Genomic DNA, 123922 nt, shown 5'->3' with positions numbered 1-123922 from the left:
CTCCGGGTGAATCAAAGCCAAGCTGCGTTTGAACTAGAAAGTCACGAGCCTGAATTGGAGCCCTGTGACTGGGGTGTATAAAAGAGGGCAAAATGCTGACTGAAAGTACTGTAGGGAAAATCCCGCACACACTCTCGCCTCCAACTAACTCCCTGGCCATCCTACGCATACACAAGAGCCACGCTGAAGTAGGGAGTTAACTGCAGGAGCAGAGTTGAAGCAGGTAGCAAAAGCCACCGAGAACAGGCCCCCTCCACGCACAGTTTGGAGAAAACCCAAGTAATTCCACCTTAAGTTTGTCCCAGTCTCGAGCACGATGTGAGCTGGGATCATGTGTTACAGAAAGGCTTTAGGCGCCTGAGTTATTGGGCAGTTGTTCCCCTGTTCGCTGCCACGTGTGAGGCGTTGAGCAAATTCTGTTTGTTCGGTTGGGGTTTTGTATTTGTTTTCCATTCAGCTCTGTGAAATCCCTGGAGACTTCTCTCCTCCTTTCAGTGCCGCAGCACTTCTGGAGAAAGAGCTGCTGGCAAGGGGAGTTGTGGTGCTGGGGCCATGCAGTGCCATAGTGTTGGCCCCTTTGACTCCCTTTCTGAAACACACATATCTTATGAGCTGCTTTTCTGGCATGAAGCCTCCTCCTCTGACCCTTTCCTTCAGACAGGGCAATACCTTTCTAACAATACGTGGAGACCGCGCTATTTGTTTTCCTTGAGTGCTTTGCACTGGCAGCCTAGTTGGTTTAACAACAAACCCTTTGGTCTTGTCCCTGACGTAAAGCACTCCTGGTCCTAAGCCCTTGTGAAATCAGTAAAGTGTTTATTCTCAGACTACAACGCTGAGACGCCCAGCTGCCCTCCATTTTTCCTAGGGATTAAAGCCAAGAGTAGGGAGGCAGAAGAAAGAACATCTTCCCTTTTGCAGCCTCCAGTGGGAAGAAGTGGGAGAAAATTCCCCAGTGGGCCTCCTTCCCTTTCAGAGGGTTTGTAAAAGGAAACAGGCTGCAAAGCAAGGCCATGCTGCCCAGCCCCACCCCAGCAAGGGTGACCGCAGACCTTCTGCACGACAGGAGGGAGAGGACACCTTGCACTGCCCACAGAGAAGGGCCTCGGCCCTGACACACTCTGCTTCCTGGGATGGGAGTTCTGTGCCCAAGGAAAAACATAAAGCTCGCGGCAGGCAGGCAGAAGATTAGGGTGTGCTTCAAAGGTCTGGGGTGGGGGGAAGGGGAGAGATGCTGCCCTATGCCAGCTGTTCTTGCACCCCACGACCAGCAGGTGATGTTCTGAGAAGAAACCCTGGGCAGAAGACAGAATGAGCCCAAGAAGAGACCAAGTTAGCTTTATCTGGATTGTAGTAAGGGATTGCAACATGTACAGGCCCTGAGAGAGAGTTGTTGGGGTACATGAAGCTTTTGTGTTCCCATTTCCAGGAGTTACTGCTCTCTCGCATGTTTTGGGGAAGAGTTCTGCGCCCACCAGGCAGCTCTGGCAGAAGCAGGGAGAGAAGAGTCATCTCCTGCTCATCCAGAGGGTGATGCCCAGGGGAATTTTCCCCTGTGGGGAAAATTAAGGTTGCCCTCCCAGCACCAGGCTTGCTTGAGGGCTTGGGGCGCTGCCCAACACCAGGTCCCCAGCCCAAACTCTTAATTCATCACCTGATTTGCACAGGATGAAGCCAGACAACTGGCCAGTCCGATTTTCTTGTAAGTCCCTAGAAATGTCCCAGATTTGCTTTAGAAAAAAGTAAATACCAAAAGGATGTAGCATGCTGATTTTTACTCTTTTTAATCTTCTGCAAGAGGAAATACACCCTAGCCTGCGGCAAGTCATATACCTGGCTAATCAGTCCTGTCATTAGAAATGGCTTACCCCTGTTTTTGAAAGGTCTAAGAACACACCTCTGCTGCTAGTTTACTCAAGGATTATGGTATATTCTCCATCCTGCGTGACAGGGGGTGCAGAGGCCAGCACCGCTGGCTCTTCAGTATGTGTGCCTGGTTTGTCTTGCACCGAACACCCACGCACTGGCAGTTGTCGATGCTACATATCCTTAGTTATTCATTGCTGTAGCTGAGAAAGAGGCCCCACTTCTTGCTGAAAGAGTGAACACTAGCTTTCTCCTCCTTTGGAGATGTCACCTGGCCCCAGTTCCAGCACAGCAGTAACATACGTGTGCCTCCCTGAGGCAGCACCAGTGCTTCAACCATTGCACCAGTGGGAACACACCACTGAATCGCTTAGGCTGGCCAGGGAGGGAGAAAAACTGCTCCAACTCACTCTCACAGATGCGAGGGATATACTAGTAAAATAATGACAAGAAAAACTCCTCACCCTTTTCCAGTGAGAGCTAAATTTTACAGTTCGCTTTAAGTGAGGGTGGTTTTTTGCACTTTCTTTAGGGAAGATTTGTTCTTGTGGCTTTAAGTTCATTCTCAGTTCATCAAGCAGACTGCACCTTTCTCTTGCAACTATCTTCAGGGAGTGTTTGTGTCAGTACTGTCTGGATAGGATCCTGGTCTCACCAATAGCCCCTGGCTACTCTTGCAACCTAAATATTACGGTGCATAATAGATATACACATTATAGATATAGATATATATACACACACACAAGGCTGTTTTCTACATCTTCAAATATCTGGGGACTTTCTTAAGCAATCCTCTGCTACTACTGTCGAAGTGTCTGATTCTTCCTGTTTCTCCATAGCATGTTAGTTGGTCTCCTCTGAGAAGTTTCCACCTTTTTTGCTTGAGTAGTCATAACCCTGTGAAGAGTTCTGTTGCACATAATTTCTCTGGACCCTTCTGCATCAAAGGTCGCTTGCATGGCTGGCTAAAACAATGCTCTCGCCACCATGGCATCTTCCAGCCCTACGCTATCCATGGGGGAAACTTCAGGGTTGGTCTGGAGACCACAGGGGAATAGAGCTGGTCTCCCAAGAAAAATCCTTAGCCTGCTCCTGAAAGACAAAGGATGACTCTGGAGCCACAGTCCAATTTGGCAGGAGGTTGAAAGGCCCTCCCAAAGCCTGCAGGCACTGGGCCTCCCAAAGCACTGCTTCAGAGGGAAGTGCGTGCCAGGAAGAAGCGCTGAAGGTCCAGTCCACCCTGGATGCCAGCTGAGGTTGCATGGCCACATGTCACTACAGCGTTTTCATCCCAGAGGGTTTCCTGATTTCAGATTTCCCTACATTACAAGGGAAGCACCTCTATTCCAGCTTCATTATAAATTAAGTTAATTATAAAGAACTTCTTGCACTATCTGAAAGTGATGAAAGGAGTTCGCTGATCCCATCAGTGGGATTTGAAGTATGTCTCATCATTTTACTTCCCTCATTAACACTGACCCAAGCTGACAATCCCCGTGTTTCTCTCATCTCTCAGTGGATTAGATTTAACTAGAGCAAATAGTTAACTACCCAGGAGAACTAGGCCTTTGCTACTTTGGACTCATTTCACTTCAGCACCTCCCCCCATACCTTTCAAGTTTGCAGGTGGCAAACACCTCTCCTCAGAGTTTATTGCCTCATCTCAAAGGAGCTGTTTGCATTTGTTCCCCATTGGGGGTCCCCGCTACTCTAAACTTATGAGTCTGGGTATATCTTTTCCTCCTCTTTGCAGCTCACCAGGCAGCAGGAAAATAAATCTCTCCTCCAAAGTCATCATGCTTGCAAGAAAGCAGTAAAAAGCAGCGTGCTGCCCGACTGCTGTACACTGTCAGGCTGCACTTCTACCTGTCAGGCCACCCCTTTTCCCATTTCTTACCCTGCTAGAGTGCAAGACCCATGTCACCTGGGACAGAATTGCCCTTGGTATTGCTCTTGTTCCACTGTGACACCATGCCCCAACAGCAAGATCTTGTCCTGGAGCTGGAGGCTGTAGCTGCTACTGCAGTATGAATTCATGGCAGAGACCACAGGTTACTGACCCTTCAAGTGCATGTTTTCTAGAGGTCTGTCAACTCTGGCAGTTTTAAGCATTTATTTTTCTTAACAACATTGTTGTTTACTTTACATCTATGACCACATTGCCAACTTCTGCAACAGGAGACAGACCCTGAAACACTTTTCACTGGGGTATCACAGTAGGATAGCAGCACTTCCCAAGCCTTATATATTCCTGTGGTCTAGCTCCGGACAAGCTGGCTTTGATTTATAACTCGTGATCAGCTGCAAGGCAACCTGGAGGGCTGGGGGAAGATGGCAAGCTATGCCATTCCCTATCCTTAACCAGCTGAATAAAATCTGTACAGGCCTTCAAGTTGTTTACATGGTGTGCAAGAGGTGAGGAAAGCTAGAAGGGAGTGCATCTGCGATGTTGTCCCCAAGGTACTCAGGCACTAGAGCCAGTTAGCTGGGTCTGGACCCAATGTGAGTAGAGCAAGAGGAGAAAGACTGCAAGTAACATAGCCTGTTCTAGTTAAAAATAAAAGGAGGGGTGTCTATGGAGAAGGATCATCACTGGAGCGTGCCTTCTAGGTAGCTTTCGTCTTGAACAATGGTGATTGCACACAGGCCGAGGGTCTAGCCTTTGTTTCATTTCCTATTCACACATCAGCTTTCATCACTTGGTGCCATCCATAAAGTTAAAGCTCCTGGGTTTTGCCGAGAAACCTGGGATGCAATTCTGAAATATTTGCCCCATTGCAGGCCAAAGGACCGGATCTGTGTTGTCGCAGTAGAAACATCAGAAAGCATTACCTCTTCCATTACTGTCTGACACAGGAGTGGCTTCAGCAGGGCTGGAAGGCAGAAGCAGCACTGCACTGCTCAGGTTGAAATGCCTTACTTATTCCTGCTAAAGTCCGGAGAAGGGAATGCAGGAGTTGGAGGTCCCTGGAGCAGATCTTGCACCTTCCAAGGCATCTGCAAAGGCAAAAGCCATCTTTGGAAGGAGTGCATTCCCCAAACTGCTTCCCTGGTACATGGTCATCTGCAGCAGAGGCCAGCATCACTTACCTGCTCTGCAACAGCAAGATGTGCTGTGCTCAGCGCTGAAGAGCTGCCTGCTCTGCCAGCATGGCTAACCGCAGGCCCATTCATGGTACAGTGACACTGCCAGGACTGCACATCCTCAAGTTGTCACGAGAGCTGCAGGGAAACTTGGGCAAGCATAACCTGGATTGCTGATAAGAACAGCAGTAATGTCACCCTTTCCACCTTCTCCATATATCACATGCAGAGGGCACTGGCTATGGGTTCCCCACCGCCAGCAGCTGACAAATAATATCTGTTGGTCCTTTTATATTTTCTCATGACTTTAAGGCGTGGTTTTCCTTACGTCACTCTAATTATGCAAAACCTGCAATGCAGAGGCCTCCCTTGCACTGAAGGAGTGTAGTTTCTTGTTTTGGAGCTTTGCTCGAATCAGTGGGGGAAAATACCTCACAATAACTTGGAATAGGGTGGGACCAAGCCTTCTGCAGCAGCCCAGTGTCCACAAAAGCATTCCAGCAACCTTAAGCTGGACTGATTTAGAAGAGCTCTTTTCTAGCTTGACATCTAGCACATACAACATGCCAAGATGGTTTAGAAACTCAAGCCATCTGGAGTTCTTTCCCACAAAAACATGTGGGTGCCAGAATTTGTCTCCTTTGAGCCACCCACAGTGAGAAGGGATTGTATTAAGGCTGGCTCAAGTTTCTCAAATTCAATTTTAGGCAAAAGAAAATTGTCAATAAGTATTTGGAAAATGCCTTGGAAAGAACAAGCTAATTAAAAATGTAACAACAGACTTTGAAGAAGCATTAACACTGTCCATTCTGAGCCCCAAGATACTGAAGCGTCTTCAAAACATTGTCCCACAAACAGGGTTCATTTACCCTGTGTGCAAGACAATAACACACAAAGTTGAGGTATTTTTTAATTAATTTCATTGATGCACATGAATGGGTGCCTGCCCCAAGACAGCACACTTTTCTCTCAAAAATTCTCACATTTATAAAATTAACTAATACATATTCACTGTTATTTTCCTTAATGATTTGTTCTTTCTTCTTCACCCCTCATGTAAATTAGTACACAGACTCTGTCATCTTCCTTCCTTGTCTTCATTTGAGTAGGTGGTATCATTTGAGAAGGTGGTCACAGTCTCCCCCGTAGGAATTACCTTTTGCCTACTTCTTCCCCAGTCTTGGCAGTTCCAAGCGGTTCCTCAAGGTTTATTGACCAGCCCACAATTCATTACCTTTTCTGACATAAATATAAAGCCCCATTGTCTAATAGTTCATTCCTAAACCCTAAATCATGTCTAGTTAATATTTAAAATAGGGAAACAATAACTGATGGGGGCTGTACACAGGACTTTAGCAGCTCCCTGGTTATTTCAATCATATTAATTGAAAACATATTAATTGGTAACAAAAATGATGCTGCTTTGGGTGAAGTTCCTTCCCCTTCCTGCCACCTTCACCCTTGGTGTTTTATCAGTCAGACTTAGGGTTTACCTGAAATGTTCCTGGGTCATGAGGGCTCCCTTGCTTCAGAAACAAGCTCTGATCTTCTCTGGCTGTTGAAGTGCAATAAACAAAGATACATGCAGGTTTAAGACTAGCATTACTGGATCCCTTTAATACAGCTGTAAATCAGTATCAAATGCAGCTAGATTATTTGATTGTCTCCCATTATTGATGACAGGCCATTTCTCAGATGGCTGGAAGGTGACATCTCAGCTGATAGCTAAAGAAGAACGAACCAGTTAGAAATATGCACATACACACACACTGAGAAATACGAGTGGCAGTTCAATAAGTTCTGCTTGGAACCAAAAGCATCATTACCGAGCACTGTGGGCAGATCAGAAACCCTGCTCCTAAATCCCCTGAAGGCTGCGGTGCTCTCCCTTGCAGCTTTTGGGTGGGTCCATAAATAGATTCTGGCCACAGCATGATGAAATGAGGCAGTGGTGGGGAGCCCTGGGCACTGCTGAATGCAAGGAAAAAGGAGGGCAGACAGGATTTCTCACACTGACAAGAAGCAGGAAATTGGGAGATAATGACTCATGCCAAAGGCCTCAGCCATGACTCATGACATGGGTGGCAGCACGCCCTCAAGTCCCATGGGAGAGTACAAACACAACTGGCTGCCTTAATGCAGCCGCCACCACATTAGTCAGCAAAAGGTGGCAGACTCCACTGGGGCATACTCTAAGGCACTGCAGCGAGGTGTGCCCAACACCGGAGAGGAAACAGCCAGCTGTGATGGAGCTTGGCTGCACGTAAGCCCACAGCACCTTTGGAAATCTCAGCCCAAGGACAGACAAGCAGTACACCTGCCACAGTCTGCAAGATATCAAAATCCAAGGGAAGCATCGCTGTGTCTGCCCTCCCCTTTGACCACAGGCAGGAAGAATCGGACTTTCCAAATGCTACATCTGTATGCATGGACATACAGATCCATGACTGACTGCTGCTCATCTCCAGCACGGATCAACACCAGCTAAAAATCCACCCAACATTAAATCAATAGGCAAGCACTATGAGGAACAGTAACCTTGGGCTTGTTGTGAGGCAACAATGAGAAACCAAGGAAAGGGGAGAGCTACAAGATGTTTGCTAAAATATCAGTATTTATAAAGCTAAGAGACAAAAAAAAATCCAAATCAGATGCAAATAACTCATGAACTGAAAGATCTGCATTTCCCTTGAGCATGCCATTCAGCAGATGACTAAACCAGTTCTATTGTTTATGCAAAGAAAAGCGTGCAACTTCCTTTGACTATGCCCATCTGTGCATCTCAATCTGGAGGCAAGACTGCCAGGCTTACTGACCTCCTGTAGATGGTACTTATTAAAGCCACTTCCCTGGAAGCTGCCCTGCCTTGGCACAAGCATTTCATTGGGGGTCCCCCCCAGAACACTTAAGCCACATCTAGTCAGTGAGATGTACAACTTTGTACAGTGCCATGCTGTGGTTCATCTTTTGCTGGAAACAGATGTGTTTGGACATATATATATACTATGTGCTACGAAACAGCATTGCTCATCCCCCCTCTCTAGAAAAGAGGCTTTATATATAGGGATTTCTGATGGTTTTTGTCAGCGGCTTGTTCTTGCTGCAAACTAGTGTCTCCTACTGCTGTGGTACATTCCTTGCCTTTGCCTCTGGACTGTAGTGACTAGGACTGAGATGGGGAGAAGAAATACAGTAAAAGGCTCAGGTCTTATAAACCTCCAGCAAAAAATATATCCTAAAACAAGATTCAGGCTTTACCTTCTTTGTCACTGTTGTTATGACTCACAAACAGAGCTGGAAACTCAGCTGATGAAATATTTTAATACAAGAAGCTATCTAGGAAGGAAAAGAACAAGTTTATTTCCTAACACAGTCGGACTGTTTTATGCATGTTTTCTTATATAAGAAAAGTTAATCCCCTTCCAGTGTTTGCATAGATTTGCATTTTACACTCTTCAGTAATATTCAGCACATACCTAGCAAAGGTCTTCCTGCCTTTGGGGTGACTTGATGCTGCTTGGCACAAGTGCAGGCACTGGGTAAGGGACACAGCCTCACTCAAACACAGGGTGTAGTGCCATTTTAGGGGTCAAGTCAGGGTCACAGCACAGGGTCCCACCTTGGCTGGCCGTCCTGTGTACATGGATGCATGTGTGGGCTGAACCAGAGGCACCAGCATAGCCAGGCAGGGATACGAAGCAATCCACCATGACAGGCAGGCTTTCCCTTGGGTAAAGTCGCAGGGAGACTGAAGCTGCAAGAAAAGAAACTGGTGGTGGTACAGGGGAGGGACTGTTGCTGCCCCCAAGCTCTGCGTAGCCTCTACCAAAGCCCTGCAGGCTGCAAGTGAGCAGCTAGGTTTGCTTTTCCCTTGGGCTTCTGCTCTGGAGCCCCACCAACTTCCCCAGCCACTAGCAGGCTTGCAAACCACCTGGCTTTGAGGACAAACCCTGCCCTCATCCTTATCAGCTCCCCATTGTGTTCTAGGGCCAGGAGAAGAAACAAACCACATTACTTAAGAGCTGGCTCCTGGCAGCCAAGGACAGGGTGTCAAAACAACAAGGCTGCTGTCAGCCCTTTAGACAAAGTCTGCAGCCCCATGCACTCATTTATCTCTGATAAGAGAGCAGCACAAATCCTTGCACTTGAGATACCATCACCGGGCAGCACAAGAAACCCTAGGGAGATAAGGAGGGCGAAGTGTTTGTTATTGGAGAGAGCACAGCTCTGCATCCCTGTGGCAATAACGCTCCCCATTAAGACCTGAGAGGCATTTCTTGTCCTCTCTGTAAGCGAGACTCAAGACCTTCCCATTTCCCCTAAGCCATCTCTTCTATTTACCAGTGGCACGCAACTCACATGTGGACTTTGGACAATCTGTGATAATGCCCGCTGTGTGCTTGACTGCGCAAAGCTATCTGTTCCCTGCTGAGTTATTTTGGGACTCCACACCCAAGACATACACGAAAGCAAATTCTTCTAATTCTCACTTTCACTAGAATATTCTGGGCTACATTAAAGGCAATAAAACACCCCTTCTGGTGTCAGATTCATCAGAACATTCCTCACGTCTAGAGTTGTGTCTCAGGAAAACTGAAAGAGAAGACTTAAACCAGTAACTGTTTTGACAGAGGGCCAGCAGCGAGGGGGAAGCTGCTTTGTCTTGAAGGATTTTGGTCATTGCTTTCCATAGCAGCATTAGAAATGCAAACTGAGGCCAGTTCCCACAAACTGACATGCTTGTGTAGAAGAACTTGTGAATAGTTTGGATGGGTGTTTCCGTCACAACAGAGCAATGACTTCTTAAAAAATATTAATTTTAAATAGCTTGTGACCTTTGAACACATAGAACACATCTGCCTAGGAAACACTATCACAGAGACACAAAAAAATTAGAAATCTTTATCAGACCAACCTGCCATGAGCAATTTTATGCTTTCCTTCAGTGCCATCAGAGCTAAGGAAACTAACAGCAGGGTAAATGTGTATTCCACAGATACAGATTTTGTTTTGTTTGTATTTTATGAACAGGCTGTACAGTAGGGAAGTCCTGATAGACATTAGGAGCTTAAGTGTCTTGACTTTGCCAAAATCCAATACAGATTTAAAGTACTATAAGCCTTCAGTTATTTAAACCATACAGAAAGAAGTTTGCTCTAGCAAGTTGGTAGACTAACTGCTAACTGCTTTAAGGAAAAAGCATAACCTATACAAGACGACCCATCTGTGTCTTCATAGACAACCTATTGCACTGGAAGTTGCTGTGCTCGGTCAGGTATTTAACAAAACGCTGCCTCAGCACCAAGGCCCCTATCCATAGCCCTTAGTGCACCAAACCACTAGCCTACATAAGGCTGTAACACCTCTCCCAGAATCAGCCCAAACCAACCCCTAGGTCATCAAAGGAACTGCACCACTTTTTCCCCAGTCACCACCTCTTAAAAAAAACTTAGTGTTTTTTTTCTTTCTATTTTCTGTTCTTTGTAATCCTTTACGTGTTCCCCTTGCAGCTTCTGAAGTCTTCCTCTCCTTTTTGCTGTGTTTTTGTGGGTTTTTTTCAAGTCAGCAATTAAATACTTCACACTAAAAAAGTTTCCTACTCCCACATTTTTCTTTTTTAAGCTACCCCTAAAAAAAGTTAAAAACCTGTTAACTTTTTTTTTCTCTCTAAAATTAGCACAACTACAACACAAACATATTCCCTCAGCCACAAAAAAATACCCAGAAAAGTATCTAGCTTTTCTTTCTTCTTACTTTGCCATCCTGTTGCTCTTCAGGCAAACCAGAACAAGACTGTAGCCCAACAATAAAAGCAATATGTGAAATAATAACAAAGCCTTTCCCAGCCCCCTTTTAAGCAGGTCTCACCCAGCACTGAGGCTATATAAGGGGATAGGGTCTATTATTTTCTTCAGGTGTGGGGGCCATACCTCTGAGAGGTGATGTGTAGGCTAGGGAAGAACTTTCTTAGATACTCTTAGAAGTTTTTTAGATGAAGGCTATTATTGTTTGGTTTAATAGTTTTTATTTTTGAAGGCAGAAAATTTAGTAAACTTTTTTTATGTATGCTGAAAAAAAAGTGTTTTGGTAGCTTGCTTTGATATATTGTCATTAAATATTTTTACTAGAATAGTTCAAGTTGATATCTTAACATATTTTTCTTTCTTTTTATTAATGGTTAAACAAGTTTTGTTTGCTTAAATCGTCTCATGTTGGGGATGGGGGATATTAATTTAGCTAAACTGAGCGTACAACTTTTACTGCTTTCCAATTTGAGTCAATTTCCAAAGATAATATTTTTTTCCTCCTTGAAGGGCTAACAATTCTCATTTTAATAGGGAAATTTAAGCTGGAGAAAACTGTACAGTTAATAGGGATTTTTTCTTTTCGTAAACCCCATCCTGCTGACCTGCCATCTGGTAGTACTCGCAGTAAATGCAATAATGAGAAATTTTAGCTTTAACAAGATTTAGTAGCAACTGGGGTTGTCTTACCACTTGTTGAAAGTGTGCAAGACACTCTTCCCACTGTGGAGTTGTATAAAGAACTGTTTAAGTCCAATAGCATTTGTCACAGTAGAAAAAAGTGCATTATGTGTGATGGACTCTTCAATGTGTTTTTTTATTCTACAAGTTCTCTCTTACTGCTTCAGAAAGCGCTGTGATACAAAGGATGTCCTGGCCATTAGCTTAAGTTAGCAATGTTCTGCTGTATTGCTCATCTGCTTTGCCCAAGAGCACTCTTTTAATTGCATTGAGCTGGGATCCCACTGTTGCTCTAGCATTTGGTCCTTGTCCAGAGGCTTGTAAAAAACTGAAACTGAAGCATGGCAATCTGTTACCAGCTTGCTGCTCTCAGATTGGGAAGCTGAGTGTACATTTGGTGTGTTTGTAGACGGGAAGCTCCTCTCAGATGGAAAGCTTTGATTTGCTGAGTGGGAGGAGAGTCAAATTGACACGCTCCCCCTTCTGTGCTGGGTTTACCCCATTCGGTGTCAATGACTGCTAGTTTAAGCACTAGTCTTGCAAACTCCTATGGTTTAAGAAGCCATTCTATTGGGCTTCAGTGACAAAGACCCTATAGGCAAAGGACAGCAAGTGACTAACAAAGAGACTTCATTAATAGCTGAGCAATCGCATCAGACTGCCAGCTCACCTGTGCAATTTCTGTTAGTAAAGGCTGCAGCATGAGTCTAATCAGAGCCACAATTTGGGAACATAATCGAGACCTTAACAGAAGCCACATGAATCAAGATCAACATCCAGCTCTGCTGTGCTGTCTGCTTTTAGCGGTCTAATGAGTGGGTGTGAAAGCATGTGCCCCAGGAACAGGGAGGTGGTGAGAAGGGGGTACTGTGCTTTTAGGGTTACTTTTACCATAGATTAGTAAGGCTCAGAGTTCACAGGCTTGACAGTGCGTGATGGGCAAAGACTACTGGATGAAAAAACACCCCCCTCCTTTGAAGGATGTGGCTTTCAGAGTACAAAGCAGTTAGTTAAAGATAAGCATTGGAGAGCAGAGGGGTGGACTTTATCATCATCAGCTGTCGAGTGGGAGGTGTGTTTTCAAAAGCAATGAGAGGAGAGGGCAGAGTCCTGCTCTGCATTAATCTGTGATATGTCCTGTGTTCCAGGGTGGTGCAAAATCAGATGCCTGGATTGGGTGTGAGGCAAGGAGCCGTGTCCACCTGCAATGAGGAAACAGCAGTATGCACGGGTGTGGAAGAGGCCAGGCAGCCTGATGAGTAAGTAGTAAGGAGGTCAGGAGCGCTTTGAAACGGAGGTGCTCAGGCTACGTGTGTGTGTATCCAGGGGTGGATTATTCCCAGGGGACCGGACCTATGACTCCTGTATCGCTCTACCTGCCTGACGCTCCAGGGCGGCAGTGTGATTCCTCCAGGCACGGCTGATGAAAGATCTTCCAAAACGGGCTGGAGATGGGTTTCACCCTGCCCATTGTTTATTTGACCAGCAGAAAACTTGGAGCATGCAGTTTTCTGTGGGTTAAACAAATGGTTATTCCCACACGCGGTGACTGACTACTTTTAAAAAGTGTGGTGTAGGAGCTGTGCAGTATTACCAATATTAGCAATCCAAGAACCCCTATGTAATCCCGGGGTGATAAACCAGAGTGAATGCACGCTGGATCCAGTAGGGAAGACTTTTTGCAGTTTCAGACTTCCTAAGAGTCGCTTTATAATTTAAAAGTTGGAGAAAGCAGCTTGTCTGTGTCATCTCAACAGGCGAACAAACAGTGGTCACAAAATGATTTCACAACTTCTTGTTAGACTGCTGAACTACATAATACTAGGGAGAGAAAGCTCCTCTGAAAAAAATGACAGACAAGGTCTGCAACAGCGTGCAAGAAAAAAAAGCGCTACTTAGATTTGCGTCATGGAGAAAGGTCACGGAAAGGCTGTAAAATGAGAATCCCAAGGTAGCATTGTCCTTCTCTGTCTTAGCAACGCTGGAGATAGTAAGGGGAAAATCTTATTCTTTGGAAGCTGTAGATGGCTGTGGAGTAAAAGTATGCTCCCCCCCAGACAGCTTTAGTCAGCTCACAAACTTCTTTCATTTGGGGTTTCTTCCCTGAAGCTCACTGTACTCAAAGGCTCTGATGGCACCCCTGATACCCCTGTCAACAGGCTGCTTTTAAAAGCTTCTAGCTGAGGCTCATGGAAGTCTTTAGCGAGCCCTTTCCCAAGGGAGCCTGGTGCATGATGTGAATTGTGGCAATGGCTCTGGATGTGGTGGAGAAGCCTTCAGCATTTTACCAGACATCAACCACTTTGCATGTCGGTGCTGATCTAGGCTGTAACTTGCACTGCCCTGGTTTCCTGAGCTCTTTCCCCTGCGAAAGGAGAAAACCAGGCTGGGAAAAGGCCACAACCTTTTGTGACCATAGAGTCAGGCAGAGTAGTTTTCATTCTGCGGGAAGGAGTTCCTCCCTCAACCCCAAAGCAAAAAGGAGACCTCAATTAGTGCTTGAGCAAGGACTCGAGGCATTCCCCAGCATGTGTGTTACGCAAGGGTCAGGTTCTGCTGCCCTGATTCCCGTTCCTCCCCGAAACTGCAGGCATTTGGGCACATGCCTCAAATACAAGAGCACTCCCACCTACTGCACTGGTCTGCCCCAAAGCATCCTGCTGAAGCAGCGCCAGCAGCCCTAGTTTCACAAGCACTGACACCCACTGGTCCTATATCTGGGGTCACCCAACAGCAGAAGCATCAACCAAGCAGTGATGTACCCCTGTCTCATGTATCTTAGCTCTCTTCCTGCCTTCATAAAGGGTGTATAGGAGAGCCGGGTTAGGCGCAAAATTAACCTATTGCAATTTTTGACTATTTAGTAGCTCATTGATGTTGAATCAGAGAGCAGAGTATGTTATATGACCCACAGAATCCACTGAGATTCCTAAAGCCAGCTTGTTGTTTGTAAGCTCTCAGGAATGACTGCACTGGACATCTCTTCCCTGCACCTGGACCCCCAATCCTACCCACTCCCATCACATAAATACCTGTGAGGCAATTTAGGGCTGGGGTCTCTGGGAAAATGCAGCTCTTGTTTTGAAACTGCCTTCCCCTACAAGCCTGGGAGCTGTACCACAGCATAACTCTTTTTCTGTCCAACACAGATTCCTGCAGCAACGTTTTCCATCCCCAGGCGTGGGAACAGGGCTCTAGCCATAACATAGGTACCACTTCCTAGTCCTGCGGTGTGAGGAAAGGGACTGGAGTTGCAGGAAGGAAAAGGCAGTATTGGTGGTGCTGGCCAGCCCGGGGCAGTTGTGGGGAGGAGCAGGGCTGCGGTGCTGCCCTGCATTCCTTTCTGCATGGGCTGGTGGGCAAGGCGGGCTGAGAAATGGGGTAGGTGTGTTACACCCTCCTCTACTCAGGGCTCTCCAGCTGCTACGCTCCGCCACTGCCAGTCGTTCTCTGAGGACTCTTGCTGGAAGGCTGGACCTTGATCAGCTGCATTTTAAAACGCAGGACTCGTCCTTAATCTGCTGGGATTAAAAAGGGACGCAGTCTTAGTTACTCCCCAGAATTTAGGCGGTGTAAACAAGTGTTTTGCAAACCCCGGGAGCAACAACGATCTGTCGCTGTAAGCAAAAGCAAGCACTCCACCCTGCTTGGGGCCAGGTTGTGAGCTTCACACCAGAGTCTGAGACCCCAAACCCATGGTCCAGCTAACGCTGGTGATTGTGGCTGCACCCAGCAGCTGGTACCTGCCCTGTGGATTGCATAGGACTTGCCTACCAAGGGGTCTGCCTGCTTCCAGCGGAGTTGTTGCATCCTCTCACTGGTAGAAAAGCGAGAAATGAGAGGGAGGGCAGAGAGGCTCAAACAGCAGTTCATTGGATTAATTTAAAAGTACATTCTTCAATAGCTTCAATCTGTTTCACAGCTTTTTTCTGCCTGCCTGGCTTCCTCTTGTGGGATGGCCACCGAAGTCCCATCTCCACTGGCAGGGGATGCCGGGGAGCTGTCTCTCAGTCACTCTCACTGCCTGTTCGGTGGGAGTCTGCCCCACGGCCGTGCTGCGGCCTGAGGCAGGCAGGCAGTGCTGTCCTGCCAGCGGACAGCGAGACCTTGCTGGCAGAGGACACGCTGCGGGCCAGGGGCTGCGTGGGGAACATAATGGTGCCTCGGGGTGCCTCCAGGAGCTGCCAGATCTCCCCCGAGGTGGAGCTGCCCAGGTACTCCCAGGGCCGGCGCCCGCTGCTGTCCCGCACCTGTACCTGGCACCCCAGCTGCAGCACCAGCACCTTGATGACGAGCTGGTGGCCGTGTATGGCAGCCAAGTGCAGCGGAGTGTACCCGCAGCCGGAGCGGGCATCCACGTCCAGGGCCAGCCCAGCCTGCCGTGCCGCTGCCGCCAGCTCCTGCAGGCCTGGCCCATCACCGTGCTTGGCCAGCCAGTGAAGGACCGTGAAGCCTGACATGAAGTCCCGCTGCAGGGCCAGCTCCGGCTCTTCCAGGAAGAGCCCCCGCACCCGAGCCCAGCACCCCGCTGACATAGCCACTAGCCAGGCGTGCTCCCGCTGCCCCAGTGGCACCAACAGCCCCCGGCTTGGGACATTCCTGAGGGAGTTCTTGGAGGGCATGGTGCGGGGCTGCTGCCCGCAGTCATCCGGCAGCGATGGGGGGATGCCCTGCACCTCCAGCAAAGCAAGCTGGCACCTGATGCTCCTGAAGACAGGCAGCCGTGCGGGGGGGCTGCTGTGTGGGGCTTGGGGCCCGGCGGGGCCCTGCGCCGGCAGCAAGGACCGGGATGGGGGTGGCCCGGCAGGGGGTGGCTGCAGGGAGCGGGATGGGGCTGGCTGGGTGGGGGACTGCGGTGGGGATCGGGATGGGGGTGGCCGCACCCCGCGACCTGACGGCAGCGGCAGGGTTTGGTACGGGTACAGCAGCAGGGCTTGAGTTTGGGTTGGTCCGTTGGGGGTCAGCACCTTGGATCTCCTCGGCGGGGGCGGGGATGACCAGGTGGGGAGCTGCTGCAGGGACCTGGACTGTGATGGAGGCAGCCTGGCGACCGGTAGCACATCTGGGCCCGATGAAAGCCGTGGGGCCGGGGAGGGCCCGGCGGGGAGTACCTGCAGGGACCGCGACAGGGACAGCACCCCCGGGGCGGACAGCAACGGCGGGCACCGGCAGGGGGGTGGCTCGGCGACGGGTGGCCCCGGGGATCGGGATAGGGGCAGCTCGGTGGCGGACAGCACCCTGGGGCCACGTGACAGTAGCGGGGGCTGGGATGGGCCGGTGGGGGGCCGCCCGCCTGGACCTGCTGAGGGCGGTGGGGCCTTCAGTGGAGGCATCCCGGTGGGGGGCTGTGGCGGAGACCGGGGCTGCGGCAGCCTGTCAGGGGGCAGCGCCCCGGGGCCCGATGGCAGCGGCGGGGACCGGGGGGGGGGCGGCCCTCTAGGGCGTTGCGGCCGCAGGGACCCGAACGGGGCTGACCCAGGGCCAGGCAGCACCCCGGGCAGCGGTGGGGACCGGGGCCGGGACGGTCTGGCGGAGGGCGGCTGCAGGCTCCGGCAGGGGGGCGGCCCGGCGGGGGGCAGCGGCGGCGACGGGGACCGTGGCGGCCCGGCGGGGGGCAGCGCCCCAGGACCCGACGGCAGCGCCGGGGGCCGGGAGCGCGGCGGCCCGTCGGGGCGAAGCGCCCAGGGGCCCGAGGAGAGCGGCCGGGTCCGGTAGGGGGGCGGCTGCGCGGGGGGCGGCGGGGAGCGGCAGCGGGGCGGCCCGGCGGGGGGCAGCGTCCCGGGGCCCGGCGGGGGGGCGGCGGCGGCGGCGCGGCGAGCCCGGCGGCACTCGCAGCAGGGTCCGCCGCGGCCCCGGGCGGCGCAGCCCCCCGCGACGGCGGCCCTCGGGGGCTGCTCCCCGGCCGGCCGCCTCTTCTCCGCCACCTCCCCCGGGGGGCCGCGCCGCCGGTCGGGGTCGCGGCGGGGTGGCGGCTCTTTCTCTTCTTCCTCCTCCTCGTCCCGCTCCTGCCGTTCCTCCGGCGGCGGCGGCGGCGGCAGCTCCTCGTCGAGGAGGTCGCGGTACCTGCGGCGGAGGACGATGTCCTTGGAGGCGCCGGGAGCGGCGGCGGGGTGGACGGTGGCCAGGGAGTTGACGAGGCTCTTGAAATATTCGCGGCGCTCCCGCCGCTGCTGCTCCGTCAGCGCCGGGTCGCGGAGGAAGGGCTGGAAGTGGCGGAGCAGCGCCGTGTTGGGGGCTCGGCCCCCGGCCCCCCAGAGGAAGTCCAGCACGGCCTCCTGGCTCAGCTCCCGCGCCATGCTGCGGGCCAGCCGGCTCTCGGTACTCCGCCTCGGTGCTCGGCGCTGCACCCAGGTGCGCGGCGCTGCCGCGGCGGGGAAACCCGCCTCCTGCCGCGCCGGGCCTCTCCGCTGCCGCCGCCGCCTCCTCCTCCTCCTCCTCCTCCTCCTCCTCCTTCGCAGCCGGGCCGCCACCCCCCCGGTTGCCTTTGCCCGGGGTGGCGGCCCGTGGGGCTGGGGTGACCGGGCTGAGAAACAGCGGCAGTGAAGGAGGGAAGCGGGGTAGAGGGGCTGGAGGAGCCTTGCTAGTGCTCTGAGAAGAGCGAGGGCAATTTGCTGGCGTGCGGTCAGCAGAAAGAGCCCTTTATCAGTCATTGTGTCAGTGAACGGACTGGAGATGATGGGCACAAGTTAAAATGCAAGAAATTCCCTTTGCGTGGGAGGAAAAACTCTTTTGCAGTGAGGGTGATAAAGTACTGGAGTGGGTCGCCAGCAGAGGTTGTGGTCTCCGTCCTCAGGGACTTTCAGAGCTCCACGGGACACAGTCCTGCTCCATGTGACCCCACCTGGGCAGGGGCTGCACCAGACGATCTCCAGAGGTGCCTTCCAACCTGAACCGCCCTGTGATTCTGTGACTTAGGAAAACCAGGAATAAAGATACACGAATGTGATGTGGTTCAGGGTAGCTGTTATTACAAGCGTGTGGGATTGTACCTACGTACAACAACTACACACAAGTACCAAGAGTGACCAAAGTCAAATTACATCTCATATCATCTCTGTATTCGCTGTGTGCCTGAGGCAGGTTGGACACATGTTGTGCTAGACTGGGGATCTAATGTTGTTCTGTATTGCTAATGCTGTTATCACAAGGGTGTACATTACAGCTGAGTGGGATGGATAAGATCAGGGCCCCAGTGGACAATGTGTCCTGTATAGACCAAGCAAATGGCAGCCCCTGCCCCAAGGAGTTTGCGGAGTGAATATGGGTGAAAAGTGTCGGGGAGAGGGTGTGCTGGTTTTCTCTGTCCTACAGCCAGGGAACAGAGGCGTGGAGGGACTGAGATTGATATAGGCTCCTGGCTTTAAAGAGGTCTGGATCGGGTCCTAAGTCACGCTCCAAAACTCATCTCTACTGCAGGCTCCCGGGTATCCATAAATATTTTTAGCTGCCTGTAATCTAGGCAGCTGGAATACCCTCCAGCCCGCTGCAATTCCAGAAGTGTACGCAACCTTCACAAACCCCAGGCAGAGATTGCAATAGATGGTGTGTACAGGCTTGTGATTTTTGTTTTGGTAAGACAAAACCTTGGGATAACTTCTAAGATTCACCCCCTGCAAACACGTTCAAGAGTGGATGCGTGTGGCAGTGTTGCTCTCGAGTAAGCAAGCTACACAGGTCTGTGCTTTTGGATTGCTGACTCTGAAGCATTAGTTTCTGCCTCAGTACGTTATCATGCCGGTTTGCAGGATAAATTGCCCTGTGCAGCTGCAGGATTGCTAAACTGTAACCTCTGGAGTGGTGGGAGCAGCCCTGAAAGAAAGTTTCAAGTTTCTAAGTTAGAAGTTACAGTTTATGCAATGTATCAGAAAAGTCTTCCAGTGTGCCAAGGTTTGGGTTGCTTGGGTGGTACAGTAAGAGAAACTGCGCTACGTGCTCTGCCACATCTTGCTTTTGGTTTTCCCTGTGGTGTATATTGTAGGAGCGTGTGGCTGCACCCCATCAGTGGTGTTCATCTGAGTTGGGTGCAGGTGCTGGGAAAAGGGTAAGTCTCATGTTAATATTTTATCATTTTGTACATGCTTTTGGTACAGTTCTTCAAGCCGTAAATACCTTTCTCCCTCTTCTTCTGATGAGCCCTGAAATTGCAGTCACAACTCTGTGTTTGAGAGCAGCACGCTCTCAGCGGAAGCGGTTGTGATGAAATGAATGGAGCATAATGATATAGTTGTGATCACAAATTAGAGAGGAGGGTAGATTGTGAAGATAAAAAATCCGAGTAAATAAGTGGCAAATGACAACACTCCTATGAAAGCGTTGTTTTGGTTTAATGGACTAAGGTGTAAGCAGGAGGCTTTCTATGAGATCATATTTTTATTTAAACACTCTTGGAGGTTCTTCCTTACTGTAAGCTTAGCTTTGACTAAAAAAATAGATGTTTTTCTACTGAGAAATGTCAGCCCTCACTCTGTAAACTCTTTTCTTGAAGTTAGTGAAACACACTCAGGTAACACTAAGTGACTGCTGAAGTACCTGCAGGACTGAGACCAGCACTGAATGCTGATGCTTTTGCATTGCTGAAGTTGGAAAAGCCTCACTGAGCTTGTTTGAGTGAAATGGGTTGAACTGATGCATCTCACTTGACAGCCACTACTGGCTGGGAGCGTGTTGCTTACTGGATAGCTCAGATGGCGGACAATTATACGGCAGTTGGTTGTAACCCGTTTGGTTATGACTGTCTGTTGATACCCTTTGTTGGCACATGCAGAAGTGTGCTGAAAGAGTAGCTCGCGTTGATTCAGAGGCAGACCAAATGCTGGCACACGTCTTTCCCCTTACAGCCTGAGCTGCAAATCACATTTTGGGATTAAGGGAGTGTAACACTGCATGCAGGCAAGGAAAAGCGCAGCCCTGCTACCTGGAGTTGCTTCATCGCCTGCTTCACGCTAAGAGGTTTAAAGAGACTCTTGTTTCCCTTTATGCTTTAATGATTTACCCTGTCTGTAAATCAGTCAGTTTTGTTGTGGGTAGGAGTCCTCAGTATTGCTGAATTTGCCCTGGTCTCGCCCTCTTTGGGAGTTCTGGACACAGCAGGTCTCTTTGGATGAAATTTGAGTAAGTTGTGAGCAGTACTAATCACAAAATGGAGGCAGGATCAAGCATTACTTCAGCATTAAAAAAAAAAAAAAAAAAAAAAGCCCACCACTTAGTCTTGTAGCTTCCTATTGTAGTGCAAGAAGATGTTGCCTTTAGGGACCTATATACCTGTGTTTGTTTTTAAACAGCAGGTAAGTTAACCCAAGTTCTGTGTCTACTTGCGTATTTTCTCATCCCATATAATCTGAGAAATTGCCCCACAGCTGACACAAAAGCTTATTAAAGCATTGACGTGCCATATCTGCAAAATGATGCAAAACAGCTTTGGAAAACCGGAAATGGTTCCCACAGGGCCTCTAGAGTGAGGGACTGGCAATTCCATTTGCACAGGTACCGATTTGTTAGCAGCAGTTATGAAATTTTGTGGAGTGAGGGGTCTGCTTCTTCCCACTGAACGCTAGGAATGCAAGGAACTACACTGGCTGAGATCTAGAGAGATTGCAGAACATTTCTTTGTTGTGATGGTTTTTTTTCCCCCTACTCTTTCAGCATGAACAGCCATACCCAGGAAGGTCTATATGCATGAGTGTCGCAGAGAAAACTCCACCACTTTGAGCCAAGCTTTGGGCCAAGGAAGGATGAGGTGAGTCACGTTAGGGTTTTGCAAACACAGAAGGTCTTTGCGTTAGTTAAGCTGATGCAGGAATATGATGCATGCCTGTAATTCAGACAAGGGGAAGCTGTGTCTGCCTCACCCACAGATGCAACGAGGGCAACTCTTTAGATACAATCATCGGGTTTCCACTAGAGGCTGCACTGGTCTGAGCACATTTCCCAGTACAGGCATGCTCAACACCTCCTCACCTGGAGCTGTGCATGCAGGAGGAATTTGCTATAAGGGCAAGAACATGAGTCTAATATAGCAGCCTCCCTAGGATATTAGCAGTAACGCCTAACACATTAGCGTAATAAAAGCACCGCGTCAACTATGCTTGCAAAATTTTACAGGTAGAAACCCCATTAGAATTTTTTGGTTTAGCAGCTTTGCCAATGATGGCTGCCCCCGTGCCCAGTTAAGGGCTGCTGCCCCAGGTGCAGGGGACCAGTGCCAGGCAGTGCTCTTTGCTTCCTCTGGTTCCTGTTCAGTCTGGGGGCTGTGGGAGCAGGCATGGGTGACTGGTGTCAAATATCAGCTCCCGAGTCCTTCAAAACACAATAAAAAGTGCTGTGGGAAGACAATGCCTGGACTTTGTAGATCCCTGCAAAGAGCCACATGTTTCTTTATAGTGGTACAAAAATGGCTTTTAGAGTGAAAAGGTAAAAGCTTTGGGTTGAAGGGTGTACAAATGGTAAGCGTACCACTGAGGTTTATTTGCTCACTGCACTGGGTCATTTAGTTCTAGAAGGTGCTCTCAGTTTTCACCCTTTTGGCTTTTTTGTTTTGATTCTGTGTATGTTCACATAAAGGACTAGCACTGATGCGTCTGTAATTCCACATGTCCTTCACGTGTGCAGCAAATTGGATCTCTGTCTTCTGTAGCCTTTTGGGGTTTTATGCCTTGCAAAATGCTGCAGGAGCTGACCCAGCAGGGATCTTCCTTCACTGCTGCCTTGGTTGAAGGCTTGTGAGCAGATGTGTTGAATTTAGTCTTAAGAGTCCCACCTTTGCAGGTAAGGAGGTATCATGCTTAACATCGGGATGTTAAGCATTTTGCTAGTTGGAGGAGCAAGGAGCCAGCTGTGCTTCGCTTCTTCCCTGGAAATTACAGGAGTGGGAGAGCAACCGGCCACCGTGTCCGTTGTTTGGTATGCCCAGCTTGTTTGAAAAGGGAGCATGAGGGTGTTGGGTCAGGGAGACAAGAGGAATGGGGTGCCTGGTTTTGCCCTCTGTGTCGTTGTAGGAGGGCATTAGGGCTGCTCCTGGCAAACAGCCCCAGCTGTGGGAGCTCCTGTCTGACTCCCTGTTATAAATACCTCTCTGCCAAATCCCCATTCTCCTTCTTAACCAAACTTGCGGCAGGAGGACCTCGCCAGTCCTTTGCTGGGCCATCTCTTTGCAAGGGCCCCGGGAGCAGATGTGTGTCTCTGCTTTCAGCTGTCCCCCCCGCCGCTGTAGGGCTGCCGGAGTCAGTGGTCCTTTCAGGTGATGGGGAGGGGGACAAGCGGGCGGCGGGCAGGGAGCAGGCCGAGCTCCCCCTGCCCGGCCAGCCGGGCTGTGGGGCAGAGCAGCGCGGCCCCTTCCCCGAGGGCTCGCCAAGCGAGGGTTAACTGCGCTTCTCTCTGGGGAGCGATCGCGCTCCCGGGGCGGCCCCGCGGGGTTCCCCGAGCGGGCGCGGGGCTGCGGCCGGCCGGGGCGGTGCCGCCCGTCCGCGCTCCCCGGCGGCCCCGGGGGAGGGCCGGGGGGGTCCCGCCTCGCCGCCCGGCCCCTTTGCATTGCGCATGGGCCCTCCCCGCCGGGTGGCCATGTTGCAGCCCTAGCAGCCAGCGCAGAAGGCGGCGGCGGCGGGCCGGGGAGCGCAGCGCACTGCACCGCACCGCGATGGCCGTGGCCGTGGGGAGACCGGCGGTGGGTGCGGCGGCGGCGGGGAGCGACGCCGGGGCCTTGCGGGGCTGGAGGAACGGCGGGGTGCCGCGCAACGCCCGGGGCGCGGTGCCGGGGGCCGGTCGCCCCGGTGCGGCGGCGTGCGGGGCCGGGGATGCCGTGCCGGGGACCGGAGGGGCGCAGCGCCCGGCGTGTCGTGCGGGGGGTCGAGGGGACGGCGGGCTCGCCGGGGCGGCGTGCCGGGGCGCCGCCGGCTGCGCCCCTTCCCGCGGCCGGGGGGACCCGCGCAAAACTTTTTCGCCGCGGTTTGGGGCCGCGGCTCTTTGTTGTAGCGGGGCCGGGCCCGGCGGCGGGCGGCTCCCCCCCGAGCCCTTGGCGTTGAACCGCACGGGGCAGCGGGGAGACGCCGGGGGTGGTCCCCGGGCTGCTCCCCGCCAGGGCGGGGGCCGCCGTTAGCGTCTTGCCGCGGCCGTTTCTGCCGCGGCGATGCCCGTGGATGGGAAGAGGTGGGAGCGGGGAGGGCTGCGCTTCGTACGGGGTGGGCGGCCGGGGAAGTGCCCGCAGCCCCTGGGGGGAGGCTTTCGGCGCTCGGCTGCGGCGGGCAACGGTCATGGAAATCCCGGCGTGAGAGGCTGCCGAGGAGCACGAGTGTTTTGCGGCTTGCAGCGTGACCCGTTTTTTCTGGGGATGGGTTGGCCGGGAGTTTCTTACATCCATGTTGAGAAAGACAAAAGATTTCCCCGTTACAGAGAGAAAGGAAAAAAATAAAAAACCAAACCACAAAACCTAACCCACAAAAACTAACAGATGCTCTTCCCGAAAAAAAAAAAAAAATCTCGCATCCAGCTTGTAGAAACGTGAATGAAACTCCACCATGACCAGACTGAATGCACTTTTGTGCATCGTCGGCCGGGGGAGAGAGAGAGACTTGACCGACTTCCCGGTGACTTTTTTAGTCCTTGCGAGTAAAACAGATGTTGCCCATGAGCGGAGGACTTGAATGCGGCTCCTTCTCATAAAAAGAAAATGGTCTGTGTTCAAGATGTGACCAGGATGAGACAGTTTCTTTTAGCATTTATTATGCCTTTATGGATCTGCAGGGCTATACGGTTCCTGTGATGTGGCAAAGCAAATGTATGAAGACGGGGTTAATGGTGTTACTGGAGGTGGGGAAGTTATGCTGCTAAGCAAAATAAGAGCTGATGTTTGTTAACAGAATACCTGTAAATTATACCAGCTGTTTGTAAAGCTTCTTCTGAAATGGTTCCTTGATCTTACAGTCTAAAGCATGCTTGGAAGTTGGTCTTTCAGTGTAAGAAGATGCACTGAGATCACTACTTCAGCGGGTTTTTAGGGCAGGCTGAAGGGTACTGCCAAGCAGAGCTGTTTTGCTTTGTGTAAAGTAGCAACGTCACAACACGCATAGGCTCAGGAACGTGGCTTATTGCAAGACGTGATTGCTGTTTGTTCTTGCGTATCTGTTTTGCTTTATTTTTCTATCATTCTATTAAACTGATGCCACTACTCAGCATCTCACGGTTTTGGTTAATTGAAGTCCACGAGCAATCCCAAAACAGCGTTGACAGAGGGTTTTGCACCAGTTAAACTAAATTCTAATGTGTGTGCCAGTGAGTCCAGTCCCGTGGGACTGACTGCAGAATAAAGCATCCTTCAGCGTGAGAAGCATGTACGTGTGGGAGAGGAAAGGACGAGGGCACTCGGCTTCCTCGTAAGCAGCTGGTGGGCAGACCGTTCATCCTCCAGAATCGGTGCTTTTTGGAGAAGAGAGTTGTTTTATCTTGGGGTGATAAGAGAAGAAAGGACAGTGGGCTGGTATTCAGTAGATGTTGGGGGCGTTTTGTCTTGTATACTTTCTTATCTAATCCTCTCTGCTACCACTTTGCATGCTGCTGTTGTGTTGCTGGGGGGGGCGGTAGGGAGTTTGAAGAAATACCTAATTATATGGTAGAGCAAGGCAATGCTGATGAATGTTTGCCTATCAAGCTTTCAACATAATAATCATATTTTATAAGGGCCCAAAGTGGTATGCATCTTGTTGGAGGGAGCATGCGGGTAGACTTAAAGCAAGGAGGAGAGAAAAGAAAAGGAATGAAACGAAAAGCGAGTCAGTTTGACTTAAAACTATGATAACATTCCTGAGTCACAACCTTTTACATCCTGGCAGGATATAACATTATGTTAATTGTAAAAGCATGCATAAAAAGTAACTTCAACAAACTGCTCTGAAGTGTCTGTGTTTAATTGTAGCTGAGCAGGGTGTGTTTTGGTAGGATGGGCGGCTTTCATTTTAAGGCCCTGATCCCACAGATGTGAAGGCACATGTGTAATGCGCTGCCTGTAATTTCATTTGACTTAATAGAGACTGATTTCGGAATGTAAATGTAAAGGCATGCATAAGCAAAGTTTTGGCAGGATTGGTGCTGGGAGCTGCCATGGGATCTCTCACCTGATGAAAACCATGCATGTGCTTAAACATACATCAGGGTGGAAGGATGCATATGGTCATCTGGGCTCAGTGTGAGATAAGCCACTTGCAGCCTGGAAATGGTTGAGATGTGCTAGATAGGGGACCCTCTTCCTCTTCCCCGCGTTAATTCCCAGCATCTTGACCAGTGCTGGATGGTTTCTCAGTAGTTCAGAGCATGGAAGAGGGCTCTGGCCTCCCTACCCTTCTCTTTATTTTTTAATTTTTTTTTTATCCTAAATGTTTACAGAATCATAGCTTGGTCTAGTTAAAGGAGCAAAAGTAACTTTTACTCATATGTATACACTAATGTATGCTCCTGTCCAAGTCAAACAAAAATTGATGGAAAATGAAGCTGGAACACAAATTTTGCATGGGAACCATGGAAAACGTTATCTGAGAGATTAAAGCAGCACAGTGTATTGTTCCATCTGTTTTAAAAATACTTGATAATGAGAGACTGCCAGTTTCCATGGAGGGGAGGGAATGAAAGAGAGAGACAAGAAGGTAGAGCAGGGCTAATGGAGCTGAAGACTCTACATGCTTTACCTTTCTCTGAGCAGCAGATCTACCGACACCCGCTGGGGTCAGCAAGAGCTATGGGGCAGTGCCTTTGGAAAACCCCATTCATGCATGTTGGCGGGTGGAGCAGAGTCAACATGACCGCTGATATTAGGCGATGAGATGAGCACTAAGAATGGGGATACATCCTTGTCACCGTGACTGTTTCTGTGCTCTTGCTAGCTGAGCGTCTGACCCTCTTCACCGACAAAGATGCGACTGGGTAGGAGAAGAGCTATTGCAGGTGGAGAGCTGAAACTGAGAGAGGTTGGGGGACGAGGCGGGTTGGGGATGGACCCCAGGGCAAGGAGTGGATTGTCACACTCCAGGCACAGGTCAGCAGTGCTCTGGCTACTTTGCAGCTTGTCGTTTTCCAAGTTAACTGCAAGGCTGAGCTGTCCCTGCTGTCGGGTATTCTCCAGGGAGCATCGCGGGGCTGTGGACTCTCCTCCCGGTGAATGTGGTGATGTTGTGGGCTTGGGTGGCACTGCTGGGGCAGCTGAGATGGCCTGGGGCATGGACTTTGGCTTCCTTGCCTGCTTTCCACTGCAAAGTGTGGCTTTTTGGGCCTGGCTCAGCTGCCTGTGCCAGAGAAGCAGACCAGGGCGGTGCATGCGGGACTGCATTTTATTTTGTGAACTCTTCATTTCCTTTATTCACCTCGGTGCCTTGTTTGCAGTAGGAAATTCTTTCAGACAATTCTTGTTTCTCCCGTTGCTGTTAACAATGGTGGGAACCTGTCTCCTCCTTGCCTTGTTTTCAGCACAGCCTCAGTCATGGGGCAAGTTATGTGTCCAGCCCACCACAAGCTCAGGGCGTCTAGCTTTTCCAGCATGAAGCGAGCTGACCTGGAGTCAGGCTCTGATGGGGATACTTGGAAAATCCTTATTTTGTGTGGATGAGATCACAGGGAATCAATTTTAGTGTCTGAGTAGGGCCTCTGAAATAATGATGGGGATTGATTAAGTAAGCAGCATGAATCTGAGAAGTAAAATATTTACTCAAGAGCTAAGGCATGTTTTATATGTCCCCTTCCCACCCCTGCAGCCCCTGAGAGAGATTGCTTTACTGGCTGGCTGCCTGTTCTGGAGCGATATGAGGGTTGTCGCTTCTGTTGTGCCCTTGGTATGCCTCTTCATCTCGAGGTAATGCCGAGAGCACGGACACGAGGCTGCTCGGTAGCTTGTGGCTTGATTGGCAGGAGAGGGGCCAAGGGGACAGGGTCTTCTGTTGGCTTGGCAAATGGTTCTGTCTTGTCCAGCTGCTTTGTTGGCTTGGTTTGGCTCTAGGCTTCAGTCCTATAAGCTACAGTGGCTCTTGGAGGAAAAGATACTGAAGCAGTTTCAACTAAAAACAGTTGGGTGCAACCAGGTGATTTAAAAAGAACCAAAAAAAGCCCCATGTAGTACGTCAAGCTTTTTTTAGGTACACTATCTAGCTGCCTTCGCTTCCAGCTCTGTGAACAGCTCTCCAGCCTACTGTAATAAGTGATGCGTAATAATGGTTCAGACAAACACCACGGTGCTGTTAGCATTCAGCATTAATACTGGTGGAGAATGCTCCAGATCAGAGACAGAAAACCAAGTTCAGGGTCTCGCCGTCTTAGCTAAGAGCAGCAGTAACAAGAATTTACCCCAAATGTTCTTCTTTCTCCCTATAAGTGCTAGTTTGCATCCTGCAATGTGATGCATTCAGTGAGAGAGGAGTAAGAGATGCACATTTGTGGCTACTTCGTTACATCTGGATGCCTTTCCTCCTCCTCTACGCCATGGTGCCTGGTTTAGACGCATGTGGGCCAGGACTTGCAGGCATCCCCAGAGCTGTTTTCATCCACAGCTCGGGCAGGTGTGATTGATGTGGGTGTAGGCAAGGCCCACTTGGCCTTGCATGAGGCGGTGGAGAAAGAGCCATGAGGAGGAAAAGCTCCCTGTGGTTCTCCATTAGTGATACCCAGCCCTTCCACAAGCTTTCTTGCTGTGGCTGCGCTCTCTGCTCGTCCAACATAACTGATACCCACTGTTGGCATGCCATGTAGTCCAAAGGCTATTATTGCCATTTCACTAGTAGTACAATTATTTTGCTGAGGTCTGCAATTTATAAGTTTTGAGCTGTCTTTGGGACTCCTTATTTAAAAAAAAACAGACCGTGCTCATGTTTAGAAAAGTGGCTAAGTAGCCTTAGGATCTGAATGTGCAATTAGAGCTTTTGAAGTTGCTGAAAATATGGAGGAGCTGAATCTTTTTCTTGCAGGCTTAGCCTTTTGTTTCCTTTAGTAGCATCCCAGATAAGGTGATGGCAAAGAGCAGGCTACTACTGGTTTTCTTTTTCTTTGTTTGTTTGTTTTTTCCATCGCGGCTTATTGCTCTTTAGATGATTCTATTATCTAATTGGATTTTCTGTTACCATTTCTGCATCCCAGATTTATTTTCAGATGGGATCTAGCTGCTGGAAATATGTTACTGAAGTACTGTAATTGCGCGTTATTTCTTTACCAGATCTGGTCATGAATACTTGGCACAAGCTAATAGAAAAAGACTTGTTTTAGAAACATTTTGGGTTTGCCACAGATGTTGCCTGCTTTGCCAGCAGCTCCTGAGAACTGATTCCTGTGCACAGCAGTAGTTATAATACGAATTGTTTCTGGAAATCTGCATGCATCTTGTGTATTTAATTCAGAAATCATATTAACCTCTTCATGTGATGGGAATGGAAGGGGAGAAATGGTGTTTCAAATCCTGAGAGGGATGTTTGTAAATGATTTGTAGGACCGTTTGGGGCCATCTGTGGGTCTGAAGGTGTTGTGCAAAGTCGGGGTGTTTTGCCAGGAGGTTAACTGGGTGCAAAGTGAAGTACGATGTCCTGTGTAAGCAACAGACTCAACAGAATCTCTTTGCCAGACGTGCTGAATGCACCGAGTGTGCGAAATGCTTTGCTTAAGCACATTAACATGGCTTGAATTAAGTTTCTGACAGTCTGGTGGTGGCAGCCTCTGGTTTTATCTGTAAAGAAAAACTAAGGTGGGAGAGGAACAAGTTTGGTAGACGACTTGCTTGGCTTGCTCAGTGACAGTGTGAGCTTGCATTTCCCTCTGCAGGGCAGCGCGGTGACTAATTCGCAGTGAAGTACAAGAGCACAAACTGTAGTAGAGGTGGAAAGGCAAGTCTGCTTTTATTCTTTCAGATAGATGTTCCCGCTTGTAACCAAAGCCAAGTCTTTGCCTTTCGAAGCACACAAATTATCTCCTTTCAGCCCCTGTGAAAACCCATCTCCTCCAATCTGAGTCAGCCTAGGAGCTTTTGGCAGTTTTCAGATGAATGAAGAAGAGCAGAGTGACGGACCTGGCTTTATATTTCCAGGACAGAATTTGGCAGGCAACAGCCTAGCTTTGAAATAAGAAATTTGCAACCTGGAAAGGTGAAAGTATCTGGTTATCGTTGACGCTCGTTCTTGGCATCTCTCTGCAATAACGTGGATTACCCCACATCCTCCAGATGTGTGTAGGAAATGTACAGGGTTGCCAATAAAGAGGTTGTGCATAAATGTAGTTGGATTTTCCTTTTCTTGCTGTTTCATATGATTGAAGTTTTTTCTTTTCTCTGTTGTCTCCTTTTGTTTTAATTGGTAGAATGAAATTTCTTGGATATCTGCAGAATGAACTTGGAAACAGCATGGCTAATGATATTTCAATAGTCTTTGTTCCTAGTTTGAGATGTCAAGACTGATATTTTCAGAAATTGCTGAATTAAAGAACTGGAAATGGTTCTTATTTATTCTCAGCTTTTACGGCTAAAAGATTAGGTCGTCATACTGTGAGCAGGTATATTGCTAGCTGTAAATGCTAGCAGTGATTACAAGGCTTAATGCAGCCATCTGGGGCTGAACACATGCACAGTCCTCAAATCTTCACGTCAAGACCCCAAGAGGAGCAGGGATTTTGCTGGATCGTCTGGTGACTTGCTCTAGTGGTAAATCACACCACTAAACCACCACATCCGTTGGCTGCTGCTTTTTCCTCCCCCAAATCTGTTTCATGTCCAGGTTGAGCCACGGCAGGCCTCATTGTGCCTTTTCTTCCATGGTCAGTCACAGAGTTCTGCGCTCTAAAATTTTGTGTCTGTGTATAAGTGCGAGGGTGTAGATACTGAGGGGGGGAAGTAATTTTTTACATCCTGTGTCAGCAATTTTATCTGTAAAGCTTTCCCTAGCTGTGGCCAGGTAACTCACCACGGTGGTTGTTTTTAACAGAAGAAACAATGAATCAATGATTACGCCTCTCTTAGCTTATAGAATCAGAAGATGAAGATTTTTAATTACATTTGAAAACAGTTTCATTTGTTTACTGTATATTGTATGTAATTTCCAAGCCAAGAAGATTCCTTAATATTTCTAAATGAATGCTTTTCTGCCACAAAGTGTCTTTTATCACAGAAAATGCCAACCTAGTCTCATTCTGTTTCATCTCTCTCATTAATATTGAATACATGGCACTTTAATATGGCAGCCGAAGCAAAGCAGGGAATTTCAGCTAATATCTGACAACGGCAAGCTGAGATTAAATGACATCCGAATGCAATTTGCTATATATAAAGTAATTGGCATTTTCCAGGAGCGTTTGACCTAATTTATCGGGTTTTTTTTCTCCCCCTGCCCCCTCAAATCTGTCTTCGGAGGTTGGTTAGTCATCAGGATTTCTGAGCCTGCAGTCTGCTTTTGAGAAGGTACTTGGTGCCAGTCAGTCCTCCGAGCCCCTGCGAGGGTGAGAGGTGCTGAGCATCTTTGGGGAGCAGGCTGTCGGGGGCCTGAGGGTGCTCCCTTGGTCGGTGTCAAGGCTGATGTGCGATGAGTCCCCACAGGGACCCGCTACAAGAAGGGTCGGAGGGTGCTGCCTCTGCACCAGCCTCTGCACCTGCAAGATATGTTTCTGCTGTGTCGGACCCATTTTGGAAATCATGAAATGAGTCCCTGGCCAGAGTCCTGAGGCAGCTCTTCTTCCTGGCTTTGAGTTAGCTCTTCCAGAGCGCTCCCGTCCTTCTCGTAGTCCTGGCTTAGTCTTGTGGAGAAGGGCAGGGTTTGGTGATTGTAGCACAAGTCTCTGGTGTCCAGTGGAGGTGGAAAGTGGCACCAGATCTGGGACGTGCTTTGTGCTGGGGAGAACCTGCACGTAAGTCTCTGCTTTGGCCCTGAGCAGCTCTTCAGCGAGGCAGTGGTAAACCCTTCCTGATGCTCCGAATTACAAAGAAGCTGGACCGAAAGTTGAAAATAAACAACTTCTCAAAGAAATGCCTTAGCTTCTGGAATGCACAGCTGATGGTCACTGGACAATTAGAACGATTTAGTTTGGTTTCTGATATATAATTGCCAAAAAGTAGTAGTGTTGGGACTTTGGGGTTTGTGTTTCCAGGTAGCTGAATATTCATCCTGCTGGAAATCACTTTTGCTAGTCAGCATTTGGAGTTATGCAATTATTCATTATTAGACCATTAATTACAAGAGCCACTTGGGATTAGGGCTTGTGTGGCTGGCATGCTGCAAATGTTCCAGCTCCTGATTTGCTGGGTGGTCTTGGGCACATACCTTCATTTTGCTATGCCTTTGTTTTCTCCGTCTGTAAAGCACGTGTTAATTCCCTTATTTCTTTTGTAAGGTGCAAAGCTGTGATGAATGAATTAATAGCACAGCCACAGTCACCTTTACAAACCTAGCTCTACTGCACAAAATCTAGTGGGATCTTGTGGCACAGAAGCATCGCCAGACTAATGCTTTTGATTAAAAACACTTTCAAAAAAATAGCTATTCAAATAGGGTAATATGCAAGTTATGTTTCCAAGGAGATTTAACAAGTAATTCCAATAAGGAAGAAGGGTTTAAAAGTGAGCAGTGTGGATAACTCTGCTGACCTTGTTTCCCAGGGTTTATGTAAATGCAATTGAGGGCAATTTTCATGTAGAGCATTCCTAAGACATATGGTGAGTTTCTCTGTTGTAGGCCAGAACCACTTACACATCAAAGCCAGAGGTGTTTTGGTTTTGTTGTTTATTTGAAATGGTAGTCTGTGTGGCTACTGTCTGTTGCTGAACACAGCTACATTTCCCCCCAGGTTTGGCCTGGCCAGGAATGGAGCTCAGAAAAGCATTTTTTTGTGTGGGATGTGCATTACTTGGCTTTGATATAACCTAAGGAAAGCAGTATTTTTTTTATAGCCTAACCAAGCAAGCTGATGATTTCTTCTAGTGGGATGAGCCAGAAAGCTAAAAGTATAAATCCGGGCAGGCTAACTGTGATACAGCTTACATGCAATGAAGGGAAGTATAAAGTTCACACAGGCTAAAAAATGGTTGATGTTTCTGGCATGATCTAGGTGGTTGGTCCCTATGTAAAACACATAGTAAGTGGTCCCAAGAGAAGAGCGTGCAGATGCCGTCCTCATCCACACTAACTGTGGTAAATGGGTCTTTTTCTGGACTGTGTGTGCTGAAATATCTTGGCAATTGAAAGCTGTTCAGGGCAGGGGACCTGGCATTTGTGGTTTGATGCAGTGCCTTGCAGAGGAGGGTCATGGCCCAGCATCTCCGGTTCAGTAGCACTCAGTGCTAGTAAGGAGGATGGAGATGGTTGGATGGGTGCTGTCCTCCTGGCTTCTGTTGAAGTAGGAAGACCGTGCAAGTCTGCTCTTGAGGTTTACCCTCCAGTTTGCACCCTTAGGGGCTACCGAGTGGCCCAAAGAGATGTGAGTAAAAACATCATGTGCCCAAGGAAGGGCTGCTCTCCCGCCTGCACCGACACTCCTGGGGTCAACATGTGCTGGCCCGCTACGGGACCGGGCTCTTGTGCCGCATTGCTACTGCGGTGTGCAGAATGGGAGCCTTAGCGCTGCACATACAAACACAGCTCTTTCTCCTGGACAGTCAGGGAAGGGAGGAAGAGCTGGATATTAGCCTTCCTCTTTGAAGGCTTACAAAGTTCCCAGAGCAGTTATTTACCTGTCAGACCTCAGCTGCTCTGGGGTATAAGCAACCCGTGCAGTGCTGCTTGTGGCTTCATGGGTTACCTACCTCTTCGAGCAGTGCAGAGGTGGAGACTGCTGTATCTCCAGCCTTTGCGGCGTTAATAAGGAATACGGGGCAGCAGATCACTTGCTTTGGTATCTCTCATTAAATAACTCGAGCCAAGGGCAAAAACGTGCACCGCACATGGGAATCGTGCCCCAATTTTGGTATAGGCAGGTCTGCAGTGCTTGGAGTTGTAGAGCATGTCAGAGCAGGGAGCTCCTTCGTGTGAACTTATCTTGCCTAGTCCTCTGCAGGAAACACTTGCTCGGAGCTGGCTGAATTTGCCTTTGGGTATGTTTGTCTTCCTGAATCCTTAGGTTTGGTTCCATAAAGTTGTGACAGGATTTACCTGCCCTGTCAGGTCTTTAAAGCCTTGCTGCTGCAGAGAGATGAAGCACAGTGCAGTGGAGCCTGCTCACTCGGCAGGACCCCTGCTCATCTGTCACAGTCGTTCTTGCTCCGCGGTGGACTCGTGCTTAGCTGTTATGTGGTATGTGCTGGCATAGTTAGTTGGCCAAGCTAAACAGTTCAGTGCTTTACTTACAGAGGGATACCTGATGTGCTCTGCCTCTTATCCTGGTGCTTCCATTAAAAAAAAGGAATTGAGATTGAGCCTAGAAAATGGGATCTGGTATGGGCAGCCTGTGACCTGCGTGGGACCCTAGCTAATGGGGCCATGCGCTGGCCTGGCGGTCTGCCTTTGCAAATCTCGCTGCGGGCAAGCAGCCTGTCATGAGCTGCCTCTGTGCTCTCCTGCCAAGGCAGTGGGATGAGAGGTGGCTGGCACACCTGGGCACTAGTTCATGCTTCTTCGGAGTGACACCTCTTAGGAGGAAAAGAGGATGAGAAAGCTGAGTAATGTGAGTATACAAAGCTACAGCATAAAGTAACTGCAGGAGATGCAAGCTAATGGCAAATCCTCTTGCTTATTATTCAGAGAAACAGCCTTGCAAAATGTTCTATTCTTCCCTTCTGAAAGTTGTCCCTGAGCTATGTATTTCAGCAAAGTGGAGTGCAATATGTATTGTCTATACTCATAAGGTTGCAAGACTTTGAATTCTACCAGGTATGTGTTTAGCTTGACTGTCTGGGAGAAGTCTGAGCAGCTGGACTATTCAGATGGGTAGTACGCTAGAAAATTTGTTCTGTTCACTTTTGGGGTGTATCAAGGAATAACATTAGAAGTGTGGGTTTAATTTAACACTGGTCTGTTACAAGCAGCGGCATGGATTGCTACAGCACAAGTCTTGACAGGAGGGCAGAAATTAAAAGTAAGTCTGAATCTGACTGCTTTTGCTTTCCTTTAAAGCACAAGCATGACGGGTGGACAGTCAAAGAATGTGGTGGCCAACATTCATCCATCTGTGGGGGTGGATACTTTCCAGTTCAACCTTTTAGCAGGGCTCCATTGACAGCTAATGGATGTTGCAGCAGCCTGTGTATGGAATAATTTATGCTCATGGGTGAATGCCAGAGGTTTGCAAATCTCTGTCAATGGCCTTGTGAGCAGCGGCCTGCTGCAGGAAAAATAACATTGGATTAGCTCAGGGTAATGTTTGGAAGTGTCACACTTAGTTCCTAAAGACTGGCCCTTCTGCAGAGCAGCACTGGGCTCTAGGCAGGGTGTTCTGAAGTAAGCAGAAATCTGTTAAATATGAGTATTCTTCACGCATCAAACAAGAAGTGGGAAGCAACGCAGGGAAATGTTTTTAGCTACCGGCTTTTCCCAAGCAGACTTTGCAATATCTCTGTCATTTGGGAAGACAATTCCCTTGTTTCAAGTACTTGGAGTGTCTGGGCAAATGCCAGGTTGCTTCATGTCACAGCTCTGAGGCAGTTTGGTACCATTATCGACCCGTTATCTGGCTTTGGAGCTTGGTGTTGGGTGCCTTTTCTGCAGCTAAGAAATGGAAGCCTTACTTCAGCACTAAACCTGCGAGCCAGATGTGAACCCAGCAGCGCTCCCCTGCCTGTTTCCAGCTTTTCAGCCTCCTGCTTTTAATTAAAGCCGTCGCGACACTGCAGGCTGAGCAGGACCAAGATACCAGAAGCCAAAGGTCTGCCTCACAAAGGTATTTGGGAGCCTTGGTATGTGGATGGGAAGCCTTTGACAGTGTGTAGGGCAGGGTCAGCGCCTGCCTCCCACTAATTGTGGTTTGTTTGCTCTCTGCTTATCCAGCTGCTCTGTGGCAGGGCTGAAAACACCTTTGAAGTCTGGTGTTTTCCCCTCATGTTGGTTTTAATGACAAAGTGTATCATCACACCTGAGGAGCACCTTAGGTGATAGCTACCCCTTTGCAAGCCCTCAGAGTGTCTCTCTCTCTTTGCAAAAGTGCATGCGCACCATTTAGCTGTGAGAACCTTTGTTTCTTTGAGAATAATTACAGAAGGCTACAAGGAGACTTGCTGTAGTTAATCTGTATTACCTGGTGTGTCTTTGCACCTTATGCCTCCAGATGTGGTCACATGATAGAGCGGTGCTTGCATCCGAACAGCTGGCGCGGTTGTCTTTTGCAGGGTTATTTTGGTGGTGTTAGAGCCCAGGAACATTTTGTGGTTTATTGCCTGACCTACTGGATGGAAGAGGCACGGCCTTCAGACAGGAGGCTTAAACTCCTGTGTCAGGTTTGTTCGTGGAGGTTGCGCTGTTGCATCAGATATGGAAGCCGGCCAACCAGAAACTCTTCGAAGACCTGCAGGGGCTGGAAGGATGTTATTGCTTGAGAGGAGGTACTTGGCTACGTTGAAGCTCAGCCTGTAGTTGTCACCCGTAGGGAAGTGACCAGCGCAGAGTGCTGCCCACCTTACCCTGGGGCTGCTGGAGCTCTGCAGAGGCCGTGCCGGTGGTGCGAGCTCACTGCTGAAGCAGTGGGAACCTCTGCGTTGCCCGTATGGGGGGTCAGCGACCAGCTCAAATGCAAGTTCACTGTTCTCTGGTTAAAGACCCTGTGTTCCCACATAAAGCACGTAATCTTTTAAATAAGTGTTGGCTGTAACACACGGGGTCTTCTCTTTCTTCTGAAAGAGACTGATAACCAAACTACATTATTACTGCAGGCCTCTTCCTGGCAGAGCCGTGGTGCCGGGAAGCATGATTAAGTGTTTATGGCCAGCGGAGCATTGCCAGTAAACGTCCCGTTCCATAGGAGGAAAAATGACATTTGCAGCTACCCCTGCAGTTTTGGCAAAATAAGCTGGGTCCACCATTGGTGCGCTCAGCGGGGCGCACCGCTCTTCCCAGCTACAGGGATACCGGGGGCTGTGCGGACCCGGCTACGCTGGCAGCCGCTGCTTTCAGAAGCCTCAGGTAACTTGTTCGCTGTCCTCATGGAGCTTATCCCTTGCCTGCCATGAAAGCATCTCCCCTCTCATTTCCAGGCCAAGTGTTGCTCCTACTATGTGTGTAAATGACTGCTGACTGCCTCTCTTGTTAGACATGTCAGTCTTTCTGGTGGACAAGTTGAAATGCAACATAATCCTCAAATGTTCTGCAGTTTTGACATATACCGTGAGATCACTGAACACGCAGCTCTGCCAGGGAGTGTGTTGGGACAGAGAACTTTTGAAAAAATAGCTATAGGGAGCCTATTTCTGGAATCGCTGGGCATGGGGGGAACCAAACACAAAACCCCCTTACTGATGGTAATAGGTGTGGGGAAAAAAATCCAATGACTAGAAAGTAAGTTTCCTTCATTTTAGAGATGCAAGTCTCCGTGCTTTGATCAGGTCAAAAAGTATTAAAGCTGTATGTTATATTTTGTGACAGATTCTAAGGGGACTTCTGTCTGATGTGCACAGATCAGTGAGTTGCCAAATGAGAACTCCGCCTGCTAATTTACATTGCTCCTGAGTGCTGGCCAAAGGCCATCAGACCCCCTTCCTCTTAAGCACCTGGAAAATGGCAAATCACTGATCTAGTGCATAGGATTACAGGCATTGATGATCAACCTGCTGTCGAGTTACGGACGTGCATTGTTTTATCGGAGGGATCTTAGAATAGTCATGGAAACCATGCAGGGCATAGCTGTGTCTGTTAGACAGTTATTTGGCATTAAGTGAATTAATTGGATTAAGTGTCTATAGTGGTCTTAATACATGGCTGCTTCCCACTCAAGTTTATAAATCAGTTTGCTCTTCTGTGCCATTAAATACACGAGTGCAACGTCTTTCATCAGCTTGCTGCGTGGATGATATTGGACATATTCTTGGAGTGCACAGCAGGGGCTGATCCCCCTTGCTGACCTGTGGGCTTATTCTTGAATTTCCCCTCATAAGACAGAGCCATTTCCTTTCCGCCAGTGTGCTCTGGGACTGTTTTCTGAGAACAGACTTGCTGACCATGGGACTCTTAGTACTGAAAACCTTTGTGGTTTTTGTCAGGTTAGTGTGCCATATGCTTCCTGAGGTTTTAGGGGATTTTTTGCCTTTTTTGTGTGTGTGTGTTTGTTTTTGTTTTCCTGATGGAATAAACTTTGTATGGCTGGAGCATTGTGCCCCCTAAAGTTGATAGCAGGTTTTGGATCAAGGTTTCAGAATTATTTACGAGTAAGAACAGGATTTTATGGTTACAGGATGCATTTAATTAGTGTCTGGAATTTAGCCACTTATGTAAGTTTGTTTAAAAAAAAAAAAGTTAGTATTTTCCTTTAGGAGTTTTTGTTTTCTACATGTAGTTGTTCAAAATAATACTTAGTGTTAATAAAACTTAGCAACAGTGAAAAGAAAAATATTTTTCTTTTGCTTACTTCCTTATGCTGTACATTTTTGCACTGTTCTCCTGGGGTTTTTTGTTTTGGGGAATGTATGTTGCTTTTTCTAGAGCAAAAATTAAAATTGTTCACCGAGAAAAAATAAGCTTATGAAAACATACCAGAACCTGGTAGCATCTGAACCTACTTGCATGAGGGGAAGTGTGGTACCCTGATGTTTTATTTATTTATTTTTCATTTCACGTTGGACAGTCTTGAAGAGATTTCTCCCTTCCCAGCCCCAGGAATTTAGTGTGGCGCTTTTTCTTTTCGTGACTGCTGATGCGTGACTGCTGATGGATAACTTCTGTTTGTGGGAAGTTGAACGTGGGATTAATCTCATCTCTTAAAGAATGAGCTTCCTCCCCTGAAATCTAGATACACTTCTTGGAAACTTGCTGGGGGTATTCACTAACACTGCTGAGCTTGAGGTATGTGCAAACAGATTGCAGGCTGTAAAATACGAAACTGCCCAGAGCAAGCACACCCTCTAATGATGGTTGGTGTCTCCCAGGTCTGGCGTAGCAATGCCACGGTACTGCGCTTCACGCCCAGAGCACCGGAGCCTCCTGGGCGCTCCGCAGTGGCAGGGAGTTCCATTTGGCCTTGAGCAAGCAGCTGCTTGGGCCATGAGAGGCTTTGCTCTCTCCTTGCTTATGCCAGCCCACTGGGAATCCTTTAGCTGACAGTAATAAAGCCCAGCTGCTTAGAAATTGTTAGCGTCTTGGTGGAAAGCCTGGTAGGGAGCATGAGTCCTGGTGAAGGAGGCAGAAGACGGAGGCGTGAAGGGTGAAAGTCATCTCTGAGCTTTAGTTGAGGCCACAACTAGTATTAGTTCGTGATACCAAACCTCTTAGTCATGGCCAGGCCTGCTTATAGTGTTCAAGTCAGGTGGGTGTGTAGCCACAGCAGTTTTCAAGTGACAGGTTTGGCTATGCCCGTGCATTTTGCTGAGAAGTCAAGTCCTGGATTTCCCCCAACTCAGGTAGGCTTTGTTACTTCAGTTGCCTCAGTAGGTGTTCCTGCCTGATGACAGGTAAAAGCACAAGAAAATAAAGGCCAGTTGTGTGGCTGTTCCTTATTCTGAATGCCATGGAGTTGTTGCTTTTCCAGGTCCTTTCTCCTTTGCAGCTTTTCCCTTCTAGACATCCCTCTCCCAGACAACGTTGCTTCTTTTACCCAAGGTGATAAAATTGTAGCCTTCAGATATTAAGTTCTGTGCCTGGCCTAAAACATGACTCTTCCTGCTAAGGAGCACCTCCCTGCCAAGTAAGCTGCGTTAAGGAAATCATCACAGCTTGTATAAAACGAGTAAGGAAAGCTGAGGTGACTACAGGAATTGAAGTTCTCGGTGTAATCTGAGCTTGGTCTGGTGGGAAAGGTTGCCCAGCCTTTTGGAGGCTGGGAGCTGCGAGCTAAAATACAGCTAGGAGCCATGCAAGTGCTGCGTGGGCTTGTGAAGGGGGCACCCGGGGGGGGCTCAGAGGGTCTGCCAGGAACATGTCGTGTGCCGGGGCTGGGCCCGTGGCAGGAGTTGGGGGTCTGGTGCTGACCCTGCTTTCCTGTTAGGTTTCTTAGCAAGCTGGGAATTGCACGCGAGCTCCCTGCCCTCTGTGCTGGCACAGATTCTCAGCCTCTTGCCAGGGTCCAGCCCCGGGGTGGAAGCTGTGCTAAAACGGTTCAGGAACCTGGTGCATCCAAAGAGCTGTGCTGTGGCCTCGTTGCCTTTATAAGATATTCCCAATTGCACCAACGAAACTATTTATTTTATTCCCCAGGAATTCCTGCCTCAGTAATAGAGGTGTTTGGAAAATAGGTCCCTGCAAAAGAAACTTGTTGGACAAGCCTAGCGTTAGGTGCCATTGCCTGTAGTTGGGAGAAGATCCCTCCCTGCTGTGCCAAGTTCTCAGGCTTGTCTCCTGCTGGAGATCCCCACTCTTGTTTTAGGGTGATGGTGTCTGCCTGAGCTGCCTTTGGAGGTGAGAGCGCTCGGAGGGTCCAGAGGAGGGAGGAAACAGTATTGCTGTCTGTCTGCTTTGTGAATGGTGTAAAGATGTTTCTATGAAAAACCCTCAGTTTTTTTAGTGACTTCAGAGGGATTCAGCCTCGCTGGCAACCCGCTCCTTTTTATCCCTGTCTGTGGATGGGTGACTTGCAGCCGGTGAGCCATGAGAACAGTCAGGGCTGCAGGAGTGTCTTGCTGATGCTGGTTGGTAACACCATCAAGATTGCCTTGAATTATCGTGCTGTGGCATGGCACAGGGCAGGGAGGCAGCATGAGGTTTCTCTGCCGTGGCTGTAGTGTCTGCAAAGCCTCATTCTGGCTGACTTGTTCCAGATGGTAGGTAGCTAGCTTAATGTGGGCTGTCTTTGCTATCTTGCTGACATGGGCTCCTCCTGAGTTAATTAGCAGATGAAGTTGATGGTACCCATGCTTTGCTGTCTGCAGTCATAGAGGTCTGATCTATGGGGGGTGGATGGGGGGACAGGGAGAAGAAGTGATGTTTTCTTTACTTTGGTGCTAGCTGGGACTGCCCAGGCTCACTCCAGCAGGAGATGCGATTTTAGTCTCTCGCTTCCCTCTTGGAGACATCCACTTGGTGGAACATCTGTCTCTGTGACTTTGTAGCTAACTCCTCTCGCCCAGGCAAAAGAAACGGTCATGGGAGTTGGATTTCCTTGCTGGTCTGTTTGCAGTGGAGGCTGAGGACGTGTTCTGGAGAGGACAGAAATGTTCGGCTTCAGGAGGCAGTTTGGCTGTGCTGCGTAAGAGGCCTTGGTGGCTTATGCTGCGGTGGAAACTTGCAGTTCTGTAACATCTTACACATTGTATTACTTGTAGTTAGTCTCGAGCAGCTAGAGTGCAAGGAAAGCCTTTTCCTTTTCCGTTCTGTGAGGAGGAATAGCTCAGAATAAACTCCAGTGCAGAAAATAGGTGTGGGGCAGAGTGGGACTCTCCATGTTTATGGAAGTTGGTTTAGATCTCTGGAATAAAAAGCTTATCTCTGCCGCAGCCCCAAAACTGGAGCTGTGAAGCTCACCCTTGGATTCCTTGTGACTAGAGAGTTAATCCTTTTTTTCTGGTGCTGTAAATGTTTATTTAGCCATCTCTCTTATGCATTTATGGAGTTCAAACATTTTTTGAGTGTATGTTGGGCAATTGCCAGTGTCCTGTCCAGGGATTCTTTATGACTTGGAGCATCACCAGTAGTGATCAATGTAGTGGTGATCAAATGCCTTTGTGATCCCACCCTTTTGCAAGTGATGGATATGGAGAGGACTGTGGGAACATTCCTGTCTGCAGGCTGCATGCGAGAAAAATGTTTTGTCTTGCACTGCCTACCGAGTCCAGAAATGTTAAGTCTCTGTAGCAGTCTTTCAGGGCAGCAAAACTCGAGGGGGGTAAAAAGCCTGGTGTAGGGTGGCCTTCTGGTCCCATCTCCTCCTAATGATACCAGTATTATGGCTGTGCTGTGGACCTACATCAGATGTGCTTTCCTCTGGAAGATGTCTGGCCAATTAACATTTTTGGAAAGACAAAACACAGTCTTTCAAGGCAACCACAAAAATTTGGAATTAATGAGGTGGAGGGAAGGAAGTACTTCAGCTAAAATAGGGAATTGCTTCTTGAAGCTATGTCCTATTTATGAAAATTTCTGTATAGGCTTTCCCTGTTAAAGGCGGGAAAACAAAGACTTGCAGAAGGCAAGTGGGGAACATTATTGCTGTTGGAGTCAGTTGAGAACTTCAAGACTACAGACTAATGTTTCAAAACTGTCAGCTAAATAATTCAATAAAGCTTGACCTTTTCCTCTGCATGCAGATTCAGTTCAACTTAATTCCACTTTTGCTCCTGCTGAAGACAGAAAACTGCACGCTAAGGCAAACAACATTATTTGTAACCCTCTATTCTTTGATTGCTGACCTTTTCTTATTAATGATGAATGACTGCTGTGGCGCCCTAGAAGAGCTTCATGTATCAGAAGGGGTTATGCACATTCCCTTTTTTTTTTCCTAAGCAGATGCGAGGGCTATGACTTAACATTCAGAAAATGAGACCATACTGAGAGTGCATTAAAATCTGGTTTTCCTGCTTTGTTGTTGTTGTTGTCTGCGTTAGTTTCAGAACTGTGCTCAAGTGTATGCATTGCTTGTGAGAGTAAAAACAGTAGACTTGTCTAAATCTGAAATGTTTTCTCTGGCCTTTTATTTAATATCCTTAGTGTCATACGCATGTGCATGTTGCATATGAATCAAGAGGAGCTGCTCTGAGCCAGCTCTTTCAATCCAGTTGATACTGAATCAACACTTCCTTGGTGGTGCTGGACCAGGAAAGTTTTTATGAGGAATTTCAGTGTGTATCTAGCACTTGTTGGGATGCTAAAAGTCCTGATAGGGATTTTCCAAGGAGTACGCTTACCTGCTTCATTTAGATCCTCTACTAACTCCAAGTCCAAGACAAGTTGCCAGTGCACTGACCATATGAAATCACATAGCTGAATGATGATTGGTTTTGTTTTGGTTTGTTAGGGGTTTTGTTTGTTTGTTTGTTTTCGTTTTGGTTTTTTTAAGCCAAGACCTGTTCATACTCATTGCTGTGGTACCTGGGCATTGAAGAAACCATCTATTTATCTGTATTGGTGTTGTCTTAGGATTTTGATATGAGGACAATTTACTGTGATAAATCTGAACTCTTTAGTCCAGACTCAAGAGAACTAGTAAATAAATGATTTGAAGCTGTATGCCTTTACATATACAGATCTGCGTGCCCTACTTGGAAATGGGGTCTGTGCAGATAACTGCAGGACGTGTGCAGGGCAGCACCATGCCGTGGTGTCCCCCACCTGCCTCTGAGTAAGCCAGCAGGGTATGATATTAATGCAGATCCTGGTAGTAAGTCCCAGGGCTAATTAATTATCCAGGACACGATATGGGGCCCATTTCAGTCCCGGAGCTTGCTGAATAGGAGCTGACAAAATGTGCCCTTGATGTGTGGCTACAGTTTTTCAGGAAAGAAAACACAGGGTTAAGGAACGGCAAGCCAGCCCTGCTGGGCTATGCCTGCACCACCTCGCAAGGAAAGCTGCTGCTTTTTATGTTTGGAGTGGCCCTTAATTTGATTCAGGTATTGGAACAGTGCTGCCTTGTTACAGTTTTATAAGCAAGCCCTGTGGGCTGCTTTGCTTTCTAAAAATCTCTGTATTTTGCTCTGGTTGTGTTCACACCCCAAACTGGACTGGAAGTCTGGGGAAGGTTTGAGGAAAACTTGGCAATGGGATCAGATGCTCTGTTCCCCGGTTTCTGTTAATTCTACCTTCTTGTGCCCAGGGTCGGCGTCCCAGAGAGCTCCCTGCAAACGGCCTCTGTGTTAGTGTAACTGGGAGTCTCGCGGAGTTCACATATCACACTTTCCTCTGTGTCAAGTCCTGTGTTGTGCTGTGCCTCCAGCTGAAGGCTTTTAGCAAAGTATAAATCCACTTATTTAACTGCCTGTGATGCAGCTGTTTTAGGGCTATTTTAAGTGCATGACAGTGGAATACAGAAGGAAATGGCTGTTGTTGTTGTTTTCCTCTTTGCCTTCTTGCTGGACTATATCTCTATCTGTGGTGGTGTGTGACTGTGTAGCCAGAACGGCTGGAGAAGTGTAAAAGAACCGGGAAAAAAAAGGCATTTCTAATGTCCATATAGTGATGTGCCTTCCCGCCATCTCCCAGTTAGCTTCTGTCCTGCTGTTCTGTGTCTCGCTGTTAAGATTACATGTTCTCAAGTCTAACAAAAACTCGACCTTCTCCAATAGTTGCCAGCATAAACTGGCCTAGTGTCACAGACTGACTCGCGTGCCCTATTGCTGTGCAGCAGCTGGCGGTCTGTCGGGCCGCGGTCCTCACCAAAAACATTTTGTTCAGGGCTGGTGTGAAGGATCCTCCAACTTCCTCAGCTGTGCCTTGTTGAGAGAGGATGGCTGGGGATGCTAAAAGGGATATATTTGCCTTTCTCCGCATGTGGCACTTCAGAAGACAAAAGGCGGGGGAATCGCAATAAATGGTGCCCCATTTTTTGAAACAGGATGAGTGGAGCATTTCAACCTGGGGAGCCTGGCACTGAATAACAACTTGCATTTTATTTCATCAACCTCATACAAGCGGTCAAAAAGGCAGTTAGTTGCACCTCATCCTCCTGTCAGGAGGGAGATTGGCCAGAGAAGCAAAGAGCATCTGGTTCTCATTGGGCTCTGCCTTTGGATGGTCTTCATTCTTGTTTGTCACATTATGTCTTTTCCCCCCCCTCCCGTCCTCCTTCCTTCCCCCCCCCCCCCTTCAGTGAGTTTACAGGCCTTGCTGGAATGCACATATGGTCCTTATCATCCCTGAAGTCCAGCTTTTGGGGGGGGGGGTGGGGGTTAGCAGTTTGTGACATCAGGCACTGTTAGAGGCATTAGTCACTTTTATTCCAAATAGAAAGGTCCGTGGTTTTTGGAAACCTATGGGGGAAAATGTCTTTTATGTCAATTCTTGGCATAAATGGAACTGTTAGTGCTCTGAGCTTTGCTGACCTTTAGCCAAACATTTCGCCTGGAAGACAAATGTTCGTTCCCACTCTCTACAGCCACTTCTGAACTGTCAGATTTTGCTGACTTCCCTCTTCCCAGAAGAATGCGACTGTATCCTTTTTCTCCATCCTCCTGCTGAGTTGCTGCAGCTTGCCAATGTAAGCAATTCCCTTTGCCTCCCTGCCAATGTGCCTCAGAGGCGCGGGAACAGCGGCGGCTCCATCGGCTGCAGGGAGCGCGTCCTTGCTGCGTGGCAGGGGCTGCGTCTCGCAATTGCAAGCCACCGGCAACCAGGATATTTGGCGCTAGATGTTGGAGAGATGGGCCTCGTGCTTCCTTCCCCACGCTGCATCCGTGCTGGTGGAACTGGGACTGGGGCAGGAGTTTTGCTCAGGCGGATTTTGCTTTGGCAGGCATGGCGTGCGTGGGCCGCACCTGGGCAGGGGCCGGCTTGTGGTGCCTGCTCACTGTCCCCGGTGTCATCCTGCGATTCACTTAGGGAGCCAGCCTTGGAGAGAGGACGTTTCCTTCCCCATCACTTCTGCGTGTTATTGCCTGTGCTAATGTAAGCGTGTCCAGCATCACCCAGTCCCCAAGGGGTCCTCTTAGGGGAACCCCTTGCTTTGTCTCGCTGGCAGCCTCCTTTGGCTAGTGATTCCCCAGTTAAAACCTCTGAACTGTATTTGTAGAGCAATATTCTGTGTGAGGAGGGGCAGCATGAGACCCACAACTACCCTTCCCCATCTGCTGCTGCCTGGTGCTTTGTTGGCCAAATTGCTTCCAGCCTTCCTCCCACAAAATAACCTTTTCTGCTATCCCGATTCTCTGGGATTAAAAGGAAAAACCAGCACATTCAAGGAGAGCTTTTTTGTGTTCCTTGTGACCTCCATGGTTACTGAGCGAAGGAGCCAACTGTGGCATAACACTTTGTTGTATTTCTTGTTGCTGGGACTAGGGAGACCTGGCTCCTTGCTATTGTTTTAGACATTGCTGGAGAGCTGGGGCAGGGGACTTACTGAACAAAACACACTCTATTGACAAGCTGTGTGCCCCTAAGCAGTTATAGCTGGTGCCAGCTTTTATCCAGGAAGAGCAAGACAGTTTACTGAGATCCAGCCCTCGGGGGCAATAGCTGCAGCAGTGAGTCACTTGGTGAGTTGGTGGCAGGGCGGGAGGCATTAGCCATCCAGCTTGCCTACCCCTCTGATCAATCTTCATGGCTTGCTTGACACATTCATCTACTGAATGAGGATATGTCTTCCAAAGGGGTCTGCTCTCCCTGTTGAGAGACAAGGGAAGAAAAGAAAAGGGGGGGGGGGGGGGAGACAAAAAAAAAAAGACCTCCCAGACTTAAGTAGCTTGTGGAGACATCTGCCTGAGTCTGCAGACAGCCAGCAGCAGAAGCATGGAGACAGGAACTCCCCCTCCTCTGCTGGTGACACTGATGGTTATCCTAGCCTAAAAAAACAACAAAGAAGTCTTTCCTTTCTTGATTAACTGATTGATTGCTATGGGCTGTTTTCTTGTGGCACGACTGCACTAGCTGTGGCGAGGAGGGGAAAGGAATTGTTCTTTCTTTTCGTGTTCCCCCCCTTCCTGTTATACTTGAGTTCCCTTGTCCAAGAATTAAGGGTTTAACCATCACTTAAGTCTGTAGAAGGAAAGGGGTGGGGGCTGTGGGCCCTGTTTCAAGGAACTTAAACAGCGAGCGCGGCTCTGGCGTAGGCGCTCGGAATACTTTGTGTGCTGCTGGCAGGGACCCCGGCACTTGGGTTTAACGCAGGGAGAAGGTACTCTAGATCTGTCTCTTGTCGACTGCTATTTGCTTCTGTGCTCACTGGTCTTTCCTGAGCCACCTTTTTGTCTGAGCAGACTAAAGTGTTTCTGAGGTCCCTGGCTTTGGATGCAGCATCTAAGATTACTTCAGAAATGTGGGAACGTGCGCCTAGTAATGGGGCAAAAATGTAGCTGGCCTGAGCTGCTGACAACAATAAAAGCTTTCAGAATTTCTTAAAGGTGCCTCCTAAGTCGTGTGGCCTCAAATAACTAAACACTTGCTTCATATTTGTGGTTGAGCTCAATATTTTGCATACCAGCATTTTTCCCCTCTTGAATTTGAGGCTCGTTTTTGTTTTCTTTAACTCTTCGGAGGCCGTGTGAAGCTGACCCCCAGCTGCCAGGAGCAGTGGGCCTGGAGGGGCTGAAGGGGAATATTTTGCTGGCAGCCCTAAGCAGAAGGGGCTCTGCCAGGAGCTCGCTTGGGTTGAGGGAACAGCCATCATCACGGTTAAGTCCGGAGCGAGAACAGCAGACTGGGGCCATAAGTGTGGATGTCCTTGTGGACCCTCTCAGCCTTTTGGGAGTGATGCTCTTTTTTTCTACCCAGGAGAAGAGCAACTTTGCTTTATCTCAGACCAGCTACCAGACACCTTCCGAAGTGTAAGCGCATGGCTTTGCTTTGTGCAGCCTCTGGAGAAGTGATGCATTTCTAATCATGGGACCCACCTTTACATCCACCTCCCCATCTGCACACAGGCGTACTGTTGCTGACTCCAGTGAGGAAAATAAGTTTCCCCTTATCCCTGCTAGCTCTGCCAAGCCACCGTGGCTTAGGAGGAATGAGCTGATTCTCTCCTTGCACGTGCCTCGTCAGCCAAATTGTTTTATAAAGCTTCACTGAATTACATCCAGGAAAACCCGCTGTTTGCCACAGAGCATCCGCTCCAGCGTTGCTTGACCTATAAAACCTTTGCCACCAGGAGCTAGGTATGAAGAAAACCAGATCCGATGTAGACTTGACAGGGCTCTGAGATTGCAAACCCTTTCTTGTCTTTTGCAAGGCATTTCTTTCCCCTTAAAATTAAGAGCACTAGGACATGGGGTCCTGGCAATTAATCTTTTTATAGTGATGGTACGTAGCAGACGCTGTGCCTCTGGCAGCCTGTGTCTGCTTTACTTACCGCTTCCCTTACCCTGCTAGAGTTAAAACTAGCAGCTGCGATAACAGCATCTGAAAGATTGTTGTTGACCCAAGAAATATCAACTGTGGGATGCCTTGTAGGTCACTCTGGAAAGAAAAGTAAAGTGATCAGCATCTTTCTCAATAAACAAGCATTTATATGTTCATGTTATTCTGTAGTTTTTGTAGGGGTTAGCGTACAGCTCTGGAGATTCAGAAATGCTTCCCGCTCATGCAGATGGTATGTGAAGAGGGAGGGAAGATTTGCCCTGTAATATGGTGTTCAGGAAACGAGACATGGCTGTGTCTTAGGGAAGAGTTTAAAAATAAAGACTGCTCTTGGGATGTCTTAAGTTGTCTGACATCTGAGAACCTCCAGACGCCCAAGTCTCACAGTGTATCTGGTGCAAATTGGCTGATCTCTATGGAAGTCTGTGGAGCTGCAGTTTTACCCGTGCTGATCTTGTCCATTGCTCCTGAAGCTGCAAGTGAGGAGAAGTGCTTGACAAACAGTTATTCTTTCAGCATGCCTGGAAGAGGTCAGCGCTTCCAGATTAAGTGACTTGTCTGTGTCTTAACAAGGCATCTCTTAGGACTGTGTTACTGTGAGTGGCAGCTGAGGAGTTGTTTTAGTCCAGGAGTGTATTTAGGTGCAGTATTGGTGAAAGAGAGGACTTGTGCTGAACTCAAAGGCATGCTGAGCTTTGCTTGTCTTCTGAGGCAAAACGAGGAATACCTTTGGGAAGAAGTCAGTGAGGCAGGGTGATGATATGCCTTTACACTTGGGGCGAAGTGCCCGGCAGCGCTGCTGCCTTCCTTTGGAAGAAGAGCCCCGTGGCAGGAGGAATAAATCAGTGTTGTAGCATTGCTCCCCTGGCTTGTTGGGTGCACGCAGGGGTTCTGGGCTTGTCTCTGTGGGACAGGAGCCTTGGCCTATGTCAGCCTTTGGCCACTCTTCAGCTGCAGGCACCCAGGTCACAGTGGGATGACTCACTTGAGATCAAAACCCAGGCCACTGACTCTTTCCAGGAGCTTGTCACAACGATTCATAGCCAGAGCAATGTGGCCATCTGACTTAGCATCCCGTTGTTTTTAAAACACTTCTATTTTGCCAGACTGAATGCGTGAATCACTTGCCTGTTCTGCTAATTATACACTGAGCAATCATGCTTGTTGCTCTCCAGCAGAGGCTTCCTTTCAGTGTGGATAAAATCTGAGCTCGTGGGCTACTCTTGAGTTTGTAGTGATTTCAGTCCTTGCGCCCTCCCCGGGCAGCCTGGGGGTGAAGACCGTAGCACTGTTGAGCTCATAAAGCCAGAACTGCCCCATCCAATGCGATCAGGCTAATCGGTAAAATTGCCCATCGTGGTTTTGCTGATCGACATTCTTGGCAGACCTGTGCCTTGGCTAAAGGGGCCGCAGAGCCTCCATGGGGGGTCCTGCAGCTTCCAGCCTGCTGTGGGGAGAGCAGAGAAAGGGGTCAGGGTTTTGTCCTTGTGTCAGCATCCCTGTAGTTACAGAGCAGGAGTAAGCTATCCCTTTGAAGAGGGTGAAAGCAAGAGCAGAGGCCTGGCTGCAGTGGTAAGAGGTTATGCAGTGTGTACAGCTCCCTTTAATCCTTCTTCTCAGAGAGGAGCAGTCTGTGTCTGCCCCCAAAAGGTGCTGGCTCTCCCAGTCCATCTACATGCACTGGAGCTGGCTGTTATGTTGCACGATGCTTTCATTTGTGTGTGGAGAGAGATATCTAGAAACTCTAGTCCCTTTGGCTCTCTTGCCTCGTTCAAAATGCATATCTGTGACACTTCTGCAGAAATGCACATATTTTCTGTATCCGCGCTACTCAATGAGAAGTGCTGCAGTCTGGGGAATACTGAAGGAGGTGGAGACTTGGGTTTGCGTTTCATCTCTGCCCATGCCTTGGGCCTCTGAGCTTTTCATGAGTGCTTTTGTGTTTAGGGCAGATATCAGACTACACTTCTGCCTCGCGTTATGCAGCACAGCTTGTGAAAAATACTTGGCATTGAAAAATGTAGAGATAGTTTTTGTTTTTTCCACTGTTGATATTTGCCACTTACAGGAAAAAAAAGAAAGGGGAGGTACGCAGCAAAAAATAACTGACACAGATGCAAGAGATGAGTCTAACTCCTGTTCCTGCTGAGTAACTGATGATGAGGCAGTACTTGCTTTCCCAAAATATATCAGGGAAAGAGATACTGGTGCTGTGCTGAGAGATGTTCAACACCCACCACTTTCTGTGAAGCCTGTGAGTCATGGGCACCTACTGCTTTCTGGGATCTGCTCTGAGCTCCCTTCACTTAATCATAAACCCAAGCCCACTGGTGTTTTAAAAATACTAATGTTACAAATATTTAATTTAACCCATTCACATCGTGCATAAATCCCAGCGTATCCTTCCATTGCCTGGGGCTTTTCCTGGAAAGTCACTGTTGTGGGTAAATCAAGTGATGGTCTCTTTCATGGTGGTGGGGGTTTTTTTGGTTGGTTTTTTTGTTTGTTTGTTTGTTTTTACCCTGCTTGAGTGGAGGAGATAGCATCTCTTAACCACCTTAAGCTTCTGTGGTATGGTGCTGGTGAATAGCTATCCAGTATATGGAGGGATGGAGGTGCACAGTCTGGTGTATTGGCCTTAAGCCTTCAGACAAGCCTGGTTCAGATGTTAAGAGAAGGCTTAGGTACCTAGGACAGGTGTCAAGCTGCATGTACCAGCACGGCAAAAAGGAGTCTTTTGCCCCTTTGTGCCATATGGTGATGGCACAGACTTAGACATTTTGACTTTGAGATGTTGCCTTTCTCAGAGAATTTCTGTATTTATTTTTTCTTTAAGTCTGACTGGTATTTTCATCAACACTCTGCCCAGATGTAACTTATTTTTTCCTGCAGTTGATGGCAGGGCTGTGTGTTTTGAGGAGGGAAGTAGAGATGCTCAGCAATTGTGCAGAGAGTGGGAAGTCCTCCTCCGCTTTTGATTCTTATTTTAACAACTGAAGAGTGTCTTTTTCCATGTCTGGTCCAAAGCCCACTGATTTTGTGGAAAAGAAGCTGGTGCTTCCGGCATCTTTAAACCAGGCTGAGGCTGCCCACGACTGTAATATAGCTCAACAGTATGGTCTCGGTGGAGTGACTCTGCTGGAAATGTTTGGGTTTGGATAAAAGTTAGAATCTTAAGTTAAGGACAACAAACTTTTGGAGAAAAGCATCACTTGAAATAACAGGAGAGCTAGGTCTACCGAGTTGGTGGGGTTTTTTTGTTTGTTTATTTGATTTTTTCTTTTCTTTATCTGTGCTCAGGATGTTGGCATAACTGCAATTTGCCGGGGAATAGATAACTGGGCTGGCTTCTTTTTCCAAGCCTCTCTGTGAATTACTGTACAGCTGTTGTGGATAAGTTCTAAATATAATCTTGGAGTTGTTTCAAACCTCCCTTCTGCGAGGTCTGTGCTGCCCCATTACCCTCCACAGAACGGCCTTGGGGCGTTCGATGTTATCAGCTCAGGCCCCCCAGCAGTGTGGAGGAGGAGAGCGGGTCACCAGGGGTGACTTGCACCTCTGGGGTGCCTGGCCTGGCTGTTTTCCTGCTGAGGACGTGGAGGGACAGCACGGTGGGCTTTGTAGGTCAGGCAGGAGACGCCGGGAACGGTGCCCTGCTTTCTCCCCTCGTGTCAGATGAGGTTATTTGTAAACCAAAGCATCTGCAGAGCAGCGCGCGTGGTTTTTCCCTTCTGGTCAAGGCTTGTGAAAGCTGGAAAGAGGTTTAGCTGGCTTTAGAGGTGCTGTTGCCATCTAAGCTATGTCCTACTGTGGCCATGCCAAAGGGCTGCAGCGAAAGTGCAAGAGTGTTGCGTTTCCCTCGCACTGCTGGGAGAATAGAGCAAGTCTGAGAAAGCTCCTCCTTCCCTTTGGCAAACTGAGCTGAGGAGAGCAGGAGCTTGCCCCTCTGCTTGCCTGCACAGGTTTCTCTCAGGAACAGATTTTGGAGTTGCAACTAGGACTGCATCACAGCCCGTGTCACTCTTTCACGTGCTCTTTGGGAGAGCTGGCCTCACTGGGTGGTTTGGGGAAGCTCCCACGCTGCTGGGGGAGTCTTGAAAGGAGAGGTTGGCTGGTTTCTGCCATAGAGCTGTACAGTGGACACAGAGGAGGCAGACTCAGCTGCTTCAACTATTAAAGAAGAATTGATCTGCTCGCAGCTATGACCATGTTTCACTGTGTGTTTTCCAGGTGTTTGCCCAAATAATCGTCGGGTAACCCTAGGGGTATGTGATGCTGAGGCCTCAGGAACCATGTTTGGGTGTTGCAAATTGGTACAGGATCATGGTTTATTAGTGGCAGGCATGGAGAAACGGTCTGGTGGTGTTTGCATGCCTTGGGGTTGGGGATCTTTTAGCACCTGAGTCCCGCAGCAGAGAGCTGGACAGAAGTAAAAGGAGAGCATGTTTGGGAGGCAAACCTAAAACAGAAAGATCCTGTATCCCGAAAACTCATGCGTCGTTACACAGTTCTGACAGGACCAGGCACAGCCTTCTTCCCTGACAGGGGATTGCAACCCTGTTAAATGCCTTTCTTCTTGATCTTACAGAACGATGACCTTAGGAACTTGTCCCTCTCCGGCCACGTGGGCTTTGACAGCCTCCCTGATCAGCTGGTCAACAAGTCAACGTCACAGGGCTTCTGCTTCAACATCCTCTGTGTGGGTAAGTCGTCCTGCACCACCGGGCGGTCAGCTCACGGCAAGAGGTGCACGTGTATCTGCAAATTAGCACCTTCTCTGTCCTGCAAAGGGTAAGATCTGAGCCAGTGGGGACCATAGTGGCAGGGAAGTGACAGTTTCTTCCCAGAGCTGCTCCAGGGTAAAATCTAGTATCCCTCTTTTCCCTTTCTCTACCCTGTAACCTGAGTCAAAACATGGAAATTTCTAGCTCTTGAAATCTAGCCTTTTGATCATCCTGTGGTTCTGCTTTCCCCAAGGGCTGCCCATAAGGAAACTGAGCTGACTTGGGAACCAAATGTATTTTTAAAAGAATGTTAGTTTAAATCTGCCTCTCTCTGGGTTGGGCGCAGAGGCTGTTTCTCAATAAATTGCATTACTTCCCTTCCAGGCTTTGCCTGCCTGTCTCGCTATACTCTTAGTTTTTCCAGTTGGAAACGATGCCATTTTTAGTCTCCAAATGATGTACTTGAGAACAAAGCCTCGTCACCTGTTCCCTGCTGTATTTCATCTGGGTGCTGCAAGTTGGTTTTATAGCCTGAGTTACTGTGTTATTTTTCACAAATTGTTCAGAGGGTGAAATATGGGGAGGCAAGTTCTCTTGGCTATAGAGAGATAGCTTCTGTCTTGGTACTCTGTGGATACTACGCAATTGGAAATCCATTGCTGGGCCCTAGGGAGCTGTGTGCCAAAATGGCTTTGACCTACTTATTGGTGGACCTATTCAAGATGTCCTCAGACTGTGGTTCTGTCAATTGATAAAAATGGTGGGGTTTACTCTGAATTTGTCAGAGCAGTCTACAAACATCATCTTTCTGTTCATTGTTCATATAAGCCTGCAAGAAGGGAGTATTGTGCCTTCTAATTAGTGACATTAATTAGCTGGAAAAACCCCACAACCCTCTGACTGTAATTTTTCTACAGCAAGTTGAGAATTTCTGTCTGCAGTGCAGGCTGAGCTGTCTGAAAAGAAATCTGGCAAACAAACTAGACTCCTCTCTGTAGCTTTGCATGTCGAAGAACGAGATAAGAGAATAGTTGTACTTCTGAACACTCAAGCTACCAACCGTCACGTGACTCTCCTAGCAGCATGAAACCATTTAAAATTCAGCAGGAAACAGCCTGATTAGCAGGCAGCTCTGACCAAAATGGCATAAATTAATTGCCTTTTTCTCTTGCAGTAAATATTCATCTCTTAGCATGACTTGATATGTCTCCATTAACATAGCAATTTGGTCCAACTCTTTTCTCTTGTAAAATGTGCTCATCAACCACTTTTCACCCCAAATTAAAATTTCACACGAATTGCTGCAGTTGTCCAATGAATAGAAATCTCCCCCTTAAAAAAAAAAAAAACAACTTTCGAAATTGTCTTTTGAGAAGGGGCACAATTAATGTTGGCATTGTAATGTGAGATTTATAGTTGTGGTGTGCATGGGTAAAATGCTGCAAAGCCCATCTAGCACAGTGGGCAGCAGCACTGCATTCACATCAGGAGCTCACTAAAATATGTAGTTTCAGAGACTAACAGTCTGTGCCATCAGTTCAGGACTGATCTTTTCATGTGGGTTATGCTCTATCTGGATCTACATTTTGAGCTATAATGTCATGTATACTTTCTGTCTTCCCCCTTTATCATTTTTTCATTCTTTTTTAAAAGCTTGCTTTATGTCCTGCAGCTTCCCAGCATAGGAATGCTGTGACAAGCATATCTCAGCTCAATCATTTTACTGGGCTGTAAGTAATCGCTTGCCTTCCTGAGCCTAGCATGAAAATGGTCAAAGTCAAAGCCAGCAAAACGAACTGTCGAGTATCACAGAGCAACAGGCAGTTGCTGAGTAGTGGTATTTGTTTCTGTGGACACAAATACTATATGGTTTCCTGAGGTCTTCTAAGTGGAGGTTTTGCATATTTTGAGAGAGAGATTTTCATGCTAGGAGCACTGCGTACAGCCCAGAGAGATGCTTGAGGGCAATCCCAGGTGCATGTTCTCCTATCCCATCTGATATTTTGCATTGCTTTGCTATTATTCACTTCTGCTTAAGATTTTGGGGTGTTTAAGAAGTTAGAATAGGACCTCCTCACAAGCCTGACCTGCAAATGCCAGAGCTGCACACTGCAGTCCAGGAGGTCTGTCCCAAATCCCAGCATCTCTTCGGTTGGAGCAACTTCGGGACATTACCTCAGCCCACCCTCTGCTCACAGCATGGGCAGCAGTAGCAGTTTGAGAGTGTAATTGCTAAGCAAACACTTTTGACTTAAAAATGGGATTTAGGCTAATGCTTTCATCCACGTTACTAATTGCACTGGGGATTAGTGAACCTGTAACAGTTTTCAAAGTTAGTGTTTAAGCAGTGTGCTATTTTAGATTTTTTTTAAAAACTTTTAATGTATTTCTCTGTCTCAAACTTTCATTGCCCAAGCTGCACTATGGGTTTTTGTGATCCTCTAGGCAAAGGAACAGAACTGAGCTGGAAAAAAAAAAGCAGCATAAAAACATGTAGAGAATCAGATACCTCCTTGGGAATCAAACTCGGAATTGAGAGAATTTACAACTTCTGTAAAGAAAGGTGTATCAGAACTAGGAGTTAGCCTATGCTATTAAACAGAGAGTTTAGTATTTCTCAAGTAAGAATGGCTTCTTGCTGTCCTGAATACAGGTGTTGCTTGCAAGGTGGGGAGGTTGGGGCTGTTCATGCCATCAAGCAGGAGAGAGCCTGCGTCGCTGGTCAGGTCCTACCAATGTAAAAACACGGGCAATAGCTGAAGACTGCTGGAAGCAAATGCTTTCATGGGAAAGGAATGATTATTTGTCTCTCTTGCACTGCCAGTGTAGCAAGTCCAGTAACAGGGTTCTAGCAGCAGCAGGCATTTGTTGGTTCATCATGGAAGGAGTCCGTTCCCTTCTCCTAGGAGGGGAACTCACTTGGCAAATGCCTAAGTAACTATTCTTAAAACTGTCGTGGTTTTATTTTTAATTTTTTTTCTTATTTGTTTTTCGCCCCCCTTCCTTCCAGTCTAGTACCTTTTCTTCAGGGAGTCTCTTGCGCCTCAGCCCGTCCTCTCAAATTCCTCTGTTTCCCATGGGAAATGTTAACAGTAGTATTACTGGAAAAGACTGTGTGCCTCTCTGTATTTGTGAAATTAGCCCCTTTGCTTCCCCAAAATAATGAAAAATCCCTGAGGTCAGTGGTGCTTAGTATCTCCGGTGGTGCCCCTTTCGGTGTCCTTGCCTGTGATTGTGGTACGCTGCCCTTGAAAACCCAGCCCACAGATTTCTCTTGCCATTCCCAGCCCAGCAGCCTAGCTCTTCACCTGCGGGTGATGACTTGTAGCTCTGAAGGCATTTGGCTTATCTTGGTGTCTGTCAGGATAGCAGCTTTTGCATAGCAGGGGCTCATATTGGATTCACATCCCCAGCATGTGGTGCTTTGATCGGGTACGCCTGCAAGGTGTGCTGCAGAGACTCGGGCGGTGTGACCTGTGGAGGAAATTAGTTGGAGCCCAGCAGCAGAAACCAGAGCTGCTGTCACCTCCCAATATCCACAAAGTCCCCGGTTCAGTCCTGGGGGATTGGTAAAGGTGGGGACTGTCTCAAAAGACGTCTGTTCCTGCAAGGATTATTTTGCTTAGCCGTGTGCACGTAGCCTAATTCCACTGCTATCCAAGTGGAATAACTCCTTAGCCGGGCAAATGTACCCGAGAATGAGATGAGGAAAAGGAATCGGACCATACTAACGTTGCCTTTGTCCGCTCAGGCGAAACTGGCATCGGCAAGTCGACGTTGATGGACACTCTGTTCAATACCAAGTTTGAAAGTGAACCTGCGACGCACAACGAGCCCGGTGTGAGATTGAAAGCCAGGAGTTACGAGCTCCAGGAGAGCAATGTCCGTCTGAAGCTGACTATTGTTGACACAGTCGGATTTGGTGATCAAATTAACAAAGATGACAGGTAAATTTATTTCTATCAGGAGGAGGAATCCTTGCCGTGGTGTGCTCTGAAATCAGAAGGGCCTGTCCCTGTGTGGGGAGTAGGTCCCTCGCTGTTCCTGGGGGTGTTTGCTGATTCAGGTGTGGCAGCTAGCATCACTTGCCCCATGAGATGGGTAGAAGTGATGAGAAGCTGAGGTGAAGAACAAACAGATCAACTAGGCTACAGAACTGAAATGGTGTTTCTGCCCTCCTTGTCTCTGTGAGGCTTACTTGAAGTCTCTATTTGAGTTGAAACATGTAAATATTTGAAAGCAGGAGTTCAAATTGCAACTTCAGATTGCATCTTTTAGGGAGCTGTAACTTAGATCATAGCTCCTGTTCACATCATCCTGTAATGTTCAAGTTGAAATGGATTTTACTTTAACATTGTACCTAGGTGCTGATTTTCATGTTGTGCGCATGAAGTAAATCGTCTGGGCAGCCTACACAGTCCCCTGTGTCCCTCCATGCAGACTTTTGCTGTAGCGCGAAAACTAGTCATTCTGTGATCATGGCTAATTAATGGATTTCCTGTATCTTAGAGCCATGCATTCCCTCATCGCAGTAATCCCAGCTTCCTCTGGAGGGTTCTTTGCAATCCTCTTCTCTGCACCTTGCCAAGTGAGGGGCACGCTGCCTGTGTGCTGACCAAAAGCTGTTAAGGCACTAGGTAGATAGACAGCGTAAGCTCCTTGAAAACGCAAGCTTAACATCAAAACTTCCACCAAGATCCCCGTTAGCACGGAGATTGAGCGTTCTGCTTCTTGTTCCATAAGGAAAACTGTAGATTTTTAAAAAAAGATTTTACAATGCTTTATTTCTGTAACGCTTCCTTGCTGCTTGACCTGACACCAAAATGCAACTGTTGTCCTTGCTTCGGGTCTCCTGCTCCCAACTACCGCTACAGAGCCAAAACAGTGAGAGGCACCGTTGCTGGCTGGAGGGAGAGCTCTGCATGTCAGACGCTGCCATATGCTCTCCGGCGAGAACAAAAGCCGCTCAGAGGAGGAGGGAGGAGCAGGTGCTCAGAGCGGGGATGCTCTGCAGTTCGTTACTGCCAGGTCACTTTGCATTTGTTTCATTTGGCAGACCAGAGGTGCCAGCAGTATTGGTGGTGAAACCCCACCACCTTCCTTCTCGGGCAGTTGGAGAGAGGGGCAGTCACAGGGCAGCAGGGTTTAGGGAGAGCTTTTGTCCTCCTGCTGTGTTCTGACTCATACGGCTGCAGTGGGTGGTGATTTTTCTCTGTGATCCTGCTTTGAGTCCTCGCAGTCTTTTTTTTCCTCTGCTTTTTTACGGTGCTTTCTCTAATATGATCTCCCAATGTAAGGCCTTGCAGCTTTCTTTGAACATGCCTCTGTCTGAGGTTTTGGGGATCTCATCGTCACCGACAGAATTTCCATAAGCAAGGAAACTGGAGCAGCAGTCGTGTTACAAACCCACCTACTGATACCTTGATACCCTCTCTGCCTGCAAATTAACAAGCAGTGCTCAGTACTGTCTTAGGGGTCTCTGGTGTCAGCAGCCCTCACGCAGCTCTGGTCTGTTTTTTGCTATAGCTCTGGGTAAATCAAGCAAGAGCCTGCTCTGCTTCACCAAGGGTTTTGAGCAACTGCTCAAACAGCTGCAATGGCATCTGGAGCAGAGGGGCCAGACCAGAGCCTTGCTGGCTGCTTGTCAGAAGGGTGTTTCTGGAGGACCTGAAAACTCCTGACAGCCTATTTCCTTCTCACAACTGCTTTTGAGGGAGGGCATTAACGCTGCTGTGAATGCAGTGCTTGAGGCAGTGGCAGTGTCGGCTTGGTGCCTTGGTCTCGGTGCCCTCCTTAGAGAGCTTCCCTGGGCTGGAAGTCCTGAAGCTCTCCTTGGTGGAGGGGAGGAACTGAAAAGTTTCCTTTCCAGAAGCACAATCAGTTAGATCAGGGCACGTTACACTGCACCAGTTATTTGTTCTCCAACAGAATGGTCCCGTCAAAGTACATGAACAGTGCAGTTTTCTCCTGAGCTTTGCTCACAGGCTTCAATCCCTGAAAAGTCCCTTTTATCCCCTTGTGAATTTCCCTTGCCTCTTTTAAGATCACAAACAATTTTTTGGACAAGCTAGGGTAGGTGGTGGTTTCACGTTTAAATTTTCTTCTACTGGATGCTTCTTGGAGACATTGGCAGAGCAGCAGCTCCGACTTTAATTGGAGAGGCTGCAAAATACATTCTTTTTTAGGGTAGCAGCCTTGTGTGATTGCCACGCATCTAAAGTCCAGGGTCTCTGCCGCTTTATCTTGCTATTACGTCCATAATACTCTCCCTGTGCACCAAGTGGAAACACACGTTTGCTAGGGAGAGACTGTAGGTTGGGTGGGGAGGGTTTTAAGAGCAGCGCTTGTCCCATAATGTGCAGAGCACCCATGAAGCTTCTTGAGTGTCGATCAGTAACCTGTGTTGTCCCAGTAGTGAATGCCCTGGTTTTCTCTGTGCCACGTTTTCTCTCTTCAGCTACAAGCCTATAGTAGAATATATCGACGCGCAGTTTGAAGCCTACTTGCAAGAAGAGCTGAAGATCAAACGATCCCTGTTCAATTACCACGACACCAGAATTCATGCCTGCCTATATTTCATTGCACCAACTGGACACTCGCTGAAGTCCCTAGACTTGGTCACCATGAAGAAACTCGACAGTAAGGTACTTGCTGCTCATGTTATGACCATCACGTGGCCCTACTAGTGCTTTCATGATCTTGCCACAGGCTTAGTTTAACCTGCGCAGAAAAATACTGTCTGCTTTTAGCAGCGGGGAATTGCAGAGGTGCCGTGTGAAAACTTTACCTTGGGCTAGCTGTTAGAATGGGTCGTTATTCACTGATTCATATGCTGCAGAAATTTATTAAAAGTTTGGCCTCCTACGCTCTTCCAGTCCCATCTCGGGTTAGGATACTTGGCTGCTTGCTCCACACTAGGCTGTGAAGTTAGCAATCTGAGAGCAGGAACCTGTATTTGTGAGGATGCATTAGGAGATTGATGTTCCTTTTGCTTTCCTGTGGGGTAACTCGGCCGAGTTCAGTGACAGGTTTGTTCACAACTGAAAGATCAGTTGGCTGTTGAAAAAGAGAGTAAGTGTGTTTTCCTTCTTAAATGCATAAATAAAAATGAGAGGTTGAAGTTCAACTCTGCTAGTTCTAGCACTCAAAAACATGGTTGATATCTCTATTTCACTTTGTCCAACAGATTAATTAGGTTCTTGTACAAAACCTGATTTTGTAAGTGTGTATAAGATGAGAAGCACATCTAAAACACTTCAGGTCATCTTACTAATCAATGAAAAACAAATCAAAATGCTGTGTCTGCATGCTCTGACTGCATCCAGCTAGACACAAACAGTGATTTGATCTTCTATGGCAAATGTAGTGTTGTTCTAACCATGATCTGATAAACAAGAACAATCTGAATAAATATGTTACTCGGCATGTGCTTTTTCAGTTATTCTCCTGACTAGCAAGAATGGGAGCCAAGCTCAGTTTAAACCATGGTGTTTTACTAGACACTTGCAAGAAGACTTAATCTCTCTTCTTCTAGGGAAAATAAGTGAGGTACAAATGTAAACCCTGAGTATTTAACCCTGAGCTCTCTCTGTGCTTTTTTACATCATGATTAAGCAATTTAAATCAGTCCACCTTGCACCTTTCGCTCACTGGATCCTGATTCTGCAGAAGATAAATGATGACAAGGGTTCTTTATTTCCTGGAGTGGCCTACTGGGTTTGATGCAGTGATGGAGAAGGATCCCTGCCCTATTCAACTTAAAATAGGGTTATGAAGATTTACCCAAAGTGAGCTAATTGGCATTTGTGTTCTATCTTTTGGTAAAGGGGGATTTAGTAATTCCAGGCCATCCTCTGAATAGAGTTAAGCAATGTAATATAAGAGGATGTTCAAGTACTGTAGTTAAAATCCCTTTATATAAGTCAATATCAACATCATCTTCACTACAATTTCTGTCTGCTGTTGCAAGAAAAAGCAAATCCTGCAAGATCAAAAGCAGAAATTGTCCATCTGGAGGGAGTAGAAAGGGAAAGTAAGCAGGATTCCTCCTCCTAATGCATTCTTGCTCTCTCTCAGCAAAGCAGATGCTTGTGCGGTGCTCGCTGTGCATCAGTCTACTCAGCTACACTGGGGGTACAGCGCTGTCTCCCCTTGGCTCCTAGATGGTGTTGCTTTTTGCCATCCTCCTGCTGGTGTTGCAAACAGCCTGTCTAGGGAAGAGAGTCCGTAACTTATTTTTCATTTCTGCGTTAACTCTATCATGCGGTTCCTTTGGATGATTGTCTTAGAGCTGTGCTGGGACAAGTCGACCCTAGTCCTGCAGTACAGTGGTGTATGGGAGTGTGTGAGGGCGTGCGGGTGGAGGAATCGTGCCTGTGTTACTGCCAGCCTCCACCCTGTGTGTAGCGTGGCTGGATATGGACCATCTGCTTCCACTTCCAGTGGGTAACAGCAGCACTGCTGCCCACCCCGGTGTCCCTGATAACAACACCCGAGCAAACGCCCATGAGAGGCTATTGTCTGAGCATGTCACTTGCAGTAATCCAGCCTGCTGCAGCGTGGAGGAGAAGTGCTTAGATGGTAATTTCCTTTTTTTGGAACAGCTTGTAATAATTTATGACAGCATTTCCTGTCCAGCCAATTTGGATGAGGAGGGGAATACGACAGGACAGGAAATAGCATGTTGCCAAATTGCACTTGACTTCTTTTTAAGGTCATCATCGCTGCTGCCTGAAAATTCAAAGGCAGCGGCGCTGTCAGCAGCAGCCCCAGGGAAGGTCTTCTGCTGCGGGGGTGGTGGCTGGTGCCACTTATAGGGCCGTTGCTGCAGGATGCATGCTCTCTGTCCTCTCCCAGGGATGCAGGATGTACAGTCCTGTACGTGGGGGTGCTGTCTTTGTTTTGCAGGTGAACATCATCCCCATCATTGCCAAGGCTGACACCATTGCAAAAAACGAGTTGCACAAGTTCAAGAGTAAAATCATGAGCGAGCTGGTCAGCAATGGCGTCCAGATCTACCAGTTCCCGACAGATGAAGAGACAGTGGCCGAGATAAATGCCACGATGAGCGTATGTTGGTTTTTGGGGGGGGTTTGCTTGCCTTGGTTTGCGTGGGGCCATCCTTGATGGTAGGGCACGTTGTACCATGTTTCTTTTGGCTTTAAAACTGCAGTGTAAGCACAGATAGCAGGCTGGCCGAAAGGCTTTTTGAGCTGGAGATACCTCTCACGCATGGGCTGCCTGGCCTGATGAGCTTCACTGTCTGACAAACGATTCTCCTCTGAGCATTTTTTCATATCCTTCCCCTACTGCAGTATACCCATCTCGGGAAAGGAAGAGGATGGGAGGCAGGGCCCTGACGTGGTCAGGGCAAAGGGCTGGGGTTTGGGTTTCCTGTCCCAAACGACCACTTGTCGCTTACTGGGGGGTGATTCACTTCTGTCTTTGTTTTGCTTTCCGGTGAGAGCGGGGGTGCTGTCAACGATGTTCCAGCTCTCCCAGCATGGCCAGTGGCCATCAGCAGCAAGGACTCTGGCTTTTACCTCCTTTCCCTTTCCTTTAGCAGCAGGGGTGGGATTTGACAGCAAACAGGGATAGGGTAGACCAAACGTTTTAGTGGGGTTTACAGAGGGAAACAACTGTTCCCCATGGGCCTGACTTGGAGCGCAAGGGGAAGAACCTGAGCTCAGGGTTTCTGGCAGGGACGTGCATCACGGCAGTGCTGACAGGGCCCTTGAGTGGCTTTAGCAGGGCACGTAGCACCCAAGAGGACATGCCAACGCCGCAGCAAGTGCACTCAACAGCGAGTGCAAGGATGAGGTTGAGTTATCTGTGTTTTTACACAAAACAGAGGCATCAAGATTAAGCAATTTCCTTGCCACTTGAAGGCTTTTTTTTGAGTTTCCCTGCACAACTGCTTGTAGATGGGCAATTGTCGCATCCAGCTGGATATCAGACCCTCTCCAAACCTCTGTATTGCCTCTTTTCCCTGTCTATGTTGTGTTCTCAGCAGGGAGAAGCTGGCACAGAGAAGGGACGTGGTTGCGCCAGTGTGCAGTGTGTGTTTTGCCTTCCTCTGGTGCAGCCCTGCTGCTGGGAAACTCCTTTGCCAGTTAATGGCATCTCCTCTGCCGCTTGGCTTCTTCCCCTCCCACCCAGCCTGTGACCACGGCTTGGCCCACGTGGCATCCGCTCCCGGAGCTTGCGCCCAGCCCTTTTGGATGCTGTTGAGGCAGGGAGAGCACCACGGGGGTGGGCTGGTGGCAGAGGCCAGCTGCTTCCTGGCAGCAGCCACACTTCTGGGAGCACATCCCAGTTTGTCACCACCACGCCCGTGGAGAGACTGGGACGTAGCAGAGCTTGGTGACTCAGATGCATCGGCCCAGGGCTGGGTCGACTCTGCTCTTCCCCTTGCTCACAGCTTTGCCCTGTTTAAGAGGAAGTATTAGCAGTTATTTCTAGCAGCAGAAACCCCCTGAATTTTTAACCTACCTTCCTTGGGAGGATGTACTTCATTTTCTTTTTTATATTGTTTAACAGGTTTTTTGTTTTGTTTTGTGTTTTTTTTGCCCCTCAGTGTTCAAATTCAATTCCAGTTTGTAAGACTTCTTCTGTGCTTAAGATAGTCGTGCTTTGTCATTACAGGAAGCATAGGTACGTCTCTTGTATTATTAGGACTTCAGAATTTTGGACTTTAAGTCTGAGCATGTCTCTCATCCAGATTGTCCCGTTGCTCTTTCTAAAACACCAGATGAGTTGCAAAGGCATTTAAGCAACTAAAATCTAGCAGAGCTGGCACAGTAAACAGCTTGCTTCAGAAACAATCCCTGGCAAGGCAACAAAGGAAATCCCGAACCTCATTGTCCCTTTCCTTTTGTAGGTCCACCTTCCTTTTGCTGTAGTTGGCAGCACTGAAGAAGTGAAGATCGGCAATAAGATGGCAAAAGCCAGGCAGTACCCCTGGGGTGTTGTGCAGGGTATGTTACCGAGAGCACAAATAAGACTGTGTCATCCTGTCTCTTTCTGATGACAGATGCATTGATCTCTGGATGGTCCTTATCAAACATCAAGGCGGTTTGGTGGTGGGGTGGTGACATCAGCCTAGCCATTGGTTTTGCGAGAGCAGTGTAAAGTTACTAGGAGATGTTAAATAATGAGTTTGAAACATGAAAACTTACCGTTTTCTGTTCCTTATGCTTTTCTGCCAGCAAAAAAGCGTGAGCAATGGGGAAGGTTTGGGTAGCTCAGTGGTTCAGGTTGGACCTTGCACAACAAGCCTGAATGCAAACATGTAGCTGGGGGATTTTCCGGGGAGATCAGCAGGTGCTCTGCCTTCTCAGCTTGAAGTGGGAGCGGAACTAATTCAACACTGACTGCTTGCTATGTCTTGTCCTGGTATCCTAAACTGTGGACATGCAGCTTAAGTGTGCAACCCCACATAAAGTCGCCCAAAAGCTCGTTTCTGTTGGGAGAGCAGAGTTTGGCTAGGGCTGCGTTTGCAGCCCAGGCTGTACCAAAGCTGCCAAAGATAGGGCTGGTCCTTGCTTTCCCAACCAGCGCTGAGAAGTACAGGGTTGAGACGGCAGTGGTCTGCTTGTGGCTTCAGCTGTGTATCCAGTTGGAGAATTGCCCGGCAAGCTGCAGGGGAACGTTTGCAGGGCACTTCTGCAAAACACTCTGAGTTTTTCCCAGTAATACAAGCTGATCCTGAAGCAGCTTCAGACTTAACTGTCTTCAGCTGTGTACACCAGAGGGTAATACTGGGAATAACTCACAGTTAGGAAAGAAGTTGATACATTTGGGAAGTCTTGGACTTAACACACGTCCTGCTGGGTTCTTGCTGTTCCTGGGAGACTAGAACCAGATAATCTAAGAGCTTTAATTGGGTACCAGAGAGGCTTTGAAGATCCAGCCCTGAAGATGTCTGAAGGGGAGCAGCTGGAGTGCTTCACTGTGTCCCCAGGAGCATGCTGCAGAGTTGTCTGCTAGCAGCAGAGATGCCTGCTGCTTGCTGTTGCACCCCCAACAGAGAACTTCCACTCCTTGTCTGTAAGCACACCCAAACCGTTTGCCTGCACTGAAGCGTGCAGCCCTCTGGCCACAGGCCCTTCTCAGGCTGAACAGTTTGCTCACCCAGGGGCTGACGATGGCACACCAGACCCTGCTCTGAGCAGAATTATTTATGGGAAGCCATATCACAGTCAGCGTGCTGCCTCCCTTCAGTGCCAGGAGCAGGGGTTTAGGACTCCTTCGTAAGATTAGCTGGCATGGAAACGGTACAGCATCCATGGTGGGGTCTTCTCATAACCTTCCCTTTCACCACTGCTACAGACTGAGACTTTGTTGCCTGCCTGGGCCCCTGTTGGTGGCTTGGATTTGGAGCGGATTTGAGTGGGAATTGAAATCCTGTGTGCAAGTGGATCATCACCTTGCTGGCGCAGAAATGCACGGAGAAACAGGAGCTGTGTGACAGATGGGCAACACAGAGATCTTGCAAATCTAGTGAAAGGCCTTGAACTGGTGCCCGTGTGTTGGCGTGGGATTGTTTCGCCCCCAGTTCAGCAAGGCGTTTTGGTGCAGGCTGACTTGGGAGTTCTGCTTGTGTGCCTGAAGAACTCTCAGGCTTGCTAAACTGGGGCCCGGCTCCAGGGAAAGGGGGGACCTGGCTCCAGGGTTTAACGTTCTCTCTGTCGTTGGTGTGTCTTTTTACCAGTTGAAAATGAAAATCACTGTGACTTTGTGAAGCTGCGGGAGATGCTGATCCGAGTGAACATGGAGGATTTGAGAGAGCAGACGCACACCCGACACTATGAGCTGTACAGGCGCTGCAAACTTGAAGAGATGGGGTTCAAGGACACGGATCCAGACAGCAAGCCTTTCAGGTAGGAATGTGTAACTCAGGCCTTGTACAGCCAGAGAGATTGGAGGTTTTGGGGTGTCAGTGTTTGCGAGAACCAGGGAGGGAATAGCCATGGTCACTTACAGCAGCTGAGAATCTGAAGTGTGGCTGGGGAGGAAAACCTTGTGCAATGCGATCTTTCCCTCAGGGCCTAGGTTTTGTACAGGAGAAGCACAGGAAAAGTTTGGGTGGCTGAGAAAGCCAATTCTCACCCTAACATTTTGGAAATGTCTGCAGCCCTGCAGCAGGGCGATGCAGGCTTTCTAGAGCGTACAAAATGTCACCGGGGTGCTTGAAGGTGATGTGTTTTGGGGGCAGAATATGACCGACTTCAGATCAACATGGAAAGTTTAGGAGGAAGAAGCACATGGTCATGGATCTTATCTGCACCTTGTTGCTGAAGTTGTATCAGTTTTCTTTGCACCCTTCTCTGAGCATCCCTTGCTCTGCCACATCAAAGATAAGCTGCTGGCCCTCACTCACAAGTGCGTGCCTTTCAGTCTATCTCCTACCTGCTAGCTGTCAGCCAGTACTAAAAAGTGTCAAAAGGATTGATTTCTAAATGCTCCTCCTGTCACTCAGGGTGGAGAGCAGTTCCTTGCTGGATTCTTCAGCTGGATTTTGCTGTCCACGTTTGAAACTGTTGATTGCTCTAAGTGGCCGAGAGCCTGCTGTAATGCAAAGCCTGCCGTGAGGATCACTACTGTTTGCTGGTGTCTTTTTGTCCTCAGCATCATGGAAGGGGGCATTTTTTTGTAAGATGTGGTGAGAGAGTTGGTGGTAGAATGCAGTCAGGGCTTGTAGGTGTGTCCGACTGGGCACAGTTAATATCAGTTAACTGTTCACGTTGTTGGCTTGTCATATTTTCAAGCTGGGAGAATCTCATTTTGGGGTTGGGAAGCTGATTCCTCCCTGCCTCCGCCCTTGCTCTTGCTTTCCTAAAAACCTATGAACTGTCTAGTCTTAAGTGAGGCTTATGCTCATCTTCTTACTTACAGTACCATGAGCTTCATGGAGACTTGGGTGAATCTATTGAATAGCGAGTTTGTTAATCACTTCAGAAACTCCTCCTGACGCTTTTTGCCTTTGGAGAAGGGCAGGTTTTGAGATGTTTAGGTGATACATTAGCGCCTCTTCTCTCCACTGCAGATTCAACTGTGGTTTGCAGCCAGCTTGCTCTGCTGCAGCTCAGGGCCCCATACAATTGCTGGGCTTGAAAAGTGCAGCTGTGTCCATGCTGCGATGAAGGTGACTCGTGTTGAGGTATAGCTGGTTACCAAAGGGGAGATCCTGGGATAAATGTTCTTGTTGACCCTCCTGGCGCTTTTCACAGCTGTTCCAAGGTGTGCTGTGAAGAGGGTGCTGTTGTCTGATGTTTAAGATTTGTCTTTTTACTAAATACAGAGTTTATGCTGTCTGACAGCTTTATTGGTCTGAAGCCCAAGTCATTAGCCAGGGACAACAGCTGTGTGGGAATTCGGGAGGGAGTGTTTGTTTTCTCCTTTCATTTCCTGTTTCCCATTCCTCCCCAACTTTTTCCCAATAATGGCACCCGCTGCCTTAGCAACATCCCACGCTCCTCTCTGCCCCAGGGGAAGGCAGTCAGAATCAAACACGCATCAGTGTGAGTTTACCCCCATAACGCACGTGCCTGTCAGGAATTGGCGTGCCAATCCCTGAGATGGCAGCCGTGCCGCTGGCTTGCGCGGATAACCACGGACATGGTTCATCTCTCATCCTCAACAGGGGAAAGCCAGGTGGGCTCCAGAGCAGAAGGCAAAGTGGGCGCCTTGTCTTCGTGTTTCTGCAAAACAGCACTCCATGATGAGCCGAGCAAGGTCTGCGCTACAACACGGAGTTTGCCTCAGTTCAGGGTTTTATTTGTGACTTGCTGAGTTTATGCAGCTGCATTTCTTTTGCAGCATAGAAATTCTGCTGGAATCAGTTGAGCCCAGTTCTGTTACTAAGCCCAAGTGTGAGGCTTTATTGGATTTCCTTTCTGGAGAGCAATGGCTTAAGATGGGCTCAGCCCTTCCCTTTAAGGAATCTGAGGAATTTCCATTGCTTCCTGTACACGAGGCCTCTTCTGACCAAGCTATAAGTAGAAAGGAAATGAAAATGTACAGAATTTCTCCATCTGGTACGTGCTAGTTCAGAACAGTTTGCTCTGGGTGCCTCCTCCCTCCAATGAACAAACAAAACCCATGATCCCAAGCTGTTTGGCTGAGGCTGATGTATATCTGAAATGAGGAAAACAGTAGGTTTGGTGCTTTCTGTTCTTCCTTCTGAGACCAGGGATCAAAAGCATGCCTTTCCGCCGGGTCTGGGCCCTGGGAGCCACAGGGACCGCTGCTCTTCAGCCAGTTTGCATCAGCCAGGAGCAGGGAGCCTTTTGTAACTCTCAGGGCGAGCAGGGCAAAAGACCCCAGCGAACCGCCGGGGCTGCGTAGGTGCTCGGGTGAGGTGTGAAGAGGGGAGGCTGGCAATGGTCGAGACCCACCTTGCTGGCAGAACCCCCGCTGCTTGTCCAGGCTGCAGGAGGTGAGGCGGGAGCACCGGTGCCCCCGTAGGCATCTGCTCTGTGAAATGGGGTCCTCTGTTGCGCAGAGACCCTTCTGCGGTCCTGCGTCGGCTGTGGACTGGTTTCTCTGGTGCTCTGGTTCATTTTCTCAAAGTACTTTTTTTAAAAAGAATATTATTTGCAAGGACGTCATTCAGTGGGGGGTGTGTGTTGGGGAATGAAGGTACTCTTGTAATCTATGTTCATATGTTTGTCTACTTAAAAAGCAAATTCCCTTGTCATCTTTGTCTGTGAGAAGCTGCAGGGATCCCAGTTGGTTTGCACTGTTATTCCTTAGGGCTGTAAGTTTTTTTTTTTTTTTTTCATATGCAGCCTGAGTTGCCGGGCCAGTTTCTCTGAGAACTTTGCTTCTCTGGAAGTTGGAGTCAGTACAGTAGAGAATTAAGCATGCCAGATTTAGGTTAGTGGTAAGTTTTTAAGCTTGAAGCCAGGACTAGCATTAAACCTGGGACAATTTAAAAACAAGCCCCTGCCACCCTCGCTCCTGCCAGCTTTTTCCTGCTTGCCCATCACTCGGCATTGTGTCTCTGGAAACGAGCTTTGCAAGAAATGTTTGCAATACAGGATACGATTAGCAGCGTGCAGAGTTTTTTGTTTCGGTCCGTAAGGCTCTGCTGCTCCCTAGTATAGTGTGTCACTAATTGCAGATTGAATTTTTGCTCACTGAGCAGTGAAGGCTAATCTGCCCTCAGGGTTCTTCTAGACTCTAGCCAGGCCCTTCAGAAGGGTTTATGAATTTAAGCTTCAGTATCCACAGTCAGAGGATTAAATCCAAGACTGAATTATGGGGAGGTTTTGATTTGAGTCTCCTGATCTCTATCTGCTGTTCTTGATTGAGTTAAGAATCCAAAGATGCCTCTTGCTCTGTTCTCCCATGAAAAGATTTTTGTCATTTTCAGAATCGGCATTTTTGCTTCCACGTATGGGAAGCTGGTGTGGTCAGCTGGCATCGTGCAATTCCTTCAGGAAGGCCAGTGCTGTGCAAGAGCGGTTCCGGGCATCCTGTCTGTGGAGTATTTCAGGAGGCAACTGAAGTGCCCATCAATTAGCAGTGTCAAACCAAAGTCTTGGGTTTATCTGTCAGGTTTTGTTCCCCAGCTCAACACCCCACCAGACCCCACCCCCACCAAAACCCCAACAAAATCAACCAACAAAAAGCCACCAAAACCCCCACCACGTGCCAGGAAAGGCATAAGCTTGGCTTTAATGCGATGAAGATGTTCCTCTAGTCCAGTGGTTAATGTGCTCCTTAGGCGCATGGATGCAATGTATCTGTGTGGTATCAGTGGAGTTTTCTTTTAAAAAATGCTTTTTCAAAAAAGCATCTTGGGGGAAATAGTTATCATTCCCACACTATCATTATGGCTGAAATATCCAAATCCATTTAAGGAATAAAATGAAGAGGAATTTGGCACCCAGAGTTCCTAAGAGGCTCTGAAAATCTCAGAGGTGCGTGGACAACATATTTTGTGTCCCAGATTTTTGCTGCGGTATCTCAGTGCTGGGGAAATAAAGGAATGCCAGGAAGTAGAGGGGGGAATAAAGGAATGAAGGGATCCAGTAACGTGGTTATTTAGAGGAGGAACGCTGCTGCTCGTTCGCAAAGGCTTAGCCTCCCGTAAGAGCTAAAGGAGAAAGAGAGGTCTCCCAAGGTGGCTCTGTCTAAATCAAGCCCCTGATCTGAATCCATAGCAATGAGTAGTGAAAATTAGTTTTGCTCTGTGTCCGGGTCATGCTTACTGAACTACATAAAGCCAGATTTCACACTCTGATATGCCCATGTCTGTTCCACAAATCTCGCGCTTCAAATGAAGAGGTTCAGGACAAACAGTGGGCTAAGTGAGAAGGTGTGACTCAAAGAGATGACAAGCCATGTGAGCATCAGGGATTGCTGTAGATGCTTACATAGTGGCTATTTACTTTTGAGGACAGTCATCCTGCCTGCCAAGTGATTTACAGGATCCTGAATAGCGTGCTCGTTTTTTCCTTGCCAGTTTGTCTCCCACTGCTGCCACCTAGCAAGCTACGACTGGTTTCGGTGGAGGTGTTCACATCTCTCTTGTAGTCAGGGACCTCAGATGAAGTTTTGTGACGAGACAATGCGTGCGGTAGGATCACCAAGGCTGGAAACTCACGACTGTGCTGGAAACACAGCTCTGACTGTTTTTTCTGTGTTTGTAACAGTCTTCAAGAGACTTATGAAGCAAAGAGGAACGAATTCCTGGGTGAACTCCAGAAGAAGGAGGATGAAATGAGGCAGATGTTCGTCATGCGAGTGAAGGAGAAGGAAGCAGAGTTGAAGGAAGCAGAGAAAGATGTGAGTATATTGTAACTCAGAGAACTGTGTGTGAGGATTTAGGCTGGGGCTTTTCCAAGAGAGTCCTGAGAAGGTGAGCCATCCAGATTCTAACATCAAGCTTGCAAAGGTGCCTGCTGTGCATAAAGAGTCTCAGGAAGCAGATGTGAACTCTGTTCCCAGCCTTGCCATGGACTTGTGGCATGACCCCGTTACAGAAGTCCTCTGCCACTTTTCTGTGCCTGTAAAATGGAGCAGGAGCGTTCCCTGGGTTTGGGCAGCTGGAGGAGTATATATACCAAGGAGCGAGTGGAAGATGCTGCAGTGTGACCATAACAGCAGCTGCAGCTACACACCCCCCAGAAGCGCCAGCCTTGCTGTGCCGTGGGAGCCCTCTCTCCTCTCTCACCTCGTCAGTCCCACCCAAAGGAGAGAAAATGTTTGCTACTGAAAGTAATGTCGATTTGCAGTGGATCCTCGGCTACTGTATGGCAAGCGCTGCCCTTTAGCAGCTGTGCCTTTCTGGAGACTTTCAGTAAGTAGATAAGGGCTTCCCAGAGGGCAGTAAGTCCCACTCGGCGTAGTTGTAGAGGGACGTGACAGAGCTGCCCTACCGTGATTTGCTCGGTGCGTGTAGGTCAGCACTGGTTACTGTGGGACAGAGAAAACAGAGAAGTCTTGCTAGGGGAGGGAGCCATTTCTTGGGCCTCACGGAGGAGCCTGTACTTCTACAGAGGTACAGAGAAGAGCCCCAGACAAGCGTGTTGCCCTGAATGGCCACGTTTTATTGCTTTGCATGAGCATGAGAGAGTCCCCTAGGTACAAAGCAATGAGGGATGGAACATGGGGGTTTGGAAGTGTCCAGAGACCTGTCATACTCCTACAGCAACTAAAATTCCTGCCATCTGTGTGTGCAAGTGTGTGCTAATTGCAGGGCTTTTCTCACCAAGTCAGCCACTCTTGGGACAGACCAGTGACTTGTTATTAATGCAGCGAGGCCTCAGTGCCAGCAGAACTGCTTCAGGCATCATTACCAGTAATCGGGGTGGAACGTTCTTCTCTTCCCGTCCAATTCTCATTGTCTCTGTCCTGGCAGCTTCACGAAAAGTTTGACCATCTAAAGAGGACTCACCAAGAAGAGAAGAAAAAAGTGGAAGACAAAAAGAAGGAACTTGAGGAAGAGCTGAACAACTTTCAAAAGAAGAAGGCAGCAGCTCAGCTATTACAGTCACAGGCTCAGCAGGCAGGTTCTCAACAAACCAAGAAAGACAAGGACAAAAAAAAGTAAGCGGATGTCTGCCACATCCTTTGTAGGGTTTGTTACAGTTTGGGAGGTTGTTTTTTCTTTCTTGCTGCATGTCTGTATTTGCTTTTCCCCATTACCAGACTGGAAACTGGGCTTTTATCAGCCTGATCAAATAAAATATTTTTTTCTAAAGGGTGGGCCAGGGACATGATCTTAATTTTTCTCTAGAATAGCACCTTCAAATTTTACGTCGAAGTCTAACTGGTATGGGAGAGCAATCAGATGGTGGAGGTTTGACCTGTGATCTGTCCAGCATCTTCTGGAACAGCTCTGGGATGTTCTGGACTCAGATTTATCTGCCTGAGCCAAAATTAAGGGGGTCTCTACCCGTCCTTTCTTTCACTCAAGAGTAATCTCCAGTTCCCATTCATTAGGGTTATAGTTGTAAGTAGAGGTAGATTAGAAACCAAAACCACCATGTTATTTTTACATGGAAAATGCTAGTGCCAAAAGTGAATGCTTGGAAGCTTGCTTTAAAGACAAGAAATTTTGGTGTGGTGGTGGGTTTTTTTGTTGTTTTGGGGGGTTTTTTTGTTGATTTTTTTTTTTTTTTTTTTTTTTTTTTTAATCAAACTACTACGGTACCATAACTGCAGGTAAATGGCATTTGTGGTTGTATCGAGTTGACATAATAAGCTAAGAAACCCACACCTTTTAGTAAAGATAATGGCACTGTTTTCTACTATTTTATATTTGTATGCTAGGAGTATAAATCTATATCCTCCAGTACTCTTGCGATTCCAGCAACTTAGTAGGCACCAAGTGTATCTGTGGACAGAGTCTGTTCCATGGTCAGTATTTGGAGGCGGGTTTTTCGGATGTGCTCAGTTTGGACCTAACTCTGCTTCCATTGAAACTGGAGGAACATTGCTATTGACTTGGGTTCAGAGTTAAGTCACTGCAGAGCTCCGCTGAAAAACTTGAGCTCTAGATGGATCCAAATTGACATAGCCTCCTTCTTGCAGCCTGTACTTGGAGATGGCTGTTTAGCTTGCTATTAGCGCAAGAGACCCCTATTTGTTACATGATACTGGCTACTTCACCGTGCTTTAAAAACCAGAACACAAGGTCCACTTAGATGCGGTATGTACAGAGAAGCCAGACAAAGCTCGCAGAGGTGAAGCAGACCGCGCATGGCTTGTTTGTATAGCGCAGCAAGACAGGTTACTGTAACAGAGGCTGCTCTGAGGCCTCCTGTCGTAATTTCCATTTGCTTTTTCCGTACCTAGTATGGGGATGCTTATGCAAGTCCTTTCTGGGTCATCTGTGACAACAGTGCTAGTTGACGATTATAATCGGGAAAGTTGTAAAAGCAGTAATGCAGCAAATCTCACTGAAAAAACACTTCTTCAACCCACACACAAAAATGACAGTTCCACGCTTCTCTTAATAGCCAATAGTGAAGGGGTGCATTCCTTAATAGACTCTGGCAGAGTAACCTGCTCGATTGACACTAAGCTGTTGCTGTTGAAAGAACCAAAATGCTAGTAGGGCTGTGGTATAGGCACTTCTGTCTCCCTTGCTAACCCGTGAACTTAAGACAGGTCTGAGCTGTTTTACAGCGTGAACCGCTGAGATCCTGTTGTGTTGCGTATATACTAGTATATTTTTATACTTTGGGAAGTTACGCTGATGCTCACTGCATGTCCCCTGTCTCTACTGCTGGTTCGGTGCCCGTCATGTGTTGCTTCTGCCCCTGGCTTCCCCGGGGAAGGTGGGGAAGGGCCTAGGGCTAGTTCCCCAGCTGATGTAAATTGATGTAGCTCCTATGGAGCCGTGCTGCTTCACGCTAACTGAGAACCTGGCCTTCGGCACCCGCTGAAATACATAGAGTGCTTGTGTGCTGCATGCTCTGCTTGGGTAAAGAAATTATTGCAGACTGATCAGTGTCGCGCTGAACTGTAGAAGCAGTAAGTGTCGGCAGCTAATGCCCAAGCATGCTGAAATACTGCTCTGCGACGATGCCTGTAAATAGGATAGGCTGAAACACCGGTCTTCTCTCACGTGAGAATTCGGACACGGTGACCTATTTGCTAAAAGTAATAGAAAATTTTGAAGACCTTTTTCTTATCTCTTAAACGGAGTTGGTAGCTTAATATTTTTAAGAACTCTGCAGTCAGTTTTTTTCACCACTTAGATGTGAGACCAGTGCAGTATATAATGGTCTGGGGAGTTTTGTAACTTTTGGTAGTCAGTGTTAGCTACTATTTGCTTCTGTGAAGTTGGCTGGCACATGCACAATGTTGTGGGTGTGATACATGGATGTTTCCAGCGACCATGACCAACACAGTTTTTGCTTTGCTGATGCATTCACAGAAATCCAGTCATGAGGAACATGCACGTGTTTTAGTGTGTCCTTTCAGTGTCGCTCCACACCAGGTGCTGTAACTGCTTCAATTGTTCTTTAGCGTCTGAATTACTAACAGAGGCTTTAAAGGGAAATGCTGATGCTTCTGCCTTGTAGCACACCTTGGTTTTTCTAAAGGCTTTAAAGTTCCTCCTTGCACTCTAATGAAAAGCTGCAGTTGATTTAGGTAAGGCTTTCAACCTTTCTCTGTGCTGATATGGATCGTGGTGGTTCTTGTGCAGTTGCCAGGGGAAATCCTTGCCATGCACGATCTTTGTAGCCTCCCCAGAAAGTAATTCACGGGAATGCTTTTTTCTCAAAGTGGAATCAGATTTCTCCAACTTGGACAACAGAGACTTTCCACTGTGCTGTGCAAGCTGGAGGAAAGGCTCAGGGTGAAATCTGCTGCTGGCCTAACTCCATGAGAGAGAACTTGGCCCTCTCGATTTCCAGACTATTCCTGTAGGAACAACTTGTCTTTTTATACCTTTTTTTTTTTTTTTGTAATACATCTCTCAGATTCCTGTAGCTTATGCTTTTTTCATCTAAAATTGTTGGAGCTCTGGCCTGATGACAAGAGTGTGCCATTTTCAGGACAGCACATCTGTGTACCTCAGACACACGTGTGACTGTAGAACAGACACGTACTCGAGTACTTTCCTAAATGTGGGGCTGAGGATAGTTATCAAGCCCCTGCCGTAATTTTGGGATGGGACTGTGCTTCAAACCTGAACAATCTGGAGATGGTTCCTGGCAATGGACTTGGCAAAACCAAATAGGAGCAGCAAATAAGCCTTCTGGTGCTTGCCTGTTGTTTGGTAGATGGCCACATGCATGCCTCAACATGTGCCGTTGTGTTACTTGCTCATCCTCAACCCCCCCAGGAGCCGGGACCATCTGTTTGGGCTCTGTTTCTTTCAAGCTACTTCTGAAAACCGGATGAAAAACTTTTTTCCAGTTTCCTTTCTACATAATCGTTTCCAGTCCAATGTGACTGGCCTGGCTGTCGCGGGCCATGCTTTAGTCCCAAAACAATCCCTGAGCTCTAACACACAGCTATAACCCGAGCTGTAACACGCACGTCAGGGCCTGGCCCAACACCCTGTAAAAACAGGGTTTTGTTGATGTCTGAAGGATCTGACCTGGGTCTGAAAGCTGATGTGCTGAAGTGCTGGGAGACATCGTGGTGCCCACATGCGAGATGCCGAGTTTGGGTAAAGGCTGGGCACGCAGCCTTCTGCAAGAGTGCCTGTGTAAAGTAACCCAAACCGGACACCTGCAACCATACACCTCAGCCATGCACGTTCGGAAAAAAAAGGAAGCTTAAAGACACCAGCCACTGTGTGATTACAGACTGTAACCTTGCCTAACTGATGTGGTTGGTTGTTCAGTAGTTCTGCCCCCTCAGTTTTTCTTTTTGCTTTTGCTTGTCATAGGCTGGAGTAGAACCTAGCCCTGAGGTTTCATATCTTTATAATTTCATAATCCATCTGCATGCCCACCCACCAGAGCGGGTTGCTGGTGTCGGCTCTCCCAGCTTTCTTTGATTTTGGTTTTTTTTTCCTACATTTTGAGTTCAAGTATTGCTAACTTTTTTGTTTTTTGTTCTTTTTTTTAACTTGCAGTGCAAGCTTCACATAAAGCCTGTCAAGCCAAGGATGTTCCTGCATTCACCTGCTTTTGCAGTAATGTGTCTCTGCCATCTGTTTTCTTTCTATTTTTCTTTTTTCTTTTTTTTTTTTTCCATTTTTTAACATGAATAACTATTAACTCATCTAATAACATAGTGGGAACAAGAAGGAAGAAGGATTGGGTACAGGACTGTATGCAACTGGAAGTTCAGGGGTGGGCGGTGGGGCAAGGTAACGATACCATGTATTTTTCTCATCAATGTCAGCAGCACTAAATCATTCTTGGCCCCAAATTTGAACTGAGTCAGGGCTGGACGTCAGCAGCTCGGGTGAGCGTCATTGACCGGATCGGGTCCTCAGCGCTGCTGGCCCCTCCAGCTCTCGGAGGGCTGGCTGCAATAGCCCTGTGCTGAAGGAGCCCCTGGGTCCGCCGAAACCAGCCTCAGGGAATCACTGCTGTACGAGGGTCACAGCCCAGCCCTGGGGTGGCTAAACCCTGGAGTTTAGTCCGACCCATATTCCTTCAACAGCTAACGTGTTAGAGCGATGAGTCCCGCTGTTGGGTGAGAGGGAGGGGGGGTATGTGTGTGTAGATAACAAAAGTTTAACTGACCTTGCATGCCATTACATTTGCATGATATTTTTTATTAGTTCCTGGTTTTGTTGTCTGACTTGATCGTACTAGTTGGCTTCCATTTATTGTCATGTGCTGGCATATTTTTACAGCCACCCTTCCAGTTCAGTGTAGTAGCTACCCGCTGAATGCTGCGGTGGGAACCAAGCGGCGCTGCAGGTGCCTGGGAGAAGGACCGTTTCTCATTACTGCTTTCCACGTATTACTTGCCTGACCATAACCTTGAAACCTTGCTTTAAAAAGTACCTGGTTTCCACGTGCGTGATCTTAGCAAGACTTAGCAGCCCTTATGGAATCAAATGCCTGGGCAGGGGGGAAGGTATAAGCTTCAACATCCTCTTAGAGCCTTCAGGAGGATTCCTGCACGCGGTTAAATACCGATGTGCAAAGCTGCGGGATCCGGAATTTCACGTCAAGGGAGAGAGGGTGCCTGGCCGCACATTCCCCACGCTCCCCACCAGCCCTCCTGCACCAGGGACAGTGTCCCATTGAGACGTCCCTTGAACGTGCAAAGGAGATTGAGCATGAGCCAGGCCTCGCTCTGTGGCCAGCGCGGTGCGGAAATTGGTCTGTTTAATGTGTATTTTCTATGCCATTGCTTTTCGGACAGAGTCTTTCCCTTCCTTCCCAAGAAGTGGCGAGCCATGCTTACTCTATGACTTCTGGATTTCTTTGTCTTCTGCTGATGTACAGCCAGCATTTCCACTGCTCCTAGCTAGGTAGTCTCCTGTTTCTTTCTTGAAAGCACTCTTAAAAATAACTCTTTCCACCTAAGTCTCACACACTGCAGTTCTTTGCTTGTTTGTGGGATGGAACTTCTTGCCTCTCTGAGGGGTGGTGGCGGGGGGAGACAGAATTATCACCTTTTTCTGAAGTGTTGGATGGGGAAATGTGCTTGGGGGTTAGCTTTTGGCTTGTCTTCCTTTTAACCTGCACCGCTTAAACATGGCTTTGGGAAGAGGATATCTAAATAAAGTGTCTTGGACACACAGCAAAAATTGATTGGAGATAAATAAGCTAGAAATAAAATAGTTGAGCCTTTTCTCTCTTTTTTTTTTTTTTTAAATTTTTTCTTTAATTGTTTGTTTTTTAAATCGCACCTCCTGGTCTTATCAAACTTGATGCACTTTTTGTCAAGATAAATAGGCTTGCTAGGGGGTTGTTTGGAAAAATGAAACTATGGTTCTTGTGGCTTCTGGCAAAATCAGCTTTAAAATCTTGAGTTATCAAGTTTGGGTTTTGACATAATTTTTTTTTTCTTTTGCAGTCACATCATATGCACATCATTGAATGTTTGTGGTGGTATGCTTTGCTTCAGCTGTCTCTGTGCATGTCCTCTTTTTAATTACCAGCATTTTGTGCCAAGTAGAAAACTTAATTTTAACATTTATTTGTCCTGCTTCATTTAACAGCCCTTCAAGGGATGTTTGGCAGGGGAAATCAGCTGAGTCTATATATATATATATATATATATATATATATATATTCTATTTTGGCAGAAAGCTGTGGCCAAGAGCATTGATGTATTTTTGGTTGAGTTTCTTTCTCCAGCAAAAAGCAAGCTGTTTTGGAGAAACTGGGAGTAAACTGCCAACTTGCAAAACTTAAAGGTACCGTTTTGGTTTTTTGCCAAAGGAGATGTTAATGACTTTTTTTTTCTTTTTTTTTTTTTTGTTTTTCTCTCCTTAAACCCCTGGGCCATGTTTAGCTTTTTACTGCTGCACTTCTTTCTTTTCTTTACTTAGCCTTTTTTCACAGTAGCCCCTGGTTCTGCATGGAGTAAATGATACACTCAGATCTAGTTGGATGTGCTTTCACCTTTGCATGTAAGTACAGTAGTAAGAGACTCGCCCTTTCTGCCTCACTACTGATATGAAACCAGTTGTGTTTTTCTGGGGGGTTCTTTAAGTCCACTTACTTGCAAGTGGCGTGGTTAAAAGTCCTTTAAACCTTTCTGCAATAATTTGCTTTCACTGAAATGTTGGAAAGAAGCCCTAGGGAACATGACATCCAGCTCCTGTTGAATGCCTAAAGCAACCCTGCATGGCTTGTTTGCCTGCTTGAAGCTAGCAAGCCAGCTGGTGAAACCGTGGACAGACGGTTGCATGGGCAAAAGCCTTTCCTGACAGGCATTGCAGCCTTTAATGCGCGTTACGCAGTGATAACTAGCTGATAATGCTGCATCTTCCTGACAAGGCGGATTTCAAACCTTAGAATAATATAAAGGAGCAGGAAAGCACACCGACAAGTGTTTTTCTGGGATGATGGTGTTCCCAGGACGTGGAATGAACCCCCAGAATGGGAAAACAAACAAAATCTGGGTTGCAGAGAGGGGCCGCGATTACCCAGTAGAGGCAGGCACGTGTGTGTCTGGTGGTCCGCCGAAAAGGCGGAGATGAATAAGGATTTGCTCCCCCAAAACCTCACTGGGGTTGCATGGTTCCTTCCCAGGAGGGCAGTAAGTAGGAAGGCGTCCTTTGAACTCATGGTTGTTAAACGCATCGCCTCGCATCTCCTGTAGTGTGCAGTGCTGCCGGGGAGGGGGCAAAAGCGGTGACTGGCACCCACCCCCGGGCTCCTCTTCAGCCTGAGAAGTGCAACTCGTGTCACCCCCTCCGCGTGCTTTTGACAGCTTGAAATCCTGTCAAGGAGATATCCGTATCTCTGTGTCTCTCTTTAAGCATGTCTTTATTTAACGTGACCAGTGTTTCTCCAGGTAGCTCTCATTCTGCTTCTCCTAAAACGTCCAAGTGAGAATGGAAATGTCTTTTTGTGTGTGATCATATCAGATATGTCCATTTGAATCCAGTTACCATTTGCCCTTCTGAGATGTTAGAAGAGTGCGTATTTGTCTCTTCTCCAAGGATCCTGGTTGCATTTGCAGTATATGATAGCCATGACGCTCTCATCAGCGTGTATCAGCATGGAACTGTACAAATATGAAGGGTTTTTTAATTAACAGAAAATAAAGCTGTGAACAGCGGTAGAAATATTGTATTTGTATACATTTTTAATATCCTGATTGCCTTAAACTATAGATGTAGAACTTTATTACCTTGCTATTTGAAAATAACCCATGTTTGTAACTAAATAATTGTGTAACCTACATACAGTGTTAATGCAAATTATATGTATGCATCTGTTAGATATTGTCACTTTATTTGATGTTAAAATATTTCGGGTTTTGAATTACAAATTGAATAATAACCTTATAGCATAAGTTCAGTTATTTCTTGTATGTGCTTTAGGTTACATATAGTGCCAACACTTGAAGCGGGGAGGAGGAAATACATTTTTACCCAAACGCTTTGGTCTTCGCGTGGCCTTTGTGACTTGGTTTTGCTGTTACCATTTTGTAATGGTGTGACAGGAGGGGCTGAGGAAGCACGAGGTTTCCCAGCAGGTTGTTTTGTGCCTTTGACGTGCCTCTGTAGTTTTGTGCTGGTGTTTGTCAGTCGGTTTTTGTGGCGGTTGTGAGTTTGTCCTCCTAATCAGCCGGTGTCTTGGAGAGGTCCAGGCCTCCCTGGTGTAGCTGGTTTGTATGACACCTCCCCAGTGCACTCCTTCCTTCATGGCTGGCTTTCTTTAAAATGTTGTTCCTCTTTTTTTTTTTTTCTCTCTCACTTTTTCATTTCAATTCTGAACCTCTGTTTCTTTTCTTTTCTGTTTTTCTCTTTTTCTGTAGCTTCTTCTTTATGTAAGCGTCATCTTGCCAAAGCCCCCACACCCTCTCTCCCAGTGGACAATAGGGCACTGGAAGAGCCTGCGGCTATGGGCACCCCCGCCAGGAGAAGAGCCATCTCATTCTTCCATCACGTCCGCCCTTCTCTCCTTCCCTTTTTGTTTTTCACTTGTGCATCTGAGGGTGCCCTGTGCTGTGTGTCTCTGTGCGGGATCTGTCCGCTCCCAGCGCGTCTCCGACAGATTTGAGGCTACCAAAAATGACAGAGGTAACGGCTGGAGAAGAGAGCTTGGCCATAATGCGAGATACTGCACTGGGTTAGTGTTTTGGTGTTGGTTTTTTTTCTCCTTCCCCATTTTCTTCCTTTTGCCATGATAAGCACGTGTTGCTGATGACAAATAGAACGACAGACTGTGGATGAGGGTGAGTGTGCGTAGCCGGAGGACTTCATTTCTGCCTCTAAAGATCCAAGTCTGGCTGCTTTGGACACCACAACTCCATCTCAAGCACGTCCTGTGCTCCTCTGACGTGTGCTGAAAGAAGTCCTTAGACCTAAGAGACTTCTTGTTTTCAGTATGCAGTCACATGAAGCGGAGATGGCCGCCGTTGCGTACTGTTGCATTGATGGAGCCTGTTCTTGACTGTCCTAGATTTTCTGTCCGATCTCCCTCTATATGAGCCAAGTAGGTATCTCTTCTTGTACGAATGAGCTGCACTGACTTGTACTTAGATTGAGGGCTTCATTTTAATTTCATGAAGCGTAATTAGTGATTATTTTTTTAACAATCCTGTATGTGGGTTGGTTGTTAAACTTTCTAACTTGTTTACTTTGGAAGTGAATTCAGCCAAAAAGCTCGGGAAGTGCCAAAGTATTGCTTGAAGGTAAAACCAAAGCTTGTAAACTTGATGTGTAGTGACCTCCAGCTGGTTTGGGATAGATGGAAGGAGGCAGCCTGATCCTCTTGGAATGTTTTTTCATGTGGGGTGATGGACTTTTTTTTTTTTTTTTTTTTTTTTTACCAAATACCAGTGATTTATTCTTTTCATCTGTGAACCTTAATCAAGGATTCACCTCCTTTAACCTGCCTGTGGAAAAGGCACTGTTTAAATCATCTAGGTTTTGCCTCTTCCAATCGGTGTGCAAAGTGCAAGCTGCCAAGGGTCTCTGCTGTAATCTGCTGGAGTTTTTTCTCAGAAGCACAATATTTTTCAGCACTCTTCAGTGACAAGGATTAGATTACTAGAAGCTCCTTCCAGTCAGGTGGCTATTTTTCTAAAGTGCTATTTACCCTGGAAACCTTTGGAACCATTTGAGTTACTTTATAGATACAATAGGAAAGATTATTAAATGTTGGGTTTGTGCATATGGTGTCATGCTTTATACCTGGTATGTAAATGGAATTGCTGACCTTTGCCCAAACCGAAGGGAATATTTGCACAAATGAATATTTGCACAAATGTAGCTTAGGACAGAATTTGCATTAATACAAAAAATGGAGCCTGCCCTGCTCTCTAGGCTTCGGTGATCTCAGGTGATACCTGGTCTGAGGGTCTGCTCTCCAGCTACCAGTGCTTACCACTAGATAGCCAGATCTAGAAAACTTTTCACATTCAGCTTTCTGAGGACGAAATAGAGTAGCTAATGCCTCATGGGTTGAGGCCTTGAGGGTATTGCTGGATTAAACCTTGCCTATGTTAATTCCTGTCTTATTCTGCAAAACTCTGGGGGTGCTTTGCTTTTCTAACTGGGAACAGGTTGCACCACTTGCAGGAGGGAATTTTTTTTGTTCTGATAGGGCTGAGGCAGCACTGCTCTATGTGCACCAGGCCACCCATACCTAGCGAAAAGCGATGGGTTGAGCCACGTATTTTCTGAAAGCAGTCGTTAACTTTGCAGCCAAGGGCTGCTGCGGGATTGGGGCATGCTGATCCTTGAGCCACCCTTGTGCCTCATGCAGGGTGAGTGTCATCTCCAGCTCAGGGTTTCCGTGCATGAAGGTGGTCTCTGTTTACTGAGAAAATGTTTTGCCCATTAAAACGCCCAGTTTACGAGTGCTGTGTCTTTTTTTATTTTTCAGTGTTGGCGCCTAGGCCAGTCTGCAGTGTCAGAGACCACTGCCTTGGGCCTGGGAGCCTTTCTGTGGCTTGTGCGTGCAACCCCTTCCATGGTAGGCTCCAGCTTGCCAAAATACCCTGCTGGCTAGTTGCCCAGAGGCCAGCCCACCTGCCAGATGGCTCCTGCAGCATCCTGCGTGGTGGGACCCTCCCCAGTGCTCCTGTTTCGGGGAGGGAATCCTCTCCTTGGGTTTCTCTCATTCCTTGGACTTTTTTTTTTTTGTCCTCATTTAAAAATTGTAGTATCGCTTTATCTGGTGGTAGGAGTCTAGCCTGTAAAATCCCACCACTGTGCTATAGCCTCTCTCTTGAAATAATTGGTCACTTATTATTTAGTTCACAGTCATGGATGGGCACAGAGCTATTCTGTTGGACTCTACCTCGTGTCAGGTCACCCATGTTGTGCTGATGACAGTGGATTGGGACCCAGGCCCAGTCATGGGTGGCTGGGCATCATTTACTGCAAGTAAGAACAAAAAACATCACGTGGTGGTGCGGGTTTTTTTATCCTGTACCTGAAGAGAGGATATCAAGTGCTACTAACCACATCATCTTACCCATGTAGCTGTGTCCTGTGACTCTCTGAAATCTTGTGTGTGACACTAGAAAGTCATGACCAAATCTGCACGTTGGCAACACTGAAGAAGTATCCTGATGGATTCCCATCTGCTGGGTCAGCCCTGGGCTTTTCAAGAAGCTCTTGAGATCTCGACTTCTAGGGCATTTCTTCTGCCCTTTGCAAATGCTGGGCTGTGACCGGAGGAGGTTGTTCTTCATCAGCTGGAGGGCCTCAGGGCTAGGTAACCCAGCGGTAGTGCTGCTGTGTCAAGAAAGTTTGAAGACGGGCAAAACCCTTTTGTTGGTTGAATTCTAAACTCCAAATAGAATTTTTTTTAAAGCTTTACCTAAAAGAGAAGCAGACAGGCACAAACCAAATGCTAACAGTTACATGAACTGCCTTTATTTTGCAGCTCTAAAGTTTTGCTGTGCTGGTGCCTTGAGTCCTGCATGCAGCTCTGGACTTCATATCTCCAGAAGGACATAGTGGAGTTAGAGAAGGGCACTAATGATAAATGGGATGGAGCAGCAGCCTGCCGGGTGAGACCACAAAGGCTTGGAGACCTCAGTTTGGCGAGGGAAAGGCTTAGATGAGAGGGAAGAATCAGCCCTGCTGTGAGCTGGAGGTTGCAGCAGACGTCCTCTAGAGGTCCCTTGCAGCCTAAATTTATTTGTGATTTTATGTCACGAAGTCTGCGAAGGTGGATGCCGACGTGCTAGTTACCAAATCATCGTGACTAGAACCAGAGGGGCACGTAGCTAGAAGGAAATCAGCTCCAAAACATGGAGTAGCTTTCTTACAGAGCAGGTAGTAAACTTCTGTAATTTGTTGTCCCAGGTTGTTGAGGCAGATGGTGTGAGCAGAAGGCTTTGAGGTTGGTTGTTTTTGTTTTTTTTTTTTAAAGGTAAATTCATGGGGAACAGAGCCATAAGGAAATTTAAGGGGTAGAAAAAACAGGATGAAACATTTGCCATCCATAATCCGTTGGTGGTGGATAATGGGGCAGAGGGACGGGAACAGAGAGCAGAAAGCACGTACGGGCACTGCAAGAAGTGTTTGCAGCGAGGCATGCGTGTCGGACAAGGAGCTGAGCGGAGGGAGCGTTGCCGAGGCGTTCCCACACCTCGGCGCTGGGAGGAAGGGATGGCGACGTGCCCTTTGGCTGGCTGCCCTCGTGCTGTGCAGCTGTCAAGGGAAGAGATGTCAGCATGGGGAAGGGACGGCGGGGTGAAACCTGTCGTTGGACAGCCCAGAGCGTGCCTGCCAGAGGGGACTGAGGTATCGACCTACCGGCTATTCGAGGAGTGAGCATCTCCGCCATGCGTGCTACCTGCAGGTCTTGTGCGAGAGAGAAATACTTCATGAGTGGTCCCCCAGGCAAAGTAGGGTAAAGGAGGTGTATCAGTATCTCTGAGGCAGTGTTGTGGAGAACATTGCAGAGAGGTTACTGCCATCATGTCTTCAAAGCAAACCCTTCTGGGGCATTAAGGGAAGATGGGGTGTTGCAGAGAGTAACGGCTGCGCAGCATGTAAAGGTGAGCTGGGATTATTGCTAGGAGGTCTCTGAACCAAGCAGCAGTGCTCTGCTAAAATGGGGCTGCCATGCACTTGGGTGCTCCCTGGGTTTTGGGTGACTGTGCTGAGTAATAATATGCATGGTTTTAGGAACGCAATGGTTTTATTCCAGTGGTCTGAGGCAGGTGAGCCTGCAGTTTTAAATTGTTTTCCCTTCTGGCTGGCCATTCACCTGACCCGTGTATTCTGCTGGACTCTTACCTTCACTGCTCCGGGCCCCCGCTAGAGCGGGCAGGCCCCGTGCTCACATCTTTTGCAGGTCCGTGGCATGAAGCACTGGGGTGCTATGAAGCTTGTAGGAAGGTCACATGAATCTGAGGAGTCGGGGGCAACAGAGGATATTCTCCTGTGGCTAATGGGGAGCCCTGGCAGCACTCCACAACAGTCCCATGTTCTGACAGTGGGAACAGCACACAAGTCAGCCTGCTACCGTAGTAGCGAGGTGATGGGTGGGGGCCACATTTGGCCTGGGGTTTTTTGTGGGGAGGAAACGTGGGAAGCGGGAAATGGTTTTTCTCTGTGGCAATGCAGGTTATTTCCAAATCAGCTGGACCTTGCTACATGGGGGGAGCTGATCTTGCTGGGATATGCCCCATTTTCAAAGGCAAGCCTGTCTTTGAGCATCACCTTTTTAGCCACAAAACACCGTGAATCTGTGTATCGGTGCAGCCAGCAATGCAGACCTGTGTTCCCTGGGCTCCTCGCTGGCCCCAGCTGGCCTGGGACACAGGTGGCCACAGCAGCAGGAGCAGCAGGAGAGCTGTGAAGCTGAAGACCACCTTGTGACATTGCTGCGGTCCCCTGTGGAGGCCTGCGTGCCAGCCTTGGCCTCCGAGCCCCAGGCTGGCCAGTCGCCAAAGCACGACTCTCCCACGGCCGAGTTGACGCCAGGGCGGCAGGGGTAAGCTGGTGCACCAAGTCTGGTGATGTTTTGCCCATGGCTCACAGCAGAGCTGGCCACCCGCACTTGGGGCACGGGTGGTTTTGAATGTTAATCCTCTGAGCGCTGCTGCATCCGTACCCCTCAACGATGCAAGCAAGGCTCCTGGGTGTATCAAGGTACCGCAGGCACAGTCGGGCATTTCCTGAGTGGATACGTTCCGTATGTGGTGGAGGGTTGAAAGGGTGTGTTGAAAACCAGTGCATTCACCGCAAAGGGAGAGAGGAAGGAAAGGGACAAGTTCAAGAGGTGCGTTTGCAGTTGTAGAGACTGGGTTTCTTCTTTTGCATCCTGAAGAGCAAAAGGCAACAGGATGCTGCTGGGCAGCAGAGCCAGAGAGCTGGCCCACAAGTGTCCTAGGGTCTACGCGAGGACAGCCGGGCAGCAGGCCATCAGCAGGACCCTGCAGAGGTAGGTCTGCCAAATGGGGGACAGGTTTTGTCTGTCTGAACCTTGGTTTTTGTTGGTGGAGTTGCCTGTATCCAAGCAAAAGACAGTTGGTGTGGATTTGTGCATAGCGCCAACAAAATAAAAAAGGCGTCTCCCTCTGCAATCCGCTCAAACTGGGGCTGGGGGAGTGCCTGTCCGTTTGGGACACGGGAGCATGAAAGCTCTCTTGGCAGCGAGGGCAGTTTTAAGTCCTGCCTCTCTGGGCATTTGCCTCGCAGGTGCATGCCAAGTTGGGGCTGTGGCTTGGCCAGCCTTGTGCAGCACAGGGAGGCTGGGAAGGTTTCTGGGCAGTGACCCTTCCCAGCGTTGCACTTAATACTGGGAGAGCCAGAAGTAGTGCTGTGTTTATTGAGGACAGTTCGAAAATTAAACTGTAAAATTAACTTTATGACTCTCACAAGCTGCTTCTTGCTAAAGAGCTGTCCCCTTGCCCCTTTGCTGCAAAGAATAAAATTGTTGCTTTTCCCCAAAGCAACAACAACAAAAAATTCCCGTCCTGTGGTGTGCTTGGGGCTGAGACAAGTTCAGCAGCTAGCTCGGTCACCGCGGAGCTCTTCTACCAAGGCTCCGTGAGCTGAGGATGTGCCTGCTGTTGGGGCAGTGCAGGACCTGCTCTTGTCCTGTCGCTTTGGGGTAGGAGAAAACGGTGAGAAGGAAAAAACTCTTACCTTCTCACAAAGCCACTCGCAACCAAGGCTGCAGTACATCTGTTGGAGAAGAACTGCTCCAGCGGCACCTACAGCTCTCTCCTTACGCCCAGCTTCCCTCCCTTCTGTTCCAGGCAGGCCGCTGCCAGCTGGCACAAGCAAACAGCTTTCTTTTCCCAGCCCTGTGCTGACTCTTCTCCTTGTGCTTGTCTGCAAAGGGGTTTGGGCCATAACCCTCACGAGTGCCTGTGTGCTGATGCTGCCGAATGGGGTAAAGGGGAATGGAATTCATCCTTTACAGTGGGAGGGAAGGAGTGCGGGTGGGAGGAGGAGAAGCCAGTGGAAGGTGAGGCTTAGATTTATTGCCCTGGGTTGACGATGCCACAGCACTTTGGTCCCCATCTTATATTCTTGCCCCTTGATGTGTCTCATACTGTTGGAAGCCAACTAAAATAAGCTGTAGTCCCAAAAACCTCCACTGTTTTGTGCTGCGCAGGCCAGTATCGTCAGAAGAGTTACGAGAGCCCTGGCTCACCTCTCTCTGACTGCGTACACAGCCGGAGCTCTTAGCAACTGCTCCCTTCAGGATAAGCTGGATCATTTTAACTGCTGCTCACACGCAGCATGCGCAAGTGCACACAAAGACTCCCTTCTGTGCAGAAACCGCGGGTGCCTGGCTTGGCTGTCAAGGGGTGTGAAAATTACCTGGCTCTGATCTTTCCCGTGCTAATGTTGTTGTATTTAGTGTTTGAAATCCGGGCGGTTATTTTTATTTAGAGCATTACGCTGTGTAATTTAACTGGAAAAGATGTATGCCCTGAAGTGGATTTGAAGTAGTAAGCACCGGCACCATGGAAATCCTGCAGCGAGGGGGTATTGTGCCAGGTGAAGCCCCGAGACTGCACAGCAGCCTGGCTGGAGAAAATTAAGCAGTGGGAAGAGAGAAAAGGTCAGGGACTGGTTATACCAAAAGGATGGCTGGAAGGGAAGGAAGGCGCGCTCCCCTTTGAGACATGCGGCCTCGGGAGCTGGTTTCCAGGACACGGGCAGGAAGACAGCTGAAACCAAGAAAAGTTTGGCACGGTGGGCTGTGCACAACAAAAAGGATGGCACCTCAGAAGACATGAGGCAGGAGGGGCCAGCTCTTCCTGAAGCGCATGAGATCAGAGCCAGCCGGGAAGAAGGCGACATTACAGAACAGAATATATTCTGTAACGTGAGCTTACAGGAAAGAGCACAAATGAAATCTGTACTAACCTTTTCATTATCAAATGTGATTTTCAGTGGAAGGGATGTCAGGCAAGCAGGAATCTACAGCCAGCCTGGGTATGAGAAACTTGACTCTTCATTGGGGCGTTCCAACTATCACAAAGGAGATGGCTACAAGACAGGTGAGATGAAGCAGTGTCCCAGCCAGGCACCGAGTAGCCCGTACTCAGCCTGGAAGGGGAACAGCCTGGTGACTGAGGAGGGAGCGAGGAGCACCACAGCTGGGGCTAAAGCCAGAACTGCCATAGAGGCAAGGAGTTTGTTGTGCAACTCCCCTGGCACCCCAGCTACCGAGCACCCCTAAAGCCACCTTCTCACAGGCCTGGCACGGAGCAGCTCCTTTGCAGCCTCCAGGTAAAACTGATTCTGGACTCGGGTGAAAAGCACAAAAGACGACTCAGAATCCAGGACAACTTTCTTTATTGCTACCAGAAGGCTTTCATCAGTACAATGGCTCCAAATACAATACCTTCCTCAGGGCTGTGGAGAGAGCTTATAATTGGGACAGGTCATTCTGAGAAACAGAGGTGTAACATTTAAGAGACAGGTTTTTAAAGGTTTTACTCTTGGTTAGAAGTTACATGAACACAAAACTTTAGGGTTAGGGTCTTTTGGTTTGGTTTCGTGGCTGATAATTACACACCTTTCAAGCCTCAGGCGTACATAGCCGCCCCAGCACCTCACTGAGCAGTGCTGGTCACATGCTAAGCTTATAAACACATGGGAAAAAAACAGACTGCAGAATTTAAGGTTTACACTTGACGTAGAGTCAAGCGTTGGCGAAAATCCACACGGAGTGCAACATTTCTTGGTGCAAACGAGAAAAAAAGATACCGTTTTTGTTCAAGTGATACAAAATCCGTTAACTGCTTTCTGTGTTGGAAAACACAAACTGTTTTAACTTGGAGAAGTCTCTGTAAGGTACAGAGCACAGTGGCCGGCTGCCCTAGTGTTCTTCTAGAGTACGTTCACACACCTGTGATTATTACTTCAAGTGTGGAGCAGCTTGCAAGCATTGTTTTTGGTTTTTTTCCTGACTAACATTTTATTTAAATCCAGTTTTTAAATATTATCACATTTAAACACCAAAGTGCTAACGAAACAAAAAAGGTCTTTTTCTTTAGAAAGGAAAAAGAAGGCTGTTGTGAAGGCCAGGTAGTACAGAACATCATGCACAAGACTTGCTGAGAATTAAAAGAGGAGCAAGCAGAAAGAGAGCAAGGAGCAGATGGAAATCGGATCAGAGAGGTGTTAGTTGGCTGGGAAACCTGGAACAACTCTGCACGACTGATGTGAGCTCTTGGACACGGAGAATGGGTTACAATACACAGGAGCAGAAAAACAGTGGAACTGACAACACTAGAAAGAAACAATTTTTTGCTACTTTTTTTGTTTGGTTTTTGGGTCTTTTTTTAGATTTTTATACTTTTTTGTGTTTTTAAGTGCTTAAATAGTGGAACTATAATTAGCCGCACAAGAAAAAAATTCAAAAAAGGGTTGGGATTTTTTTTTTTCTCTTTTTTGGCTCCCTTCAGTTCAGCCTGACAAGGTATGGCCCCTTCTCCCCCCCACTGAGAACACAGGACGCCAGGTTCTGCATGGTTTCTAGAGTAGCTACGGTGGAGCTGGTGGTGTGCACTCACAGCTACATAACAGACACTGGCTGTAAAGGTGGACAAGGGGAAACGTTGCCTTCCTGCCTCGAGACATCAGCGCCACAAACAGAGCCCATGTTTTCAAGAGCCACTACCTCTGGAGCAATGTCTTCATTGTAGAGACGCTTGATACCGTCGTAGAAGTCGTCCACTTCCATCTCTTCCACTTTACGCTTGGCAGAGGCTTGCTTGCAACCGCTGGGAGCTGGCAGACGCTGGTAGAGCGCGGCTGTACCTGTGACTGGCACTTCTGGCCTGCCGTTGTCCTTGGAGAAACCTGGCCCTGGGACAGAGGAGGGCTGGCATTTGAACGCTCCTCTGTTACAGGTCACCAGGGTATGCTGGAGGGGACTGTAGACATATACAGAATTGGGCAGCAGAGAAGACTGCAGAGTGGAAAGGTGATGTGCCACGAGCTCCCGGCAGTGGATCAGCTGCGAGCTATCCATCTGGAGTGGGAAAACAAGCAAAGATAGCGGCATTGTGGGATCACTGCCACGGCAAGGAGAGGCTGTCAGCCAGGGCAGGGCTAGGGCTCTGAACACACACCTCACTTCTCAGGGGTACGTTGGATGCAGGAGAATATAAGTGATGAAGGACCAAAAAGACCCCCAACACAACGACTTCATAAGATACGGACCCCTGCTCCTTATACCTCACGGGAATAGTGGGGGGAAAAAACCTTTCAGATGTTAAAATGTTTTGCTGCGTATTTTTAGCAGCTTGAGTGTTCGTCTTGCCAGTACTTGTCAGACCACCCCGTACACTTAGAATGAATGGCTGGGCAGCTAACTAGGATTTTCTCCCCAGTGTGTTATTTTCTCCCTGGTGCAGAGAGAGCCCGCAGACATCGGGGCACGTGGCTCCTCCCTTTGTCACCTACTGCATACAGTCAAGATCAAGACTTTGAGAACCGTCCCAACAAACCATCCCACCGGGCTGAAGCGCGACCATCCTCACAAAAGCATAACTGCAGGCAGAGATCGGCAGCTAGGGATCTGCAAGCCCCGGTTGGCTTGGATCCCTGGAGTCCTGAGCAAGATGCAGTTTTCTGGCCCCCCCCCCCATTCCCTCCCCGCTGCAATGTGCGGTGCCAGCACCCCCTCACCTGTGCCTTCTGGAGCAGCTCGATGATGAGAGCCAGCCAGTCGGGGAGCAGCTTCTCCAGCTCCAGGCTGACGATGGCCAGCGCCAGCATGGAGCCCTTGAACTGCAGCAGCTGGTAACAGGCCATGCAGTGCAGCAGCTGCTTGGTGAGCGCCGCCACGTGCTGAGAGGGACTCAGCTTGGGCAGGATGGTCAGTAGCTGAGGCCTGTTGGACACCGCAACTGCGTGGAACTGGGAGGGGGGAAACAAGCACGTGAGGCAGCTGGCGTCACTGACGGGCAACCCCACAGGCAAAGCCAGGTCAGACCTCAAGAACGGCATGCGACATCTTTGACGCACGAGGATCCTCCAGCTTAATCTTCGAGGCAATTGCCACACCACAGGAAAAAACCCAATGCGTTGAACCCACCAACAGCTTGGTGCAGCCTTTCTGGTGAGGCCTGCCATAGTACACATCATCTGCCTGGGGACCGGGCTTGTCGGGGCTCCGCAAAAGGCTATCCCCTTCCACCCTTCTCTCTCACTGACACAGGTTTGGCAGTGGAGGTGTCCTAGGCAAAAACTCCTTCTCCAGCAAACAGAGAGGATGAAATTCAACAAAGAACCTCAGGACACTTTCCTTCCCTTTGTCTTACCTCGTCCATGAATCTGGTTCTCTGGCCGTGCCTTTCTGTAGCAAGTGCTTTCTCCTTGATTTTATTTACTGTTTTTGTGCTGCCTGGCACTTAGCTTTGAGCAAAACCACTAGCAATTAAGACTTAGGGCCAAGGTTTTTGGGAGCTGCGAGTCTTGGTGTGCAGCTTAACACGCCTCAAAACAGGCCAGATGGCCAGATGGCAGGCCCACGTTTTGGAAATTGTGCCCAAAGTGTCACAAGTCTCCTCTGAGATTCTCTGGCAAGGCTTTTTCTTTCAGAAACTACTTGTACGGAGGAATCGCGAACACATCCTGAGGCCTTCACTCCCCTATGGGCAGAGTTTTTGTCTAGGTAGCCCTCGACCCATTATTTACACCGACAGACACCAAAAAGAATGTAAATAGCCCCTACTTACAATATGAAGGAAATCCAGTGGCGTTGCCATGTGAAGATCCCAGTTCAGTTTATCCAGGATAATCTTCTCCATTCTGCGAATTTCAGCTGGAGAACAACCACAAAAGCTATCCCTAGCCAACACCTTCAGTACCGGAATCCTCTGTAAAAGCCAACGCAAAAAAACAAGAGAACCAATCTCTACAGAAATCGCACAAAACGCTCCATTCCTGTCCTGGCAAGTGCCAGCCACCATGCACAAGCAAAGGCAGGACTGGGAGAGGATATATTCAGACAATGCTAAGGTAGTAAGAACAAAAAAATTACCTCATCTTCCTCGATGGTCTTTGCAGCGAGGAAGAAGCAGCTGATTGCAATACAGTTCAAGTACTTCGGACGGGCCTAGGGTACAGAAGAGCTGTGTGAATGCGATGCAAAAATTACGCATAATGCTTTCTGGTCGGACATGCTGAGCCCCAGGGTCTCAGCTGCCCATGCAACGCTTTCTGGATCAGCGGGCTGACCTCCAGCTATGCCACGGCGGTGGCAAGCCGTGCCAAGCAAAAATCCATACTCTGTGACGTAAGGCAGAAGAGCAATCTGCCAGCCCCATGATCGTAATTAGCACCCAGTGATGTGCAGCGCTGGAGCGGAGAGAGCTCATTTTTAGGCAGTGCAGTAGAAACAGGAAGGAGAAAATCAGAAGGGCCAGATTGTCACCTGGCAAAAAAACACTGTCACTCCACCTGCTTCAGTCTGGTCTTAGTGCTGCTGGCGGTCAGACACAGGATAGGAAGGAAAAGAAGAGAACTTAAAAATGCTGTCCTTGCCTAGGGAAGTATAAAGCACCCCCAAAAATCACCACTCATGTGATTTCACATGGCAGTTCTCAAAACTGTGGCCCAGGGATTATCGAGGGAGAGCTGGTCCCTTCTGCAGTGAGTTGCTTTAGGCAAGGTAAGTGACATTTGGAGGGAAAAGGGTGATGTTTTTCACGTGCATCAAAAAACTCCTTTTATGGGCCTCGGCTCGGGGGGGGGGGGGGAATCAGGATGCATGGGCTCAAAGTATTCAGACAGTCCCTGTCATGGACCAGATTGAGCACACGCTCTGAATATGGCGCACGTGCTGGAGTTTTTGCTTAGCAGCGATCTTTGTCAATTGGACTGTCTGACAGAGGACTTCAGTTCCAACATCAGTGTAATAACCACAGGATGTGTCCACCTGCTCCTTAGGGGGCTAGGAAATGCAGAGGCACTGTTTCGAAACCTTGTCACAGCCGAGTGAGTAGACAGCTGCAGAGCCATGCCCCTGCCTCCCACAGCCTGCTGGCAACTGGTCCTCTCCTGTCCACGTTAGGAGATGCTGAAAGCAAAGGTAAGTGAAAATCCTGCACCAAATGTGAAAATCTACTTACAACCTGAACTGTTGCCATGATTTGTTCTTGCTAGGTAAATTTTAGCAGATGCAATGGAGCTATGGGGTAGTTGAAGGGCGAGATGCTGCACGTTACACTTATGCAATGAGCTGTCAAGAGATCCAGAACACCTGTTTCCAGAAAGCAACAAGAGAAGAACACAGGGCCGAGTCCAAATTGAAGACCTTTACCTACATTCAGCCTCAGTTACTTAAAAAGGACCACGCTATGCCTAGAGCTTTGGCTTTCTCGTGCCATTTAAACTTCAACTTAAATACATGCAGAGAATCCACACTTGGGGGTGGGGGTGTGCGTGCACACGTCTGCTTGTGCATTTGGGTGTCACTGAAGGCAAAGAGAATAAATTCCCTTAGGGCAAGACTGGAACTTGTTCTTGACCATGCAGGCAGGTTCAAAGGCAGCTGTCAAGTTAGCGCAAAATAACGTACAGCGAAGAATGACACCTTCTGCATTGTATTCAGGGAAAAGCAGGTGTCTAGAGCAGGTTCCTACCACTAGGGAAGCTTGTGCTCCCCAATATTTTTAACAAAAATTTTGTCTCTCCTTTGTCCCAAGCGCATCCCCTCTAGAGACTGACCGGGAAGGAACAAGTGTGTCTCACCAAAGCACGTTAAAACCCTGTCACCCGTCCCGGTTTCCTACAGGAGCTTCTGCCTTGCTGGCTCCTCATACGTGGGGAAGCGCTGCTGAGGTTGGCTGTACACAGCGCTCTCTTGAGGGTTATAACGAGCGCTGTGCAGTGAGTTACACCAAACGCTGCTACCTGGGCCTACAAAGCATGACTGCGTGACAGCGTTAGGAGCAGCCAGTCCCAGCATTTCAAAGCGTGTTTGGGGTGAAGGGAAGGGACTAGTTGTCTTAATAAAATCCCACAGTGTAGTGCCTGGTAAAAAAACCCAGGAGTTAAGCTGCATCAGAGGAACAATGGCCTTATGGGAGAGGAAAACTGGGGGAGGGAGTACAAAGCCCTGAGCTGTTAGAACAATGCTCACCCAGACAAAACACCTTTCCACATTCCTGCTTGATGCCTGAAGCACGCAGTGGCCTCCTTACTCATATTCTCATACTTTCTTTGCAGACTCCTTGGCTGCTGCAAATTACTGAAAGAAAAACTGTACTTGAGGGCATTAGCTGTTGAGAGATTTAAATCTGTTTCCCATCTCAGTATTTACCAAGTCAGCTACTTTAAGATTTCCTTAAAAATAAAAACTTCCATGGCTTGTAATTAAAACATTATCAATATTTATTAATACTTAAAGGGTAGGTTAATGGATGATGTCATTTGCATTCTACCAAACTAAATCACATTGAAATGTAAGTGCACAGGCTGAAAATGCATTCTTCTGCTAAGATCTCTGAAGCTATACTGCTTATCTAACCGTGTTGGTGATGAGATTAGACACGCAGGCAGATGAGACTGCAGATTTGCTGAGCATGGTACGTAACTGAGCAAATAAGGTAAGAGATAAGGCTACCCAAAGCCTGACTTCACAACTCAAGGCCAGGGATTTCAGCTTGACCCACAGTTTGTTCAGTCATTTGCACAGGTGCAAAACACATCCCAAGCACAGCACATCTAACTTTCTTCCCTGTGGCAGACTTACAGGGACCAAAGAGCAGTGGATCCCAGTTGCAGGTAGCCCAAATGCTGATTCTTAACTTGTCTTTCTTAAACAGTTTCTATGGCATAACAGGCTTAAAACTGAACGGGCATATACATTCTCTGTTCTGTTTGGTAGAGCAGGAGTGGATGGCGTGTCACTTTGATGGTCTGCGCCCAAGCTTGCTTACCTTTCTCTCTCTCCTTCACATCTGTGTGACTTGACATCAGTCTTAAGCTCTTAGTCTGTCAGACTGGCTATAGAGCAGGTTAGTACTGAACTACTCCCCCAAAAGCAATCACTTCTGCTTCTATCTTCTCCCCCCCCCCCCCCGTTTTTTTTTTTTGTTTGGTTTTTTTTTTCCATTTCCCTGCATTAGCACACTTGCCAGGCCCAAACCTGTCCTCAAACATTTACGTTTCCTCTAGGTAGTTCACTGCTAGCAGGTGCTCCCAGCAATTCTAGGTGGTACCAATCAGATTAAATGCAGTTAAAACACCAGAGAAATTAAGAGGTGAGAAGGGACTTTCCCTGACTTTTCTGTCAGAGGGCATTGGGCCTAGGTTTCTAACTGCGGGCTAGTAGGCATTTCCTTTAGCTTTATGAGTCAATTTAGGTTAACGTAGAGACTGTTCTCTTTTTATCTAAAGCATAACTTGTGTGCAGCCTCTGTTTCTGGTTGCTTAAAGGAGCAAGTCCTGTGCTGAGGCAAGTTCAACATTCAAACCAGGTTACGAGTGAGCATGTAGTTGAAGAGGAAGGGTGCTTCTTTTTTCTTAGGTTAATATACATTTAAACTCATGAGCTGCTTTACATGAAGGAAATGGGCAGAACAGAGGAAAGAGGGGAAAGTATTGTTGGCAGGTGAACTACGTGTTCTTATTAAAGCAATGGCTACTTTCACAGGGTGAAAAATGACTATGGAAAGAATCTGCCTCCAAAAGTTCCTGGTGGCAGCATGTGCTGCCAGTTCCAAAACCCCAAATCAAGCTCCTGGAGTACTGCAGGTACCATCTTACACATGTTTGAGAAAGGAAGAGGGTGTGAGAGCAGAGGGGGGACGTAAGCGTTTCCGTACAGCCGCACCACTTGGACTGTACACAGAAATAGCGGAGTCGGTGCCATAAATTGATTTCAGTTTATGTATCTGCAAATATTTACCTTTACTGCAGCTAAAAACCTGTCCAAAAGGCTGATGGCCAGGGCAAGCGTTTCTGGATAAAGGTGGAACTGGTATTTGAGCTTGGCCAGCCACTGAATGACCTCATCCCTCTGCTTTGGAGAAATGGCTACATCCTGTTGGAGAGAAAAACAAACTATTCTTATACACTGGCTGAGCAAGTTAGAAAAGACCAAACATTTTATATCTCCGCAGGAGTTATTCAACAGGGGAACAAAGTCTCCTTTGGAAAGGGGAGGCCTTGAGCCAGCCTGAATCACCACTTTGTTCTTGCAGGTACTTACCCCATCCTAAGACATCTGCCCTGGAAAAGACAACTTTCCTTAAAGCTACCTCAAATGTCACTCCAAAATTTCACTGTACATTGGGGAAAAGAGGAAGGATGTCTTGTAGTTCCTCAAGTATTGGCAGGGTATGCTCCAGCATAGCTCTAAGGGCTTTATTATTTTTTTTTATTTCCTTAGAACCATGTAGATAGACAGAAATGCCCAGCTTGAACAAAACAAGACGTGCTGTGGGAGCCAGGTGGCTGTACAGCTCCTGCCAAACAGAAGAAGGGAAGGACCGAGTCGGTGTTTGAGAGGAAAACTTTATTTTTCCTTCAAATTACAGGGACGTTTTTAGCTCAGTATATGTTAAAAAGAGAAAATTCCAAACAGCTTACAAAGGACCTGTAGCAGTACAGCTAACTGTGAACTGGGGTAAAGCAGGTACAATTCCATCTGAAAAAGTTTGGGTTTGGCTTTTTAGTTTTAAACTTTTGGGCTCAAATCTCCACCACTGATCAGTTTGGACAACAGCTGAATTTTAACCATACATACAGATCAGTCATTGACATAAAATCTTTCTCTCTGACTTTCTTCAGAAGTATTTATAGCTTTTCTAGAGCCTTTCAATTCAACAGCTATTACGCAGGGTGATTAGCAAGGATGTGTCCAGAAGCAAGAAGTGAACCAAACAAATTTATTCTGCGACGCTTAGGGTCCCTGGGCTCTTTTGGCTACTGCTGAGGTGGTGCAAGAGAATGAAACCGAATGAAATGCTGGCTGACCAATGACTGTGGAAAAGAAAGCTAAGGGCTTATGCAAACAAACATCACTGCTGGGCTGGGTTGTAGCTGTCCTCCCAGCAATAACAGGGGGTGGGGAAAGTAGCAGCATTTTAGAAAATAAAACTACCCAACACTAATGCAAAATAAATACCTCAGGCTACATCTATCACCGGGGTACCTACTCTCTCCTTTGCGTAGACAGTAATGTGCTTTTTTACAGGACTACTGACTCTCCTGCCCGGGAGTCAAGAACATGTGTGAAAGCAGAGCGTGGTAGGCAGAACTGTAATTACACAAGGGCCTCCATGAGGATGCCAGTTTTAGACCTTTCACTGCTACGTGCTGTATGACACCTTTACTCTCTGCTAAACTTCCTTACTAGTGCTGAGTTCCACCTTCACCACCGAGTGGGAGAAGAAGGGGCAGGGAAGGTAGCTGGGCTCGAGCCCCAAGGCTGAATTCTGGGCTCTGTGATAGTGGGTGTGTGCAGCCGGTTACTGCTGCTCACAGACCTGGGTCCCGCCAAAATGCGGCCACTCAATTCCCTTAGAAAAAGTAAAACGGTAACAGTGCCACGGTAGCAGGGATCCGGTCTAAAGACAGAGGGTTGTGCAAGCCAAAGCTGTTTCTTCCAGCTGTACGAGCTGGGCTGATGAAGTGATAGTACCTGTGCCTTCAGTGCTGTATCAGGTCCTCCCCTGAGGAGAACAAAGTCCTGCCTTGTTTTCTCTCCTGAAGCCCCACCGGTGCAACAGTGTCAGCAGGACTGTGTCCGACCCAGCTGGGCCTCTGGTATCAGCTGGGACCTCTGGATGCCACTTGACTATAAGTGGGGCTTTTTAAAAAGCACCTACCATTTTTCAGGAGACAAAAGAAAATTGGTTTTCTCAATCCCCCAAAATAATGATTCTTTCTGAAATCATTACTGCAATTTAAGGGTGAAACCTGAGCCCCACCAGGGGCAGGACACCCGCTGTCTGCAACACGTTGCACTCGTTCCAGAAATGCTAGTTAGACGTGCCTTGGGAGTATCACGAATGCACCACGCAGCAGTAAGGACTTTATTAAATGATCTGCTAAAAACATCTTTTGGACAGCGGGATAGGGACCTAGAATGTATCTGGGGAGAAAAAAGGGTAACGCTATGTTAAATACTGGCTGCCCTTTCAGAGCATACTTCTCCTGTAGCGAAGTGAGGCCTGCACAGCTGAACCTAAAACAGGCAGAAAAGCAGGGGAGTGCTAGTTAAGATGAAGTTCCTTAATGCCTTATTCATTGTGCCTGTTTTTAAATGGAAGGAGAAAAAGCCATAGAAAAGGGCTTATAACTGTAGCCAGGTCCGGACAGAACTGTGGACTTAAAATGTTTCTAGCAGCTTAAGGGATTATTTTGGAAATGCAGTATCTGGGTGAATCCAGCAGGTAAGCTTTGTGCGTACCTGCTACAAGCCAACCTGAAACCACCCCACCAAACAAAGTAAACTTGATTTTAAAAACCTGCCTCTGACTCCTTAAATCACTGCCCTGGTCCTGCCGCAGCAGCTTTACTGGTGAAGGCAGCAGCAAGGGTCTTGGGCTGTTGGTGGGCAAGGAGGGAGCTGCGCCATCAGTGCTCTATCGACAGGGCAGGAGACTCCGTCTCCTCCGCGTTCCCTCCTGCAATCTGTTGTGTTCCTTGCTGGGGAAGCAGGGCCATCCCTCGGCAGCATGGGGAGATTTCTCCTGTCCCCTTCCATTCCTGGCGAATCCCATTCCTGCTCGATCCTGGCAGAAACGGGCATCAGCTTCGACAGCTCCTGGCTGTGTCTGTCCTGGCCCAGCACTGTTTTCCCTGTGCCTGCCAAAGGAAAAGGTTAGACCTTCTCCTAAAAACAGCATGGGTGGGAAGGGTAAGATCGTCTTTCCATTCTGTCTCTCAGTCTTCAGTCCTCCCAAGATGTGTCCTTGTATCTTCTCACCCTTCAGGGGCAGTGCAAGGCCAAAAGGCAAAGTTTCAGACTCCAGAGTTAGCTTTAAACAGCAAGGCTGTAACATAAAGAATAGCAACTGCATGCTCAGCCCCTGGTAACAAGTGTTCTTTCCAGGTGAAAAAGAAATGGTGTTTAATCTAAACCACTGAAAAACAACAGTGTATCTAAGTAAGATAAAAAAATTAAAACAGGAAAAACCCCAGCCCCCACACAGCACCGTGTTTCTTCAATATAAAGGAACAACTGCGAAGTGAACTCACATCTACGTATATGCACGGCAGAAGTAAGGCTTCAAAATAAAATCTGGCTGCTTAAGAACTATCTGGGGAAGCAAAGGAAAGGAGGTGAATCTCCAGCTCTTTCCTGCAATAACACCAACCCTACAAAAAGTTTGTCTACTCCAGTCGCTAACTGCAAATAAAGGAGCACAAGGGCCAGGAGGAGAATTCCCTCACAGGGAAAGCCCAGGTGAATTTAAACCTCCTCCCATCAGCACCAGGCCCATTTTAAGAGTCGGCAAAAGGAATGAGACCTGGTCCACTGCACCCGCGAATCCTGCTGCTACCTGCAAGCAGGGCACGGAGCTTCCCACACAAACATGTTGGTCTCTATCCCTCTCTCTCGAAGGTGTAGCTATGTCATCTTAGTAACACAAGTAAGAAATGCAGCACTGTAAAATTAATTAAGCAGTGAGGTCGCTGTTCCGTAGTTACATAAAACCAAAAGCAAAACTGAGACACTAGGGTGGCTGAAAGTAAAAAAAGTCCCTTTGGGCTGGAAAGCAAATGTTACTCTTTGGTGTGGAGGTAGTTTCCCATAGACATCGCCTTCTGCCACTCACCCGTCTGTGTGTGGCCAGCTCTTTGTTTTGTTACCACAAATCCACCGATGCAGGACTCAAGCCCTGGGGTGGAAGAGCACGCTAGCCTAGCGTGATGCCTTTAATTAGGGAAAAATTAACCCAAGCCCAGCAACGGCTGACTCTGTTTTCACACAGCAGCAGCAGGTTGCTCCACAACAGACCTAACCACCGCCCTCAGGACTGAAGGACAATCCATCTCCTCTGGCTGGTGCTTTCCCCACCCCCCTCTTTTTTTTTTGGAGGGGAGGCCAGATCAGAGCAAGGCCCGACCTACAGATCTGGTTGCCCATCCCGCCACCAAAGGTTAGCAGACGTGCGCGGGACTCCTGCCGTCAAAGAAATGACAGGGCTCCCAGCTCTTCACCGCAATCACCACCAGGATCAGGCACCTGACGCACCGCAGCCCTACTCACTGTGTGCTGCTGCGGGTGCCCAGCACGCCCAGCTCCCGCGGCGGGGACCATGTTACCTCCCCCCCACACACGCACCCCCCAGACATCGCGGAGCGAGCCCGCGCAGGTGCCGGAGTGCTTTTCTCTGGACTGGCGCCCATGCAGATATTTGCAGGAGCAGGAAGCCAGCAGGCAGCTGCGTGGAGCAGGAGGGATTTCAGAACTGTTTTGCTACGCGGGAAACACCCTGCGGAGCACGAGCGGGACTCTTGCAAAAGTGCCTGACAGAGTTTTACTGTGAGCGAAGAGACGCAGGGCTGCCGCCGCGCCGCCTTAGGAGTAACTTTTACAAACTGCCCTACGTGCCGCTTACAGCCGTTTGCTCACAGCTATCTCTGCATGTGCCTTGTGCTTGGGACCGACGGCGACGTGTAACGTGGTAGGCCAAACGCTCCAGCAGAGCGCAAGATCAACCACCGCTCCTTTTCTCCCTCTCCATCCTGCTTAGTCCTGCTTGACACCTCCATAAAATAAGAGAAGAGGTTTCCGCAACTCTTTTCCACCTGCGGAGCACACAAACACCTCCACCCAGCGGGAGCAGTGGACGCAATGGCGCGCACAACAGGCCCTGCCGGTATGAGCTCAAAACGCGATACCCAAAGAACGCAACAGGCCTGTCAGATGTGCAGACCTATCAAAGCTATTCCAAACCCATGCGTGAGCAACAGGCCTGTATCTTCTTTTCCAAGCGGAAGACGTGATGCTAATTCCCACCTTTTCAAAGCACAACAGTGTGTGTAAACCCATCAGTTTTGTTTCAGCACAAACACATACATATAAGCCACCTTGCGGGAACTATGGAGCTAATGGAATGTGTTTGGGACACAAATGGGGAAGCGGAGGGGTGTCAACTTCTCTCTCTTCCTCGTGTAAAGCAGGGGTACATCACATTGACCTGCTTCCTGCCATTATTTCCTTGATTCCTTATCAAGAAATATCCTGTCTGTCACTTAGTCTATCGACGAACATGCTGTCAGCAAACAGGAAGCTTCTGTGAAGGATTCCTGACGGGTATTTTAAATAACACAATAAGAGACCAGCCAACATGCCAGGACCACAGGTGACTATACCAAATAATGGCAGCGCCACGCTCACCGTGTCTGTCATTTTACCGCTCCAACATGAGCAACCACAGAGGTCTGTAATGCTGCCCAAGGGAGGGAATACAGCACCCCACACAAAACACACAGACCCGAGGCCTCCAGCATCTACGATGGGTAGTACCTTATTTGTCCAATTCCCAAATCAGTGCCTCAAATCCCATTTCTTCGGCATTCTGGCAGAAAGCTGCCTGTGAGGCCTTGGCGATGGTGAGAAGCGCACAGAGCTGTTGTTCTGCTTCCCGCTTACCAGCAGCCGCATCGCCTCGTTACCGTCCCTGACCTGGCAACCCTGCCGCAGGGCCCGCTGCACGCTTGCTGTGTGAGACGGGAGGGCCAGAGGCCGTGACTCAGGCTCCAGGGAGCGAGCACAGTACAAGTGATCTCTAAGAATACTTAGAGACTTCTGGAAAATGCAGTCTAAAAAAAATATTATCTGTGAACTCAAACATGACTCGATTTTATTGCTGCCTAATCTAGGAAAAACACCTTACCTGTCAATTTTTTTTCTTTAATGTCTGCTGTCCCAGGCAGAGATGTTTTGCTCTTTCCCCTATTTGTTTCTGCCTAGTCTCACTGTGGGCTCCTTGGGGAGCAAGCAGGTGACCTTTATGAGGACTGGGAGGCTTCTGAAAAGGGCAGCTGTAAACATCGCAGCCAAATCGGTCCTTCCTTGGGTCTCAGGATTGCTTGTTTTACACCCAAGCGACCCTCAACTGAGGCCCACTGGGTTGCTTCTCACTTGTACCTGTTGAGAATTAGAGGTGCTCTCCTGATAGCTTTTAGAAGTGGCGTTTTGCAGGGTTTGCCTATGGTTTAGCGGCCCAGCAAACAGCTCAAGCAGCACAGCCCCTGCCATCTGCACGGTAACACGCACAAACACTGGGGAGAGAGATTACTGCTCGGCAAAGCAGAAGAGCTGGATGCATTAACTTCATGTTTTACAAAATTGGTAAGTCAGGCACCAGAAGGTTAAAAGACCGACCCAAGGTCATGTGGTGAGACAGTGGAAGAACTGGAAATAAACTGAGGTCTCCTGATTCCTCAAGAGGTACAGAGAACAAATGAGAAGACAGAAAGAAACAGCCAGAACAGGCAAGAAAGGAGAAATTACAGAAGTGACACTCTGTTTCTATAAAAAATTAAAACCAAGAATCTTGACTTACACACCTCTCTGCTGCAAAGTTACTTGGTAACATGCAAAGATCAACCTTTGACCAGTCTTTACTGCTTGATTTCTCAAGCCTTAATCACATGAAAACTTCTGAATGTCATCTGCATATTGTATAACCCAAGAGGGGGGAAAAAATAAAAAGACAACCAAATACATTCAGAAGCACAAGGAGGGTTCCAGACTCAGCCCACCTATTTTTTCAGACTGAAAAGCCCTTGTGAGAGCTGGCTTTGATATATTGCAAATACCTGGAGCCAGTGGCCTATATTTAAACAAGGGAAACAAAAGAAATTACCTGCCAGTAGGAAATGGGAGTTTTCAGACAAAAAGTAAGAATGAAACAGAAAAATCACATACTTTAAATTATCAGGACCAAAGTCCCCAACAGATTCTGCATCCTGTACTAAAAATGTAAAGTCTTCCTGTTTCTGTAACTACAAGTTTCTTTCTTCCTTTCAAAGATCTCAACTCTGACACACATTTAGAAACTGAATTTGTTCCAGTTTTAAACATTAGAACCAAAAATGTCTCCTAAAGAGTCAAAACTGAAAGTTTACTCCTGAAAATAGTTACGGTATATCTCCAATCTGATAATTAGATTTTTGTAGACGCACTCACATTTTCTCATTTGCAAACCAGATGACTTCATTAAAAGCCTTTCTGTAGTCAGTCTACGTTTGTAGCAAGGAATGGAAAGTTACACAGGCTTCAGGTTGCCAGATCTGATACACAGAAGGATGCAGATTTCCTGACTGTCATGGGAAATAAACAACAGTTTCATACAAGTGAGGTTTTAGGCTACTGCAGCTGCTTTCAGAAGAAGGCAGTAAATGTTAGGGAATATGACCTTCTTCCAGATATTACAGAAAATAGGATAATTCACACTGAACGTCCGTGACTGCAACATTGCCAAAATGAATGCTGCAGAAAGGAAGGAACACGTGACCATTTGAAAAGTTGGGTGTCACTAACTGCAGGAACAGAGAGAAATACGTGACTACAGATCCAGGGTTTTCAGCTGCACCGTGGCATTGCAAGTCAGGATTTCCCCAGAGCAGACAGCTGTGTTTATGTTCTCTTTTAAATCTGACCTTCGTACATTTTACACACGTGCACACAGAGATTTCAATCCAATTCAAAGATTATTTACTGCTAGCAAACATTTAATAGCATGGCGTTCTAGCTGATAAAGTCGATGTCTGAACTGACATGTAGGAAAATATAAAGGAAAAGGTTACACAGACAACAGAGTTTTGGGGGTGGAAATTCCAGGAGTAGAAACCCTAGGGGACAAGCACAGAGGGCCAGGAAACACTCCCAAGCATGGACCTCAGCAATACTGTCGTAGTGCAGGGGAGGAAGGGGGGAAGAGATCCTTCATCATCATGACATATTTGCACACTAAAAGGACAAACTTGTCTTCGTCCAGGCCTGACCTGAGACTCTGCTATCGAGCACAAACTTTACACTGGCTTTAGCCATCAGGCTGTTTCCATACTTCATCCTACTCTGACTTTTCGCAGCAGGCAACAGAGCTGCCTGCCCGGTTTCACAATCGGCAGACCGTCAAAAGTCCCGTTAACTTCTCTGAGTATCTATCACTGAGGACAACACTTCGCAAGGTGCTGCAAACCTCAACCGCAGGGCCATTAAGACCCCCTCAAGGTCCCTGGCAGCAGGACAACTGCTCTTCACCACACACAGGGCTGAGGTTGGTCCTTCTGCTGCAGCGACAACTCGAACGTGGCACAGGTGGGGAACCTCATCTTCAAAGGGCAACAACGCAGTCCCACAAGGGAAGGATTGCTGGGAAAACCGTCTAATGCAGGTGGTGGTTTCTGAGCCACCGGAATCAACTTCACCAAGGCAAAAATGCAAGCGCCTTGTCCATGTGAAATCTCCACACAAAAATCCGGTTTGGCTACACTCTCTGAGTCCCTAACCTATCTTGTTATACTGTAATCTTACCTCCCTATGTTATAATCACTAACCCCAGGAATACTGCCAGCATGGAATAACAGGCTGGTTTACCATAAACCAGGGTCTTAAATTGTACGTGCCCGAAGACAGCCACAGCTACAATATACGCAACGCCTTGGACAACCAGATCACTTACTTGGAAACCTAAATGTGGATTAACAAAACTAATACTGAGCCCCTTAAAAACATATTTGTTTGTACACAACAACAGCAGTTTCTTGTTCGCCAGACAGAAAAAACAACCACCACACCAATTAGCTTTCACAACAGCTGACACACTTGCGTGAATATTTTATATGAATCAAGAACAGCAAGACTGGATCTGAGCCCTTTGGTGTGGTTATTTCTGCCCAACCCAGTGACAAAGTACCAGAAACTCTGTGACAACCACCCTCACATTTCAGATTTTGTTTTAAACAAAACTTTGTGGAGTTCACAGGCATTTTCAAGTGCACATGCTAGACAGGCGCCTCCTCCGCAAGGAGCACAAACGCAATTCAGGCTGGGTAAGACCATGAGCGACCTGGTCCAACCTCCCAGCTGGCTGGCCCTGCTGCAAATCTTGAGCAGGAGGTTGGACTACAGACCCCCTGCGGTCCCCTCCACCCTGAATTGTCTTCCAGTCCTGTGAGAACATTCCTCGCTGGAACAGGCCAGCGCCTGGCTCTGCTTCCCTTGACACGAGCTTGCACCCTGCTCCATAAATAGTCCCATTACAGTCAGTGGGGTTCTTCCTAAAGTAGACAGTGCCTGAGCACATCAGATCCTCATCTGGCTTCAGCCGATACAGCTACAGCCTACCCTGCAAAACTAGGCTGATTTACAGTAGGGAAGAATCTGGCCCAGAATGGGAAAAAGGCGGCAAAGTCAGGCTTTCGCCGTGAATATGCTGTTTCAGGGGGAGGCCTGAGCTAAGCTAGCGGCAACGGTTTATGTGAGAAGACGTCATTTCATGTGGAAAGCAACCAGCATTTCAACGCTGTTATTAGTGAACTTAGTCCAAGAAAATGAAGCTGCTTTTAAGAACTGTTGCAGAGTTGGTACCCATTAGAAATGCGCATTAATTATCCATGCAATTTGTAAAATTAATTTAATTAAGACAATATATGTACATGCTTTCACAAGCAACAGCAGAGATCTAACATTGTGTGCTGTACAGCGTGTTCTGTACTCCTGATTGCAGGTATGTCCCTCAAATAAAAAAGTAATCACTGACTTCAGAGGCTGACTTCCCAGGTCTCAGGCAGAAGGTAACTTCTCATGCAACAGCTTCAGTGGTTCACATAAAAATACACCAGAGGATAGTCTCATGCCTTTACTAAGATGAATGATGTGAAGAAGAGACGTTACCTGATTAGGCTGAATTTTCGGCACATGTGCTTTCCACATTTGAGCTTCCCTAGAGATTGCCGTCTCCAGGAGGAAAGACAACCTCTGGCTCTCCAGGGGTCCTGAAAACTTCATGGTAACCCTTGGATCCACCTGCCACCCAGCTGGATACAGCTACCTGCAAAACCAAAGACAGCCTGGTGAAACACTGAGCCGCGCCTGCCCGCTAAACTGAGCAAAAGAAAGCACAAAGGAAACTAAAGCTGCAAGAAACGGAACAGGCTCATCTGTAACAGACAGCGATCGGGTATTTGGCAAACCTACCCAAGGAAACCCAAACCAGTCGGCTCAGATTCAGATGAAGCTGGGCCAAAATCGTCCACAGGCCTCCAGCACCTATGTGGGCTGGAGAGCCCTGCCACTTCGAGGTTTTCTGCTTCTCTGTTATGTAGACAATCAGGCAAGTCCTCTCCTGCTTCAGCAGCACTAAAAAAGTAGGGCTGTTTTATGAAAAATACTTGAGAAGAGGGGAGAGCTGTATGGCAAACATAAAGGAGATTTCAGTTAAGTTGGTTGCCCTGGCTGAAATCTTGCTGAAGTTAAAACCAATCTACCTGTGACTTCAAGGCAAGTCAAGACTGACATTCAAACACTTTTCAAAAATCCCACCCTCAGAATCTGGTTGGTACCAGCCTTACCCCAGTACTCTCTGCAGTAACAGGAAGCTCTGTGCAAAACAGAGGAATGCTTGTTTGAGAATTTAAATTATTTACAAGCTGAAGCCCGGCAAAAAGATCAACGTTTTCCCTCTCTGCACAGTATGGTTTTTAGCTTCTCACAGAAGCTGCGACCCATTTCATGCGCAATGCAAATGTGCCAGGGAGTTCAGGACGGTTCCTCTCGGGTCTCATCACTCTGAAAATATGTTAGATCCACAAAACTTTAGGGCATATATCTAATTTTAGATAGGAAATGAGTTTTAAAGGAGGAAAAAAGCGGCAAACCCGGTGACAGCCTTTGCAAAGCATGAATTGAATACAAGCCAGGTAAGTGACGGAGAAAATTTCTGCAAGGCCTAGAATATCCAGAAACGCTTGCTTCCACTGGCAGAAGCGATGATAAAAAGCATGCAATTTAAAGCAAAACACTTTGCTATACACAAAACAGAAAAATGGGCGTTCTTCTGGCCCTAGTGCGGCCTCCCTCAGCAGTAACAATATGTCAAGAAAGAAACTTGTAAATTTGAAACGAAAACCAAAGCAGAAGCAAGATTATTTTTTTTTTAACTTTTTTTAAAGACAACAAATTCCACCATCTGCTTGCAAATGGAGAAGATAATCTGATCGAAAAGGTTATTCAAATTGTTCTATTACTACCTACCATTACTCTGGCCGCAAATTTCTTGACAGTATTAAATCACTTAGGCAAAACAATTCAGCCCCGAAGGGTAAATCCATGGGAAAGTTATCTAAACTTTCAATTCCTTCTGTGAGCTCTTGTGAAATCCGCAGCAGGTGGATATTGGCCAAACGCTAACCAGGCTATTTTATAAAGACCAGTTTGTTAATACAACAGTTTATGCTGTATTTACAGGAAATAAGGCAACATCTTGAATCGGAGAAAATAAACAAAATTCACAGTGAAAACAATCAGTTTATTGTAAATAATAACAACAGCAGCTCTGAACAAACGAAGATTCAGAGTGCTTTCACAGAGTTAAGGGAAACTAGAACAAATATTTTTCTTTATCAATTTACAGGAGTTTTTAATGGGCGTGATTCACACAGAACCTGTACGAGGCATAAAACCGCACTCAAGTCCCACTTACAGCCAAACAGGTTTGAAGTGGCAAATAAATGTCAAGCCTCTCAGTCCTGAACAGAAACCCCTTTTATATTAGATTCTTACAGAACAAATGCTTCTCCACGAACAAAGGAGAGGCTGTACTGGCTTGGCATACCCCTACACAAGGTTTCCAGCCCATCACTGCAATGACCCAAGGTGACTTGGGCCATATATTGACTTTCCAGCTGGAGGGAACACCTTGGATCCAGGATTCCTGAGCTGGCTCAAAATGCTTTGCAGTGTGTCTCAAAATCACTTCCCACCAGCCCCCAAATGCCTAACTGAGTATCACTAGGGACTGAAAAATCGCTGTTAAAAGTTCCTCACTTCACAAGAGGGAGATTCTGCCTGGGAATAGATTAAACTGTTTTTCTAAACAGAACCGTGGCTTGAACCGCAGCTTATTTATGTGCATTTACTAATTTTTGCATTTCTTTTTTAAACCTCGGGGTGATCCTGACGACACTCATACCACTGTAAATGGGGCTGCTGAAGGTGAAGGGGAGAAACATGCACATTCACAGCCTCCCTCCAGCCCCACCCCAGCTCATTCCTACGGGGGCGGGGGGGGGGGGGTCTTCATTAGCATCTCATTATCTTCCCATCAGACACTAGAGGTTTCAGTGTGGGCTGGGCTGGTTCCCAAAGGCCGTATCACCCACCATTTCCAGAGCCATCAGCGCTTCCGAAGGAGGTGTAAAGCCCTAGGAAATGAGGACAGCAGTGATGAGGGCTGCACCCCTGCACTGATGGAGAAAACCAGTTCAAATTGCAGGCACAGGTAAAATATTTTCTCCCATCTGGTGTGCAGGGGCGGGGGGGGGGGCATCCAGCAGTCAAGGGTTGAGCTGGGGGACCTCGCATCAGGGAGTGTAGCCTTCCCACCTTGCAACTCAAAGAGTCCCAGAAAAGGGGTTTCTCCAGACCTATGCAGAGCAAAAGATGGGTGATTTTTCATTTATTTAACTGAGCCTGTGGACTGTCAGTTGCTACGTGCCAGGTAATGCTAACTGGGTAACATCCAGCAGGGTATCAGCTACAGTCTCTCAGACCGCACCTGCAGAAGACGGCAATTAAAGGTGTGTGCGAGCGCTCGGCGTTGCACAAGGTGAAATACACGCATGGAGAAAAACGGTGAGGTTTGACCAGACCCAAAGCTCATCCAAGCCAGCGGAGAGGCCAAAGCCAGGGACCAGCGCTGAGCGCCGAAAGCCGGGAGATAGCGAGCTCCTTGCTGCACGCTGGTCAGAAAAAAAGCAATAGCTATATTTAGCCCGACCACATCTCCTAATATGAAATATTGATGGTCCCTTTTTGGCTTTGCAGGAAAGAGAGAGTAATTAGCCACCCCTCAAATCACTGGAGAAAACACATGAAAAATTTCAGGCCAAATTGAGCATCCTCAGGCACCTTTTTTCTTCCTGTGACTGTATTTACAACACAAATGGGTTTCACAGGCCTCTGGGCCCAGAAAAGATCTTTTAGTTACCCTGATCCCTTTTTAGGTTGTCCCTGTAGTGCCTCAGCCCGTCAGTGGCCCCAGCAGAGAGCTCAGGGGAGTCCCTGGAGCACCCTTAAATACCAATGGCCCTGCAAGGGACATTTTTAGTGAGCAGTGATGGCGACTCTTCTAGAGTTGCCAAGGGGAAAAGAGAGGGAAAAATAACCTTTCCTTTCTGAACTAGGGGGGTAATTCAATGAGAGCTGAGGCACAATAACCTTTATAAGGAAAAAAAGAAAAGGAATGACGTGCTTGAAACTTTTCCTTGGAGCAACAGTGGTGTGCAGACTTTTCCAGCACCGAGAGCACGCCAGGCAACTTGCCAAGCACCCCGAGGGCTGAAACAAGTTTGCATCTAAATTTACATAGCTCTTAATCAGATAAATGCACGCCATTTTAAAAAAATGCCAGCATGCTCTACGTGTATGCAGTGCTTCACGAAACACAAGGGAGCCACTGCAGAGCTTGCAGAAGATGAGAAATGGGATGGTCGGCACAGCTTCCCGAAATCCTGTGCATGGAAGTCGGGTGAAGACAATGGAGAGACCTGACTCTCTTCTCTCTGCTCAGATCATGCTCAGATCAAGATGATAAAACTCGAGCATCGCAGAAAAGCAACGTCAAGGCTCCCATCAGCAGTAAAGATACTTGTCAATGTATCAGGCATCTCTGCAAAGAACAGCAGTACCAACAGGAGAGCTGAGCCTGCCCTGATAGCAAAGATTTGCTCCAGCCAAAAACTTGCACGCGTTTTTCTGTGACGGAGCCCAAAAGACCCATGGCGGGAGGAACTGCTGAAGCTGTGACAGTCACCATAAACTAACTCGCCCTAGCTTTCTGTTTCTGCTTCCCTGAGTTAAAATTAAACTTTAGCTCCAGGGTGGTGCGGGGTTTTTTTTTCTGTGGTCACTTTGGAAGTTTTTAAACCACTGTTCATACAGTTCCTAAAGTTCCTTAATCTTCACTGGGACATTAACGGTCTACCCTGAAACTTCTGAAAGAACAGCTGGAACGTCACTTAAAGGAGAAGTGAGCCAAGTCAACGCATTGGCTTTGTTTTGACGTCTCCTGTGAGCAAGGTCACAAGCTGCAGGTTGAATCTTGCTCTGAAATTAGACAGTCAAAACTTTGGTGTGAGGTTTTCACTTGTGAGAGGCATTAAAAGTCACCAGCTTATCCATTAAAAATACCCCAACTTGGTCCATAAAATGTAACCCATCTCATATAAAGATCTCCCTTTTTGATTCAAGTTTATAGCTAACTTTACTTAAAGAGGTACTTTCAGTTTCCCTAGAGAAGTTTTACACTCCTAAGTGCTGCAGGCTATGGTTTTCAAAACCATTTTCGTGTTTGCAGTAATTGAGGCAGACAGCGACCTAGCCAGAAACACTTTTTCATTTGGGGAGGTGTGCATTTGTGTAGGACGCAAAATAATCGATTTTTTTTTTTTTTAGGCTTTGTAATCACTTGCACTGACAATAAAAAGTGCCTCTTGCAGACAGAAGATGCAGTTACAGGAATGTATTATCCACTGGCAGAATAAGCTCGTAACACAGCTACTGATTTTCCCCTGCCTCCAGTTGCAATTCAGCTGTGCCAATACAACTGCACTGTAAAGAGGATCACTGAAATCATTCAGGGCAATAATAAAAACCTTTTTTGTTTTGGTTGTGGGTTGTTTTGGGGGGTTTTATTGTTGTTGGTTTTTTAAATATAGATCATTTCATAAACAATTGACAAGATTTCTAGGACTAGAGACAGCCTAAAACCCGCTACCCTTATTCTGCGCATAAATCCAGGTGGGTATTCTGGACAAGAGGGGCAATTCCAATAGAGCTTAACCACCACATGCATTTCTGCAGACCTTGTAAGTATCTTCAGTGACCAGCAGCCAAATCTGCTTCAGCTTTAAGCAAGCAATAGTACAGTCTTACAGATGACCTGAAAACAGACTTTTCTGGGTGGGGGAGGAAGGCGAAGCAGAAGGAAGAGAGGAAGGAGACTGAATTCCTCCGAGCCCCAGCCAGCCATCTGTGATTTCAAATGATCAAAACGTAGTCTGCACTGCTAGAAGAAATGGTCTAACTGCAAGTTGTGATTAGAAATTTCAAAGCTGTGGGCGGGGGGTGGGATGGATGTTAATTTTAGTACCTGGGGCTTTCTCTTAGCTTAACTCTTTCCTCACCCCATGTCGGTAAAACAGTCTAGAAATTTATGCCGGACAGAGGCAGATGCCTACAGTGTTGCTTACACCCGAGAAGAAAAAAGCAGGAGGCATAAACTACTTTTACAATTTTACATTATCTCTGTGCCACATAACAGTTCTAAGAGGACAATGTTTCTGTGGTTTAGAGAGTAAAATTTCCCATTAATGCCTCCCTACTGGAAATCAATGCCTCTGTCTTTTCAACTTGCCAAAGCACAACATGATGTGATAGCGATAAGCAGAGGACCGGTGTGGGTTAAAACCAACTGTTCTGAGTTGTAGAAAGTAAATCATGTTAGTGGAAATAGCTTGACAGAGTTGTGAGACAATAGATGATCTTTCTCAAGTTAAATGACTGAGAAAAATATGCTTGGGAATATAGTTTTGAATTTCAACATCTGAATAAGCGAGCCTGTTTGAAGCAGCGAACTGACTTCTATGGAATGAATACTAATATACATTAAAATAAGAATGCGCTCCCCCATGAGAAATGCATTAGTACCAAACACAAATATGCCACAGGTACGCATATGATATTGCACCTTTAACAAGCAGCGTATTTGACTTGTGTATAAGCCAGCCAGCAGACCTAAATTCGGAAAGAGGTAATTTTATTCAGGCTGGGAAATGAAGAGGGCCCTTGCCATTTGTCTGTATGACTCACCCAGAGCTAACTCCCACAACCTGCTACAAAGGCAAGTCTGTGAGATATTTTGGCAGCATCGTTCAGGCAGGCTCATGTACATCACACGCTCGCCACTTCTTTTCCTCCAACCAGATTTTTCCTGGGAGTGCAAATAAAGTTGACCTCATTTTAGTGCCGCTTTTCCAAACTGAAGAATTTTTCCAAACATTTTAAAGAAACCTGCCAGTTAAAAACACAGGTCCGCAACAGCAAAAAGAGAATGCAGAGCAATGTTTTGATGGGAGGGAAGGGAGGCGTTTTTCAGTATGTTTTGAAACAGAGAAATCTCAGGACCTATTTAGCAACTACGGAGGAGGAGCAGGAGCCCTCTGGAGAGGGCTGCATCATGACCAGCAGCAGTGCACTCTTCTCACCACCATCTTCTGCTTCTATTCTGTTCAGAAAGGAAAGCTCAGATGGAATTTGTCACAGCACCATAAACACTTTCAGATTTGTAGAGCGATGTGGCAGAAAACATGAACATCTTCCGTTCTTCATGGTATTCCCTAAGGGTAGCAAAAACATCATCACGAAAACAGGGGGAATAATTCAGGGGAAAAAAAAAAAAAAAAAAAAGCCTGGATGAGGGCATTTTTAAATAGGAGGGAGGGTGCCACAGAGCCACTGGTGACGGCAGTGGTATAAAGCTGCTGTCTGATGGCTGTCACTCACTGGGTTTCTGCAGGTACAGGCCTGAGCCGTTCATTTTTTACAGCAGCCACCGCTTTGTAAAATCTATGCCTGCTGCCCAGCCTTTTCTATCCTACACCCAGGGACCATAAACCAGACTAGTTCTAAGAAATCTCTGCTGTACTTCTTTCCCCAAGCCTCATGATTGACACCAGGGTTTTGCTATTTTAGGGAAGCTTAAATGGTATGTTGCAAAGTATGGAATTTTAAAAAACAAGGTACAAGATGAACTCCTGACTGAACTTTCAGACAATGTCACCATTCTTTCCTCCTGGCGAGACAGGCATGCTTCCAGACCCATGCCTGCCCTGCCCCCTTTTCTAATGGCTCCGGTTGGAAATGCCGGAGGTGGTTTGCGTTTCCTTTTTCTCTCAGAAACTGCCAAGATGAGTCCGTCCAAGCAGCATTTGCCCAGAAAGGCCTTTGGTCAGCAACGGCTTAAATTTTCCATGCCACAGCTCGCGAGTGATGCAAACGAACTGTTTCAATCACAGCTCCTTTCCCTTCTGAGGCAGTGGGTGGCAACATACCAACTAAACTGTGGATAAAAGGTAAACTCCGAATCCAGCCCTAGGAGACCAGCTCCAGCTGCATAACGTATGCGTTTGATGCAAAGAGGAGATGAAACTCAATATACTTTAATGAGTTCTGCTTTGAGATCTTGGTTTATTTGAACCTAAAAATCAAAGGAAAAGTTATTAACTGATGGAGGCTGTTTGCTTGCATGGATTAAATTAAGCAAAAACAAAACCATGGCAAACCAAAACCCCTCTATGCCTTTTATGAACACTTGCAACACAAATGCTTACATTTTGTACTCTTTCAACACTGTGGGCTCATCGTCTGGCTGCTGATATGCATGCAAGATGCCTCCTGAAGATGTAAACTCCTCACAACGTTTATTAAAGTCAGCCATGGGACTCAGGCTAACATTTTGGTAGGAACGGGCCCTGCTGTTGTTCAGCACAAGAGATTGCAATGCTCAGGAGCAGCCGAGCTGCCAGGTCAGGAATGTAAGCCTTTATTGTGTGCACTGGGGTATGACATCAAGGGCGGACAGCCCTCGTATGGGACAATTTGCGGTCATATGCCAAAAAGGTGGTGCTACCTCCTTGTTCAGAACCGAAGCAGGAGACAGGTATGAAGCAGCTACAAACGAGCGTTTGCTGAAAAGACATGCATTATTTTTATGCTGTTTCCAACCTAAATGACGGGTAAATCCAAGAAAGCAACGGCTCAGCCCTGTACCAAATTGTCTGTACGCTGTTGGCAAAGAAACGAGCACAGCTCGCAGAGGCAACCAACCAAGGTTTGCGCAGCAGTCTCTGGGTTCTGCTTTGGGACCTTCTGGATCTTTTGGGGACGAGGTCCAGGATCACTGGGAAACACCTGGGAACCCCCTGAGAAACTTGAGGGTGCTGCTGTTGCTAGGTAAGGAGGAGGTAAGGGGAGCCACGAGGCCGTGAGCCTGAAGAAGCTCTAGCAGCTTCTAACGAGCGTGATCAGCTGTCCTTGACCCAGCGTGCAGCTGCTCCCTAATTAGGGAGGGTCCAGCACCCTTTTAGCCAGTGCTTGGGCGAGGTCTATATAAGAGCCAGGCCCAAAGCATCACCATCAAATATAGAAGTTTATGTAAAAGGCTGCTGTGAAAGGGGACTGGGCTTGATCAGCTCCAGTGTAAACAGCCTCAGATATGCTGGTGGCACACCATGGGGCAGTTTCCCCCAGCAGATGTTGGAGCAGCTGCCCCTGCTAGGGCTGAGGTTTTGATGCAGACAGAGCTTTGGGTGATGGGCACAGCCCTCCAAGCCCCAGGCTGCAGGGAGTGCCTAGGGCCTCCCTCTGAAGCTGGGAGAGATGGTCCTCTGTCCTGCAGGAGGTTCGTTGTCTCGGAGGAGGTGTGGTGCAAGGTGAAGGAGTTACAGGAGTAAGTGAGCAGGCTGTGCAGCATCAAAGAAGTTTCATGGGAGACGGACAGGATTTTCTCTGGAACTCAGTAGCTTGAAAAGCCTCAGCCCCCATCTGCAATATAGAAGCAGGCAGTGTCTACCCTTATCATCAAGGTAAGTGAAACCTCTGGAGAAGGGGAAGGATGGCAAGGGGTGACTTCTGGCACTAAAAGGAAAGTTTCTGCCCCACCTAAGGGCTTCTAACTACAAAAGAGGTTCACCACAGTCATTAAAGAGGAGCCAGATGGGCATTTAAACAACGGGCCACCTGACCCTAAACTATGCAACACCTCTACAAAGGTGTGAGTATTTGTAAGGGGTAATTCTTTGCTGCAGGGGACAGAGGCACCCACCTGGCAACCTGACCTCTTGAGAGGTTTGCTGCCTGCTGGGGGCCCAGATCTGGGAGGTTGTGGAGGGACTGTCTGGGGTTGTCCAAACTATTGTCTGCTACCCTTGCTGTTCTTCCATATAGGCATCAGTGACACCATCTGGGCAACCTGGAGGGTCAAGTGATGCTTGGGGGCCCTGGTGATGTTCTCAGTGCAGGTCAGTAGTTGGCTGCAGGACTGGTGTTGGCGACAGGGTTTTGGGTTCTATAACCACGGGATCCTGCTTGTGGAGCAGCATCTGTTTGGGAGGGACGGGATCCACCTAACCAAGCTGGGCAAAGGTATCTCTGCCAGTAGGATGGCTGACATTATAAGTACGGTTTCAAACTAGGCATGATGGGGCAGGGACAGAGTTACCAGGAGCCCTGTGAGAGTGACAGACAGGGTTGGTGGGCAAAGGGCCTGGCGTGATATTACAGGCAGAGACTGCAAAATAAAATAAAAAAAATGAGGCTTAAGCAGGGTTACTTCCAGAATTTGTGTGTAAACAAGGATGCACCTATGAGGTACCATTATGGAAAAATCCCCCCGTACCCTTTCTGGAAAATAAGCATGTTGGGGTGCTTCTCTGAAGTGCATGTATGCTTATGAACACAGTGTGGTGAATAAACATGGTGAGAGACCCGTCTGCAGTTGAAACACTACGATCTTGCTGGGATCACAGCGACGTGGTGGAATGGCTCCTGTGACTTGCAACGCTTGGAATGTTGCAATGGAGGGACAGACTCTTGACGAAAGACATGCTGGAATGAGGAGGATGGTAGACTTTCCCTTGATGTGAGAGAACAGCTGGAATGTGTGGAGATTTGCCTGGGGGTGGATGAGGAGCCAGCTGAGAGCTTATGGATGAGGATTAAAGAGAAAACATATAAGGGTGACACTGTAGTGAGTGGAAAAACAAGTGGATGAGGCTTTCTACAGCCAGCTGGCAGCAGCCTCCTGTTTGCAGACCCTGGCCCTCATGGGGGACTCCAACCATCCTGACATATGCAGGAGGGACAACACAGAAAAGCATAAGCAATCCAGGAGGTTCCTGGAGTGCATTGGTAAGATTTCCTGACCCAAGTGATAGAGAAGCTAAAGGTGAGAGGTGTTCTGCTGGACCTTATACTCTGCTACCAGGAGGGGCTTGCTGGGGATGTGAAGGTCAAAGGCTGCCTTGGCTGCAGTGACCACGGGATAGTAGAGTTCAGGATCCTAAGGGGAAGGAAGAAGGTAGGAAGCAAGCTCATCACCTTGGACTTCAGGTGAGCAGGCTTTGGACTCTTCAAACATCTGCTTTGAAGCGTCCCATGGGCCAAGGCCCTGAAGGGAGGAGGGGCTCGAAAATGCTGGTTAGTATTCAAGGATCATCTCCTTGAAGCTCAAGAGTTACATCCAAACAAATACCAAGTCAGGCAAAAATGCCAGGAGGCCTGTGTGGATAGATAAGGAGCTCTGGGCAAAGTTCAAACACAAAATATAAGGATTACAGAGGGTGGGTAACTTGGGAGAAATAGAGAAACATTGACCAGCCAGGGATGAGGGTAGGAAAGCCAAAGCCCAGCTGGAATTTTATCTGGCAAGGGATGTCAAAGACAAGAGGGGCTTGACTAAGTGTATAGGTAATGAAAGGAAGGCCAGGGAAAACATGGGCACGCTACTGAAAGTAGGGGCTGGATGAGCAGACAGTGAGGTGGACTGAAAACTGGCTTAACGACTTTGTCCAGAGGGTGGTGATCAGTGGCACAAAGTCTAGCCGGAGGTGGTGACTGGTTGTATACCCCAGGGGTCAATACTGGGTCTGGTCCTGTTTAACATATTCATTAATGATCTGGATGATGGGCCAGAAGGTACTCTCAGCAAGTTTGCAGGTGACACCAAATGAGGAGGAGTGCCTGATATGCAGGAGGGTCATGCTGCCATCCAGAGGGACTTCGGCATGCTGGAGAAATGGGCTGACAGGAACCTCATGAAGGGTAAGTGCCAAGTCCTGCACCTGGGGAGGAACAACCCCAGGTACCAGTATACGCTGGGGGGGTGTCTGGCTGGAAAGCAGCTTTGCAGAAAAGGCTCTGGGGGTCCTAGCAGACACCAAGTTGACCACGAGCCAGCAGTGTACCCTTGTGGCACAGAAAGCTAATGGTATCCTGGGCTGCATTAGGAGGAGTGTTGTTAGCAGATTGAGGGAGGTGATAGCTTCCCCTCTACTCAGCACTGTGAGGCTGCACCTGAGTGCTGTGTCCAGTTCAGGGTTCCTCAAAACAAGAGAGACACGGACACACTGCAGATAGTCCAGTAAGGGACCACTGGTACGATGAAGGGACCGGAGCATCTCTCTATGAGGAAAGCCTGAGAGAGCTGGGGCTCTTCAGCCTGGAAAGAGAAGGTTCAGGGGGCATCTTACTAATATACATAAATACCTGAAGGGAGCGTGCAAAGAGGATGGAGCCAGGCTCTTTTCCTTTGTGCCCAGTGCCAGGACCAGAGACAGTGGGCATGAATTGAAACACGGGAGGTTCCCTCTCAACATCATAATCACTTCTTTACTGTCAGGGTGACAGAGCATTGGCAGAGATTGCCCAGAGAGGTTGTGGAGTGTCCATCCTTGGAGATACCGCAAAGGCGTCTGGACATGGGACAGGGCAATTGGTTTTAAGTGGCCCTGCTTCAGTGGGGGGTGTTGGATGAGATGACCTTCAGAGGTCTCTTCCAGCCTCAACCATTCTGTGATCTTATGGGCTTTAGGCTCAAAGGAGCACAGTTGTGAGGGCTCAGCTGTATGCCCAGAGCAGCTCATTTGGGCAGCAAATGTGGAAAGCAGAGCAGGAAGGCTTTCAAAAAAAAAAAAAGGGGGGGGGGGGCCTAACCAAACCTGGCATTATGTAATGTCTCACTGCTAGTCTCCTAAAAGCAACACATGCAGAGTATGATTCACTTCTCCCATCACCAATGTAACTGGGTATAAATCAACAGTAACTTGAAGGAAGTCACTCTGAGGAAAATCAAGCTCACAACGCATGCAAGTGAGCAGTAATTTCATAAAATAGGGCCAGAGGCTTTCAAGCTCATAAAAGCTAACTCTCTACAGGCAAGGGCCAACAGGCATTCAGAATCTAAAGCATCACGCACACCACCTTTTGAGTAATATAATCCCCTGAAACCAAATAAATACAATGCCTCTATGGGCAAAAACACAGAAACAGGATTCAGCAGTAGTTCTTTTTGTCTTTCGGCAGTAGTCAGTCATTAACATAAATGAACAGCAACAAAACCAAACAAGTTTATACCCAGTTCAACACCCACATCCAAAAAATGTGTAACTACAATGGCTTGATTCCTCTTGACGGCAACAGAAGAATTTTATCTGAACGTCTAAGTGCTCGCTAAGGCCAATATTTTGCTTTGCAGATTCTGATTGGCTTCAGAAATTATCAGTGATTACAGCTAATACCAGGATACAGTGTGAGGCACTGAAAAGAGATAATTATGAGGAAATGAGGAATTATCTGCTGTTGAAACAATAGATCAATTACGAGGAACTGCACAGTAGCTGCAGAGCAGCATTCTTAGGCTCTGAGGGTACTGTCTCTTCTTTCTCAGCAACCAAAGAGAACCCACAGTTATAAAGCTTAATTATCCTCCAGGAGCTCAAGCTTGCCGACTAATTAGCCTCTTGTTGAGACAATACAGAAGAGGACCTAATTCCAATTGTCCGCAAAAATAGGATGGCACAGGCACAGTCCTGGCTCTTCCCTATGTATTCGTATCTCCTGCCCAACCAGTATGAAGGTAACAACCTTGATATCCCCGGTTCTGGACAGTCTAAAACCAACAGTCCTCAGCCTAAAACAAAGCCAGGGAAGGCAACTTTGAGAGGTGGGGGTACTGATAAAGAGAACACTGTATGCCTGAGGCAGTATGTAATGGCAGTCAGAGTTCTCCTGCTGATGCTTCCACAAAGCATGTTGTGCAAAGTCCCCCTTTGCTCCGGTCAATGCAAGTACAGACACATTTGCAGTGCTTTCACAAATGGAGACTAAGCTGCATTTGATGGTCACGTTATTACAGCAGCTGCATCCTTAAAGGAAGCAGGCTTTTCAGCTGTATGGCAGCAGTTAGGAGCAGTTAAACCTGAGATTTACAGTCAAAATTGTTAGGAAGGTAAAGGTTGAAGTCTTTGGGAGCCAAGTTCTCATCTAACAGACCACTGTAGTCAAGAGCTACACCAGCCAAGAAACAGCATCTCACTGTATACAGCAAAATACTGCCAAAAGGGCGCAAAAGCCTCTGGCAAATGGGTTCATCCAGCACCTCCCATCATCCCAGTAAAGAAAATGTTTGATGTCTGGGCTGATGAGCAAAATGGAGTATCTGCAGTAACATGTTATTCATGAGTGAGCTTTTAGATGAGTTTATTGCATAGCAAGTGCAAATACCCATTATGGTTAATAAAGCAGTGTTGATAATATTTGCAGTTAGCAAACACGCAGGAAGGGAAAATTTCAGACCACATCTGCTTTGTGCTGAGATGGGAGACACCTGAGATTTTCCTTCCATCTGAATGATTTCGCCGTGCTTTTTTGGCATTTGAAAATAGCTATTACTGTGTTGAATTCTCAAAGAAACTATTCTCTTTATTCGGTGAACCAGAATTCCACTTGAAATCCACCTCCTTGATGGCCAGCCTGGATTTCTTGCTTCTTCATCGGAGTGTCCTGGTGTCAAGTACCTGGGTTTGTACCTTCTCTAGACCCACAGAGTCATGGGAGCGAAGGAAAACTGCCACAATTTGTTCCTGGGCAGGTTAGCACTAGACACCCATTTTACATCTTGCAGGGGAAGACCTTCAGATCCCACAAGCATGTTCCTTCCACTCAATCTGGAGATGCATGTCTTCTCCTTTACTCACTTTTTGCTTCCTGCTTGGACAATGGAGTCCTAAGGGTTATCATTTGGTGGTCAAAATACAATGTCTAGCCTTCCTGAAGCCACTGGTCTTGTCCAGGCTTTTTAAAATCTATCTCTGGCAGGCTATGGAGAAGTCTGAAAACTACAGATGGTGCATCTATCCATTCTATCACCCAGGTTAGATGGATAATCTACATCAGCCTGACAGCTGTGCTGCATCTTATTTCCTGAGACGTGCTGCATAAAAAACACAAAGATGAGACCCGCAAATACATGTGCTCCCAAAGAGCCAGTTCGGTGCGAGGTCAAGATTAATTACTGCTTTAACCAGCACACTGCTGCAGGTGTGCAAAGGAAAGCATCTTTCACACAGGTCCTGGGGGAAGGCACGCTCCGCCAGATGATCACTGCTCACGTTCTCATTTCTGCTGCCTGCACAAGGTACGCTAAGAAGCAGGTGAGCACAGAAAAGTTGAGAAGGGAAAATGTAAAAGACTGTAATTACAGGAGAGATGCTCAAAGCTGTAAAAAGCTAAACATTTGGGTCCACCTGCTGACTTGAAAAGCTTATCCCAGGGTAATGACGCAAGCAAAGGTAACGACATTGAACAGCCTCGCACTTGGACTGAAGTCTGTTTAAATTGGTAAATGTCTGTAAATATTACTGAAACAAATAATCTGAAAATAGGAAAATAACCCATTTCGGAAAGGAAACGTTGATTGCATTGAAGTGTTATGGCAGATAGATAGCTCTGGATGCTGCCTTGCCCTGGAAAATATAGATCCCGACAGCTGACTTGTCCGTTCCCTCCGACAAAGCTATCCCAAGGCCTCTAGGATGTAGGGATACAGACCACTGAGCTACGACTGTTTCCCTAAAACTATACCTGAACCAACCCAAACTCCCCTTTACCACCTGATTGTGCAGAAGAGGCCAGAAGGGAAGGCCGCGCAGCTAGCCTGAACGAGCCGCAGGGCTGGCCCCAGACCGCGCTCCTGGCCAAGGCCAGGGCATGTGGCAGGGCTGGCAATGGAGTCTCTTTGCCCGGCGGGGCTGAGGCTGCTGTCTCTGAGTAGCCCGCACCCAGCAAACCTCAGGCTGCGTTGAGGCATGTCAATGCCCTCAGCTGCATCCAGGATCGGCTGCCGCTGGCGAGACCACAGCAGAAACACCCCGCAGGAGCTGTGCTCTGCTCACCACTGGCTCTCATCAACAGTGGCTGCAGCCCTGTGACACCCCAAATATGAAACAACAGGGAAAGCCTAGCCACAGCAGCTGTCCACCGAGCAGGGCCTTCTGCGGCGAGGGTCCTGATAGAGCAAGGCTCTTATCGTGCAATGACAGAAGCAATCTCAGATTATTTTTTCATAAGAACCCAGAGCAAACAAAGCGCAGGACTCGGTAAGAATATAGAACGGACACAGTAAAAGGAGCGCCTTAAGATCAGTTCTGCCGTATCAAACTATACACAAGCTCTAAAGAGGTGTGAAGGACAATTAGAAGTATATATATACACCATGTGAAAGTTCAATTCCTGCTGGGGAGAAGCCAAAAGATCAGCTTCCCGCATCCCACGTCAAGGTCTGTACAGGCGCAGATGAGAGCAAGCCATCCCCCAGCTTTACGAGCCAGCCAAACTACTTTAAAAACAAAACCGAATCATTTGCAGGGATCCAAAATCAAACCCTCGAGACAAGGAAAAGATGCCGTGATTTGCTTTTTGAGAGACAAACTCCTACCCAGCCTCACCTTGCAAAACCTGGGCTCCACATGCACCGGTGTCCCCCAGCACCCGTGTCCCCCAGCTTTAAATCGGGGCAGAGGCAGCCGTCAGCCCCAGCTGAGGGGGTAGCCCCAAGGGGGGGGGTGTCACAGCCACATCTGCCACCCCTGCAAGGAGAAGGTGAGATACACTCCAGAAAGGGGAGCTTCATAACGGCATGCATTTTGCTCAATTTAAATACTTAGTTAATAAAAGAATCTCACCCTTCCGTCTTTAAAAGGGGCTGTGCCATATACAGGCACACCACGAAAGGAATGTTTTGGGAGCACACAAAGGCTGATGCTGAAAAGTGCTTTTAAATTCAGTCTCGAAACAGTCTGCCTTTTAACACCCTTATTTTTAAGAGCAGGAAAAGGCAGGATTGCTCCTTTTTCCTCCCTCCTTCACAGGGTCAAAAGGGGAGGATAAGGGAACAGTTTTTTCTGTGTTCAACAGACAGGTTTTCAGTGGGATTTTTCACAGGTCTGCTTTCTACCACCGGCATGAAATAACCGGCGGTAACCTCACTGCTATAAGTTCACCCCTTTGGAGATAACATTTATAGAACACAACGCCACTCTTCTTTCAAGGAAACTTCTTCCATCGCGGATGGGAGGGCAAAGAAGGAAGGGAGGAGAGCGCAGCCCATCTCTGCAAACAAAGTACACGAAAAGACAAGAGAACAAAACAACAACATTACGTCTGCCTCCACCCGCAGCCCGGCCCGGTGACCAGAAGTCACACCTGGGGCACAAACGCCCTGCGTGGGCCGGGGCCGGGGGACACAGAGGGCAGCCGGGCACCGAGGGGACGGGGGGTAGAGGAGGGCAGGGCGCTCGTGGCGCACACCCACGAGCAACGCTCCCGCGCCGGCGCTGCACGCACGTCCACCCACGAAAGCTCAACGCGCGGCGGCCGGGAGGGTGGGACGCGCGACCCTCGGCGCGCACACGCAGGGCGCACCGCTCGCGGGACGCGCCGCCCGTGACGCGCCGATGCTGCGGGCACACCGCACCGCGCGCACACGCACACGCGCGGCGGTGCCTCGCACACCCGATCCCGCAGCGGGGACCCTCACATACGCCCCCCCACCACACCACACGCGTCCCCCGCCCCCGCGGCTCACCTCCCCTGCGCGGCGGCGGGGTGCCCGGCGGGGCCCGGCCATCAGCACCCCATGGCGGGGCGACGGCGGCGGGGCTCCTCCGCGGCGCTTCAGCACCGTGCGGGCCCCATGTCCGGGGCGGCGGCGGCGGCGGCGGCCGGCGGGCTCATGTCGCCATGGCGGGGCCGGTGCGGGGGCCGCGGCGACGAGGGGATCGGGGTGGGGGGGGGGGGGGAGTGTGTGGGAAGGCGGGCCGCCGCCGCCGCCGCGCGGGGCTGGGGGTGGGGGGGTGGGGGTGGGGAGGGAGGAATTAAAATAAAATAAAAATAAAAAGTAAAAGGGAAGGGGGAGGGGAGCGAGAGGCAGCCCGCCGCAGCCAGCCGCTTCCCGGGGGGGGGGGAGCAGGGGAAGGGAAAGAAGGGCCGGCGGGGCGGCCTCCCCTCAGCCCGTCCCCGCCCACCCGCGCGGGGGGCGGGGCGGGGCCGGGCGGCGCGCGCGGCGGCCGTTGGCCTTCAGCACCACCGCGGGGCGGGGGGGGGGACGACGACGACGCCGCGCGGGGCGGGGCGGGGGCGCCGGCGGCCGTCGATCGGAGGCGGCCGGGGCTCGGTCCCGCCGCACCGGCTCTCTGTTCGCTGTCTGTTCCCCCCCCCCCCCGCAATGCCTTCCGCCGCCCGCGGAGCGCCCCGGTGAGGGAGGCGGCGCGGGGCCCGGCGGCGGGCGGCTCTGTGAGGCGGGGAGCGGCGGGGGGGGGACGACGGGGACTCTCTTCCCTCGGGCCGCCCGGCGGAAGGATCGCGCGGAGGTAGCGCGAGTGTAAGCCGCTTTCCTGCCCGCCGTCCCTCCGCGGCGCCTGCGCGGCTGTGGGGACGGGCGGGCGGTGGGAGCCGCCGCCGTTGTCTCCGTGCCGGCGCTGAGGGGGGGCTCGGGTGGACGGCTCCCCGCCCCGACTGCGGGTGGGAGGGAGGGAGCCGTGGGCACGGCTGTCCCCGCCGCACGCCTTTCCCCTGCGAGCGGGGCTGCGGGCGCCCGCGGGCTCTGTCCGCTCCTTCCCGCAGCCCCACCACCGGAGGAGGTGTAAGTTCTCCCTCCCCCGGTGACACTTTGGCAGCAGGCAGGTTAAAGCTCTAAAGTTTCGTTTAAAACGCTCGCGAAAGAAGGAGCAGAGGCGTTTATTTACAAACACCTTCTCGTGCGGACGCTCAGCGAAAGCGTCGAGTTCAGGCTGCTTTTCCGTCCGTCCCGTGTGTCCCGGCCCCCGGTAGCGGGGACAGAGCCCCCCGGCACCGCTAGAGTTGCCGTATTTACCGCCCTGCGAGATGGAAACGGGAACTGACCCTTTACTTGCTTTATTTACTTACTTAGGCTTTTCCCCAGCACAAAGGCGTGCAGCAGGAGGGATTCACTGTCCTTTTTGTTCTCGTTTCCAGATGGCAGGCTCTGTCTGGCAGTCCCACTGACATAGCAGGAGACAGATGCCTCAAGTGCCAGGGAAGCCGAGATGTTTTCTCACAGCTCCGTCTATTACTTTTGTCCGCTTGACTTAAGAACTGGACAACTAAACTTGTGAGTGTTCAAATTTTTTGTAACACAAGTCCTTTTCTTTTTTTTTTTTTTCCCCCGGAGGGGGCTGGGTGTGTGTTATGATGCTGTACAGTAAAGACTAGGAACAGAATAAATACTTTGCATGAAAATCTTGGCGCTGTGAAGATGGGTGGCAAAACCTTGCTATACCACTAGAGGTTGAAATTAACAGATAAAAGCAAGAAGTTCAGAGCAAAGGCAACTCATTTTCTTTCAACTCCTTCCACTATCTGTAGTTATTAGCTGTTCAGCCAGCACACAAAGGAGGATTTCCTCTAGAGATAATAAGCAGAGTGAC

At 48.2% G+C, this 123922-nt stretch overlaps 3 protein-coding genes across 8 annotated transcripts; 1 reads left to right on the top strand and 2 right to left on the bottom strand.

The window, feature by feature from the left end:
- Positions 1–15442: 15442 nt before the first annotated feature.
- On the bottom strand, positions 15443–17731 carry SOWAHB (sosondowah ankyrin repeat domain family member B). The gene is made up of 2 exons (XM_075026712.1): positions 16319–17731; positions 15443–16249 (listed from the first exon to the last, which is right to left on the bottom strand). The coding sequence occupies exons 1-2, from the start codon at positions 17729–17731 to the stop codon at positions 15443–15445; spliced, it is 2220 nt and encodes a 739-aa protein (XP_074882813.1).
- Positions 17732–22977: 5246 nt separating this feature from the next.
- Positions 22978–81568, top strand: SEPTIN11 (septin 11). Of its 5 annotated transcripts, none has more exons than XM_075038804.1 (11): positions 22978–23094; positions 52020–52134; positions 55907–56102; positions 58613–58799; positions 61063–61224; positions 63035–63131; positions 64868–65036; positions 69819–69951; positions 71027–71214; positions 75209–75268; positions 76459–79325. In XM_075038804.1, the coding sequence occupies exons 1-10, from the start codon at positions 23068–23070 to the stop codon at positions 75222–75224; spliced, it is 1290 nt and encodes a 429-aa protein (XP_074894905.1). In that variant the 5' UTR covers positions 22978–23067; the 3' UTR covers positions 75225–75268; positions 76459–79325. The 5 variants fall into 5 exon arrangements, with proteins under 5 accessions (XP_074894905.1, XP_074894900.1, XP_074894913.1 ...); XM_075038799.1 differs by lacking the exon at positions 76459–79325 and adding an exon at positions 73553–73615 and having other exon boundaries at positions 75209–76450; XM_075038812.1 differs by lacking the exons at positions 75209–75268; positions 76459–79325 and adding an exon at positions 79534–81568.
- A 5920-nt stretch (positions 81569–87488) lies between these two features.
- CCNI (cyclin I) lies at positions 87489–122272 on the bottom strand. 2 transcript variants are annotated; one of them, XM_075038835.1, is made up of 7 exons: positions 122062–122272; positions 105036–105192; positions 95079–95213; positions 91206–91280; positions 90901–91041; positions 89849–90079; positions 87489–89189 (listed from the first exon to the last, which is right to left on the bottom strand). In XM_075038835.1, the coding sequence occupies exons 2-7, from the start codon at positions 105147–105149 to the stop codon at positions 88731–88733; spliced, it is 1155 nt and encodes a 384-aa protein (XP_074894936.1). In that variant the 5' UTR covers positions 105150–105192; positions 122062–122272; the 3' UTR covers positions 87489–88730. The 2 variants fall into 2 exon arrangements, with proteins under 2 accessions (XP_074894936.1, XP_074894947.1); XM_075038846.1 differs by lacking the exon at positions 95079–95213.
- Positions 122273–123922: the final 1650 nt, after the last annotated feature.

The sequence above is a fragment of the Buteo buteo genome, chromosome 1 (genome assembly GCF_964188355.1).
Source record: "Buteo buteo chromosome 1, bButBut1.hap1.1, whole genome shotgun sequence".
NCBI lineage: Eukaryota > Metazoa > Chordata > Aves > Accipitriformes > Accipitridae > Buteo > Buteo buteo.
The sequence above is the reverse complement of the archived record's forward strand: the minus strand, read 5'-3'. Positions and strand labels throughout refer to the sequence as shown.

Bases quoted from the DNA above. Each gene is read 5' to 3' on its own strand.
- SOWAHB (XM_075026712.1), bottom strand. From the start codon at position 17,731: ATGGCGCGGGAGCTGAGCCAGGAGGCCGTGCTGGACTTCCTCTGGGGG. The intron at 16,250-16,318 runs GTGCGGCCACCC...CGCTCCCTGCAG, and splicing joins CGCTGCCGTCAGGTCGCGGG to CCACCCCCTGCCGGGCCACC.
- SEPTIN11 (XM_075038790.1), top strand. From the start codon at position 23,068: ATGGCCGTGGCCGTGGGGAGACCGGCG. The intron at 56,103-58,612 runs GTAAATTTATTT...TTCTCTCTTCAG, and splicing joins CAAATTAACAAAGATGACAG to CTACAAGCCTATAGTAGAAT. The intron at 69,952-71,026 runs GTGAGTATATTG...CTGTCCTGGCAG, and splicing joins TGAAGGAAGCAGAGAAAGAT to CTTCACGAAAAGTTTGACCA.
- CCNI (XM_075038835.1), bottom strand. From the start codon at position 105,149: ATGAAGTTTTCAGGACCCCTGGAGAGCCAGAGGTTGTCTTTCCTCCTG. The intron at 95,214-105,035 runs GTAACGTCTCTT...TCTCTCCAACAG, and splicing joins CGAAAATTCAGCCTAATCAG to GATGTAGCCATTTCTCCAAA. The intron at 91,281-95,078 runs GTAAATATTTGC...TCTGTACCCTAG, and splicing joins GGTTTTTAGCTGCAGTAAAG to GCCCGTCCGAAGTACTTGAA.